Source organism: Medicago sativa, chromosome 8 (assembly GCF_051527215.1).
Source record: "Medicago sativa cultivar Bolivia chromosome 8, Bolivia_mono, whole genome shotgun sequence".
Taxonomy (NCBI): domain Eukaryota; kingdom Viridiplantae; phylum Streptophyta; class Magnoliopsida; order Fabales; family Fabaceae; genus Medicago; species Medicago sativa.
In genome coordinates, this window is record NC_140756.1 from 86211236 (window position 1) to 86353195 (window position 141960).

A 141960-nucleotide genomic window follows, 5' to 3' on the forward strand; every position below is an offset into this window, starting at 1 on the left:
GTAACCAACCTAATAAAATCTGCTAACACGCATAGACCTGCCCCACTATCAGCCAAAGCCTTTAAGTCCAAACAAAAGAACAAAAGCCTCGTGACATAACCATTTCAGCAGCAACCGAAAAAAATGCTAGCAAACTCCCAAAACATCACAGCAGCAACACCTGCTAGCAATCCTTAAAGTATAACGGATGACTTACTCAATTGTTATAATTAACTACCTCACAACCAAGAAAAATCAAATCAAAAAGAAAAATCAACTCCCCATATCTGATGTGCTTCTGGAAATAACGGTAATTCTCACGATATTTGGAATCAAACGAACGACGGCGATTCTCACGAAAATTGAAAAATGCGGCAGTTTAGAACGACAAAATTGGACAATCAAAATGGGAAGAAGAAATTTTATGAATGTAACGGATAAATTTAAGGACATTCAGATTAAAGAAATTTGATGTGAAATTTTAATTGTTCTAATCCAGTCTTGTCGTGTAAACTAATTAAGATTGAACAACTAAATATAATTAAGGCAAGATTACATTTGGGGTCCTTTATCTTATTTTTTTGTAACAATTTGGTCATTTATCTTTATTTTTTCCCGTCTAGGTCCTTTATCTCTCTTAAAAGCACATATACATCTTTTTTCTCATTTTTATTAAAAAATACATAATTTTATTTCTAAAAATATATTTTTTATTAAAAATGAAAAAAAAAATCCAGAAATATGATGAAGATGTTCATCATCTTCATCTTCTTCCTTTGAATCTTCATCATCTTCTTTAAATAAAAAAAATTCTACTAAAATATATCTCCAAATATCATGAATTAATGTTATATTCACCTCAAATCTTCTTTTAAACACAAAAATCAAAACCTTAATTTCACAAATGTTGCAAGGCGGATGGTGGGGGCTTAGTCACTGGCGGAAGGGTTATTCTTTACAAAAGTTAAGATTGTTCTGGAAACAACAAAATTGATGTGCAAAGCTGCTCTCAACTTTGGGGTTATTTTTATGTCGGGTTTGAATATTGAGTTAGAAAATAATAATAATATGTGATAATTTATATAACTAATTTTTTTTTTTTGTGATGAAACTAAATCTCTTTTCTATAGGGTTTTGATTTTTGTGTTTAAAAGAAGATTTGAGGTGAACATAACATTAATTCATGATATTTGGAGATATATTTGTGTAGAATTTTTTCTGATTCAATGAAGATGATGAAGATTCAAAGAAAGAAGATGGAGATGATGAACATCTTCATCATATTTCTGGATTTTTTTTAATTTTTAATAAAAATATATTTTAAAAAATAAAATTATGTATTTTTTTAATAAAAAAATGAGAAAAAGGATGTATATGTGCTTTTATGAGAGATAAAAGACCTAAACGGAAAAAAATAAAGATAAAGGATCAAAGTGTTACAAATAAATAAGATAAAGGACCTATAATGTAATCTTTTCTATAATTAAATAAAAATTAAAAGTATTAAAGTTACCTAAAATTGATTTTTTTTTTATAGAAAAAATTTACTCATTTATTTGACATTTAATGTTGCCAATGTATATTACATTTTGATTGGTTGATATCATGAGGGGGTAAATACCCTCTAAATAAGAGAGGGTAATCTAGAAAAAACCCTTTGTCGCCACCCGAAAAGGTTTTTGAATTAAAGCATTGTTCTTAACATAACCATTATTTACATAAATTACTGCATTATTTTTTCCAGAAATTTTCTGGTTCTTTCATTTCTAGCCAAAAATTGTAACTCTTTCACTATTACTGGATGAAGAGAACATGGAAGGGTTGCTATTTTGTACACATGGAGATAATGCAAGGAAACCAATTATATGAAAATAGTTCCTTCAATAGTAGAATGGATTTAAAAATTCAATTGAAATGTTTAAAGAAATTTCCATAATCAGAATAAGGAAAAAATTCAGATTCTGGAACTGCTGTGTTCGTTCATCTGTCACATGAATCTGATTGCAAATGTTGAGAAATCAATAAATAATAAATCAGATTGTCAACAATAAGAAAGATGCAGAGAAGAAGAACGCATTTTGTAAACATTGACCAATGGGAAGCGATTTATTTGGCATTTTAATTAATTATTTTTTATCATCACAACAAGTCATGACTGCCAGCTGCAGGTAAAAAGCAAAGTTTCCCATGGTGGGAAAAAACTTTGCTTTCCCAGGTTAAATCCCACCTACCTACACCTCGCATGTTCCTAATAATGATACTTATTTCTCTTGGTAGACCTGGTGTTCGGGTCTTTCCATGTTGAATGTTGAGAATACTTCATGGGAACCAATTTATTGACCTATAGTAAAATATAAAAAAAGAACTATCAAATTTTGTATTTGAAAAAAAAGAGTGCAAAAGTAATAACATTTGCCGTCGTAAACACTTCAAAATTTATTATTTTTTTTTAAATTGAATCAAACCGAAGTGAATTGCATACATACACTCAAATACCTTGGTTTTTTTTAAGTATTCTTTATTGGTTTTTAATTATACTTATTTTATAAGGGATAATACTACTTATTTGTTATTTTGTCATGTTAATTTTTAGTATATTATATAATGTATTTTACATCAAACTTGTTGTTTTACCGTGTATATAAAATCAATATTAATAGCTTTTTAATTCATCTGGGTTGGTCTATTGATGTTGACGTGGAAAACTAGAGTATGTTACTCTCAAAGTCTCATATTTAATCATAGTTGATGTCAATTTCGATCGACTAATTTAGTTTTAAAAAAAACTTATTAATTCTTTTTTAGAAATTGTTATACAATATTTTAAAGGAAAAATGTTTATGTCCTCGTGAGCATAGTTCAGTTGGTATAACAATGCATAAATGTATCATCTTATCTTTAGATAAATGATTTTTTGTCTCAAAACAAAAATCTAAATCACAATGTAAAGCTCCTAGAATTTATTCATGTTTTAAAAAAGATTATTCAAATCAAAACTTGCGTAATTTTATCTTTTTATTAGATGATCTTTACCTGAAAATCGATCCGATTCACAAACATCTCTGATTAGGAAGTTATACCCCACACCCCTACTATTATACCTTCACCCCAACATTTTATACAAACTACCAAATTTACCCTTTATATAAAATTAAACATATTTCATCCTATCACTTATTCACCCCACCTTCACCCCTACATTTCTGTAAGAAAAAAAAAAGTTTCTGGAAAAAGAAAACCCCCACTCCGGCAAACGCAAACGCACTTGATATTTCACCCCACTTGATATTTCAGGTGCAATTTCCATAAAACTTTAATTTACATTCACATTAACAATTTTTCCAAAAAACTGATATCGTCATTTTCGTATTGAATTGGTTAGTAGCAATGAACACAAAGAGATCATAATTATTTATATGACATACATACAAACAGTAAAGGGGAACAAGTAACCCAAAAGCAAATATAATCAAAAAGGTTGTTGGAAGTGAAAATTATATGCTTCCGTGGATCCATAAAACAACAACACCAATACATATTAACTAGAAGCAATGCAAAACGAAGAAGAAAAAACAAACCGGAAAACACATCTTAAGTTTTTCGGAAGTTAAGTTATGAACCGGATCTGTTATGATGAGTTTTCCGGTTAGTTTTTTTATCTAGGAGTGTTATGTGTTTTCCAGTTAAAATATGAATTCGGATATGTTGTGTATGAATTTTCCCTTAAACTTCATTAATCTGAATACAATTGTTATGAGTTCTCTGGTAAACTTCATAAAAAAATTGAGAGAAAAGTGAAAGAAACAAAAAAAGTTTTGGTTTTTGATATGAGGGTAAAATAGGTAGATAAAATAAAATGTAGGGGTGAAGGTATAATTGTAAGGGTGTGGGGTATAATTTCCCTCTGATTACAAGCACAATTAGAACTTGAAAATAAAAAACCCTAATTCTCTAGTTTTTTTTTTTTTGAAACAAAGGGGCTCAAAAAAAAAATTAAGACATAATTGTAAATATATACTCCCTCCGTCCCTTAATGTAACCACCTATTTGATTTTATTTTTGTCCCTAAATGTAACCCCCTTTTCAAATTACTAGATGCATTTATTACTTTTTTCCTAAACATACCCCTAATTAATACTACTAACTTGTCTTGAAATATGAATAGTCAAATTTAATACACATACAAACAAAGGACAATTTGGTAATATTAATACACAAAACAGACACATTAATTACACTGACAACTTTTCTTAAGAAATGTGAAAAATGCAAAGGGTGGTTACATTAAGGGACGGAGGGAGTATTTGATTTAGCTAAATTAGTGATAGTGTCAGATAAGACAAAGACAATAGAAGGACAGAAAGGAGTACTGTGATCGAGATACTACGACGACGACGACGACGACGACGAAGACCCGATCATATTTCTCAGTTTCTTCCAATCAATCCGAACAGAGCAGACCCTTCTCTATAATCTAATCATGTAAATTCTTCATCTTTTCTGCTATCTCTCACCAGTCACCACCCTTTTCATATTTCATCATGTTTTTTTTTTCTTTCTGTTTTGATCCATTTTTTTTTTTGGTACAGCGTAACCCTGATTATAATCTTCAGAGGTTTATGCGATGATGATGGCAAATAACTTACCGGGTCAACTTGTTGGATCAGAGATACATGGATTCCACACATTGCAAGGTAAGCTTCCTACTTCACTCCAGCTTCATATGTCTTTTCCAGTTTCAATTTTAATGTATATAAAGATATAGTAATTAGTGCTAAGTATATCAATGATGTCAATATTACTAGATAGTAGATTCTCATACACAATTTTAAGACGAGTTGTTGTTGACAAATCATTGAGGAGAACACGAGTTTGAATATGGAAAAGATTGTCAAACACAATGTCCCAACATTTAGTGGGTTGGTCCCTTGATCCAATAATTAAATCATATGGAAAGTGAAATATTGCATTTATTTTAATTTTTTTTAGGGCATATGAATAGAAAACGGGTAGAAAATTAAATTAAAGTATTGGAATATGAGGAAGTGGCTTTGTCTAAATTTATAGTGTTCAACATGGTGGTAGAATGGTGTAGAAATCCATTGTTTTTAATATCGGATTCGAAGTATGTTGTTCGGTTTTTCTTCTTCCCGCTGCACATCTTACCTGTACTACTTATTTACCTGTTTTGAATTTTTTATTTTATATGCCTCAGACCTCGATGTTGCGAGCATTATGGAGGAAGCAAGAACGAGATGGCTTCGTCCCAATGAGATTCATGCCATGCTTTGTAATCACAAGTATTTTACCATCAATGTCAAGCCAATGAATTTGCCTAAAAGTAATTATCTGTTGCTATTAATAGTAATCTGATGTTTGTTGTGAAGAAGAAATGGAGCATTTTTACTCTTCCCTACCATTCATTTTCTCGTAGATTGTTTGTCATCTAATCGCATTTGTTTTTGTCTTCTTATTCTCTATTTCTTAATTTCCATAATGCAGCTTACCTGCAGATAATAGAAAGTAGTCCATGATAATTATGAAGCAGAGCATTTTCTGATTCGTAGCTTGTTTTGGACAGTATTATAGATTTTTTAGTAGTTATTTTGCATCTAAGTAATAAGTTTTTTCTATAAACAGTTAGATGATGTCAAATCTCCAATGACAATGCTATCTTATTATTACTACTACTTTTTTTGTGTATAAACAGGTGGTACTATTGTATTGTTTGACCGCAAGATGCTTCGGAACTTTAGAAAAGATGGGCACAACTGGAAAAAGAAAAAGGATGGAAAAACTGTTAAAGAAGCTCATGAGCACTTAAAAGTGAGGATTTTCATTTTTGTGGATGTTTACATTTGTGTTATTGTTACTATTGGTTCTGGTTATAGATTGAGTGATTAATATCGTATCTGATTTTTGTCTTTCTTTTCTCCATCAATCAGGTTGGTAATGAAGAAAGGATCCATGTATATTATGCACATGGTCTAGATAACCCAAATTTTGTTCGTAGATGTTATTGGCTGCTTGACAAGTATGTAAACCAACCGTTAACTTAACTATATTTTTGAATAATTTTGATGTTTTAGTAACCGTACTTCTCAAATTATTGTATCTATTGGTAAGAGATTATAATTCTTTTATCTTTTCAGGAGCCTGGAACACATCGTCCTTGTTCATTACCGTGAAACACAAGAGGTCTGTGTAAATCACTTGCACTATTTTTGTTCCTTACAAAAAGCTTAATTTCGCCTCACAACACAAATCATAATTTATCTGTGCCACATGTGTATTGTTTTAGCCGAAATAAGGACCATATATGTATGCTGCCATTGGTCAGTTTGAAATTCACTGATCCTTGGGTATATAATGTAGGTTTAGCCGTTTGAACATGTCTCGACTACACCACGATCAACTCCATAAAAAATTTCCTTGCAGCAAAAATGTCTTTTCGATTGGTCTGGTTGGAGATTTTATTTGTTGTCCGTGTGTAGTGTGCAGTCTCTTTTGTTTTTGGGTGTTAAGAAGCAGCTTGTATAGCTCCATTTACCATTACTTGCATGTGAAGGTAGAATCCAAGTCCAACAATGAATCTGTAGGCTTAACAGATATGATGATTGATATGAGCTTTAACAGTTGAATAGTACTACAAGTGGAATAACCATTCTATTTTAGGTTTCAAGTTTGTCTTATTTCATGTGCTGATGATAGTTTCTCAATTAAAATAAGTCTACATTACGAAAAGTATTTATGAGCTTATAGTTGTATATGAATATGTCAAATGAGAGGGCCTTTGAGAAATTGAGATGCTTAAGCTAATTTTACTTTTGCCACAAGCTATTATATATAAAACTTGTGATCATTGCTATTTTTTTTTGTTCCTATAAGTTCTTCTAGGAAATTGTATTCAAACTATTTCTAAATGTTGACACAACCACCATTAGTTCATTGCGGTTATTAATTTGCATTAAGATTGCTAAGTATAGTTTTATATGCATGCCATTATCAAAAACCTGAATTTTTTTGAAGTGCTAATACAACTTAGCTCTTTTAAAGAAGTGAAGGTTGTTTCTTGCTACAATATTAAAAAAGGATGTATAATTATGTATATCCCACTCATTGTTTCATTATGTTGAAAACTGTGCCAATTTCACCATCCAGTCTTCTTTTGGAACTTTGAAAAATATAGCTCTTCCGTTTTCTCTATAAACATAAAACATACTTTTGGAATGATGCCTACCTAACTCATCAGTGCTAGGATGTTATGTAGTTTCTATTTGTGCAAGACACTTAAAATCCATAGTTATAATCAGATGTAAATCCATGCTTGAAGGGCTATTTATGCTTTAAAGTTTGATATGAGAATGAACAAAACATGGCTTTATAACTTTCTTTGACTTGTGGCTCATGATACAGTTTCAGGGTTCTCCAATCACTCCCGTAAATTCAAACTCTACTACAGCCTCTGACCCATCTGCACCATGGATTCTGTCAGAAGAAATAGATTCAGGGACCAAAACTGCATATGCTGGGGGTGAGTAATAATTTTTATAAATATTGCAGCTTTCTACTTACAAATCATACTACTCGAAGTAGAGATGTCAATGGGGTGGGATGGGAGCTGGGAGTCTTCCCCTACTCTCTGTCCTGTGGGATCTTCTATCAGTACAATTATATTTTAATAAAAATGTTATAAAAAAAAATACAATGTGCCATATGTGCCTCTATGTAAGATAATTGCACATAAATTCCTTCCAACTCATTTTGTTCTGCTCATATTTCCAAAGGAAATATAAGAGTTTCTTTTTTGGCTCACGTGGTGATATGCATATATGGTCAAATTGTTGATGCCTTGATTATATGAAAAAAAGTGTTGACAGCCTGACTTTTTTAAAAATATGGCAACATAGTTGGATTTACTGGACACAGTATATATTTTCATCCGTTATGTTTTGGAAATGGACAGAGATTAATGATAATATAACAGTCAAAAGCCATGAACTGAGGCTTCACGAGCTTAATACACTTGAATGGGATGACCTAGTCGTAGCAAACGATCTTAACACCTCTGCTGTGCCTAACGGAGGTAAATGGTGATTGATTATGCTTTAACACTACCAGTTACATGTCTGGAAAGCACCATAGTTATTATAATTTTGAATTATCGTTTTGCAGGAAAAGTTCCCTATTTTGATCAACAAAATCAAATTTTACTGAATGACAGTTTTAGCAATGTAAGATTAGCTTGTTTCTTTTTCAATTTATACACTTTTCCTTTGCTTCTTCTTTTCTTTTTTTCTTCCATTTTCTGGAGATACTTGATTTGTAATAGCTGCTGTTGTAATCTACATATGATTATCTCACCAGGTAGCCAACAATGCATCTGCAGAAATTTGTACGTTCAATAATTTAACCCAGCCAATTGCAGTGAGCAATAGTATTCCATACAATTTTTCAGAAAGTGTTACTCTTCAGACAATTAGCAATCAAGGATATCGAAATGAGCAGAGGAACCATCCCGTCTCTTCAAGTGGTGTTGATTCCTTAAACACTTTGGTCAATGACAGATTGCAAAGTCAGGACAGCTTTGGAATGTGGGTGAACCAAATCATGTCTGATTCCCCTTGTTCAGTTGATGATTCTGCTCTTGGATCCTCAGTTTCATCCGTTAATGAACCATATTCATCTCTGGTAGTGGATAATCAGCAACTTTCCCTTCCAGAACAAGTATTTAATCTTACTGATGTGTCCCCTGCGTGGGTGTCTTCCACAGAGAAATCAAAGGTTTCCTTTTCCTTTTCCTTTGTTTGTGTATCTACTTAGTAGCAATTATATCTTTTTTAACAGTTATGACTAGTTGATTTCTTGGTCTTTTCATTCAATCTTAACCATAGAATTCCAATGTTGTAAACTGTGGAATATAAACTCCGTGAAGAATATGCACATCTTAAAGTGTATAACTTTGAAGCACTGACACGGACACCACATTCAGCACCGGTAATAATTTGAGAAAATTGAATTATTGAATGTACCCACATGTGTCAGACACCGACGCATATTGAATACCGGATATGCCTTCAATTTGAAGTGCCAATGCTGGATAGGTGTATAAATCATAATTTGAAGTGTCAGTGCCTTCAATTTACTTACTACCTGTTATTTTACAATTATCACTAAACTTTCTAGGTTTCTTTACTTCGTGCAGATCCTAGTGACTGGACTCTTTCATAAAGACTATCTGCACCTCCCAAAGTCCAATCTAATGTGTGTATGTGGTGATGCAAGTGTTCCTGCAGAAATTGTTCAGGATGGGGTCTACCGTTGCTGGGTACCACCGCATTCTCCGGGATTTGTGAATCTCTACTTGAGCTTTGATGGCCATAACCCTATCAGCCAAGTTGTTACTTTTGAGTATCGTACTCCTGTTTTGCATGATCCAGTAGCTTCTATGGAAGAGAAGAACAACTGGGACGAGTTTCAACTTCAAATGAGGCTTTCTTATTTGCTCTTTGCTAAACAACAGAGTCTTGATGTCATCTCTAGTAAAGTATCACTTAGCAGACTAAAGGAGGCAAGGGAATTCTCCTTAAAGACATCATTTATTTCCAATACTTGGCAATACTTAATGAAGTCAACTTTAGACAACAAAATTCCATTTTCGCAAGCTAAAGATGCCCTGTTTGGAATTGCATTGAAAAACAGATTAAAGGAATGGCTTTCAGAAAAAATTGTTTTAGGATGCAAGACTACTGAATATGATGCGCAAGGACAAAGTGTCATCCATTTGTGTGCAATTTTGGAATATACATGGGCAATTACTTTATTTTCATGGTCAGGCTTATCGCTAGATTTCCGGGATAAATTTGGATGGACGGCTCTTCATTGGGCAGCATATTACGGCAGGTATAATACATAAACACCCCGCTTGTTCAAACATGTTAGTTATATAATATAAAAAATTCATATGCCTTTGCCTAATTGCGTATGTTTATGTAATAGTAGGCGCACGACATGATATCAGTGAGTACCCTTGCTGACCATGTTTGTCTAATAAAATTTAAATTCTTTCCGGCCTCTTTCTTCTAATAAAATGTTAACTTTTAATCCAAGGTAAGTGAGCCGGTGCATTGTCCATGCTTCAAGTCCAAATGAATCATGTGCAAGGGGGTGTATTATATATAATATAAAAACCATTCGGCTAAACTATACCATGGGTCCTCTAAGTTTGTAGTTTGTAACAGATTAGTCCTTTAAGTTATTTTGGTCACACATAAGTCCTTTAAATATGAGGTTTATAACAAATTGGTCCTTTAAGTTTAGGGGTGGGCATGGTTCGGTTAACCCAAAAAACCGAACCGAAATTTTGAAATGGTTCGGGAAAACCGAACCGAACCGTTTCAGGCTTGGAGCTAACCGAACTGAACCAAAGTTATGGTTTGGTTAACCATTTGCTTACCTATTAACCATACCGAACCGAACCAAAACAAATATTTTTATCAATGAATAAAACCACTTTTATTATAAAAAATAACAAATTAAAATTAAAAGTTAGAATAGTTTATTTCTTCAAAAACAGCTTATCTTATGCAAAACAGTTTATTTTAAAAAACAGCTTATTCAAAAAAACTTATTTTATGAAAAACAATTTATTACGATCTCTTTTTAAAAATAGCTTATTCAAAACCGCTTATTTTATGCAAAACACCTTATTTTAAAAAACAGCTTATTTTATGAAAATACCTTGTTTTAAAAAAAAAACAGCTTATTTTATGAGAAACAACTTATTTTAAAAACAGCTTATTTTATGCAAAACAGCTTATTTTATGAAAAACAACTTATTTTTGAAAACAGCTTACTCAAAACAGCTTCTTTTATGAAAAACAGCTTATTCAAAAAAGCTTATTTTATTAAAAATAGCTTGTTACGATCTCTTTTTAAAAACAACTTAATTAAAACAGCTTATTTTATGCAAACCAACTTATTCAAAACAGCTTATTTTATTCAAAACAATGATAAGATAAGTGCGAAGTTTTGTAAAATTATGTGATAAAAATATTGCAGCAAGACCTTTGAACAGCCTTAAAATCCTATCCAATACTACCCTCTGTTATTTATCACTGATGTGTACTAGGAGCACTACTGATGTCAATTTAAAAGTAAACTAAATTAAATAGACATTCCAATCAACTTCATTTTTGGATCATCTACAATGCATTTTTACAGTATGTCGTCATGATGACATATCATGCTTTATTCATAGTTAATCTATTAATTGTTTTTCCATATATAGTATATTAAAATTTACACCTTAACAGTTATTTAATGGGTTTCTGGTCTAAGTGTATATCTGTGTGAAAAGAAATGTGGATCTGTTAAGCTTCGTATGTACAATTGGATTTATCCACTATAAGCTCGGATCTCTGAAATGATTTTAGCTCTACGATTATTCAGGAAGCTCAAAAACGAGGATAAAATACAAAAGAAATGACTCGTCATGAAGAAACTTGTATTGAAAAGAAAGCAGAGAACATTATATATGAGATTTGAGATAAGTTACATGTAGCAAATATCTATCTAAAGTTCCTGTAATTTCACTAACTATTCCTTTTATAACATCATGAATTTCATCTAAAGTCGAATTAGTTATAAAGACTAAATTATCATCATGTTTTTTCCAAAAAATAAGCTATTTTGCATAAAATTAGCTGTTTTGAATAAGCTGTTTTTCAAATAAGCTGTTTTGAATAAGCTGTTTTTTAAAAATAAGTTTTCATAAAATAAGCTGTTTTGAATAAGGTGTTTTGCATAAAATAAGCTGTTTTGAATAAGTTGTTTTTTTTTTAAAATAAGCTATTTTGCATAAAATAAGTTGTTTTGAATAAACTGTTTTTCAAATAAGCTGTTTTCAATAAGCTGTTTTTTTAAAATAAGTTGTTTTCATAAAATAAGCTGTTTTTAAAATAAGGTGTTTTGCATAAAATAAGCTTTTTAAAATAAGCTATTTTAAATAAGTTGTTTTTTTGGAAAGATCCAACAAAGAGTTCAAGTGGTTTCCTTAAAAAAAAAAAAAAAAAAGTTCAAGTGGTTTGGTTCGGTTCAAACGGTTCGGTTCGGTTCAAGATGGTTCGGTTATGGTTCAAGAACTGTTAATAAATTAACGGTTCGGTTCGTGAACCATTATAATGGTCGGTTATTTTTGGTTCAGTTCGGTTCGCGCGGTTCGGTTCATGGTTCTTTTTGCCCACCCCTATTTAAGTTATTTTGGTCACACATAAGTCCTTTAAGTTTGTAAACGTTTTCAATTCAGTCCTTTTGTTAACCAAAACTATGATGTGTCATAAGGACTAAATTGACAACTTTTACAAACTTAAAGGACTTATGTGTGACCAAAATAACTCAAAGGACCAATCTGTTACAAAACTCAAACTTAAAGGACTTATGTGCGACCAAAATAACTTAAAGATCAATCTGTTACAAACATTAAACTTAAAGGACCTCTGATGTAATTTAACCAAACCATTCATATCTTCACGCAATGGATTTTTAAGCCTTTCGAGTAGTTGGTTGACTTGGTTCATGAAAACACCATTAGTTCTAATGTAAACATTGGCCTAAGAATCCATTTCTTACATGGTTTCAGCATCCAAGTTCCTTTCTGTTTATAGATAACTAGAGATTATAATAACCTATATGAATGTAGCATGAATTTAAGTAAAATAGGGTCATGGAACTCTGAATGAATTATTTTGTTCTATATTTGATTAAAACATTGTCTTCAGGGAGAAAATGGTTGCAACTTTGCTGTCAGCTGGGGCAAAGCCAAACTTGGTCACGGATCCAACTCACCAAAACCCTGGGGGATGTACTGCCGCTGATCTTGCTTATACGAGGGGTTATCATGGCTTAGCAGCTTATCTTTCGGAAAAGTCTCTAGTTGAGCAGTTCAATGACATGAGCTTAGCTGGAAATATCAGTGGCTCACTGGAAACTAGCACGGATGATCCAGTAAATTCCGAGAACCTTACCGAGGAGCAGCTCTATGTGAAAGATACACTGGCAGCTTACCGGACAGCTGCCGATGCAGCAGCACGCATACAAGAAGCATATAGGCAGCATTCCTTAAAGTTACAAACAGAGGCGATTGAGTTTTCCAGCCCAGAAGCTGAAGCACTCAAAATAGTTGCAGCAATGAAGATTCAGCATGCCTTCCGCAATTTTGAGACAAAGAAAGTGATGGTTGCTGCTGCTCGAATACAACATAGATTCCGTACATGGAAGATTCGTAGAGATTTTCTCAACATGCGCCATCAAGCTATCAAGATTCAAGTAAGAGCTACACTTACTGCCTTCATCATTACCGATATTTTTTAGCGAGACGTTATTTATTTATCATTTTTTAACTGATCAAGTGAATTAAGATTGATTTCAATTGATCCTTTATTCGTCAGTTCAGCAACTAAGCTTTAACAAATCAATTGATACAATGCAGGCTGCTTTCAGGTGTTTTCAACAACGGAAACAATATCGTAAAATCATTTGGTCAGTTGGCGTGGTTGAGAAAGCAGTGTTGCGTTGGCGTTTAAAGAGAAAGGGCTTTCGTGGGCTCCGGCTTAATACCGAGGAAGAATCGGGAGATCAGAATCAGCAAAGTGATGCAGAGGAGGAATTCTTTCGGACTGGTAGGAAACAAGCCGAAGAACGTGTCGAGAGAAGTGTAATACGAGTGCAGGCTATGTTCCGTTCTAAGAAAGCGCAAGAAGATTATAGGAGGATGAAGTTGGCCCTTAATCAAGCAAAGGTAGTAACAGCTAATTTTAATTTGATTATTATTCCTAGGAATTGGAGAATTTGCTTTTGTGCCCTATGTGTTCTTACTTGTAGAATATTCCTTTGTGCAGCTGGAACGGGAATATGAAAAAATGCTTAGTAATGAAGTTGACATGAAAATGAAGAGGTAGTTTAGCCGAACTTCTTAAAAATGTTGTTATTGTTAGGATGCACACTCAGCAGAATGTGAAGGCAGGTTGGTGCTGTTTTTGTATATCAAATAGACTGTAAAATCCCTTCTTTAATATCCTTTCATTGGCGATTGGCCTCTATATGCCGTCCCAAAGTTCAATAAACAGAATAGATACACCAAAGATAGTAGTAGTATATGGGGATGGTAATGAGCTTCTCTATTTCCTTGCACAGTTGGACCTCGAAAACTGGAGCTTTAAGCACCCTGGCTGAGAAAATTATCAAATTTGTATTGATTTTAGCTATTTGTGCCAGCATATCTTAAATAATTAACACATGTATAAAGACATTTTTACTTGGTACACATGATCAGTTATCTCTAATGTTTGTTGTTATGGTACATTTGGAAAAAAGCTAAAAGCAGGAAAATGGGGGTTGGGATTGTTTACCTTTGATGACTTTGTCTCTCTCTCTCTCTCTCTCTCTTAACTTTCTCACTCATCTAAATAATTTAGGCTTAAATATGAATTTCGTTCCTGTAATATAGGCGTGTTTTGATTTTCGTCCCTGTAAAAAAAAAAGTTTGAATTACGTCCCTGTAAAAAATTTTTTGTTTGAAAATGGTCCCTGGGCCCACTGTAGCGCTGATGTGGCATGGCATTCGCCACGTGGCAGTTGCTGACTGTGCAACTTTTGCCACGTGGCACTGACGTGGCGTGCCACATAATATTAAATTTTTAAAAATATTTTAAAAATTCTGAAAATTGTTTTTGAAATTAAAAAATATGAAAATAATTTTAAAAGTCATAAAAAATTACCGAAAAAATTCTGAAAATTATAAAAAATTTCCGAAAAATCTGAAACTAAATTTAAAAATCATAAAAAATTTCCGAAAAAATCTGAAAATAAATTTAAAAATCATAAAAAGATTTCAAAAATTTTAAAATTTATAATTTTTAATTTCGAAAACTTAAAAATTTTAAAAAATTTCGAAAATTTATAATTTTTAAAAAAAATTGAAAATTTTCGGGATTTTTCAGATTTTTAAATTTTTGAAAATTTCGAAAATTAATTTTCGAAGAATGTGAAAAAAAATTCCGAAAAATTTAAAAAAATGTGAAAATTTTCGAAGAATGTTGTAGCTAAGAATTAATTTTTTTCCGAAAAATTTTTAAAAATTAAAAATTCCGAAAAAAATAAATTATAAATTTTCGAAATTTTTTTAAATTTTCAAAAAAAAATTTAAAAATTATAATTTTTTTTCCGAAATATTAAAATAAATTTTTTTTATAAATATTAAAATAAATTTTTTCATAAATTTTTATTTTCTGAAATATTAAAATAAATTTTTCCTGAAATTATGAAATATATTTTCTGATTTTTTTCTGTAATTAATATATATATTCTGAAATTTTTCGAAAAAACTGAATATAATATATTAATTTCAGAATATATATTATATTTTTCTGAAATTATGTTTTTCGAAAAAAATTTAATATATAATTTTCAAATTAAAAAATCTATTTTTCGAAATTTTTTTATGATTTTTAAATTTATTTTCAGATTTTTCGGAAATTTTTTATAATTTTCAGATTTTTTTCAAATTTTTTTATGATTTTTAAATTTATTTTGGGATTTTTTGGAATTTTTTATTATTATTTTTATGATTTTTAAATTTATTTTCAGATTTTTTTAAATTTAAATAAATTATTTTCAGAATTTTATTTTTATTTTTTAATTATGTGGCACGCCACGTCAGCGCCACGTGGCAAAAGTTGCACAGTCAGCAACTGCCACGTGGCCAAACCCTTGCCAACTCAGCTGAACAGTGGGCCCAGGGACCATTTTCAAACAAAAAAATTTTTACAGGGACGTAATTCAAACTTTTTTTTTGACAGGGACGAAAATCAAAACGCGCCTATATTACAGGGACGAAAATCATATTTAAGCCAATAATTTATTATAATCATCAACATGTCTATAAGATGCTCTAAATGGTCTTCATAACATCTGAGAGCAGAGGTGAGGACAGATGAGACGGAGGATGCTCCAAAACAATGAATTTTTATTTATAATATACTCCACACTTTATAAAGAAGTCAGCACATGAGACAATTGGTAGTCCAAGAAGGTGCAAGTACTTTCTCCGTTTTAATATAAGTGTCAATTTAACAAAAAATATGTTTTAAAATGAATGCCATTTACGATGAGCAATGGTGGTGCCGACAGTTTGTTGATTTCCAATATGTTTTTAACTACCTTCAACATAAAAGGGAGGACGAACAATTGTTTGTTTTAATGACATTATAGTGCCGGTTATTGTTGGTTTGTTTATTGTTATACGGCTAACTAACCAAATCTTACACGAGTTACACTAGAATATGGCCGGTAAGGGGATGGTATCAAGCAAGAGACAACAAGAAATAAGAAAAAGGTAAATTTTGTATGGAAAATATCTTTTTTTCACTTTTAAGAGATTGATTATATAAATTCCAAAATAAAGGAGCACTTGTTAGCATTTTTTTAGAAAAATAATATTTAATTTTGATTACTTTTTTTGGTGGTGCCCATACTTTTTTTGGTGGTGTCCAGAGTTTGAACCCCAGACCTTACATATTTTATGCATTGTCCCTACCAACTGAGTTATGCTCACGAGGACATTAATTTTGATTACTGATTTAACATATATCTGGTCCAAAAGAAATTCTTAGCCAAAAATAAATATAAATATCTAAACATTAGGCAAAAAAATATAAATTTCTCTAAACATTATAGTAGTATTTTTCGTTTATTTTATTTTATTTAAAATAAACGATATTCATTCATTAAATTAATAAAGTACATTGATACAAATTAGCTAAAAATAAAAAGGATAATTTCTGAACAAACTCACAACATTCATGTAATTTACAAAAAACACCGTAACAAGACGGAAAAGTAAAACGTCACAACTATAAACAAAACGGCAAAAATCATGAAGAAAAAAAAATTAATATACATGAAAATCACTTATTTAAATAACAAATAAAGAGAACATTTGGGAGATTTCGAGTCAAAAATTGACATTAAATCACTCTTCTTCAAATGAGTTTAGAAAATTGGGCGGAGGCTGAAGAGAGAAAATTGATAGTAGTATTTTTCTATACACGCTCAAAATCGAATTTTGTAAAAAAAAAAAAAAAAAAAAAAAACTATATATTTAAGAGACCTAATTGTCTGCCAAACGTGTTGAACTTGAACCATCTTGACAGAGAGGGACAACTATCATATTGAGGGACAACTATCATATTTAACATCATTTATACCAAGTGTCCTATTAAAAAAACCATCACTGCAACCAAAATGGAGTATTTGGCTTCTGAACGAAGATTATGAATAAATGTCTTGAAGATTGTTAACCAAAGGAAGCACTGCCCAACAAACACAAAGCATTTGTAACATTCAAGCCACTATTATTAATTCTGCAATTTTAACAACTGATAGACTGCAACACAAGATTTTCAACTCCTACATGCAAGTTTCAGAACTAAGAAAAACTAATCAAAACTGCCATTTAACTATTATTATCCAATTTACATGAGCAAAGTATAAAACTACAATGCTAATGTTGAAACTGTATCAGCACGATGATATAATCAAGTACTACGAGCAAACTTGAACTGTATCCCTATTTAATATACTGAGAAAGCCACTGAAAGCCTTCACCATATCCCATCTTGCGAACAATACTACACATGAACACCTCCAAAGGACGGACATTGGAGTCATAAAGATTAATTTTTCCCTTGCCTGTAGTGAAGTTAGTCAATCCCAAATGAAAACGTAATTCATCCTCTGATGCAGCATAAGGAATGTCAATCTTGTTTCCTAAGATAAGGAAAGGTACATTTCCTAGTGACTCATCAGCAAGAAGAGCATCCAACTCCTTCTTTGATTCTGGAAATCTTTCCTTGTCAAATGCATCAACCAGGTAGACTACAGCATCCACCTGTACCATAAAAATCTACAATTAACATGAACGCTACAATATACCCACACATGATTACGTTCACGCTTACACGATATCAATGCATATGATTATGTTAAGGACAGTTGTACAAAAACAAATACATGATAACATTCTAAGACTGAAAATTCAGATTAAAGACGTGTGTCAAGTATCCAACACACCGACAAGATACCAACACATGTGGTTACATTTAACCACTTTCATTTTTCTTAAACTATTATTGATGTATGCGTGTGCGTCAGTGATTCATAGCTCGGTTCACAACACACCTATAGAACACTGACAGTGTACAACTAGTAATATAGCCAAGCATAAGTGCTTTCAAAACAAATATGGGTTACTCTCCTAACCCGGACTCACTTTGATTGGCGAGTTATTATATTTTAAAATAGTCTATGAAATTAAAAATCTTATATGTTAGTCCTTATGAACCCCCTAAATTTAAATGTGGTTGAGAATTTTAAAATTCAGAATTTCAAAATAGACATGATCAAACAATTTTATGACTAAATTAATTAACAATTCATTCAATTAATTAATAAAACAATAAAGTAGCACACTAAAACCATTCATAAAAGAAATTACCTGAGCATAATAGTCCCTCCAGACTCTACGAGCAATTTGGTGACCACCCAAATCAAAAGCTTTAAACTTTATCTTCCCAATACTCAATTCTTCCGAAGTTGGATGTTGTGTTGGTTGATGCTGAACTAATCTCTGCAAAAATATTTCAATTAATTAATACTACTTCTTGAGCAATAAATAATTGCATGATCAAAAAACATCATAGAATAAATAAAAAATACCTCGTCTTTGAGCATGTGAAGCAAAGTTGTTTTGCCAGCATTATCTAACCCTAAAAATAAAATTTTGGCCTCTTTTTGCCACAGACCAAGGGTAGCAAGAATTCCATAAAACCAATCAAAAAGAAACATTTTATTCAACCGGAAACTTCAGAAACAAAAACAGACACTTTTTCTTTGTTGTACCAAGTATTTGTCTCCAGCGTATATATAGTGGAGGGTGATTCAGAAATTCCAGTTGTAGGGGTTTGATTGGTTGGTACGCGTCATCGGGGGTGTAATAATTTAGTAATTGTTCATATTAAAACCAAAGACCACAGTCACGTCAAAAAACAAACCCACAGATTTACTCTAATTATTAATAACTTATTTAATAAAAACAAAACAAAACTCTAATTTTTTACTTAAAAGAAATGGTACAGGATTTTCTCGATTTTAATTTTTTGTTGCAGATTTTCTCAAATTACATTTTGAAGGGAAGATTTTCTCAAATTATAACCCTGACAAAGTAAAATAAGGCATCAAAATGAATTTTAAACCTACCTCAAAAGTTATTGTTAGTTAGCTCTTCACGAAAAGAATCACTTGTGTAAATGGTGGAGTCATCTTTGGAATTATTTTTGTAGAAAATATAGGAGTAATTTTGTTTATACAATTTAAACTCTTCATGCAACAATTATTATGGATAACAAAATTTTGTTTAAATTTATACATCAGAAAAATCAATTTTACAATAGCATTGACTAGCTTTATTAAAAAAAGTAAGTAAAAGAACCAATTGAAAAATAGTATAATTGACAAAATTATCTTTAAATTATCAAATACGACAATTAAATAGAAATAGTCGTTAAATTCGTACTTAAACGAGACTTAAAAAACAAAGAGTATTATTTTACAAATTTAGTTCATACAAAATGACTAGATTACATACAATAATATTTTATGTTTGTTTCTGCTTGCTTGTTCTGTCCTCGAAAATGTAGTCATGGTTGAAATTTGGAGGATATTAAAGGATTTAGAAATTTCTAATTCAAATGTGTCAATTTTTTTTAAGAGTAATGATATTTTGACATTCATTTGATGACAACTTTCTTGACAACCTTGTTTTTCTCACTTTTTATTGGTCAAAAACAATGGAGAGAGAAAAAAGAAGAGAGAGGATAACAACATCATGTGAGTATGAGAGAGAAAGTTGTCAAAAAGTGGTTGTCAAAATATCATTTCTCTTTTTTTAAAGGAAATATGTCAAGTTCTTAGTCATCTCATGTTTGATCAAAATCAGCATTAGCTCAACTGGTAAGGACAATGTGTCCGGATTCAAATCCCGGCCACCACAAAAAAAAAATCAGCATTTTTTACTGACACGTCAAAATGATCTTTCTAAAACAGATTTATCAATACAATACTTTTGACCCCACCTAATCTTTTTTTTATAGATTGGGAAAGAAAATTAATATTAATAACGATGTTATTAACGACCATTTTACAACTGCACAATAGTGTCCATGGACCATGGAGTCAAACTTTACCATTGAACTAACACTATTTGATAAAACATGCATGGAGGAGATTTTACCTTACCGAGTTGTCAGTTGTTCACAATTGTTTAAGGTAGAACTATAAGATGTTGGTTGGTGGATTGGTTCGTGTCGTTGTGAGTGAAGAAGGACATAGAGGCACAAAGAGATATATGACGGTCATGTGTGGAGTGAGGGAAAGAGGTGTAACATGCTCACAAGATAGCCTATAGGAGGGAGATCACGTGAGGGAGACGAGTTAGATGATCACCGTAGTAAGAGCATCTCCAATGGGGGGTCCTTACTTAACAAGGACCACTCCCCGTTAAGGACCCTCCATTGGAGGAAGAAAAATTGAGTCCTCGTTAAGGAACGAGCAACTATATAAGGACTCTCTCTCTCCTGGGTAACTAACGGGTCCCACGTTTAAAAAAGTAATAAAATGTGTACTACTTGGTCCCACTTGCATAAAGAAGTAATAAAATATGTACTACTTGGTCCCACTTGCATAAAGAAGTAATAAAATGTGTACTACTTGGTCCCACTTGTAAAAATGAGTAAAAGATAAATTATTTTTGTTTAATATGTAAAGATAGTGGGACATATTTAAATACTTTTCATTGGCGTCCTTATTAGTGTATTGCCATTGGAGTCATTGAGTCCTTAATATGTACTTTTATTAAAAAATTATAAATAAGTGATGTGTCACGTGGGGTCCATTTAAGGAGTCCTTGTTAGGGAACTACCATTGTGGATGCTCTAAGGTGGCAACGACACCTTGTAGGCTGCCATTGGTGATTAGTGGTGGTGAAAATAATATTCTAATTCGAGAGCATTTAGGTTTAGAGGAACGTGTGTAGTGAGTCAAAATATAAAAATTAAAATGACTTTGTTTTTAAAATTTCATGGTGTGCAAGTGCATATGCCCTAACAAGTTTTTTTTTATAAAGTTAACAAAAATATTAATTTTGGATTAAAATGTATATGATTCAACGTCTTTGAAATCATTGAAACAAGAGGGGAAAAGAGAATAATAATTTACTCAAAAATCAATTAGAAAATTGCTTTTTTGACATAGAATACTTCCAATTGACACATGGAAATGACCTTAATGCCCCTGGCGGTAGTTAACAACCGCTGGTAAACACGCCGGTTATTAACTACCGCTGAGTTCAGCGGTTGTTAACAACCGTTGAGTTCTGCATCTTAAGAACGCAGAAGCTGCAGTTTCTGGTTTACAGAAACACACTCAACACAAGTTCAAAGCAAACCAAATTCACCCAAACAATCATTTGCACGAAAATCATCCAATTTGCTTCAAGTAAATCACAAGTAAGTGCCTTTATTCCTATTTACATGCAATGTAGATTGTTTAGGGTTGTAGTTTCATAATTTTGGCAAAATGTTAGTGTTTAGGTTAGGTTTAGAAATTGCAAATTAGTATAAAATTTGATGTTGTAATGGATTGTTTCTGCTGTATTTGTTGTTTAGAAACAATGTAGGTACAATGTAGCCCTTTAGATGTTCAAATCACACTAATTATGCTCCTAATTAAGAATGCACATAAGGTGTTTGATAAAATGCATAAGTGAGAAATTGTTGCTTTTTTTGTGTAATTTTTTTTCAAGTATGTTCAATTTTATAATGTATAGATGTTGTAATTATTATAAGCCTGGATTTTGACATTTTTTGGCAAGTTTAAGAATGACATAATGTTATACTATACATAATTTTTTTTGATGAAATGCCCAAGTTGAATGATTCTAAGTTTGGATTTTTATGAATGCCTAAGTTATATTTGTGATATGTTACATGTTACTTGCCTTAGGTTCAATGCCTTGGATTTTTATGATATGTTCAGTGACTTAGAATCATGTTACCGTAAAGTATACATTGCCCACGTATTTATGCCTTCTTTTAATTTGTGTTTTGTACAGATATGGCTAGGGATACGGATGAGCAGCAGCGGGTTATTAGAGAGGATAGGATGCGGAGAGGTAAAGAGGCGAGTACCGCTAGTGCTTGGAGAGAGAAAAGAGGGCTGATGACACGTATATCCCTAAGACTCGGAGGCGCAGGGACCCGATGATACATGGAGAGGGCTCACAGGCACATGTGGATGACTCCTCCCAGGTGGTTGATCCGACACCAACGCATGATTATGCTGGGTATGCGGATGAGGGTTTTGCTGGATATGATCGGATGGAGGAGGAGAGAATGTTTTATCAGCCGCCGCCGGAGGCCGAGGCACAGGATGAGGAGATGGGAGATGATGAGGGGGTGTCAGAGGATGTTGTGGCAGATTATATGGAGGCACAGAATGTTATTCCCGAGGGTGAGCCTGAGCGTCAGCCTCAGCCACGACGAGGTGGTCGTGTTCGGCGGATACCGCCCTATCCTGCTGGAGAGGTTCCCTTTCCTGGAGGACCTCAGACCTTGGCATTGTTGTCCGACTACGCGAGGCACGTGGCGAACCCTCTTTGGGTGAACCACAATAATGTAAGTGTTTAAATTGTTTAAAATTCTTTAAATGTTTTAATTAATTATATTAGGTAGCGTAAGTGATTTAATTAATTAAAATTAGGTAGCGTAAGTTGTTTAATTAATTAATATAACGTAGCGTAAGTGATTTAATTAATTAATATAACGTAGCGTAAATTGTTTAATTAATTAATATAATGTAGCGTAAGTTGTTTAATTAATTAATATAACGTAGCGTAAGTGATTTAATTAATTAAAATTAGGTAGCGTAAGTTGTTTAATTAATTAATACAACGTAGCGTAAGTGATTTAATTAATTAAAATTAGGTAGCGTAAGTTGTTTAATTAATTAATATAACGTAGCGTAAGTGATTTAATTAATTAAAATTAGGTAGCGTAAGTTGTTTAATTAATTAATATAACGTAGCGTAAGTGATTTAATTAATTAAAATTAGGTAGCGTAAGTTGTTTAATTAATTAATATAACGTAGCGTAAGTTGTTTAATTAATTAATATAACGTAGCGTAAGTTGTTTAATTAATTAATATAACCTAGCGTAAGTTGTTTACTTAATTAATATAATGTAGCGTAAGTGTTTTAGTTATTTAAAATAATGTAGCGTAAGTGTTTTATTTATTAAATATAATGTGGCGTAAGTGATTTAATTTATTAAATATAATGTAGCGTAAGTTTTTGAATCATTTAAAATAGTGACAATGTCTTATTTAATTTGAATTTCAGATGTGGCATGATCAAGCGGGTTATAAGTGCGTAAACGCAGGGAAAAGGTTGAAGGAGCTTGATAAGCCGGAGGAGGCTTTGAGATGGTTTTGGGAGCATGTGGAGGGGTCTGGCCTCCATGGTTTGATACACGTTGGGTATTCGACTGTGACCCATGCGATGATACGTGCTCTGTGCGAGAGGTGGCACACGGAGACGAGTAGTTTTCATCTACCTGTGGGGGAGATGACGATCACTCTGGACGATGTGCATAATCTTCTGCACATTCCTATTTACGGCCGCATGTTGGAGCATGATGAGCTGATGGATCGGGACCGATCGATTGATATGATGACTAGGTTACTGGGCATGTCAGATGTTGATGCCAGAGATCAGGTTAGGGATGAATCTCCTGGTCATATCAGTTATCCCGCACTGAAGCGGGTTTATGAGGAGCACCTGACTGAGGCTAGACGGCTTGAGCGTCCACAGTCGAGGGAGGAGATGCAGGAGAGAGCCAGGAGGAGGTCGTGCTGTGTGAGGAGTTTCCTTCTATATCTCGTCGGTTGTGCGCTGTTCAATAACAAAACGAACAGACACATCGACTTGATATATCTTGATTGCATGGCGGACTTGGGGGCGATTGGGAAGTGGTCATGGGGAGGGATGACCTTAGCCTACCTCTATGATTATCTGGATGATTCTGTTATATTGAATAATAGAACGATGGCTGGCTCTGCGACTCTTTTGATGGTACTATTTATCTTAATTTCTTTATGAATTTATTTTATAAATTTTATTATCATGTTAGACTATTTTATAATGTTTTAGATTTATTGAATATTTAACTCGAATAATTTATTTTGTTAGACTATTATTTATTTTGTTAGACTATTGTTTATAATGTTAGACTATTATTTATTTTGTTGCAGGGATGGATTTTGGAGCATTTGCCAGGTCCTTATCCAAGGAAGCGTAACCCGGATTGGGACCCGCTGACACCATGTGCTGGGAGATGGCTCACTACCAAAGGTCATACGAGTGTGCACCATTACCGCTTACGCCTGGATCGCATGGAGGTGGATGACGTCAGGTTTTCTACCTATGGTGATCGCAAAGACGTCCACCCATTTCAGATGTTGTGCACTTACTCTGGATGGCTCATGTGCGGGAAGGAGAGGGTGTACCGTCATTTGCCTGAGCGGGTGAAAAGGCAGTTCTCCTTTGTCCAGGACATTCCCAGACATCCTTCAGCTGTCCCTCAGGTGCCTACACAGATGCTGACTATTGTGTGGATGGACGTTGCGGCATGGTTAGTATGTGGTTGGGTAGATGGGTGTCAGACACCATGGCATCATGTTCCTGGCTACATGACTTGGTATGCCACAGTCTCTCACCCTCGCATTCTCCCACCTGATGAGGGATCCCCTCCCAGGCCGGCGAATGTGGAGCAGCTGATTGAGGAGGAGCATGCCAGGGAGATGCCTGACACACTGACGATCGTCCGGGATGTGGCGCACATGGCCCGAGATATTGTGGCCAGACATGGCGAGATGACCAAAGAGGAGGTTGTCCAGGAGGTCTTGCGGATAGTTAGTGCTACTGAGCATGTCCTTACTTATCAGATTTCCAGGCGGCGCAGGGGGCAGCAGAGGCAGGCTAGGCAGGGCTGATTAGTATTAGGATTTACTTATGTATTTTTTGAGTATGATGATCATGATGTATTATTATGACATGTTCCATACATTTTCCTATTTTTATGACATATACGTACGTTCGTTTTATATTATTTCTTGCGTTTTAATTTTACCATGTTCCTGTTAAATATTGGATGAATATGTTTAGGTATTATTAGATGAAAATTTTAGAAGAATTTTCAATTGGTTATTTGATAAATTTTTTAGATGAAAACGAAAGTTAAAATTGGTTAGGAAAGACACAAAATAAGGAAGATGGAAATGAGCTTCTGGAAAATGTTAAGCACGTAGCGGCAGTTAACAACCGCTACATTCAACTTCGGCGGTAGTTAACAACCGCTGGCACTCAACGGTAGTTAACTATCGGCGTTTTTTCCAGCGGCAGTTAACAACCGCTGGGGGCATTAAGGTCATTTCCATGTGTCAATTGGAAGTATTATTTGTCAAAAAAGCAACTTTCAATCAATTGTGATATATTTTAGTAAATAAACTATTTGGGCTTCTCTAAGTTACAGCCTAATGGGCAAGCCCATCTCACTCTCCACCCGGTCCATTTCTTTCAGAGTCAGACATATATAAACTCCCTCTAGTTCTCTGTCATCTTGTTCCGCCAAGAAAAACCCTATTGCAACCGCATCTTCAGAATTAGGTTTCGCCTCCTTCAATTTCTTCATTTTTCAATTCTTTTTCCTTACATCTTCACTTAACTCTGTGTGTGTGTGTTGAATTTCAGAGATGGCGAAGTCGAAGAATCACACCGCTCACAACCAGTCTTACAAGGCTCACAAGAATGGCATCAAGAAGCCAAAGAGGCATCGCCACACTTCCACCAAGGGGGTAATTATTCCTCTTTCTCCTTGTCTTTCTTATTTTTTCATTTTTTTCATCGATTTTGAAATGATCAATTTATCATAATTTTAAATGTGATTTTGATGAATAGTTTATTTTTGATGATAACCGTAGATGGATCCAAAATTTTTGAGGAACCAGAGGTATGCAAGGAAGCACAACAAGAAAAACGGTGAAATCGCCACTGAAGAAGAGTAAATTGTTAATCTATAATGGGGATTTATCTACTTCCATCTTTGATTTGTTATGTTAAATCTATCTTCGATAGTATTTTGATTTATGTAGTGAATTTGCAGTACTCTGTTGCCAGTTTTGCTGGTTTTTGTTTAAGACAAATGAAGTTTTATTAATTAATATTTAGTTGCTTGTGTTGTAATCTTAATTGTCTGGGCTGGAACTCACTCACTGCTTTCAGCTTTGTGCTTTATCCTGATTATTTTGAGCAATTTGGCATGCGTGTTGACCTCAAATTAAGTTTGTTTGGAACATAAAACAGAAAATAGGACTTTATACATGATATGCACCCCAAAGCTTTGCCTGCGAGTTGGGGGAAGAAAGCGGGAAGAAAGCGACGGCTTTGTGGGTGGGAAATATAGGGAAAAGTAGGAAAATATTTTTTAAAATAGTAGTTTTATAGAGAGAAGGTTGAACTAATGCTTATGATCAATAAATTTTTATGTCAAGAATATGATAATAACATAGATTGAATTTGAAAACTCATGTAAAACCTCTAAAATCCTCATTCAATACATATTTCAACTTCCCTTATATGGGAAGGATTTTGTATTTTGAACAAAAATGTACCTGTTAGTGACAATTTTATGCATATATTGAGATATCCTAGTGAAAGTTTTATGCATATATTGCGATAATTGTGTTTTTTTTTATTAATTTTATTTTAGCATATTTAATAATGTGCAAATGTTATTAAGCATTACAGATAACAGTTTTTCTTAGTGACATTTGTAGTAGATTTTCATTTTGACCGACTATTTGTTTTAGTATATGTTGCACTTGTTATGAACACTGGTTGGTTTTTAACCTTATAATAGTCCATTTCATCTGTCTGCAGTCACTGTGCTAAGTCTAGATATTTTTGTTTTTAATCAACTAGTCAGTAGCTGCTGCTGATTGTAGATAATTGATCTTGTTTACAATTTGAAACTATGATTTTGAGTTATCATACAATCCAAGGTATATTTCATGGGTGTTTTGAATAGCCAACTTGAATGAGTTTATGAAGTGTATGTTTGTTATCACCGGGGATATGCTAGAATCAAGATGATCTAGGGTGATTTTTTGAAAGCTACACTTTGTAGCTTTTGGTATAATCTTGATATCAAACGTATTTGATGTTTGTATGCCATTTTTTTCTTTAATTCTTTGTAGTAAGTTCTACAGCTTATGGAAATATTCCGAGGAAATGAATATACACAACTTCTTGGGCACTATACCCTTCTTGGGCGCTATACCCAAGAGATGGGGATATTTTGTGGTTGTAATGCACGTTTAGGTAGGAATCCCCAATTATTAGTGCACATTTTGCCCTCTCTAACTATTCCCTTCACGTGTACAACTTCTTTGGTGGAATTAAGAGCAACGCAATTGTTGTTTTGGGGTCTGTTCTGTATCACATTTACTATATTTTATGGGTATATTATGGGTGTGTTTCTGAAAAACAAGTTCCTTTGTCTAGGAAACTTGAGATTGAAGTCTGAAGATAATACAGTTTTCGTTTTTCACGGATGGTATCATTACTGTGTTTATAGAGATAGCCTGGTTTATTTTACTAATACTGCATGTAAATGTTTAAACTTTCGCTGGTATTATTACACATTCGTCTAAGTCTTCGTATAATCAAGTGTATCTATCAATTTTGTATTTATAAAGCAAGGAATACCAAACCTCACGAAATGTTGATTCATCTTCATAATAGTGAAATCGTATCAAAATAGTGGAATCGTTTTTTTTTTTTATCACCTTTCCCAGATGCCTTGGGAATGGATCTTCTGCAATGACTGCATGGTCATCAAGGGGTTCAATATGTTGGACTAGGAATCTGACCTGTGACCAGTCCAGTACACTAAAAACTAGATTGTAGTAAAACCAGAACTGCAAAAATCAGTCAAAATTTGTGGTTAGGCTGGGAGTTTGTGTTGGACCGCAATTTTATTTCCTCTGAAACTTCAAAACCTGTAGCATGGGTTTCCTTTGCATGCGCTGAACGTCAAATTCTTGAGCTGAGAAAACAGAGCACTAGAAGAGGATTATCATATAATTGGCATTTAAAGTACCTTAACATACTTCTGGTTTACCCGTTCTTTAGCTCTTGCTTTCGTTTACTTCAAATATTGTTGATTTGGTGATTTGGTCTTGTGCGTTGTATATCCAACATCATTTAACCATTTCTTGTTTATTAATTAACAAATTCACGTGTTTCCTCTGATATACCAGTTACCAAGTGTCATCCAAATCGATTTGTAAACCTTGCACTTCTTAAATCTTTCTTTGTGAAGCCATTTTGTGGGTAGTTTCAGATGTTTGTTGGAGAATTTAATTGTTGTGCATAGGGCTGGAAATGAGTCGAGTCGAGTCGGAACCCTGTTTGAGCTCGACTCGGCTCGATAAGAATTGGTTCGGCTCGAAACTCGACTCGAATTCGAAACGAACCTTTTTTTTTAACTCGAGTTCGGCTCGTTTAAAGTTCACGAATGACTCGGTTCGGTTCATTAGGTTCAACTCATCTACTCAAATTATATATTTCAAAATCTTTTTTTTCCTTCAAAAAAAAATCTTTTTTTTACCTTCGACAAAAGCTTTTTTATCAAAATACTTTGGCATTTGAGCCAATGTTTAATGAAGAAACTAAATGAGCACATATACTAACGTGCATACACTGATGTTAAGCCTTAAATCCAAGGTTGCATCTATCCATCATACTTTGGTGGTTTTATATATAACCGCTTCCTTATTTTTTTACAAACACTTTCGATGTGGGACTATATTGTTTAAACTACATCTCTATGCTAAGTGCTTTGTGTGAATTGGACGTGGCTTACTACTAGCATTATTATTTTTTGAGGTAAGTGTTAGGCTTAATTTCTTTATTATTTTATAATTGTTAATTTTTATAAAGTAATTTTTTAAAGTGTTCATAGAATTTTTATTAGAATCTAGTAGTTTCTTTTAAAAACAATATACTAAAGGAAGCCTTGTTCTACTTCTAAGTTTCTCAATTGACTTAGTATTGTGTAATAAATTTTATATATTTAGTTAGCTATTTTAGTTGTATACTCATATTAAGTATTATATATATATATATTATCGAGTTAGTTCATGAACCAAACGAATCGAACTATACATAGCTCAAGTTCAACGAATCAATTACCGAGTCGAATATCGAACTTTATTCGAGCTGGTTCGGTTCATTGCCAGCCCTAGTTGTGCAACATAAGGTCAAAAATTACACATTATTTTCCCTTTTGATGAACCAACTTTACAAACATTTCTGTTCTGAGCTCAAGATTTTTGTTAAAAGGCCAAGCTTATCTTGTTTTGACGATCTTTTTTGTACATACAAACCTGAAGCTATCCTGTATATTTGACTCTTATTTCATACAGTTTTCGAATGTCAAAATAATCCATTCCACCATAATTTCTCCAGACTTCGTTGTTGCTAACCGAAGTGTAGGTTGGCAAACTTCTCGTTGGGTCCTCTCTTCTTTTTTCTTTTCTCAAAATCATCTATATTTTTAGTGTAATATTTTTTTAGGTTAATAGTGCTTTACCCCTCTGTAATATAGGTCATTTTCAGTTTTCCCCCTATAAAATATTTTTTTTGAATTTCATCCTTGAAATTTGAAGATTTTTTGATTTTGGACCTTCATGAAAAATTTCACCCCCTGTAATTTGAGCGAATTTAGGTTTACCCCCTTGTAATTTGAGAAAATTTTGGTTTACCCCTTGTTAATTTGAGCAAATTTCGGTTTACCCCCTGCCATATCTTCGATTTTGTACAGTTAAAATTCATGAAGGTCCAAAACCAAAAATCTTACAATTAAAAGGACGAAATCCAAAAAAAATATATTTTACAGGGGGTAAAACCAGAAATGACCTATATTACAGGGGGTAAAACACTATTAACCCTATTTTTTTCTTTTAATTTTACCCTTCAATCAAACTTTCTTTTATTATTTTGTCATTCTTTTTTTTTTGACAGATATTTTGTCATTCTTTATCAATCAAAAGACTTACTTATTTTAAATTATTAAATAAATTTTTGTAATGTATATTATTTTTATTGATAAATGCAGAAAGAAAAACATGTTAGTGTTTGTCAAGATGTTTGTAATCTGGGAAGCCCGGATACGAGATACGATACGGATACGATACTGCACCGATACGCCGATACGGAAAAATTTCAAAAATCAAGATACGATACGGCTGAGATACGTTAATAAAAAAATTATATAATTAAATGTACAATATAATTATAACCATTTTTTTAATATGCAAATATATTAACAAACACAAGAAACCAGGCTCGTATCACATTAACATAAATATAAATAATATTGACGATTAAGAGAGTGGTCATTAGTCAATTACATACGCAATATATACCAAAGTCGTCCGTTACCAAGACTTCGACGGTGGCCAAAGTGGACGGTGACCACTTTGGAAGAAAAAGTTGAAACCCTAATTTCTTAGAAAGGGAAAGATGCAATTGTTTGTGTGGTGTGGTGTGGGTCGTATTGGCACCAAAGAAAGATAAAGGAAATGTATATATATTATAGTAATATAATGTTTTTATTCTTATTTTTTTTTAAAAAAATAGAAATCAAAATAATATAAAAAACACAAGTATCCGTGTGTATCGGGACGTATCGGAAAGTATCGGATAATTAATTTTTTAAAAAATAAAATTTAATATTTGGATACTCTTCGGATACGTATCGGGAAGTATCAGGCAGGTATCGGTGCAAGATACGCAGGGGATACGGTACGTCATCTATTTTGAAGTATCGGGGCTTCACAGTTTGTAATCTTTGCAAATATCATACTTTGCTTTTCGTTAATGCATTTTTAGTTTTGTTTTTAGTCTTTAGTCTTTATAAATAAATCATTTTTGTATTTCAATTCTTGTTAATTTGTTTTAGCTTCTCCAAGTTATTATAAGCTTAATATTACAATGACGAGTTGAACAAAAATCTAAAGATCAGAAGGATAAAGTGATATATTTTTAAGCATTAAAACCATGAAACATTTTTACAAGAAGAAAAATAATCCACCCATCTTTAAAGAAGAAAAATATTCCATCTTTAACAGCTTAAATTTAACGGCTGAGATGATGTTCCCATCCTAAGTGAGGGTGGTGTTACTTTAGAGGAACCGCTCCCCAACACACATATATTTACCCCTCTCTCTGAAGAAAACCCTAGCTGCATCTTTGGAAGAATTAGGTTTATCGAATTTCAGAGATGGCGAAGTCGAAGAATCACACCGCTCACAACCAGTCTTACAAAGCTCACAAGAATGGCATCAAGAAGCCAAAGAGGCATCGTCACACTTCAACCAAAGGGGTATGTATTAATCATTCTCCTCTGATTTTTCAAACGATTGATCTATTTTATAATGATATTTTAATTATTTGTTTACTGTGATTGAATACTGTAGATGGATCCAAAGTTTTTGAGGAACCAGAGGTATGCAAGGAAGCATAACAAGAAAAATGGTGAAATTGCAGAAGAAGAGTAAAGTGTGGATCTCTAATGGGGCTTTTTGTATTTTGAATCTTAGATTTTATAATTCAAGTTATGTATGGTTTAATTTTAAGTCTATGTTCGACAATATTTTGATGGATTATTTAATTAAGAGAAAATGCAGTACTCTGTTAACACTTTTGGGTTTTTATTTCTGAATATTAAAACTGCTGTAGTAATCTTCAATGCTTATGCCAGAATTCAGAATATCAATTCTGTTGTTTATGTTGTTGATGTTGTTAGTGAGCTGTGTGATTATGTTTTTCTTTTACATGCCATTTTGGATTTTGTGATTTATTAGTTTGGCCGAAATGTAAACTATGGCTTTGTAAGTGTTTGTTTGTGGTTGATGGGGTGGGGAAGACTTGTGATTCGATTTAGTCTTGCCGAAACATAAATTGTAGGGTTTGATTTAGTTTGGATTGGAGGAAAAAAATTATGACTAGCAATTTATCGTTATTATGGAGAAAAACTACCCTCTAAAACTCTTCAGAGTTCTCTTTTAGTACATTTTTTGGGTCTTAATTCCTATGGAGAAAATTAATCTCGAAAGAGAGAGACCTAGCTTTCTCCTTCCCTTATTATTAAGGTGAAACCCTATTCCTTTCTTTTGCTCCTCATTGTCCACAAACTAACCCTGCATGCATATATTGAGATACATGTTTGATTCTTAGCACAGTTTAACATATTATTAATAAGCATCACAAATAATGAAATAACAGTATTCTTCATAGTTACCTTTGTAGCAGACCTTTTGAACTGTCAATGGTTTTAGTGTATGTTGTTGTTAAAGTTGGTCAATTTTGGATAATATTAGGGGGTTTGGTAACTGGTTTGAACTGAGACAAAAGAAGTTGGAGGTCCTATGTTCAAACCTGGACAAAGTAGTAGAATATTAATCTAATAAACTAACTATGAACATTTGCAATTCAAAAACAAATCTATTTTCGACAGTATTTTGATGGATTGTTTGATTAAGAGAAAATGCAGCACTCTGTTAGCATTTTTGGGTTTTTATTTCTGAATATTAAAACTGCTATAGTAATCTTCAATGCTCATGCCTGAATTTAGGCACACAATTCTGCTTTTTATGATTTTGATGCTCAAAATGAGCCGTGCGATTATATACATAAACTGTAGGGTTTGATTTAGTTTGGATGGGAAGAAAAAGATTATGACTAGCAATTTATCATTGTTATGGAGAAAAACTACACCGCATGGAGAAAAATAATCTCAAATGAAAGTGAGACCTAACTTTCTCCTTTCCTTATTTTTATGGTGAAACCCTATTCCTTTCTTTTGCTCCTCCTTGTCCACAAAGTTCCTTGTGAGTGACGGTTGTATGCATATATTGAGATACATGTTTGATTCTTAGCACAGTTTAACATGTTATTAATAAGCATCACAAATACTGAAATAACAGTATTCTTCATAGTTACCTTTGTAGCAGACTTTTTGAACTGTCAATGGTTTTAGTGTATGTTGTTGTTAAATTGGTCAATTTTGAATAATATTAGCGGGTTTGGTAACTGGTTTGAACTAAGACAAAAGAAGTTAGAGGTCCTAGGTTCAAACCCGGACAAAGTAGTAGAATATTAATCTAATAAACTAACTGTTCAAAAACAAAAAGAAGCTTTGAATAATATTATGCTTCACATTTGTCGTTCCCAACTAACTGTGAACATTTGCAATTCAAAAACAAAAAGAAGCTTTGAATAATATTATGCTTCACATTTGTCGTTCCCATCTGTCTGCTGTCTATGGGTAAAGATCCTCTCCATTTGTAATTTGTTCCATTTGTTGCAATTTGGAGAGAGATAGACACAAAAAAATAAGTGGTGGGTCATATCACTAAGTGGATCTCACCATCATTAATTTTTTTGTGTCTATCTCTCTCCAAATTGCAACAAATGGAACAAATTACAAATGGAGAGGATCTTTACCCGCTGTCTATGGGCTCTCACTATAGATGTTTTTTATTTTTATATTGATTGTGTTAAATCAGTAGCTGATGATGGTACAGACATTGATCTTGGTGACAATTTAAAGCTGAGGTAATACTACTACATGTTTTTTTTTTTGAAACAGCATACTACTACATGTTGTTGAAGGCTTATTTCAGGGATTCTTTGAAAGGCCTATTTGATTGAGCTTTATGAAATAAATTATGATGTTTGTAACGTGGTTTTTGCCTTTTTACCTTATATAAGATCCATGATATAGTTTATAGAAATACTTTATACAATGTTTTTATGAAGTTTGGCCGTAACTCTTGCATTATACAGTGTTTTTATGAAGTTTGGCCCCAACTCTAAGAAACCATTTTTATACTAAAGTACATGTTAAGTCTTAAAGACCGTCATTGCTTTTTCTTTATATTTTTAAGGGTCTTGTTGACGAGTGCTCCGGGACACTCTTTAAGCATATTAAAACAAGCAATTATTCTTTAAAAAAAGTTAAACATTTCAATTTTCAACGCATTGATTACATGTATTTTTATAAATACTTGCTATTTAGTCCTTAAAGAGTGTCTCGGAGACACTCGTTAACATTTCCCTTTTTTAAAATCTTATGAAATTTATAGATTCGATCTACTCAATACTATCAATTTGACGATTGACGAAATATAATGTAATTGTTAAAAGAGTTACTCGTGGAGTCTGCATTTCCACGCATGTTTTGAACTCCACTCATAACAAATTGTTCAACCAAATATTTGCAATGGAAAATATAAATTTTATGTTACATTTTTAGGATCAATTCAAATGTGAGTAAACACCAATAAATACTAATGACTTTTCAACACTAACAACTCCTACTAATGGCATGTACTAAGTGACTAGATAGATTATTGTTAATGGTCGATAAGTGAAGATAAGATTGTTGTGATGTGTCAATTCAAATTTGAGTAAAAACCAATAAATACCGACGACTTTTCAACAATAACAGCTCCTACTAATGGGACCAAATAAGATTCTTGTGATGCGTCAATTCAAACGTGAGTTAAAGTCTTTCATCAAATGCACAAAAATATATGAGCAAACAAAAGGATTCGTGTCAAAAGGAAAGAGAAGTTCGGAGAGAGCACAATCACACACGAGTGACTACACCAAACACGTTAAAAATAAATAACCAAGTTTTGAGGCAGCATGCGCAAGTGAAAACTAAATTTCAGATTATCGAAATTGCGGTTCAAATGCATATTAAGAAGAAACTAATGATTTCAAATAAATAAAAAAAAAAAAACGGAGGAATGAAATGAAAAGAAAAGAAACCATTGGAAGACGATTTTAGTAGTGGAGGAGTATATTGGGTATCTCGTCATTACATCTTTAAGAAATAAGGAACAGCAGTATGAAGGTGGTCGTTCACACTTGATAAAATAAATAGGGAAAAGTCACATTGAACATAGATCAATCGGTAGAAAATATAATTTTAAATCATTAGTTCAAGGAATTGAAAAAAGAATGAGTTTCTAAAACTGTAGTAATTGAGATGTCCATTATTTTAAGAAATGGAGAGGATCTCTACTCTATATATCATTGTAAATTTTGGAAAAATGTTATGGTACATGTGTATTGAGTGCAAAACTAAACCAGTGATAAACTAGGCCACTTTCAAAGTCCTTCTCGATAACTACAACTAGGAAAACCAAACTAAGTTAAAAAAAAACAACAGCAATAAATATAAGTATCTTTGACAGACACCAAAAATATGAAGAATAAAATATATCAATACAAGTAACATTCGTCGGGTATCCATTATCAGATCAGTGGCGATCTCCTTCAAACGGTTCCCCCCTTCTTTTACAGGATTCTGAATGTGCTCTTCTCTTTCGCCTGAAGATGCGTAATATTTTGGAAGTCCCTAATACAAGCAAATTTCTTCAAAAATTTATACTTTTGTTTGGGAAGATTAGACTGCAACTGGTTCACTTACTGGGATAGAAGCGTGTTCTTTAACCTACATCAAGAGGGTGCGAATTAATGCAGGTGTTACAAAGGACCAGCTCTATGGGTGTAAAATTAGGCCAGAATAGTTATACTCAATAAGATGTTGAAAGGACATTAAGGATTATCTCACTCACCTTTGCTGATTTAAATAGCTCATCAAGAACCTCGGACAGAGTTGGATGTGCATGAACTGCAAATTTTATGTCCTGCATAGTACCACAAAATGGTGAACATAGCAGATAGACAGGATAAGAGAATAAATGACATTCGTGACTATTAATAGTCTAAATCCCAGGCGCATAACTGGGTATAAATTACCTGAATACGTGTTCCTAATGCTATAGCATTAGATGCTTCATGGATGAGATCTGCTGCATGCAAACCAAAAATATGAACTCCTAGAATCTCTCCATTGTCAGGTCTGTATATCAACTGCATGAAAGTGTACACGACAGTTAGGAATGTCAAGCATGTAAGAGCAGAGCAACTAATGCATGCAGATAGAAATAGATAGGAGTGTAGAGCAACTGTCATGACAGAATAATTTTGGTACCACCAAAGTAATTCTTTTAGTACAGAATTCATTAAAAACATTTAACACTTTCATAAGCCGTGTCAGAATAGCATTGACAGAGGAAGATATAAAAAGATAACCTTGGCAAGTCCCTCCCCTTCATTTTCTGCTAGGGCTTTCGTGTTAGCTTTAAAACTCGTTTTAGCAACACTAACGTCAAATCCCTCCTTTTCACCTTTCTCCCTTGCTTGAGGCTGCAAATTTTAAGTTCGGTCATAACACATAACAACTTCAACTGAAGGACAACGAGAAGTAATTTTACTGTATGAATAACATAGTTTCAAAGAGGTAGCAGAGCTGAAAAACGAAGATTGCCGACCACACATATGAAAGAGAACTGGTTCATTACAATACTCATTGCAGTGAAAGTTCTGATATACCTCTGTCAATCCAACCATGCTGATTTCAGGATGAGTGAAACATGCAGCTGGGATACTTAAATGATTGAGCACGTGATCTCTTCCAGTGACTTGTTCAACCACTGTTGGAAACTTTTTAATCAGTAATACTGAAGCAAAAAAAGAAAAGGGGAAAAATTCATCAGTTTCCACCTACCTGAAATTCCTTGTGCACTGGCGGCATGAGCAAGCATCATCTTTCCATTTGCGTCTCCAATACAGTATAGATGAGGTACCTATCATTCCACATCCTCCTATATCAGTAACAATAAGTCGGACAAAGATAGTTAGTGCATGAGAAATAGAGACAAACCAGCTTTCCATTTGCATCAATTACACGCATGCGCTCGTCCACAGGAACAAAGCCTCGCTGTGTTGCCACATCAACCTGTAGGAACAATATGCAAAAATATACATTCATTTCCTTCAGGAAAATTTCCTATCCTAAACACATTTCTGCTAGAAATACATACATTCTCCAGTCCTAGACCTTGTGTGAATGGAGCCCTTCCAGTTGCTATTAGTGCAGCATCAACCTGTAACAAAGTAAAGACAACAGCTTGTAGCAAATCCAAAAAAAAATATACAAGTAAACAAGAAGTGAACTAACAGAGTACGGAAGCTGTTATCTCTGAAACTATACATAGAAAAAAGGGAAAAGAGAAAGAAGTGTAATCTAATTGTAAATAAGTCTTAGACTGTCTGCCTCGGTGCAGCGTCATGAACTCATGTGCTAAATAGATAGCCAGTACGCACTTATGGCCTTTGAAAATGAGATATGAGTTTATTGAATCAATAACCAAAAGCTTCGGTAGTTAAGTTCAACACATTAACACTTGATAATATTTTCCCATCGAAGAAATCATAACAATTAAGAACAATGAGTTTACTTGATATTTTTCTAATAAAAGATTGAGTTACCTCCAACGTGTCCTTTGGCTCCTTAGTTTTTGCATCAATAAGTTCGATCAAGACAGGTTTTCCATCCCTTGCAGGTGTGATCTACAAGGAAAACATGAGGACAGTGGCATGTCAAAGTAGCCGATCAACAAAAACTGATCAAGAAATTGCAAGATTTAGTAGTTACCTTGGATGCAAAAACTCCAGTATGATAATCAATATTACGGGGATTTACAAGAACCCTTTGAGCCAGCTTGCTGATTTCAGGATCAAATCCAGGCATAAGCTGATCTAAAGCTTCAACAAAAGTAACCTGCATAATACCAATAACTACTTAACTTACAATGAACTACGAGCCTAAATTTTAGAACAAGGAAATGATATAAAGGTTATATATTTGTTAACTTCTAGAACTGATAAAAAGTATAGCAAGCACAATATTCCCTCCGAAATGAAATATTAGCAAAATTTGACTAAATTATGCATATTAAGAAAGATATTAATTTATGCAATCTTAGTAACAAGTAAAGTCTATTGCCTAAATTACTTTCTATAACTAATAGATTGGATAACAGTCAATTCATTGCAAATATTTTTTATGAACAAAAGATAGTGGAAAAAGAAAGTAAAAGTATCACAAAGATGTGTTACCTCACTTCCAAGTGCCGTATATACGTCACTGAATTCAAGGCCAATATACCCACTCCCTACAATTGCTATTTAATCAGGAACAGATTCCAGTTTGAGTGCATGGTCACTGGTAATCACAGTCTTCCCTGGAAGCGAGAGTTGGAATTTTTTATTAACAAATTATCACGGCCAATAAAACTTAAAAAGAAATCAAGAGATGGGGAAAAAATGATACAACATTTATAAATGAATATCAAATTTAGGTCATAGAGAAGAAAAAAGATTTCCTTGTGACATAAATCTAGGACCAGATAGAATTTTTAAAATTTAAATTAAATGGAAGGTAAATCATACATTGAATATCGGTACTTAAGGGAAAAAGTATAACTTAGGATTTAAAGAATTTTTCTGATGTCTCTTAACCACATGGACTGTAAAAGGCCAAGGTGGATCCAACCCTTCCTCTAAATACTGGTGCAGATATGAATATGAGAACCGTAAAATAGAAGATCTGACCTATACTGAACTAAGATCCCTTTTATACTTTTCATTGGAGTCTATAATCCTATATATTAAAATAGCAGCTTATGGAAGCTGGCAAAACATCTGCCACGCCATAACACTATGGTGGTAATTTGACAACATTGCCTCTCTCAACTCTCCAGGTCGTACTGTAGTGTCTAAAAAGGTACTCATCGTGTCATTGGCTCTTAAATACATTTTAAGGTCTTGCTAACAAGAGTCCTAAGGGCATGTGTTAAGAAATCAAATATATGAATATTGTCTTGAAAAGAACAATTTTTAAACTTTCAATGAATTAAATACACCTACTTCCAAGATAATATTTCTATTTTTTGATTCTATACCATGTGCCCTTAAGGCACTTGTTAGCAAGTCCCATATATGGCTAATAAGCACATCCAAGACCAATTTAAAAAGATTGGGACTCAGCTGATAATTGGATGCGTACCGTGGGATGCGATATGATACACGATTCAAAAAAGTGGTTGAACGATACACAATATGTATCCCGATTTGACTACCATGTGTGGTATTATGTCATATGTGGTCTACCCAGTTCTTGCACTTGTTATAACCCCTCTACCCTACAATACATATTTTTAATTGGTCGAGTGTAAGCAATATGAATTCTTTTCTTCTCTAAAACCATCCACAAAAGCTCTCCTCTAGGCATCCACTAACCATGCCTTTCCCAAAGCAATAAAACCGTGTGAGTCTTTTTGATTCCTAGAATAGATCTTTATCGATCTTCTTCGAAAGTATATTGTTTTTATGGTTCATAACCCCGTCATAAAACCAAATTAATTTTCTCCGATATAATTCTATCTACTATTAACAACAAAAAATCATGGAAAATTTTGATCCCTTTTTTCCTTGTATATAGGACTTTAGTCTTTTTGTCAAAAGAACAAGAAATCATCTAAACTAAGTAAAACTGGATTAAGGATTATCAAATATCAACGGCATGAAAGGAAAAGACAGATGTGTACCATCAACTTCAACACCCTTAGGAACGAAAGGAACAGAACCAGTGGCAATGATGATATCTTTTGCAGTTACTACGTTGTTTGAAGAGCCAATTTTCACCTTTTGAGGACCCTGCACAGATTCATGCATGACAGCAAAATGAAAATGTAAAAAAAAATAAAAAATCTTCTGCGATTTCAAGGTAGCCACAGCTAATAACCAGACAGTTCCTTTTTTCCTTTCATTAAGAATGTGCTTGAAACATTATAAATGAATAAATCTATTAAAAAAGGAAACAGGGATAGCAGTAAAAAGTTGCTTTCGCCATTTTCTATACACAAACATTACAAATAGGAAACAAATTGGAAACAAGATGGCCTTTTTACAGTTCAAATTTAAAATAGAAAATGACAACCAATGAGGCCCAAAAAAATGTGGGTTTCAAAGTAGCAGCAGTGTGCTTGAGGGGGAAGAGCATATCAAGGTTTATCTCACTTTCAAGAGTGGGTACTCTAATTTAGTGTACGAGGGTAAATTAACTCGTTTTCAAATTTCATTCATTATCTTCCTTCTTAGCATCTCCTAGGACCTAAATCGAAGACATAAAAATTATGTTTTTCACATAGTTCCTCCCAATTCAATTTGTTTAGCAGAGACGCATAGATATGCATCGATTGTTCATGTGAGTTTCTCGTCTTCACTGCCATTATGAAGATCAAAACATTGTACAATATTTTTCATAGTAATTTTTTTCAAAAATATTGGTCGATTCACATTGCATGTACCATCAATTAGTCTGGACCATAATATTCAAGCAGCTAAATAGAGCACATTTTAATGCAAAAGGGGGATTGGAATGAACTAATCAGAGAGTTAAGAAAATGAATAAATTTTAAAGCCATTAAGGAATATTAAAGGCATCTAGTAATTTGATAATTGGAAAAAATAAATATATTGAATAACAGTAAAGTCAAGTGTCTTGAGAATGAATTAAGTTAAATAAGAAATAAATTACCCCTTAATAGTTAATAGCAAGGACTCTATTTATTATATAGGAGGTAGATAATTTCTTTTTTTTACAGCTCCTTAAGTTTAATATCATTTAGCTTTATCAAAAAAAAAAAAAAGATTATATAGATTAACCGTTTTATCCTTACTAAATAGCTCAATTTACAAAATCAAATCAATTCTAACTTTTTGAAGGACTTCCGAAATTTGATTTCTAAATCAATTCAAATTCCGTTGTTTAAAATGACCATAGAATCTGATTTTCAGGCCAAATTAACCCAAATCAGTTCCTATTTTTAAGTATTCCAAACACAGTTTAACTGATCGAATTAATAATATTTATTCCGGATGCTAGAGAGTTCACAAAACAAAGATTCCATAATATAATATGTCACTTACCAATATAGTACCAAAACCGGTAAGTATGTCTACTCCTATCGCTTTTAGGGAGTTTGTCAGATTACTACGGATTTTGGAAGCAAGATTATTAGCATGATCAGCGACTCCTTGTCTGTCATACCCGGAAGAAGAAACCTGAAACAAATAAAACAGACAAAGGCAGCGAAAAGTTATAACCATGTAACCGCTCTCTTTACATCATGTATAGTTTTCTAATTCTAAGGCCGTGTTTGGATAAACAACTTAATTTGAAGCTTATAGCATAAACACTAATCATGATAAGTGCTTATGTATAAGTTATTTCTATAACAAGAGATAAAATAAAGTTAAATTGTTTCCGCATAAGCTATAATCTGTTTTCATAAGCTATCTTGGAAAACTTATGAAAACAGCTTATGAACATGTCATAAGCTATTTTATAAGTTTTTTCAAACAGTCTCACAAGTGCTATGTCGGTAGATAAGCTAAAATGAGTCAATTCATACAGCCGTAATTCTAATCACAACAATAAACTTAAGATAGCCTTATAACGTAACATTCTTACATGTAAACCCAATGACTTCAAGTGATGATCACTCTTTAGTTCCCGCATACGACCGCTAACAGCCAAAAGAGCTTTTGAAGGAACACAACCTCTGTTTACACACGTCCCTCCCACCACATCTCCTTCCACTATAGCTGTTTTCAATCCCTGCAATCACTATTTTATCAAAATTTTCTCCCACGGAAAAAATGTTACATGATTCAAATTACTTTATCACGTAATAATCAACATTCAACAATAGCAATTACTTCATTTATCATATAAATAAGGGTCCTGCTAACCGGTGCCCCCGGGGCACTGACCATAAAAGGGAATTATTACCATAAAAAGAGACTGCTTTTGACTTTATTATAACCATTTGCATATCAATAGCTAGTGCACCATCACTTAGCACGAACACATTGACACTGGTAATAATCGCATATACTATAAAATAACATAACTGAATATAATCACATGTGTCAGACAATGACAGTCAAAAAACATGAGGCATGTCTTTGATCAGAAGCATCAGTAACAAACCTTCTCGACAGCGTGAAGAGCAGCACCGTGACCACCAACACCAGCACCAATAATCAACAAATCATAATCAAAGGATCCAGTAGTGCTGCCATTATCAGAGCGAGCAGCTGATACTATGGCGGAGTGTTGACGGCAGGGAATCTGGCGAATATTGCGGTTGATGGAAGTTTTAAAGCCTAAACCCAAAGCCTCGCGTCTCAAACCGCAGAAACGGAGGTTGAGAGGTTTGCCGGTGGAGAGTGGGAAAGAGTGATGTGATCTGGCGGTAGAGGAAGTGGGAGAGAAAGAGAGTGGGAGAGAGGATTGCATTTTGAGGATGAAGAAGAAGAAGAGAGATTGAAAATGGAGATGTAGAGAAAGGAAGAGAGATCTGAAGAAGAGGAAGAATTAAAAAGAGAAATGAACCTCGATGAGTCCGTTGGGAGTTGGGAGGAAAATGAGAATGCGGAGAAAACAAAGAAACGGTGGCGGATAAACCATAAACCCAACAAACCACTTTTCCCAGCTTTAATTAAGGATGTAAGGGTCATTTTAATTCATAATGTGTAATAAATAGTTAAAATAATCTCAATCTATCAAAATTTTAAAATAATAGTATTTGATTGTGCGTTTTGTTAGTCAAAATATTCTAACGTTGAACTAATCTATCAATGTTTATAATAACTTTTTTCATATAAAGATTGAAATGATAATAAGTAAATACTTATAAGGACTGATATGACAATAAATAAGTATGTTGAAAGACTATGACAGTGTTACCGAATTATTTTATCAAAGACTATTTTGACTAATAAAATGCATAATCATAGACTATTTTAAAATTTTGATACATTGAATGACTATTATAGCTACTTGTTAACAATTAGGGACAAAAATAACTAGAGTATTACTTTTCCCACCCTGTGTCCTTCTCACGCGTCCTGCAAAAATTACTAAATTGCCCTCCAGAATACCTATTTCGGACAATTAACTTCTGGTCCGGATTACATATTTCGGACTCATTCGAAGTATAAAAGGGCATTCACCCCCCATTTTTACAGTTTCACTTTTCACTTACTCTCTCTATCTCCCTCTAATCCCAAAATCCGAACTGCAAAAATCTAACCAAAATCGGTGAAATCATGCTCAAACGGACCGCATTTCAATCCTTGACAAACATCACATGGAAGGTTAGTTCGATTTCTGTATGCATGCAAGTAATTTGTTCCGTTTTTTTTCCTATGAACTGATGCAATCCGGAAATCGTTTTCTGGACTGGATTGTTGCCATCCAGAAAATAAAATCCGGAAAGACCCAGTATTGGTTTTGACCGTCTGTTTTGTACTTTTATGTGTTGATTGTCTTGTGTGCATGTTACAGAAGGTTCAACCTCTAATACTCGGCGCGTAAGGGAGGCAGGACATGCTTCCCATAGGAGAGAGCGTCTCCGACGGCTGCAGGAGGAAGGTGGTGTTCCTCTGAGGCGTCGGGGTGCTAGAGGACGTCGTGCTGATGTCGAGCCTGATGTCGAGCATCAGCCGGAGCAGCAAGAGTATATGGACGTGGAGCAAGAGCAACATGATGTGGACTTGCAGCATATGGAGGAACAGGAGCTTGAGGAGGAGCTGCAGGCTATGGACGAGGAAACGGAAGATGTCGAGCAACGGCGAAGGCAAAAGAAGAAGGAGAAGGTGGTGGACCCTGAGCCATTAGATGACTATCCTGGTGGCCCACACGAGACTGGCCTACTGTGGAAGTATAGTGTGCACGTGGCCAGGAAGGCGGCTGATGGCGAGGTATTTATTAATGTTAAACTCACTTTATATCTGAAATTGCATGTTTATGTACTGTTAAATCTCTTTGTGAAGCCATGAGTTTAAACTCACTTTATTAATTTTAATTATCTGCATTGGCGTCCAAAATTAAAATGCATCAGCAACGGAAAGAAGATAGATGTGATGCATGATAAACAAACCAAATCTATCATGGCTGCACGGTGGTGGAAAAACAAATTGCATGACACCGGCCTTGGTTGGCTTCAAGATACCAGCTACAACCTGATTGACCATGGTCTGATTTGTGCCTTTGTGGAGAGGTGGCACGAGGAGACTTCCAGCTTCCACTTTCCTATTGGGGAGATGACAGTCACACTTGATGATGTGGCCTGTTTGCTGCATCTCCCCATTGATGGCATGCTCTTGTCCCACGGGTCCATATCACGGGACGAGGCGGTGGAAATGATGGAGACATACTTGGGGTCTGATCCGGGTGATGCTCTTATTGAGGTCGAAAAGACCAAAGGTGCACATTGCCGATTTAGCTACTTGAAGAGGATTTTCAAGGAGTGTTTGAAGGATCAGAGGGATTTGGAAACCGAGTATGGTGTGACTCAAGAGGTGGAGAGGTTGCGGGACCAGGCTGTCCGCATGTATTTGCTATACTTGGTGGGGATCACGATATTAACTGACAAGAGCTAGTGGGTTGTGGATGTTGTGTACCTGAGGTACTTTAGAGACCTTGAGATTGTTTCTGGTTTTTCATGGGGAGCTGCGGCACTAGTTCACTTGTATAAGGAACTCAACAATGCTGCACGTTGGAACACCAGTCAGGTAGCATGATACCTGACTTTGTTGCAGGTATATATTAAAAACTATGTTTTATTTTTTAAAATTTAAGTGTATATGGTTTGTATATTTATATGTGGTTGTCTTTGGTGCAGGCTTGGGTGTTTCATCACTTCCTAGTTATGGGAAGCAAGGATGTCTGGGTAGGATATATAGAGAATCATTATTCACGCGTGATGTTTTTTTTACCATTGTGTGGTTTAGGTACATCAGACAACTACATAAACCATCTGGATGCGCTGGATTTGACGAGGGTTGTCATGGCCCCATATGGAGAGCGCCGTTAGGCACGTCCGTTTGAGAAGGTCAGACTTTACTCTGGATGGTTGAGATGCGGAGACTGCATGGTGAGATATCTGCCAGAGAGGGTGCTTCGTCAGTTTGGGTGGGTTCAGACCATACCGAGACATACCGTTGAGAGTGCACCTACTGGTGTTAATTTGGCGGAGATCACAAATCGCTTTCGGCGTGCATTTGATTATGCGCTGACACCCTTGGAGTTGGGAGAGACTGCAGTTCATTATGTGGAGGCAGTAGATGGATGCATCAATTGGTTTTATCGCCATTCCCATCCATGCATGATTCTTCCTGACATGCCGGTACCGGTGCCGAGGCCACCGAAGCGTGAGGTCCTTGATGCGCGAGCTGCTCAGGAGGATGGAGACCTTGGGTACTTACAGCTTAGCTGAAGGATGAGCCGCATCGGAGACCGCATCTATGCTGTGATGAGAAGTGGTCTGGTGCCGAAAGGAACTGAGGAATGGCAGCATTTGGAGGATGCGTTGAAAGAGGTGCATGATGAAAAAGTTTACCATCGTCGGGGAGCTACCTAGGGTGGCAGGGGTGGCAGAGGTGATGGCAGGGGTGGCGGTGGTACGAGTGTAGTTATCAAGTGATATTACAATCACTTGCAGAATTCACAAGCTTCCTCTTCTTCTCTTTTTTTTTCCCTCACGCGTTTTCTCTTCTTCTCTGAAACAACTTCTTTTCTTCTCCCTCTTCCTTCTCTCATTCTTTCACCCTCCCTCTCTCTCTGACTTCTCTCTCTCTCTCTCTCTCTCTCTCTCTCTCTCTCTCTCTCTCTCTCTCTCTCTCTCTCTCTCTCTCTCTCTCTCTCTCTCTTGTCTCAAACCCTCCACCCTCTCCTCCACCGCAAGCCACCATCCTCCCATCACCGCCATTGACATCATCCTCCTCCTCCTCTCATTCCTTCAACCTCCCTTTCTCTCTTCTCTCTATCCTCTCAAACTTTCCACCGCCCTCCCATCACCGGACGCTGTCACTGTAACCCACCGCACTCAATCTCTTGTGGATTTATGTGAATTGATAGGGTTTTTGTTTGTTTGATTGATTTGCAGGTTGGTTCTTACTTTGTGGGACAGTACTATCAGGTTCTTCTTCAACAACCTGATCATGTTCATCAGTTTTATTCCGATTCGAGTTCGCGACTTGTGTTGACGGTGATTATACTGAGACTGCATCAGATATCTTGGTAATTCATATTATTACTCACTGAAATTTGCATTTTTTTCAATAGTTTTAGGGGTTTTAGATTTTAATTTCATTAGATTAGAAGTAATTATTCATTTATGCATCCTCATTTTAGTTTATTAAAAGATTAATGAACTTTTATTTTGTTTTATTTTATTAAATTAGTAGATAGTTGATTGGGTTGGATTGAATTGTGTTGTAAATCATATTCACATCATTGTGACCTCGCTGAATTTTTCGACAATTGAGATCAAGACGATCAATTATGTGGACTCTTGGGATGGAGGAGTGATTGTAATGGTTACGTGTGTTGTTAAGTACAAGGAAATAATTTTTGGTGTTTTTCTTTTCGAATTCATCGTTACGTTGCTTTGCATTGAAGTGATTCTAATTGTCAATGATGAATTATGAATTGTGAATTTTGAATTTTGAATTTTTCAGTTATGATTTTCATTTTTGTGTGTGTGCAGGATTTGGCTTGGTTGAGTTGATCTATGGTAAATGATTATTGCTTTGTGTTACGGTTAAATCTGAATTGTTAATTAATCTTGATGCAGTTGATTGATTACTTAGCATGATATTTTGCAGAATTTTGAATCATCGAGTTTGAAAACACGTTTCCGTGTTCTCTGAAGATGAAGCGGTCACGTGACGACGTTTTCATGAATTCATCTCAACTCAAACGACCTATTGCTGAATAACTCTAGAGGAGAAGCGTGAGTTTCTGTGCTTTTTTGAATATGAAAATGAAATTTCATTTGGTGGTTTTTCTTCAATGATTTTGTGCTTGATCAAACATCTGAATCTTAATCGCCTGATATTAATTGTCTTTGTTGTGATGAAATTTTGTGTTTTTTTTGTGTTTCTATGTGAAATTGATGGAGTGTTTTTAAATAATTGTTTGGTTTTTGTAACATCTTATCTGCTAAGAGTTTAGTAAAGTGTTTAATTGTTTGGAGTTTAGTTGTAAGTTTTAATTGACCTGAAATTTTTATTCTTATTGTTTAAATTATTGCAGTTTGTATTTCATTTTTTTCCGCTGATGCTTTCAAATATTAATGATTTTATCAGGGTTAGAAGTTCCATGTTACCTGTATAAGAGTGAATTAAACCTCAATCTGATTCTATTAAAGAATGATTTAGATACTTTCTAGAAGTTGGATTTCATGTTCTTTTCCCTTTCATCGTTGCACCCTCTTGGCGCTGTTTGGATTCATGTTTGGGTAGTATATCCAATTTCAAAGGTATGTAATTTTATTACTTTGGAAATAATTTTAGTATTTGCTTAATATGTATATGATAGCACTCAAGGTGATTCCTATCGAGTATGTGATCCTATATGCGACTTTTTTTTCTTTTCAATTGTGACTGTTCGTTAATCTCTTTCCTTGCTTTGAGTTCCAGTTCTTTTATTTATTTTGTATAGTATGTGATTCCTTTCTGGCAATACTCTTGAATAATCTAAACTTGAAAGTTTTGGTTTCCTTCTTAGGTAGAAATACCTTCAAATAATGAGACAAATGTGGAGGTTTGAAAGGTTACTCACCAAATGAGCACATGCACTTAAGGTAAATCTTATTGAATATCAGTTTGATTTTCGCAACATATTATGTTTAGTTTATTTGCTCACAGAGTCTGATCATATTGGATTTATAATAATTACACTTAATAAGGTACGCGAACGCATGTACCACAAAAAATACGTTCAACCGCAATTAATCGCAGCAATTGACTTATATATTCGGTGTGTTACTTTCCAATATGATTATGAAGTCATGTCGAAAAAAACTTATATACACATGTTTTATAGTTTTGTGACAATTCCTGAGTGTTATGTATCAGAAAAATAAAAATAGAGTTTAGTAAAAAATTATTGTTCCTGGCAGTGCATATTAGCATGTGCATCATCCTAGAGCACTGTAAACAAAAATATACCACTTGGCCCATACGCACCTCATATATTGAATACCCTGCTCACAATCGTCCGATAGTTGCTAGGTTGGATCGTCGTTTATGAGAAGTTGGATCCCAGTCTTTTGCAAATGTTGTGTTGAAGATGTTGACTTACTCGGATATTCATTCTGGATATTTGGTATATATTTATTGTGAATGTTGTTTGATAGTTGGTGGTTGAATACCGTCAGTAATGTATCTTGGTTTTGTCCGAAATGCAGGTGTTACCTTGGGATGGTTTTTGCAAAGACTCATTGCCGAATTATGAAACAGCTTTCACTGTGGTTGATTACGTAGGATTCTATTGGAGGTGTTGTTTGGAATTTGGCCGACAAGACAACGTTTTGATCTGCATGATCGGCGGTGAGTGCGGAGATATGTGCAAGGCCCATAACTTTGTCCAAGGCCAGTCTTTGAAGCTCGCTGTTGTGTCTGATAAGGATAATAGGGTCATTTATCTGAGGCCTCTTCCTCGACCATCTAAGCATGGAGATCGACTGACCCCTGCGACCAAAGTGATCTCAGAGAAGTCTGGCGACGCACTTTACCGCATAGCAGGTAAATGTGTCGTATTTTCATTGATAATTTTTGGCCGTAAATGTATTTTTGTGTTTGACTGTAACTTAAATGGCAGATGTTGTTTGCTCGCAGGCACGACTGTCAGTGTTGAGGTTGCACGCTTTCGGAGGGATCTGTTAAAGCTGAACACATATCATGTTGAATTCGAGCTTAGCACTGTGAGTATTTTATGTTGCTACTTGGTCAGGCGCTATGCCTGTCTTTTAATTTACAGCAACTGTCGATGCTTTTCGTTAGTTGTTTATCGCGTCAGTCATTAGGGACTGCAATCATGGTCAAGTTTTTCTTTGCACTATCTTGCTGATCACGATATATGGAATGTTATATTAATGAAGATATATGACTGGTTTTGAGTTTCACCGATGCATGGCGTTAGATTGTTGTTTTAGAACGACGGTGAATGTTTTTTACAGCAGTCCACAATGAATGCTTTTTGGTTTACATTCATAGTCATCGGTGTGGCAATCATGGTACAAAGTTATTGATGAATGCTGCTTATATGCTTTTAGAAGTCTCCTTGATTTCAATTTACAATTAGATGACTGTAGGTTTGGTAACTCTGTTGTGACCACATATTTCATGTATGACCATGGCAGTTTAGGACTCTTATGTGGATCATTTTTTCATGTATGACTATGGCAGTTTTTGTGATTGATTCCATGTTAAGTCATTTCTTTTGTTGTATATTTTTCCTATTTTTGTTTGTTTAAAACATGTTTAATATCATGATACACAGCTGATCGGTTGGCACGGACGGTGGATAGTTGCTGCTACAAGGTACAACAGGGAGTGAGTATAAAATTGTTGTGTGGAGGTGCATTATATCCTCACCATTGTAGGCTTATTGATCAATTTAAGGATATTAAATCAACTACTATTTCAAAGTCTTCATGAATATTAGTTATTGTTAGAGATATATATATATATATTTTAATTAGAAATGGCATCCTTTATTTGAAAGTCTCTTCATGGTATGGTTCCTATCCTACTATTGATAGTTGTATCCTACTACTGTAATTGTTGGTGTTCTTTATATTTGTTCTTTGGTAGCATACTGATTGTCTACCTTGGCATAGCCACTTGAATTTGTAAATAATCCCATAACTTTATAGTCAACATTTGGATGTAATATTCATGATTCTATTTATCATAACCATATATTGTATCTTATGTGACTTTTTATGTGACTTTATAGCCAACAGACCAAGAGCAAATTATGCTAAAAGAAAGCTACCAACAGCTAAAAAAAAACGCAGCATAGGGTGCACGAGATCACCAATCATACAACAGCTCCAACTTGACTATAATTAAGTGGAAAACTTGCTACTAATAAAGTCTGACACAATGACGTCTCCAACATGATACCAATCAAGTTTAAAACCTGCTAATCAAGTTTAAAACCTTTTTAAGAATCAATTCAAGAACTTTGACGAGGTAGTGGACGAAATTAAGGCGGTGTCTTGGTGTTGGTCTTTGAGTAGATTAAGGATTGCTTCTTGCCTTTTCTACGAGTGTTGTTGGAACCCGTGAGAGTGCATGAGGCGGAGGTGACGGCTGCTGCTTGGGGAGGCCTGTTTCGGGGTGGTAGGAAGGTGCTTAGCGGCTGCTTTGGCTGGTTGTGCTGACAGTGAGTTTTGAGGTGCTAAGGCCTTAATTTTTGGCTTTCAGTGTGTTTTAATTTTTCTTCTCTGTACTGTAGCGGCTGTTAGCATTTTGGTTGCTTTTGGGTGGTATCGTGTGCCTCTTAATTTTCCTGTCATGGCTGTGCTTTGCCTTTGTTGTATCTACTTGCCTTTTGCACAACTTGTGCTAGGCTACTTAATGAATATGCTATTTCAAAGAAAAAGTGGAACACATTATGTTCGTTTACATTTTTTAGATTCAATTTTAAGTAAACTTAAATGAATTACGACTTTTGAGAGCTATGTTATGAATTAGGACTACCTTCTATTTGCTTTATTCCACGATTGGGTGAAATTTCATTTCACTTTGTGTTTTGAGGCAAAATCAAAGATACTAATGTCAAAATGTAAGTATTTTTTGTCACAAAGTTGTAAGAGATATTGCTGATTTAAACATTTGGATGAGATTGTTCATAGTTCAACAAAATTTGATAGAGATTATGTAATATTTGTATCATTCTAAGTACCAAGTTTCATAAAAAAATAAAACTTTTCTAAGTAACGTCATTTTTTTTTCATCTTAACCCGTTTTCAATATATATAAATATTATTAAATATTAGTCCGAAGGTATAATAACCATTATTGGTCAAAAGGTTTTTATCTTAAGATTGTCATTAACTCCATCTGATAAGAGGATCTCTTTCAATTTTCAATGACGACAATTTGGTATAACTAAAAATAAAAGTCAAGATCAATCACTTATATGTTGGGGTTTATTTGCCTCGACCAATTTTTTTTCTCATAGGCAGCTATATATTGTCTCAAGGAACGGTTTGAAGATATTGGTTATTGATGATGAAGGGGAATATAGTTATGTGACATGTAGTTTATATAGAAATATTTTAAAATGTACTCCAATTTTTTTAAAACGGTTTGACTCACTTATATGAATATTAATGTTTGTGGCATTGATCAATGATATATAATATTCTAGAATGCTATATTTCTCAAAATGCTTGAGTTGATTGTAATCAAAATATATTGATCAATAGTTTATCACAAACCGGCGCGATAGCGCGGGTCACACAATCTAGTTATTATAAAGAGATGAAACAGGTAAACAAATGTCCCTATTATTAAACTCAAACAATAAGTCTAGGCTACGATACATTTTCTCTAAAGCATGAGTTTAACATGTTATTGGGTTGTGCTTTTTTGCATTTTCGTATTTCTTTCTCATTCTGTACTATGTTGAATTACTATCTATCACTAGGATAAAACCAACTTATCTCACGACACAAACATATTTTGAGATCGTATACAAACAAATATGCTTACTTTCGTTTATAAAGTTTTAAAAAAATAGAAAATAAATAAATAAATTGACCGTCGCTTTATGTTTTAAGTCAAAATTAAATTTTTCTTCGAATATTTTCTCAAAATAATACCATGTTAATTATTGATAATTTTTCTAAATATTAGAAAAATATTAAACAAACAATCTTTTGAAACACAAGGAGAACTAAAGTCACTTAAAAGGAGAGAACTAGACTCTTGAATCATAAAATACAAAACTACCACCTACCCAACATAATTCAAAGTTTTTTTTTTTTACAACAAAAAGTTTAACGCATATAATTCATGATAATATTTTGGATCCATGTTTTGATATCAATGAAAGGTTATAAACTAATTATAGACGAGGCCACTTTAGCAAGTGTGCGAGTAACCTCTCACCAGTCATAAAAGTGCAACAACTATAAAGTGCAAAAATTATTAAAAAAAAGTAATAGAAAATTACATCAACAAAAGCCACGGGGGCATCAAACAAGTGTTTATACAGATAGGTAGAGTCCAAATAATCATTTCATGATTTCCTATAACAAACACAACAAACATGGGTATGTGTGATGAAATCAAAATATGCCAACCTGTAAGGGTTTTCGACGACATGAAGTGCGGTAACGAAGGACTTAATTGAATTATGCCAATGCTCATAGATTTCACACGTGATATTTTCACCAATCTATGAATAACCACATAGATCCCCATCTAAGAGCTTTTGGTTTAGGGCGAACGAATCAACACATGGACCAAACCTTAAACCATAAATTTTCTTCGAAGATGAGGATGAAACCTCCATCCAAGTATCAAAGCACGCGGCTTAAATTGAAGCATCAAAATGGGTATTATGCTTAATGGAGTGATGAACGGAAAAAATTGAAGGATCAAATATTTGGAAGCATAAAAGCCTTCAGAAATCAAATGAGAGTTCGTGCGATGGAATGAAGGAGCGGAAATGAAAATAATGGAGCCTATATATTCAAAATGGATGAAATTGTTCATCAATGGTTGAAAAGACTGAAAGGTACACACTACAATCAAATGATGCAATCTTACGCCGTCAGATCCAACACTTCAAATTGCACCTTTAGAAACAATTGTCGAGTCGATACGTTAGTCAAACCTCACAGTAGACACACATGTCAAAACACTCAGGACACAAGGCAAATGTAACCCCTAATGCTCATCCAAAAATCTATTTATACCTTCACCTCAACTTTGAGGAAGAAGTCTATAGGGATCAAGGGATACAGTGTACAAACGAGCTCCCACCTCGGGATCAACACATCAACATCGTTGTTTTCTTTCTTTCAAATTTCCTTGAAACATAAAATTTCAAAAACTTTTCACTTCAATACTATTAAATCCATTACTCATTGTATGACCAATCGTTATTTAGATTAAACCCAATAGTTATGGTATTTAGGCCATCAAAATCCGTTAAGAACATGGCAAAAAGTCACAATAAGTGGGTAAAGTGTGGGTCTACCAACGTGATCACCTCGACAAGTGCATTGTGTAACTCAGGAGCCGACCTACTGCACCACCTCGTGAAATACCTCATACCAGAACGACATGCAGAACATGACAGAGCCTTCCACGACATCTTGGGAACCGCCTCGTTCCATCATGTATGTCAACACAGCGTCCATAAGCTTTGTTGGATTAAAACGTAACCAACTTTCAAATAATTACCAAGCCTTTTCTACTTATACGGACCTCATTTGAACCGAGATAGGCGCCCTCACATGTCTCGGGTCCAATTATACTAAATAGACTATTAAATATGTCCTAAGTCATTCCTATTTCGGATGCGACGTGACTGAAACACCTCGTAACCAACCACACTGAGTCAGAGGGGAGATTACAACAACAATAAGGAAACTTATCATTAAATCCACAAGCACAGACATGGGGATCCACTAGGTATGATCACCTAATATTCCAATGATCTTATTGATTGATCATTTTGCTACACACTGGTACGTATACTTACTTGGAAGTTGAAATGCCTTTTACAAACACACGACTCCATCTGAAGAAGAAGCATATGGCCAGTCACAGTGGCTCCAACCATCGACGAAGGTGGAGAGACAACACCTATTCAGAAAGTTCACCCCATCCATTTTGTACACGAGCAGGTACAAAAGAATCGTGCAACTTTAATTGATCAAAAAATTTCATTCTCCATTTTTTTCTAAAAACTTTCACGTGACATCAAAAGGAACAATGACAACAATGATAACCTAAAAAAAATGATATTTGTATAATTATTTCGAGACAACTATCTCTGTCTCATCGGAATAATGATATTAGTACAATTATTATGTGACAACTTTTAAGACAATGTTATTTTTATCTCTTCTTATTGAACAAAAACAATAAATAGGGGAAAATAGAGCAAAAATACAACGAGAGTGTATGAGAAAAAGCTGCGTAAAAAATTGTCACAAAATAGTTGTGTGAATATCATTTATCACCTCACTATGTTCTTACCTTTTCCTTTCCTCTCAATTGTTTTTGCTCTAAAACAAGAAAAAAGGAAAAAATTATTTTTAAAATTGTCACAAAATGGTTGTATAATGTTTTTTTAATAGTTGTATAATTTTTTTTTTTTTTAAGAATAGTGGTATAAATATTATTTATTAAAAAAAGGTCTAAATATGTTTTTGGTCCCTATAAATATAGCAACTTTTCGTTTTAGTCCCTCTAAAATTTTCCTTCAACTTTCAGTCCTAAAAATTTTTTTCATCTTCACTTTTGGTCCATCTTTTAAAGTCAACTCATATGTAGAATTCATATTTTAGAATAAAATTTTGCAGAAAAATTTATAATATTATAAAGATCCCTCCAAAAAAAAAACTAGAATTTTTCTACTAAAACATGAATTAAATATGAATTTTTATATGTTTGGTGGTAAAAATATCATATTTAATTTATGTTTTGTTAAAAAATTCAAAAATTTTTTTTTAGTGATTTTTACAATATTCTACACATTTATGCAAAATTTCATTAAAAAATACAAAAATTTACTTAAAAATAGAGACCAAAAGTAGTGATTGAAAATTTTTAGAGGGACTAAAACGAAAAGTTGATATATTTATAAGGATAAAAAACATAAGCTATAAGCTCATGGTCAAAAAGTGTTACCAAACAGAGCTATTTTTGTCAAATGAGCTTATAAGCTAGAAGCTAAGAGCTAAAAGCTTTTGTTTGGTGTTTACCAAACACACCCTTAACCTTTAAAAAAAAGACAATAATGTGCTGTGTGGCATGGATCAGGCGTGCGTGAATGGCCATTTCATAATTTGAACTGAAACCAAAGGGTAACAACGACATTCCACATATTAATACACCTGTGCTAAGTAATTTCTACTTGATTTTGTGCTAATCGCGTAGGTCGGGTTGAGTCTTGCGCAGAGAGAGAAAAAAATCAAAAGAGGAGAGAGAGAATTGAAGAGAAGCTTCGCGCTGTTGCGTCAATGGCCGTTTAGGGTTTCTAATTGATCCAACGAAACTCAATCCCTTCACTCCAATTGTTTTCTCCTTCGTTCCTCTTCCTCTCATCGTTCCTCTTCCTCTCAAAACCCTAATTTACTTTCTCCTATATTGGGTATGCTTTTTATTGCTTTGAATTTTGAGGAGCTGTGATGGGAGCGCCGGAGAAATCTCAAACCAACGCTAGTTCCATGCAGGCAAGTTACTTCTATTCTAATTCGGAACCTTCAACCTTGCCCTTGGTTATAATTGATGCTTAATTTTACTGTTTGATTTTGTTTCGAGTTCGAACTTCAATTTAATTAATTTTGTTTGTTGAATGGTTTTGATTCAGTTAATTCATCAGGAGTTGTTTATTTTACTTCAACTCTTACATGTATCTTGTTATAGTTTGATTGCGTGGTTTGATAAACTTGTGCGTGTAATTTCTATGTTTTCTATTCAGTGATGGTGGTCCCATAAATATGTAGAATCGTAGAGGCAAATAATTTTATTCCACCTGAGATTTTTTTCTTTTTATGTATTTTGAAATGGAAATTGCTGGATTGTGCAGAATAAAATTTGACGACAAATGAAGAAGCTCACATATTTATGCTCATTGTTTGAGATTGTCAATTTTACCCTCCATTTTTTATATTATAACATTGTTCATGTATTGTAAGTTGTTTTCTTTGTTCGTCAAATTTTGTTTAACACTATTCGCACCGTTTAGCATTGCTCTTTTGAAATTGTGATATCATTTGTGCTTATTAATGTCTGATGAGAGTGTTAAGGATTCGAGTGATAATGATGGTCTTAGGTTCGGTCCCCAACTTTGGCAAAAACCAACAAATTAACAATTAACTTACTGGCATTGTATGTTACAAAAATATGTCAGATGATTTTAGCGGGATTATCAGTTTTCTTATTAGTGTGCACGAGAGCTAGATCGGCTGATATTAACCATGTGTTGTAAGCTAACCTATGATTTTGAAAGCGATTCCAAAGTCACAGTCGATGTTTTTCACACTTCAGCTAGACTTGCATCAGAGTTTGGTTCCATTATTAGTAAGATTAAAGATTTTTTGTATGTTGGTTCAAACTTTATGGTAGAGCTTACTAGGCAATAAGCAAATTCAGTTGCTCATACTTTAGCAAGGGCAGCCAATTATCGGGCTAGTCACCAGTTTTTTTTATTTTCCTCCCACTTGTATTGATGATATTCTTATTAATGAAATGAGTTGAGTTTGCTTTGCTTTTGTCAAAAAAAGAACCCCCCTTAGATTTTGTGGTAATAAGTCAGTCACATAAATAGTAAGTGGCACATGCACATACCCTTTAATAAGGGTACTTCCATCATTTGTTGCTCGGTATATGATAGGAATCAACTTAAAATTTAAGGACTAAGTCACTAATACTTAACCAACTCCTGTATTATTGGAAAAAACGGAAGTCCCACATGGGATAGATAAGACTCTTGTCAAGAGTTTATAAAGCGGAGGCACTCCTAACCTTATGAACCAGTTTTATAAGGATGAGTTAGGCCCCAAATTTCCACATGTATTAATTTCCACATGTATTGTTTCTTTAAAAGTTTGAGTGGCAACTGTGTTGGTATGTTTACGCCATAGAATCTAGGACATTGATAAATATGCTTATTGTTGTGGTAGATGTATTTGATTTTGTGGAAATTTTACTCCATGTTCACTTCAAATATTGAACATTTAATTTGTGAATTTTGGATAAACAGTCCGTTTGAGCTATAGATGAATTTCTCGATGACATATCCCAACACATCAATGCAATTTGGTTGGATAATACTCGAGATTTTATCTCTTTCTGAAACTTTTATCTGTTACTGTTGATGTTTGGCATGCACCAGTTATTGTTCAATTTATAGTCTTCCCATGCTGTAAGGCTAGGCGGTAACTTAATGTAAACACCATTTTCTTTTCTTGTTTTGTGGTGAGTATCATGTTATATTTTGCGTTACTTGAACGATAGAATGTCTTTTTTACTTATTGTCCTTAATTGACTGTTTTCCCCTATATGGGCTACATTTGCCAACACTCTTAAGGATTATATTTTTTGCCTCATTTGTCAACACCTTTTTAACCGTCCTTACTTCTTGTATAGGCTGGTCAGTTATTGTTTTTAACCAATTATCAATATTCAAAATTCACATATTGTAAATAAGTGAATTACAATTCACCTCTCACACCCATCACTATTGATCTTGGTGCGCGGATATGAATGGTGGGTGGTCCAAATCAATAAGCTTTGATTCCATAACAGGTTATGCCCATCACTATAGGGTTTGGTGCGTGGATATAAATGGCGGGTAACCCGGATTGATAGGCTTTGATATCATATTGGGTTTTTATATTGCGCTTAACTCATCCTTACAAAGCTGGCTTGTAAGGTGAGGGGTATCACTCTTTATAAATTCATCCCAGGCCTTATCTCTTTTCTATGTGGGACTTGGTATCTATTCAATACTAAGCATTTGCACTAAAACATCGGTAAATATGTAACTACAAGTAAGGGTAGTAGTTATCCTATCTGGTGTCAGTATCCCCTCACTAGACAGGTTCTGTATGGTATTCATAACTGAAAGAGAAAGGACCAGAATAATTTTGTCTTGAGGATGCATGATAATCATGTAGTTCTGTTTCTCATTTTTTCTTGTTTATCAATTAACTTCTCTTTTTTCTGCTGTGTATTCTGTTTATTTTTCTTTTTGTATTTTTGTACCCTTGGTTTTGTTTCCACCTATGATATTTTAAGAGAAATTAGAAGTTAGGACATTCTTGTTCAATTTGGCTCATATAATCCTTTATCTTTTTCTCTTCTGTTTTTGTTTGCAACTGCTAGTTTCGCTGTCCTGTTCCTCGTTGTTTTTTTGAAGTAAAAAAAAAGATGGCTTAGCAAAGTCATCATGATTTAGATTTCAGCTGTCTTCACAAGAGTAAGCAGTTGGTCTGCTCACATTCCCTCGCCCCAATATTACAATTTTAGGTGTTTTGAATTTCTTACATGGAGTATGTTTTTATTGCTTCTATATTGATATCGTCAGTGTTTGATAGGTATATGTGAATAAGTATTTTCTGTGGCTGAGAGGCTTATATATCAAAGATACTGTTTACTTAGTCTCTCTTCTAATTGGATTTCAGCGTGTCAAGGTGTACCGTCTGAATGATGATGGAAAATGGGATGACCAGGGTACAGGGCATGTAACTATTGATTATTTGGAGGTTTGTAAATCTTTTTTTGTGTACTTTCATATGTGACATAATGACTTGGTTAATTAGTTTATGATGGAACCCACAAAATACAGTGATGCCATTTGATTTATGTAGCAGAAAACACTTTATGGTTGTAGCTTTCATCTGTTCCCAACATGAGTACTTAATGTATACGCTTGACTTTCCCTTTGGAAGTGGTTGTTTCAAGGTGTAAAATCATTTGTAGTTATAGTTCACAGTGTTTAGTAAGTGCTTGGTAATCCTAGGAATATTAATTTAATTTTAAAAGGGTTAATAGTGCTTTAACCCCCTGTAATATAGGTCATTTCCGGTTTTACACCCAGTAAAATATTTTTTTTGATTTACCCCCCTGTAAAATATTTTTGTTTTGATTTACCCCCCTAGACACGCCATAGACTCATTTACGGTAATGATGGACACACAAAATTAAGACAAAAAAGGTTTTTAAAAGTAATATAATACTATTCTAAATAGGCATTTGAAAAATTCTTGTATGTGCACGTCTTTTCACATACAATCATCTTAATCTTTTATTACATTCTACAAGCATGATGATCAATATGTTAAATTTTTTAAATTTGAGAGCATTATTTTTCAGTTTTTTGGCAGGAAATGAATAGATGAAGGTGAATACTAGCGTATCTTGTTTTATTTTCTTTTTGTAATAAAGCAAATTGCTCAAGTTAGATGTGTATATAAATTTTCATTCTCAATTTAGATTGAGATATTTTACAAATGATGTTCTTATTTTTATTTTATTTTATTTATACTTATAATATATATGTACAAACACATACATATATGATTCGGTGTCGGCGTCCTATGTTTTTTACATTAGCAGTGTCGAATTGTCCGTGTCAGAGTCTGTGCTTCATAGAATAATACCGATGAGTTTTTTTATAATATGTTACGTTACATATGTGTTCATTTTAAGTCTCTAATAGGATGATTTGAGACTCGTAAAGTGTTAATTTCTTTTAACTTGTCTCCTTGTTAGCGAGTAAAATTAACAGACTTTAGAAAATGGAAATAGATAATGTATTTACAAAGTAAACGGGGCCTTACATTCTTTATCTCAATTTCATAAGAATAGTTTTACATGTCTTATAAAAACACACTACAATGTTTGTTTCTGTGCATGTTTGGAATCCATTTCGTGAGAGGAAAAAGTGATTCAAGAAACGTAAAATTGATTTTGACATGATCGAGTGTTATCATATCAACTAGAATTGTTTTTTCCACCATAATGTATTCTAATTTGAAGATGGAATTTAGAGCTTTTGCCACCATAATGTATATTCAATTTACATTTAACCAAAATCAATTTCATAAAATCATTTTTCGCCAGCCGTAGAACCAAACATGCATTTTAACTCCGTCCTTTGAATAATGAAATTATAGTATTTGATTTTAAATCATATTCTCCTTAGAGACTATTCAGTGCATTAATTTTACTGATGATCACTACTTTCTTATATCTGATTACTATTACATCTTCCCCCTTCCCAGTGATAAAATCAGCGTGGTTGACACTTAATAGTATTCAAAAGAATAAATGGTCAATACGCAAATGTATATTATTTGTAGCTGGTTTTTATTTTTCAAATGGACAGCCTTGAGATTTCCTGCATTCAAACTATATAAAATATCATATATTAATGCAGCGATCAGAGGATCTGGGCTTATTTGTTTATGACGAAGAAGACAATGAGACCATACTTTTGCATCGCATCAGTGCTGATGATATTTATAGGAAGCAAGAAGGTAATTTGCAACTTTATATGCTCTCTCTCTCACACATACCACACATCAATAATGCCTATTGCAATTCATTTATGCATGTGTGCATTTATACTTCATTGCATTTATCTGTTATTGGATGCTTTTGCTCTTCAGATTCAATTATCTCATGGAGAGATCCCGAATATGCCACAGAATTGGCACTCAGCTTTCAAGAGCCTAGCGGATGCTCTTACATATGGTAACAGAGTAACTGGTGATTTTAACCTTTTTTCTTTGGGTTTTGTTTGTCCCTGCTGTGGGTTGAGCTTACTTTGCTTGTTTCATTCAGGGACCATATTTGCAATGTGCAGAGGAATATGCAATTCAATACTTTAAATAGTAAGTGATGTAGATTTTTAATCTCATTACTAGCTCTGTTGGTAGGATGTGCTTGTGTGTCTGTCTTCCAAAAAGGACTATTTTATGTTACATATTATTTGGTATTGATGCTTCTTCGACCAAAAAGTTATGCTGAAGAATTTACCATTGTTACTATAGTGTTTTACCGTTGGTTTTGCTTTATTTGCTAAGTCAGATTATTTACTATTTATAGCCTATATCTAACTGTAGTGGCTGTATTTTTCTGTTGGTTATCAGATGAGTCATTTCAGAGCACTAACAGTGAGTTAAGGGAGTTGCCTGCTGTTGAACTAACAACACTCCCATTGATTCTTAAGGTTTGGGCTTTGTTTTATTCTCCTTGTTTATTTTTGTGGATTTTTAATATTAAATGTCATGTCCATCACATCTCTCTTCAATTTGTCTCCATTTGTCTTTTCATTACCAATAATTATTTTAGTCAAGATTATAAACTCTGGCTTTGTTTGCTTTTTGCCTACCATACATGAAATCTGAAACAACATTGGGAATTCCGTTGATTTATGACCTGTTTGTTTTGCTAACTATATCTTATCTCATTTCGTGTTTCTTGAATAAATCTTTGAAAACTGGAAACAAGGGAAAACAAGGTGGTATTTTTGTAATTAAGAGTTCTCAATTGATTTAGAGTCTATTTGGTTGGAGAAACCATTTCTTATTTCTTGCATAGATATTTGAAAATTGGGAAACGAAGTGAAAACAAATGGTGGTTTCATTAATGAAAATAAAAACAGAAAACATTATGATGTTTTCCCAAACTAAACAAGCCCTTAGTTTCTTAAGTTCCCAAAGAGACGTGATTTCTCGACTAACATTTTTATAGCAGCAATATCTCCCTGCCCTCCGTCCCTCCTATTACAATCCATCAACTTGGTCTGTAATGCATACTTCAGAAACTCAGAAAGCCATCTCTATCAGAGTTTCAGAAACTCAAAAATCTGAAGGGAGAAATAAATCTGAATAAATATTAATTATTAAATTTAATAAACTATCTTTATCGAAGTTTTGGAAATTCTGAAAACTGAAGAGAGGAATAGATCTGAATATTTGTGCCCTGACATTCTGAATATTTGTGCCCTGACATTATGAAATGAAAATTCTATATAGTACATGTATATATAGTGACACTGTTTGATGAAGGCAGTTACCGACAGCTGCAAGCCTGCAACTGCTTCTAATTGAATTATAACTGGCTTTACAAATTGTGAGCTAAGCAAAGCTATAGTACTCAGCTTTCTGCGAGACATACGAAAGGGAGGAATATTACGCACCTCTATCAATCTCAAAGACGTGCTCTACTTTAGACGTGTTTGTGTACTTTCTAGAGTACATTGTTTCTAACCCTACTAAAAGGGTCATCTTCTTAACCCGAGTTACTGAAACATGTTCCTCTGACCCACGATTGAAAACACTCCATCTTTCCCAACCCTAGAGTGTGGTCGCAAGTTCTACCACTGGAACCAGAATCACAGAATCCATTCGAAGATCGTGGATTTTACAATTAACAGAAGTGATTATACACGATTTCACTAATTTACGATTCTGGGCGTAGTCATGATCCTTCAGGGAAACCATAATCTTACGATCATACGATCATACAATTAAAATCCCGATTTTGGCTACCACGACTTCTATAGTATGGTGTTATCAAAAAGGTTTGTTGGTGACTCCACATTTAGAATGTAGAAGTGTTAATGCAAAGTTGTTTGTTATGATACCTGAATCGTGCTGAAGTACATATGTAATTTAATGGTTTTTGTGTAAACCGATTCTGTATCATTCTCATCTAATAAAACAAATTTCATTCTCACCATGCTGTTGCTTCTGAGATACTGATTTTCTCTTCATTCTTATCCAATAAAAATCATAAAGTCTTTGCACTGTTGATTGTAATACAGCAGCCAGAGAATGATTTTAATTTGAATACCGTGCTCCTTATTGAAGATTTTTTTTTTGTGTGCAAGTAACAATCTGCTTTTATCCATGAAACATCAATTTCATTTTGATCATTTTTGGTTTTGTTTGCAGACCGTTGTTGACAGCAGCATTTCAGATCAAATACGACTAACAGAGCTACTATCAAGTAATGTAAGCTGCCGTTAACTTTGGGTATTTATGCATACGTCTTTATACCTTTCACTGCATAATTTGTTTTTGCCTCACTGTTGCTATATATTTGTAAGTCATTAAGTTTATATTTTTTGATTGCAAACCTTCCCCTTTTATAGTAATGATGGCAATATTTGTTAACATTCTTTGCCGTTGAGTATGCTATGCTATAGTGATTCATATGGTAAACTAGGGTATGACTTTTTTCATCTCATTTTCTCGTGTATTGGCAAACTCACTCTCTGTTCTTTGCATGGAGGGCATTAAATGCATGCAGTAAAGTTTTCAGTTATATCTTTGTATGATGGTATTGTATGCAAGTGATCTAAGACTGAAGAGTTCCAGATTTCTTTGTATAAGATGTTTATTTTGTGCCGTAAGAAATTCTTATCTACAAATAATTACGGATGAAGTTGTTATAAGGTGTTAGGAAAAGAATCATATTTCCTGAAGATGTTGTGTCTGGTCATGCAACGGCTTTGTATGGCATAGCACTTGGGGCATATGGCATTTTGATGATGATTATCCTGTGAATTTCCAATTGTATTATAAGCATGAAGCCTTACTGTGGATTGCTAATATCCATTTTATGTGCATCATACGTTTGGTTACATGGTGCTTTGTGTTTTCTTTTTCGTCTGTGTTTTAAAGTCTATATCACATCAATCATCTGTATGACTATGCATAATAGGTACTCTGTGTATATATATTTTAATATTCATCCTTTTTCGTCTGTGTTTTATAATGTAGCAAGAATTTTTTCGGAAGCTGATGGGGTTATTTAGAGTGTGTGAAGACTTGGAAAACATGGATGGCCTTCACATGATTTTCAAAATCGTCAAAGGGATCAGTCAGTATTAATTTTTGCATGATATTAATTTTGAATCCCATTTTATCATTATCGTTTTAATTTATTCCTGTAATCTGTACTCTTGCAGTTTTACTTAATAGTCCAACAATTCTTGAGAGAATTTTTAAGGAAGAATTTATAGTGGACATCATCGGTGCCCTTGAGTGTAAGTGCATTCTTCCGAAATTAATTTCCCAATCGAGTGATACTTTCATTCAGTGATCATCTATGATAATATATTTCTGTTCTCCGCCTGTTTTTCTTTTAAATTTTAAATATATCTTGATTGTGTTATAACAGTCCTTAACTGCTCACAGTGGTTTCAGTTAAGGCGATATCATTGATTTAGATGGTTTCATTTTAATGTCTTCATTCTTTTTCCTCTTCTTATTTGGATTGCTGAACCGCCTGTTTTAGCAATATGCAGATGATCCGGACATTACTTGTGTTCAGCATCATCGTAAATTCTTAAAGGACCATGTTGTTTTTAAGGAGGTATTTTTCACTCTATATTCCATTTTTAGAGAGCTGCAAGGCTGTGTGTAGATCTAAAGATGTGGAAGAATTTTTTACCTTATTTGTATATTGTCTATTTTCTCTTGTAGGCTATACCTATAAAAGATCCCAATGCACTAGCGAAGATACATCAGACATATAGAGTTGGTTATTTGAAGGTTTGACTCCTTTTTGAGACTTCTATTGCTGACCCCTTTTCTTCAATGTGAACTAACTTTCTTTTCTCATTTTCAGGATGTTGTTTTGGCCAGAGTCTTAGATGACGCTACTTGTGCAACCATTAACTCCATAATACATGCAAACAATGCCTTTGTAAGTTATGATTATCAGATAAAGAAATTACATCATTTAACATAGTTGTCTTTTATTGTTGAGTGATCTGTTTTTTTTTTTTTTTTTTTCCTTTTCTAGGTTATTGCCATGTTGAAGGATGACAATACATTTATCCAGGAGTTGTTTGCTAGGTTAAAATCACCCACAACCTCTCAAGAATCAAAAAAGAACTTGGTAGGTTTTGATACGATATCATATCATTTGCTTCCGTCTATACTAGTATTAGTATTTTAAGAATTTTGATATTTATTTCTAGGATTGTATGATGTGATCCAAAACATATTTTGTTTATTTCCACGAATTTTAGAAAAATATTCCCAGGAGTTTAAAAACATATTTTGGTTTTTGAAAGATTCCTTAGAAGTAAATTCCTATCATTGCATTCCTGGAAAGGTATTCCTGTGAATAGTATTTGCATCCATGAAAAAAATACCCCATTGCCAATTTGCAGGCTAGCAAAAAGTATGTAACGGGGATTGAGTTCTACTCACACTCTCTTCTCCTGAATGCTCCCTCAGTTTCAAAACGAGTGTTGTCTAAGGTTTTTATGCACAACTTAAAAAATCCAAAGAAGTTGTCAAAAGACATGGCACTTTTACTAAACTAACCTTATTAAGTATTGATGAGTTTCTCACCATCATAAGTGCAATGTGAAATATAATGCTTTGGAAGTAGTGTACATACATGATAATTAGACGGCACAATTGGAAAAAATAATTATTTCTACATTGAAAAGTGGAAATGACATTTTGAAACACATTTTATTTGCTAAAGTGACATTCATTTTGAAACAGAGGGAATAACAATTCTTGAATCCTCAAATTTGGGAACATAGTATCCTAATTCCTACAAGTTCCCCTTTCATCCTGCTGCCTAGGACTAAGAGATAGCTTATTGGGATTTTATTACTTCTCTTAGTCAAATTTTATCAGATGTAACAGTTTGAGGATACTATGATCAATGGATCATAGTTTCCAAATGATTCATGGCTATAAAACTATCATGTAGTGAGGCTTAATGTTAGTGTGTTGCTTCCTATCTTGTATTTTTATAATGGATAGATGTTAATGCTGGCCTTGTTAGATGCTCATGAATCATGATTTTCCTAGGATTCTTATTTTAAACATAGTTTGCCTCTTATGTTGGATGGACAGGTCCATTTCTTGTATGAGTTTTGTAGTGTAAGCAAGAGCTTGCAGATGGTCCAGCAGCTTCGGCTTTTTAGGTAAGTTACATTGATATCGTGACACAACCTGTTCTGCTGCTTGTCTTCCTTTAAATTTAAACATTAGTTACTGTTGTTCAATTGATTGTCTATTTTCTATTAAGTACTTGTTATGCATATAAAAACTCTTCCTTGCTTGTTTTTCCATACTTTGTTTTGGGGATTTATGGTAGCCTTCAGTGGAGCCAGCTCTCCTTGGTCTGTTATTAATTTCCTATCTGAGATCACATGGATCTAATTAGAGATTTTTGACCAAGTCTTGCTGGAAATTTCATTTTGTTAAATTTTGTGTGCAACATGTTATTTAACATACTTACGAAATAGCAAGTTTGTACTCTGCAATCAACATACAACAGTTGACAGAGGAATCTTTTGATATATAATTGCGAAAAGTTATTTTTGCAGTAGCTGCTTTTGAATGGAACTGGTATAAGTTACCTCTAACAACACACTTTTGATTCGGAACATTGATACCTAATTCATTCCCATCACTTTGTTTTGCCATTTATTCTACATTTTGGGTGTCTGTTGAATCCCATTGTTTGGTAGCTTCATATTTTTGTATGTTTGTAGGGATCTGATGAATGAAGGCATCTTTGACATTGTCAGTGAAGTTCTGCAAAGTCAAGACAAGAAACTTGTGCTAACTGGGTATTGATTCTTCCTTTTCTCAGTTGTCTATATAAAATTCAGTTGGCTGTTCTGTTTGTACACTCCTTTATGATTAATTTCTAATAGGAAATCATTGTGATGGTTGCAGAACAGACATCCTCCTTCTTTTTATGAATCAGGATCCTAATCTTCTGCGGTCATATGTTGTTCGGCAGGAAGGAATTGCTCTTCTAGGACTCTTGGTATGCTTTTTGTATGTAAATGGGATCATATTCGTTTTTGGATGACTTGCAGTGTAAATAATTTACAGAAATCAAATAACCTACTAGCTAAGCCTATATGTGTGTATGTGAGTGTATGCTCCCTCTTTTAAGTTTTGTGTTTGACAGTAATTTAGCTTTGAAAGTTTGGTTATATACATTATTTTTAAGTGGAAACTTGTGCCAAAATTCAGTTAATAAATTTTGTTTTAGGTTTTGCTGAACAAAGTGTTTCTTAGCTTACTCAGAATTGCCATTGTATTTTAGCTTATTCATTGGATGGTTCAAAATTTAAAAATAGTACCAGGTGCAGATCCTTTGGGCAGTCCCAATTCTAACTGAAAATCTGAAGATTATTTGGAGACAAATAAGTGTGAGGTTTGCACTTATGATGCGTATAGACAGTGTAGTCTTGCTAAAAAACGAGGCCATGCAGAAGATATGGGTTTATGTAAAGAAAACTCTCGCTATTAGGGGCAGAGTGATCCAAGTGCAGTTGCAGAAGTCAGAACTACACTGATTTGTTACAACTGATAATTATAACCATGCCTAACTGAATCGAACATATTAACTATACTCTAAATTCAACTTATATTAGTTGATCTGTTATGTATCTAATGGTTTTTGGAGTCCTGCATGTAATTATTGGTCATGCTATCATGTACAGGTTAAGGGAATGGTAACAGACTTCGGAGAGAGCATGCACTGCCAGTTTCTTGAGATTCTTCGTATTCTATTGGACTCGAGCACATTGTCTGGACCACAGGTATCTTTCTCTGTATTTGCTTGGACCTGTTATCTCAAACCTTGATCGATAATTTATTGACTTCAGTTTCATTTCTGGATATTAGTTGTTTTGCATTTTCTTTATTTCATAATGGTTGCATTTAGTTTTAAATTGTTACATGTCTTTATGACATATAATTTATACTGAACCTTTTGTTGGCATTATTCTTTGTCTATATTGGATGTTGCAGTCGGCCATCTTGAGTTTTGATTTGGTTAAGAGGAGGGGTTGTTCGTCCCATTTTGCAAGTTTGTCATAGTTTTGCATTTGTGATGGATTGGCTATTTAACTTGAGTTTCAGAGTTATGTTTTATAGTATACTCTATTCACCAATTGTTGAAAAAGAACAAATTTAAGTTTGTTTGTGCAGGTGTAATATTTGAATGTTATGTATTTGCTGATTTGTTGGAAAAAGTTGTCAGTTACACTGTGTTTGGTAGAGGTGATTTATGAGAGAGAGAAATAGGTGAGAGAGAGATACAAGAGAAATGCTACATCCACCGCGTTTGGTTGAGGAGAGAAATAGAGAAGAGAGAGACCAAATAGGTGGGTCCCACCACTTTTAGCTCTCTTCTCTCATATGCGAAGAAAGAGTGAAGAAAGTGATTTTTTTCCTTGCTTTTCCATTTTTACCCTTGTCAGTCTTGGTGGTTTCCTTTCTCATAACTTCTGTTTTTGTTGTCCCATAGTTCCATAACTGGCTTTCACCACTAGATCTATCATCTCTACTTCCCCTAAGAAACCATTTTTTTACCCATTGTAAGTGTCTTTTATACCTGTGGAGTGGGTCAAAACATAGAAATGTGGTGACTTGAGATTTGAGAAGAATTGGGAAAGTAGTGAGATAGAGAGTTATCGGAAAACAAGCTCTCAATCTGGAAAGGAATTGGGTCTGTGTGTTTGTATTTGTTTCATTTTATTTTGTTAAGATCTAATCAATTTGGTTGAATTGATATCGTGTTTTACCGATTGATTTTTTTATAAAATTCGTATAATGTTATTAAATTTACGTACATTTTATCATAAAAAAAAAAAAAATTTACGTACATTTTAGTTGAGAAAATTAAATGCATTTAGCTAATTAAAAATAAAAGATTAAATCAAATTTGATAGAAAAAATGGGAAATTTTTTACGGTAATGAAAAGGGGACATAAACAGTATAAAATCATATAATAATATTCTTAAAAGATTGTACTTGGTGTAAATATATGTAATTTTTAACAAAAGGATATTTTTGTTTTTTTACAAATTAAACACACTTCTCTCTCCTCTATTTCTCTTCTCTTTATATTAATCCAAACAATACCTCAAATCTACTTTATTTCTCATCTATTTCTCTCTTCTTATACTCTCTCTCACCTATTTCTCTCTTTTCACTTTCTTCTCGCAACCAAACACACCCTTAAAGTTTCACGTAAGATGGGAGTCTTTTTTCTATGTTGTTTCATTGACTGCTTTAGTTTTATCTGACAGAGGGACGCTATCATTGACATCTTCTTTGAGAAGCATTTGGGTCATTTGATTGAGGTTATAACAGCGTCATGTCCTTCAGAAAATACTGCCGATGCTAATAAATCAATAGGTCCTGGACAAAGTGTTCAATTTCAGCGCAGAACAAAACCGGAGATATTATCAAATATATGTGAATTACTATGCTTTTGTGTCCTCCATCACCCATACAGGATAAAGTAATGCCTTCTTACTCTGCATAAATCAGACTGAACTCCATGCTGTTAATCATGAAAATTTTGCTTATGGACCACTTCTTGCTGTTTTTAGGTGCAATTTTCTTCTCAATGATGCAATTGTAAAAGTTCTGCTATTGACACGGAGAGCAGAAAGATACTTAGTAGTCTGTGCTGTCCGGTTTGTTCGAACTGTTCTCTCCCGCAATGTAAGTTTTAACATTCACGCACTATTTTTTGTAATGAAATTTGGGGAAATTGTCAATTGGTTGAAGAAAAAGATGTTACTAGTTTACGGGTCTCAGTTTTGTCAATAGCAGCTTCACTGACAACATAGTGTCATGTGGTTATGTAGGGAGTCCCCACTATCATGAAATACTGTAAATATTTGATACAATTTACAATTCCCAATTTGAAAAATTACTTCTTGATTCTAAATTTTGAATAGTTATTTGATATCCTTACGGGTCAGTTATAATTTATAAATTACAATTTTTCACCTTAGATTTTCCTAAGTTTTTTTATTTTTTTTAAAACATTAGAGCTATATTCTATCTTTTGCAAAAAAAATTCATCTTGAGAACGAATAATTTTTTGAAGAATCAAATTAAATGTTATTTGTTATATCAGCAGAGTTTGATTGTCTACTTTACATCTACTACATCTGACAATTTCAAGTTTTAACCTTCAGGATGAGCATATGATAAATTATTTCGTTAGGAATAACATTCTCAAACCAATTATAGACACCTTTGTTGCTAATGGCAATCGCTATAATCTTCTCAATTCTGCTGTTCTGGAACTTTTTGAGTATATTCGGAAGGTATTGAACTTTGATGAGCATTCATTTGGATCTTAAATTCCCCAACTAAAAGAACGTTAACTGACAATTTTTTATTGTGCAGGAGAATAACCTGAAATTATTGCTAAAACACCTAGTTGATTCTTTTTGGGATCAACTGGTAAAGTTTGAGCATTTGGTTTCAATTCGCTCGCTGAAAGTAAAATATGAGCAGGTAATTTTTTTTTTCCTCCATGATTTCTGGGCATCATCACATATGTTTGAATTTAAATGCTTGCTTGCAGTGTGTGGATAATGGTGGGAACAATGCTGGTGCGGTAATGGACCTTAGAAGAAGAATTGATGAGCGTGCTGTAGAGAGAGAAGAAGAAGAACGCTACTTTAATGAGGACAGGTACATATCTTCTTTCTTAACTACTATAAGATTTTTTATTGTTTTATGTAATTGTTGTGGAGTCTGAACTTGGAAAAATTTGATCAGTGATGAGGAGGATGCAGCGTCTCCATCTGTTTCACGTGATCATAAAGGTCATCAACAACCTATTGTGTCCAATGGAGTTACTTCAAACCATCCGCAGCCAAGGTAGACTTGTCTATTTTATTTGTTCATTTTTCCGAAGTCCATATGTGATAAAATGTTTTCATTTTGATTTACAGTCGAACGTCACTGGTTGACTATGAAGATGATGAGGATGATGAAGATTATAAACCACCACCAAGAAAGCAGAAAGAAGTATCAGAGGAAGATGAAGGGATAATGGAGTCTCTCAGGCTGAAAAGAAAACTTCCTTCACAGGACAGAGAGCCCGAACTTGTGAAGAAGCAGAAGTTAACAAAGAATTCAAAATCTAAAGATAGTGTCTTTGCTGCCTTGTGTTCAACCTTGAGCCAAGCTGTGCTACCTAGTAAGAAGTCTGCAATCAATATTAATACGGGTGCTCGAACAGTTGAAGGGAGGGTGAGTTCTAGTGAAGACAATCAGGAAGACAGACAAAATGTTTCTAGAAGCAGCTCTGATAATAGCAACACAGGGGCTGAGGATAACCATGTAGAGAAAGATACATCAGCCTCTAGAAGCCTTTCCGACTGTTTGCATGCAAAATCAGATAACATACAACTGGGGGGCGAGGAACGTCCACTGGTTCCCCCTAAATCTTCGCCAGAGATGGCTGTAAATGGATCATAGGCTTCTACACTCATACAGGATGGCAGATTGTTTGTTCTGTTTGACGCATAAATTTGCTGGTGGCCGAGTGGTTGCTGACTAGTGACTATCAAAGAAGCATGCTTTTTAAGACAAGAATTTTACCTTGAAGGGTGTAAATTCTGATTATTCGTTGCATTGAAAGCACGTGGTGTGGAGGCAGTACTGTACAGTGCCAGAGTTGGGAGAATATTAATACAGAAAAGTCGTCGTTGCTTTCACATAACTTTTCTGAGCAATAGTTCTGTAATTTTCTCGTCTCCAAATTTTACCTCTTCCAGCTCATTTATTTACTTTTATAGTTTTTTTCGGAGGACAAAATGCGTGGATGAGAGGTGATATTTTTTGTCATTATTCCTCTTTTCAGTTATTTGAACTTAATGATAGGGGCGCCAATATTTTGCCCTTCACAAGTTTTTCTTGTATTTTCTTTTACCTCGCCCTGTTTTTGTCAGTGGATGTCGGTAGGTATGGATATATGTGCAGTGTGTTTCTATGGCCATTTTTTCACGAATGTACTTGTGAATCATCATCATCCATTGTAAATCTGTATGAAACTGTTGCGTATGCAGTGTTCTCGTCTTGCAGGCTCTTTCACATCGTAATTGGATTACATTTAGCTTTCATGCGTTAGTCCTATTATGTGTTTGCTGTGTGGACTATGATCGTACTAGGAATATTTTTTGTAATCAATGGCAAGTGACATTCAGAGCTTAACGAGCTAATTGTTTGAATCTCCGAATTTCAGGAGCTATCTCAAAATTGTACTACTGAGTCATGGTGTACTCCATTGTGATTGATATATTTGGTGTATTCTTTGTTCAAAATAGCTCGTATTTCCTGTGGTTGAGCTAAACCCTGGCTAGTCAAAAATACACACGAAGCTTTTAGTAGCATCAACTTGCAATTTTTATGGTGGAATACATATCAAATATGCATTAGGGAATTCGATCTTCACCACAACATATCGAGATTGACTACGGTTCAGTTCACTAAAAATCATAATTATTTTTTTAATTTACTTTTTGAAGGGACACTAGTTTAAATCATTAAATTTTATTATATCAAACATTCATTTACATCAAAAAAAAATCCAAACGCCAATGCGTGATGTATGGACGATGCATAAATTATGCAAGGTTTGAGGTTCGAACCCCGGCCACTACAAAAAAAAAAAAAAACAATTTTGTTTGCAAAATAAGGTTGAATCAAATGTACTTTATTTCAAACCTAGGCATAATCATGCAAATAATACCAACATTACGTTTGTTAAGTATGGTTTTGAATTGAGTCAAAAAAACGGAGTACGGTTTTGAATTTGAATCTTGTTAAAATATGTGGTTTGGTGGTGAAATTCTACGAAAGGGAGTCCGTCAAATTTCTTAGCATCAAAAACATAACCAACGGAATTTTTCACAAAATAACTATCTTTATTTTCAAGATGGATACGAGAAATAAGTTTGCAAGGCCAAAATAAAATGTTAAACATGATAATTTGAAATAATTTTTGGCCTTAATTCTTTGAAAAAATAATTTAAACCTATGTAAACCCATGTAAGATATATCATCGACATTGTTTTATGCATTGAGGAGGATTCACATGATCACACTTTCATGAGTATATGATAGTTTTTTATACTAAAAATGACTGCTTTGTATAACTTTTTTTCCTTCATATTAGAATCGTTTCCTATATCTATCTAGTCTTGTTAGCACGATTTTTTTTTTTTAGAGTACCATTAGATTTATTATACTTTACAATTTGTCTAATGTTTCAAGGATTTGCATAAAAAACATATTTGAGTATGAAACCTCAAAATCAGTTCGATTTGGATCGTGGGTGGAAGAAGAATTGGTCGTAAGTAGCAACAAAGTAGTAGTTACTAACAAGGTGAAGTGGATACAATTACATGGGTTGCCACAAACTTCGTACCCACGTTGTCTAGGAACATCCACGTGTGTGTCAATGTAACACGTGTTCTTCAAAGCACTACTCCTATCTTATGTCGGTTATTTTCTTCATGTACGTAACTCCTTTTCTTTTGTTATTATTATTTCTCTCTAAGTGTGTGTATTCTGTTTTGTGTAGTTACGTAGAAATTAATCAAGATTAAGAAGATGAACAGCAACAGTAACTTGGAGACTCGTACTCTTCTTGATGAACTTAGTGACTTTAATAAAGGGGGACTTTTCGACTTTGGTCACCCTCTTGTTAATCGCATTGCTGAGAGTTTTGTTAAAGCTGCTGGGGTACGTTCATCAATTTAATCATTTCATTTGTGTGCACCATTGTAATACATTGTTGTGTAAAAAGTTTACATTGTAAATAGATCACAATCGGTTATCATACATGACATGTGATCGTTGTTAGTTATAATTGAAGTCTAATGTTTTCAATGATTCGATGATTATGATTCATTGATCCTAACAAAGATCTTCATAGTTACTGTGTATACAAATTAAACCAAATTATTTTTACAAATGCAATCTAATCACAAGGCATATTGCATATTTATAACTGCATATATTGTTAATGTGTAACAATTTTTTTTTATCATGTTGATATGAAGTTATTATTATATATTTATTATGTTTCATTATCATTTTATATTAAATCTCTAATGTTTCGAAGTTTAGAGTTGATCATGTATTCCTTGATTTCTTTCAGATAGGAGCAGTTCAAGCTGTGTCCCGTGAAGCCTATTTCACGGCTATTGAAGGTGTACTGCATTACAATTCCCTCTTAACACTTCTTTTCTCACTTTTATTTTAAAAATCATCTTTGTAAAACTGATAAATTAGAGTTAGATTTGAATACTAACCGACGAAATTTGATGTGTGTGTATTATATTTGATATGGTAACCCACATTTAGTGTGTCAAATTTTGGTGCCTCCCTTGTGGATATTTGTTAATACATGTTAATTTGATATTTATTATAGGTACTGGGATTGATAATGCTGGTGGAATGCCTCCAGAAATATCTGGAGCCAAGAAAAATCGTTTTCATGGTCTTAGAGGTATACTAAAATTACAAAAGAAAAACTATGCTGAACCAGTAAATTCAGAGCATAGATATTTAATATGAATCTAGATGAGTTTTTTTTTACCAATCTTAAAATGAGTTAAAATAGTAACAACATTTTCTTTCGATTTTTTGCACATACAGGAGAGACCAGCAGTAAATCCATTGAGGCAATGGTGAGTTCGTATGTACAGGAGAGTTATTGCCTTGCATTTGCTTATGTGAAATTGTATTTTCAATATATGCAAAAACATGTTGGCCTTTTGGTTTAATTGTTGTCTTTTTTCCTTCATCAGGTAAAAAACACAGGGAAAGAATCCTTCCAATGGGGTAATCATACATTCTCTCAACTTGAAGAGACCTCGTTTGCTCCTATATAATATGTGAATTTGGCAATTTTCCAATAATTAGGGACTATTTTATAGTTTTATATAATAATTTATTAATGCGAAACTTGTATAGCATATGCGAGTATGTCCACATTTTCGCGTAGCACGTGCCACATGTGTTTACGTCAATAACTTATTTTCTTTAGTTATTGCGTATAATAGTTATCTAGAAGGATTGTGGAAATGATCCTTCAAATTTTTCGAAATATGCAGGGTTGGCTGCAGGACTATATTCAGGACTCACATATGGGATGAAGGAAGCTCGTGGTACTCATGACTGGGTAATGTTCTAAATAACTAAATATATGATACCTTTCATTGGTGTAAACAATAGTATGATATAAATGCTTATGTTACATGTGCTCTAAAAATATTTGATTAATTATTTATTCTGTTTTGTGCAGAAAAATAGTGCAGTTGCTGGAGCAATCACTGGGGCAGCACTTGCATGTACATCAGATAACACATCTCATGAACAGATTGTGCAATGTGCTATTACCGGAGCCGCGATTTCAACTGCTGCAAATCTTCTAACAGGGATATTTTAAATCTGTTGGGATTTTTAGCTTTGTTTTTAATCTTCCAATTTGGTACTTGTTTAAAATTAACTTGTAGCATTTAGCAACTCTTTCTTTCTGAATTTGTAGTTCTTTTTGTCAAATGCTTTTGAATTATAATCCAAGTAAGCCACCAGTACTACTTTCTCTACCATTTTATAGTGAAAAATGAAAAGAAAAGAGAAACTTGATGTTAACAATTTTTATGTAGAAACTTGATTTTTTGCGGGTGGCATTTGCCATTTTGTTCTGTTTCACACACTATTCAAATTTGGTGGGTGACAGTGTGGCAGTTGTTCTGTGTACAAAAATGAAAGGACAGTACAACACAAGAGTATTAACAAAATTCAAAATATATTTTTTTTTTTTTCAAGTGGCTAGAATCCAAAATAAGGTGAATAAGTGGGGTGTCCGGGGTTCGAACCCCGGGTCCTGCATATAATAATGCATTGTCCTACCAACTGAGCTATACTCACAAGACACAAAATTCAAAATTTTAATTAGAGCATTATAATTATATACTTCGCAAAGATGGTCGAATGTGTTGTCTCCGGTGGTTTTCATTGTTAATATAGTTATTAGTGATACACCGGCAGTACTTAAGAGAACAGTTAGATGTGAGTTTAATGGATCGGTTTTGTTTTCATTTTACATAAGTAAACAAAAAAAGATAAGTTTTGCATTAAACAACATTTTCTATACATTTTTAATACTTAAAAGTTCCAAGATATTTTTACTGTACTTGTAATTTCAAACTAAATTAACTTATGATGAATGAGCTTGTTTCAAGGTTAACATAATTATTCTTGAATAAGTTAAATACTTTTATTAGGTATTATTTATTTTCTGGAATAAATTGTTGAACATATTTAATACAAAATTTTCATATGAGACTTTTCTTACCATAAATTTGTTTTCCGTGGAGACTATAACAACTCAAGTCTTGTAAGACCTTAATGTGCAATAAATTTTTCTAATAGTTTTAACGTTATTACTCATGAATAATTAGTTGGGGTTAGTTGTGTTATACCAGTGGTTTTTATTTTATTTGAATTAATATGATATTGGTACAAAGTATTCACATCGTGTATTTTTTCTTCTCATTTTATTCTTCGTTGAGGACAAAAGCCCAAGTAAAAGAAAAGACTACAAAGCTAAATGAACACTTCATTGTATGCAAGCACTAGATTTGTCATCAATGATGATACTCTCTCGGTTCCAAAATAACGGAGCATTTTGTTCATTTCTTACATTTTAAGAAACGTGACGGTATATTCATCATTATCATAAATGCAAAGTGAAAGATATTGAATTGAGAATGATAACAACACTTGACCAGTGTGCATGTCTTTATACATGAGTTGGATTAGTCGCCTACCATTGGTGGGTCGGAAACCGGTGTGAAAGCAAAAAAAATGATAAAAGTAATAATATATTAATTAGAGTGCATAGTTGAAAAAAAAGAAAGTAATATTGCATTAAAAAGTGAGATAGATCATTTATTTTAGTACAATTTTGTTTTTTTACAAATGAGTCACTTATTATGAGACGGAAGGAGTATTTTGAAGATCGTGAGAAACCTCAATTACATGCAAATCAAAATAGTTAAAAGTTAAAGCCTAATATTAACTAACTAATCAGTTGTTCTATTGCCTTCAAAAGATAAAGTTGCATATATATTCATCATTTCTCTTCACCTAAGTCCTTTTTCCACTCTTAATGCCATGTGTGGAATGTTAGACTTTTATTTCAGCTTAGGGATGTTCTCAAGTAAATATTCAACTTGTGTTTATTCATATAATCAGAAAGTTATAACATTGTATTTTCCCTTTTTCCCAATATATAAAAATGAGTTTTCTTCATTATTACTCACTCTCAATTGTTGGAACTCTTTCATGTTTCGGAAGAAGAAAAAGAAGAAGAAAATTTAGAGAGAAGAGAGAATTGTACACACAATGTGAAAGAATGAAAACTTATTGTTATCCTAAAACATAATCTCTCTAATACATTGAATACATTGATTCTCTACTTGTTGTACATAAGAAAGCTATACTATTTATATACATTGTTGCTTGAGCTATAAGTTAGCTCTTATAACAAACAGTTACAACTTTGCTACATCATTCCTTGTCACTAGCTTGATTCCAGAACCAGGGGCTCTGGCTTGTGAGGTGAGGAGTGCATTCGATGTGGGACTTGGGTTTTTCCCAATACACCCCCTTCACGCCCAGCACTCTTTGGGCTTGGTGCGTTCCCAATACACCCCCCTCACGCCCAGCACTCTTTGGGCTTGGTGCGTGAATAGGTAGGTGGCCCTTGAATTCGACAAGCTCTGATACCATGTTGAAATTTGGGGCCTAACTCATCATCACAAAACCGACTTGTGAGGTGAGGAGTGCATCCTCTTTATAAACTCTCATCAAGAGTTTTTCCCAATAAACGTTTTGAACTCTATCTATTATTACTTTCACTGCATGCATTACTAACTTCTAACATCAATCAAGCTTTCACTTTCTATTGAGATACTAACAATTATCATATTTATATTTTCTTACTATTTTATATATTATTTAAACTATTTTATTTATAACATGTATTTCTCTTAAATGAAAAAAAAGAAGGAAAAAAGCCAAAAATAAGAGTCAAGCAAACTATAATTATCTCCCATCAGATTCATATAACTTCAGTTATTTTCTCTTGATCATTTTTCAACTTATGGTTGTCTCATTAGAGATCATTACAATCATTCATTAAAGTTTTCATTAGAGTATTGAAACCTCCTCTAATGCTCATGCCGAGTAGTGGGATCATTATTATGACTTAAAACTTGGATGTGTCCCCACATTTTCTTTTTTCTTGTTGAAGTTGATTTCCTGATTGTGGTTAACTTTGACAACAACGAATTTTATTCTAGTGCCTCCCTACAACCTCTCCTTGATGATGTGTTTCATGCTCCTAATTGAAATGTCTTTCTTGCAAACATTTAGAGATAAACCAACATTTATTTTTTTTAGGAAAGATAAACCAACATTTGTGTTGATCTTCTTGCCAATTTTAATCATAATAATAAATCATCTTAGGCTGTCTTCGATGCTTCTCATGAACCCCTACAACCACACCTTCATTTTGATGTTTTAGGTTGTAGTACCTCCGTTTTGTTCCTTAATTTTTTTATTTGTCTTTCCTATTTCTATATAAAAAAAAAGGTTTAATGCAAAAAATTGAAGTATTTTTTTTTGTTTGTGGTGGTCGGGGTTCGACTCCCAAACCTTGCATATATTATGCATTGTTCATACCAACTGAGCTAAGCTTAGAAGAACAAAAAAATAAAAAAATTGAAGCTCTACAATAATTGATTATATATATATATATATATATATATATATATATATATATATATATATATATATATATTTTTTTTTTTTCTTCATATTTTTCTGAGGTTATTACAATTTACAACCAATTATTTATTATTAATTAAAGACAAAAAATAAGCATATCTTAACAATTCATTTATTTAAAACCCTAACACAACAAAACTCAACACTTCCCTCAAATCAACAAAATCGAAATCGCTGCCACTTTGCCTTATCGCATTTGGAGTCGCTCCGATCTCAACCCCGCCGAAGTACATCATTTTCGCCGGCAACTGCGAGAAATTCATCATCCAGGTTTTCCTCTCTATTCCTATCTTCCTTCCCCTCTCCTTATACCTTCCTTTAGCTCGCACTAGGGTTCAATTCTACTGTGAATTGCGTCGCAGCAGATCGGAGCTCCACTCCGCACTGCGATTCCACATTAATTTTCTTGTTAGATTTATAATTTTTAACATTACTAATCAAATGGTGGATCAGATCTAATCCAATACTATTGATTATTGAAAACTGAAAAATTTATGTTAATTTTGTTTCAATTTTGTATTTTTACACCAGATTTTCACATTTGAAATAGAACATGTCGAGTAGTAAGAAGGAAGAGATTAAGGCTGCAGCATTAACTGCTGCCAAAGGGCTTAGTCGTGCTCAAGCCGAAAGAGCAGCAACTGCGGCTGCGCGAAATGTTAACGCGTATGGTCAGAAGGAAGAAGGGCCTAGCAGATGGCAGGAGAAAAGGGAGGCGAAGAGGCAGATGTATTTGATGAGTACTGAGAAAGCTGTTAAATTGGGTGAAAGGAAGGATGTCAAGCCTACAATGTCGACTGTCGATGGTAATGCGCAGTGTCAGAAGTGTTACCAGGGTGGGCACTGGACATTTCAGTGTAAGAATGAGCGAGTTTATATTTCAAGGCCATCGAGGACTCAGCAACTTAAAAACCCTAAATTGAGGCCAGATGTGTCTGTGGGTTATGATTTGGATGATAATAATAATAATAATAATAATAATCATCGTGATGTGAAGGAGGAAAAGGCCAAAGTGAGTTCGAAAAAGTCCAAGAGGAAGTATGATTCAGGTAGTAATAGTGAGGATTCAGTGTTTGAGACCGATAGTGGCAGTGGATCATCGTCTGCCACGGGATCTGATTATTCTTCTAGTTCGGGTTCCAGCTCATCCTCTGAATCAGAGGAAGAAAGAAGACGGAAGAAGAAGAAGAGTCAGAAGAAGAAGCAGACTAAGAAGAAGAGCAAAGGAAAAAGCAGGAGGTACAGTACATCGTCTGAATCATCTGATTCAGATTCTGGTTCAGACTCTGATTCTGATGATAAAAGCAGCAGGAGAAAGAAGAGGCATAGTCGGAGACATTGAATGGTGTATGGAGCAGCTAAGAGTTTGGTGAGTAGTTTTCGAGCAGGATTGATGGCTAGCTCCACAGATACAATCATTAAGTTTCAGCCGATATAATGTAGAATAAGCTTTGCTAGATGCCTGGGTTGTACGTATTTTCTTTCATTAACTTTGTTATCCTGAAGATACCTGAGGTTTGATCTTATCTTTAACGTTTGACTTCATGGATGGTGCTCTATATATTTTGTGATGCTTAAGCAGTTAGATGGATTTTGCAATTGATACAAGCTTCAAATGATATTCTCGTTTACTACTCAATTCTTGTATGTTCTGAGTCTTACATAACTGAGTTTGTTCTTGTATATTCTCAATTTATGCGGGATTTCTTGAATTTATGTGACATCGAATTAGTGAACTTAAGCTTATTGCTTAGTGCTTTCATACTTGACTGTTTTTGTTTACCTGGGTTCCAATTTTCAGTTATGTGTTGTCTTCCACTTGTCGTGAACCCCATTAGCTTTTAATTTTCATACTTGTGGGGATTTTTCATGTTTTTCCTTGCAGTCTAGTTCTGTGTTTTTGCGTTTTACTGTTTTGACAATGGTGATATTGAGATTTAAACACAACCTAGTATTGACACAAAACCCTCATAACTTGTCTTGTGATGTACTTTTAAATTTGTATGTGATCATACATAGGTGTGATTTAAGTGAAAGCAAAACTTATTTCTGGGCATCCCACCCCTACCACTCTCTTTCCCTTAAAAGAGCTTTGAGGCAACTTAACACATTATGTGTACATAGAACGTGCATATCTTGCTTCAGGTATTTCAATGGGGGAGTCAGGAGTTGATGCTCTATCTTTTGTTGTTCCACCATACGAAAATGAGTTAAAAATTAACTATATCTGATTGGGCTGAAGTGAATTAAAAATATTACATAGTAACCTTAACCTGTTATAAGCTGTTGATAAGATTATTACATTTATAACACAGAGTAGTTGTTATAGGCCCTTTTGTAACAGTAGGTAGGTGCTGTTATTTATATGCATAGTTGTCAAAGCGGAAATGCGGCGCGGCCACCCCAAAAATTGACGCGGCGCGGTAAGCGGGCGCGACGCGGGCGCTTTTACATGATGCGGACACTAAAACTAAATATTATATTATTAATTAAGGACTAAAAAAGTATGAAAAAAAATATATTTAGTATTAATATAGATGAGAAAATTTTATTTTGCATTCACATTTAGACTTCATCTTGATCATATTAATTCCTAGATCTCTAATCAATCTTTCACTTCTTCCCTTTCTTCTTCATTTTGACTGTAAAGAAAAGGATGATTAACAGAGAACAGAGATGAGATTGTGGTTTCTAATGAGATTTTTTTTGTTGACCTGCTTTTTGCCCGCGTTGACCCGCTTTTGCCTAACGCGCGACTCGGTCGCGTTCTGACGCGCTAGGCTGTTTTCAGCCGCTCCGCGCCGCGATCGCGCCGCGTTAGACCGCTATTGACAACATAGTTTATATGTATGAAGGCCATCAGTATAACTTGGTCAGCTGCAACTGATTTCATTTGAAGTTGCCAAGCGTAAACACTCCATTACCATCACCCTTTAACTTGATGTTGGTGTTATTGGTTACACCTAATAGCTTTTGGCTGTCTCCATTGAGAAAGCCAGCTGCCGGTGCTTGGACAGGGAGAGGAGAATTGAGGTTGAAATTTGATTCAGGCCGAGTTGCAGTTGATCGGCTTCTATCACCTCCATCCATCAAGTCAGCAAACCCTCTTACCATCCCTGCCATTGGGGTCAATCAAACAGAAGTGTATCAAAAAAAGCTCTTTAATTTGGCTTTTTTGTCTATGAAGTGTGTGCTTTCATAACGTTGAAGGAAAATTAGCTTTTTATAGATGCAAAAATGAGAATATCAGGGCTCATAAAAAGGTATCAACGTAAGTGATAAGTAGTTTTTTTCTCTTCAAGTTTTATGAAGAAAAAATAGTAATGAGTTAGTCTCCTTAAGGCTTTGTTTGGGAGTTTAGATGGAAAAGAAGGGGAGGGCATTGGAGGGATGAGATAAGAGCGAAAAATAGAGAAATCTTTCAAATTTTGAGTGTTTTTATAGTGAATGATAAAAGATTACTTATGATTAATGATTAATGTACTTTTAATTTTGCAAGTATTATAACAATATATATATTGGGATTTACCAAACCCCTCAAAGCCATCCCTTCCCCTCTCCACCAAACTCCCAAATAGAGCCTAAAAGAATCTATCCACTCGAGTTGGTATTCAACATGATTTATTCTTAGAATTTTTTACGGAAAAATATGTAGAACACTAAAATTCAGAGAAATGTTTTTCATATATTCGTTCAAACTGCAATGCAAATGAAGATAAGAAATGTCTAAATTCCGTAGGACCATGCCACAGTAGTATATGCCATCTATCATACATTTGTGACCAGGGCATCTTTATCTGAAATGCAATAATTAAGTGAGCACTTGACAGTTGACACATATGGGTCTAAACACATACATGGTGATTGGAGTTTCAAGCATCGACTTTCTTGGTCCAAATTGCAAGGAAGATAGTATCAAATGAGGAATTGATTGATGACTTCTATAGGAATTTGCATACTGTCTTTAATTCCTAATAATGATGATAATGTGAGAAATTTTTAATATAAATTTCAAAGGTTGCATGCTTCTAATAATGTTTAAATATGTACAACAATGTAAATACCACACAAGGTTACCGGTGATTCGTGGTTGTGTTCTTTGGAAAAAATCATGTGTTTGTAGGATTAAACCTCTAATTTTATTCGGGCTTCGGCCCTCTTGTTATCAAAAAAAAAAAAAAAACCTCTAATTTTATGTTATTACTTTGTAGGATTAAATCTCTACTTTGATGTTATTACTTTATAAATAGATATATTCTAGATGCATAAAATGACATGAAATTAGTGTTCTTGAACCTAAACTCTAATACCATTTTCGAAATCATTTCCTTTATTCTCTAGAGCAAGAGTAAGTGGAGGAATTTTATAATGTGAAAAATACTATTGAGAGAAAAACTTAAATTCAGTGTGCAATAGTATCTGATTTCTTTAAACTGGTGCATTTTGAAATTTCGTGCAGTCATAATCTTTGATCTAACCTATTCTTACAAAGGGCTTAAATATGTTTAGCTTAAGCCTCTCGAAATAGTGTTGTGGAGAATTTTAATTGGTGGATAACGAAGTTCTATTGTATCCAATTTTCTCTCGTATACGCACAAACAATTTAAAAATAAAATAAAATAGGAGAATGAGAAATAATAACAGCGACAGGAATGTCTATTTTACAACCATTAAACCATGTTCATTAAAATCAGAAAGTCAGACTCTTAGACTCACAATAACCATATGTAATCCCTCACACAGATACACAATTAATGTCGAATCCAGTGTCCAAAAAACATTTATCTATAATTGTCTAGTAAGAGTTATTCTTCTTAGTGGAGAGATTAATGCTCTATACATTGATGTGGACAATTCAGTGGTTTTCTAAAGGAGTGGATAAGAAGGTAGGGAGTGGTGAAAGTATCTCCTTTTGGTATGATGTATGAATGACTTGCAATTTTCTTTATAGACCTTTATCTGGATTGATTTTATTGTCAGATGATCAGTCGGGTGATTCTTTGATCAATGTGTGTGGGACTGAAATTGGAGTAAAGAAGATGGACTTTTTTGGATTATCCTGTTAGTTGATTTGTTCAAACTTTTTTTTATGTGCAGATGAGTTAGAGTTAGAACCTTGAATCTTATGCTCAAACACTTTTAAATGTCTCAGGTTAACTACAATTTTGGAGACTAATCAAACTCACTATTTAAAAAAAAAATCGAAAATCATTCAAAAAAAACTAGTTGCATCGATTTTTTTTGGTCACCTAGTTAGACTCACGCACCTTAAGTGTGAGAATCTAGAGTTTGAACTCCAGACCTTAATATCAACATCCTTGCAGTTACCAACTGAGTTGTATCTATACTTTAAGCCAGAAAATGTCTAGGTATAAAGCTGAAAATGTCTATCTAAAATTTGAACTTGCTGGTTGTTTGATTTGTTCTGTATCATCAGGTTGTTTATCTTATGATCCAAGGCTCAACTGAAAGGTGATGCATTTTGTGAATAGAAAATGACTCATACACACATATCTTAAATATCATGATATGAAAAAAAATAAAGTGTGAAATCATGATATGAAAAAAAATAAAGTGTGAATTAAGAAAAAAGAAAAAATAATGAAATTCTTGTGGCTGCTGGGATTCGAGCCCAGGTCTCCACGGCCACAACGTGGAATTCTTACCACTAAACTACAGCCACATTGATGTTAGTTTTTCACATGCTTAGTATTTAATATTTGCATTTTGCAGATAAAAAGACAATACACAGAAAAAATGCGTAATTAAAAAATTAAAAAAGTGTGGCTGCTGGGATTCGAGCCCAGGTCTCCATGGCCACAACGTGGGGTTCTAACCACTAAACTACAGCCACTTTATGACATTGTTGGGTAATTTTAATTATTTATTACAATATTAATTACTGCCCAAAAATATGACAGCCACTAATCACACAAAAAAAAGAAAAGAAACCGATTACAGCACAAAAATGACCAAATTCCTCTAGGTTGAAATAAATTTTCAATTGACTACTCATAGAATGAGTTGAAAAGAAAATTAAACTCAATTTACTTGGTCTACGTAGATTGAGTATACAAATATCTTTAAAATTTGAATTTTGTTTGAGATTTAAAAATCTAATTTTTTTTTTTAGATTTTTACGTTCAAGTATGAACTTTTTTTTTTTTTTTTTTTTATCAAATAGTAATAAAAACTATATACAAATTACATGGTGTAATATCTCTTATAAGGTAAACCTATATTATCCCTATGCAACAAAGGTAAGATAAAAATGGCGGATCCATCCAGCATTGAGAGTGTAAACTAGGCAAACTATGCCCATTTTTAGCTATTCCTATAAATGTGTGTGAAGTGACATGATAAATTCTCTCTCGGTCAAGGCTGTACAATTGCGCCATCTAACTCTCAAAGTCCAAGGAACTGCAATTTGTTGAGCAAAAGCTTTCACCATCATATGTCAGACCAATTCAACTCCACAGCTTTCTCAATTGCAAACACGCACAGCTGGAAAAGCGCAGACTTGTGCCTCAAAATTGGATGTAACGAAATTTTTTAGGATGTAACTGAAATTTTTCTACAAATATTCAATAACTTATCACTTATCAGCATAACAGCTTTGATAAAACGAAGATTAAATAAAATTCTTACCTCGTTAGAACTTCTCATTTCGTATCTTCTATCTGCTACAATTGTACTTTACTTGACTTTAATTAGTGACCACCAGTAAAGTAAAATAATAGTTTCATTTCATGTTGGCCTTGTCGAACAATGACACGCCAATAAGACAACAATTCTCCTAAAAAAATGTGTTCTATAAATTGTTTCCTCTGCATCTTATTGTAAAAGGCATTATGAGATGTTGAATTACATATCTGATAAATTTATGTCTGTGCTCTCAAATCATAATTTTTGTGAATTTGACAGAAAGGTCTACTAATGAAATCAGGTAGAAAAAAGCAAAACTAACAACTTATATAACATTCTCTACATTTTGTCTAAAATCAACTTCAGAATTGTTTTCTCCTTCTTAATAAAACATGGTACATTCCTTTATTTAACTTGCTTAATTACTTCCCCTGATCCAGCTTACTCAATTAATCTAGACATTCCATACACTACTTTAAGCTATAAATTGTCACACTTAACAAGATAAACAAGCTATCATTATTTTACACAACACACATACACCAAAGATTTCTTCTGAACAAGATCAAACATTTCCACGGCTCATATTCCAGAAATGAACTTCATGTTCAATAATACTCAGCAACATGACTTCAGCCTTCTTTAGCTCATCATCAGAAGCCTTTTGCAAGCTCTGATTGACTATCTTTTGCAGAGATTGACAGTACTGACCAAACTCTTCATTGCCCCATCTTTCACAAGTCTCCTTCAATTCTGGTGGGGTTTTTGAGCCTTCTTCAATACAGTGTGCAAAACTCTCTTGATACACCACTTCAATTGCCCAAAATGCAGTAAGAGCCACGGTATAATCCACATCTTGACTCATCAAACTTTCCAGCAACCTGTCACAACAATACATGCTCATAATTATCTACTTTAAACACTTAAAATAAAATGAAGACTTCTTGTTTGCAGTCAATGTAAAAAAATTACTACCACATCTCTATTAATATAATTGTATCGAAATTATATTATAGTTATAAGAAATGTTACACACACCCTTTTATATGGAAAAACAACTGAAATTGAACATGTTTTCATAAGTTCTCCTATACAGTAGATAAGGTCAAATAAGTCAATTTAAACAGGCCTACCGGTATACTAGCAAAAACTAGAAACAACAGATGATTTAAAACCCCAAATAAACCTTCATAATGAGTTGTAATAACGGCATGGTTAGAACAAAAATCGATGACTAATAAACATACCTGCAATAGTTTTTGTTAGCTTTTTGAGGAACAACGTCTGAGAGTGAAATACCCCATTTGTTGGCTTCTCTCTTAAACCATAATATTTCATCCTTGAGAGAAGCCATACCTCCCAATATAACTTCCACATCATCACTGTCATCTGATTCCTTGCAAGCTTTAATCAGCACACTCGCAACAAATGGAACAAACTCTCTAACAAACAAGTAATCCTGAGCCTGCAAAATTGAAATAAATTGAAAAAATGATACTAATAAAAAGAGAAGAGAGATATGTATTGAAAATTACTTACGAGCCATGTTTTGAAGGAATGAGATTGAACGGTGCCATCACGGATGGAGAGAATAAAAGGGTGTCTGGTTGCTGCGTCGTAGATAGGACGGTGTTTCCTCAACCATGTTTCTGTCATTCCGATTTTCTTCTCCTCAGCTTTTGCTTTTGCTATTACCTGCATCTTTTCTTTTCTTCTGCAATTCTCGCTAATTCTTGTTGTTATCGGTGTGTGAGTTTATATAATCGTTCAACTTTGAGGTGGCCGCCAACAACAGTGTCTTCTAGTAAAGTGCTCACATTGCACGTGGCTTGCCTTTCCTCACACAGCAGACCATCACCCCTTCCATTATTTGCACCGCTATATTCGCTTTCAGTTAATTCTTTTTTATTTGTAACTAGTTACAAACCCGTGCTTCGCACGGGGTTGAATAACGTATCTTTTAAAAAAAATTATTCGAAAGAAAAAATGAGCAAATTAAGGAATATTGCACAAATATTAGAAATATTTATCAAAGTCTAACCAAGTTTTGATTCATGAAAAGAGCATATATTTTGTTCATGAGACCAGAAAAACAACATAATAATTAAGATGAAATTACTAATTGGAACCAATAAAGAAACACCCAAACCCGTGCTTCGCACGGATTGAATAACGTATCTTGTTAAAAAAATTGTTCCAAAAGAAAAATAGCAAATTAAGGAATATTGCACAAACATTATAAATATTTATCAAAGTCTTACCAACTCTTGATTCATGAAAAGGGCATATATTTTGTTCGTGAGAACAAAAAAAAACATAATAATTAAGATTAAACTAATTGAAACCAATGAAGGAACCAATGATGTGCAAATTACAATTACATATTAGCTAAAATTATAAAAGCGAGCGCTACTGTCATAAAGTTACCAAAAAGGGGTTAACACCAATATTCACATCCTACAAAATGAACCAAAGAAACAACATCCCCAAATGAAGATAATTTAGGATTATAGTTAAGGTGATTTGTCAAAAGATTAATATGGACATATCAAAAGATTATACTATAATGTATTATACCACTATATTACAGGCACGAGAAAGTATTATACCATCAAAATAAAAGATTAATATGAACGTTAAAATTTAAAAATAAATCTCACATAAAGTTATATGTGTTTCACTTAATAAAAATATAAATGTTTTTTTGACAGACAAAAAACAACGAACTCAGCCCTACCATTTTTTTTTCTTCCTTAGCATCCCATATCTTAGCGTAAATCAATTTGCATAATGGTCCCAGATCCAGCTTGCATTTCATTCTATATTCAACGTCCACGTCATTCCCTTGTCTTCCTTTCATTCCTTACAGGAGAATTAGTCACTTTAGTCCCTGAATGGGGAACGATTCGTCAATTTAGTCCCTGAATGCAGATAATATGCAAAACAGTCCCTGCATGGTCAATTTCAGGGACTAAAGTGACTAACGAAGTCCACATTCAGGGACTAAATTGACTAACGGAGTCTGCATTCAGGGACTAAATTGACTAACAAAGTCTACATTCAGGGACTATTTTGCAATTTATCTGCATTCAGGGACTAAATTGACGAATCGTTCCCATTCAGGGACTAAAGTGACTAATTCCCCTTCCTCACATCGTACTATTTCTCTATTTTTTTATTTACTTACAGGGCAAAATCAATTATAAAATGCCAAGTTTTAACTATACCGATGAGAATGATTTAGTCTACTTTTAAAATAAATAAAAAAAAGATTAAGCATACATCAAAGGCTATAACACTTATAACTTTTATAACTTTTTAATGATAAATTTTATATGGCATTTTTATAAGAAATATATTGTACACCTAAGAAAAGAAATATATTGTAATTAACATTTAAATATATTGGAACTCTTTGTAAATTACGTTTCTTTGGCATACATCAATTATTGCATTGAACTAAAAACAATCAGGAAAATAATTTCCCCTAAAAAAATTACGTAAATAATTTGGGTATTATACATTTTATTAGGCTTAAAATCTTTAAGATGACACAAGAAATGGTCTAAAACTCTTTTGTAGAGCATTCTCTTTTCTGTCTTTGATATAACTCAACGTTACACAAGTGATGACCCTAACTTGTCAACAACATTCATGTATATCTCTTGGAAGAGAATACATATGGTATTGGTGACATTTTTTTTATGACTTTATAAAGTTTCAATGAAAGAATCTGTAAAGACTTCCAATAAAAATTGTGAACGTAACAATTACAAATACAGAAAAAGTATTATACCACTATATTACATGTACAGAGATGGACATTGGTACTGAAACATCCCCTGCAGCAAAGCTTGAATCCCTAGTTTGAGCTGAATTGCTAGCCAATGCATAGCCTACACCTAATCCACCATAATGTAGAGATGCATTTTCACATCTCTGAAACACTCTAGCAAGTGAAGCGGCTTTACATCTAGATCGCTTTGTCCCGGTAAATAGTAAGGTTTGAAGTAATCCGGCAATAGCTGGTGCCTTAACCACCCTTTCAATTGCAGCTGAACCTCCACTCTGGCATAACTCGGGCAATGCTGCAACTGCATTCTCCTTACCCGTCGGTGTTCCACAATGCATCATTCCTATCAATCCAAACAAAGCAAACAAAAAGATGTAAATACAATGATATAAAATTACGTTATTCAACCCGGCTCAATAGTCCTGAACAAAGAAAAAAAATTGAAGGTTCTAGTTAATAACACATTTATAAGAAGCACAAAAAGTTTATCACTGCAAATTAGGAATTGACTAATTAAGCAATAAGTTAGTTAAGTCCTAATACTGCACTAATGGAACATGTTTTAGTTCATATCACTTCAGAAGAGTATTTTGAAAAGGTAAAGCATGTATTGTGAAACTCACTTGACAGCATTTGTTATAACTTCATAAGGATCTGATCCAGCCCCAATAAACACCAAATAAGTCCCATCAAATTCCTCCACATCAGGACATCCTACAATCATACATAACATACATTAGTCTCGGCATTGTGGTCCTACCCAACTCCGGGGATTTGTTTCTACCATTGTGAGCAGAGAATACACGATTTACACAGACAAAAAATACTAACAAATTTATGATTGTTTGTTGTGTTGTTCGAAGAGTACATACCACTTTCGACACAAATCTCAATTTCATTTTGATCATTCCCCTGAAGAACAGCCCTGAAATCTCCTTCCAAAAGTGGTAACAAAACCACATAGGTAGAACCATCTTGCCATTAAAATAATGTAGAAGAAAATGAGAACATGCTAGACAAAAAACAAACAACAGATGAAGAAGTTATTTGCTAAAGGAGTATTCAAATATAAAACTGTTAAGATATATGAACACGTAAAGATTACCTTGTAAGAGAACCGTTGCCCGTCGAATGCTACTTTTGGTTTTTTCCTCAGACTCTCAAAAACATCTTTGTTAGCCTCATATCAACGTAGCATAATTTATTTGCTCTGGTGTAAAAGCTTGCCGTGTCTATCAGCAAACCAAAACACCAAATCAATATGGTTTTGACGAATCAATTCCTAATTGTGGACTTTCATTGGTAAGCTATCTTAAGTAACATGGCTAATTTGCAAACAATAAAAAAACGTTTTTGCTTCTTAAATGAAGTTCTCGATATGTTTGGCTGGGCGGTGAGTTTCACGAAATCACAATGCGTAAAAGCAAATTCAGCACGTTGAAGCTTCCACAAAATCACAGGTCCACAGTGATTCCGCCTAACTCAATGTTCAGCCAAACATATTAGTTTCAATTTGCAATTGGTGACTTTTAAGCTATAATGGCTAAATTAACCTCAAAATTCTTTTAAGCTAGGCTTCTCATAGAATATGTAAAATGAGTGTATACAGTCTAATAAAATTATTTTTTTCCCTCATCTCATGCATCAAAATCACTACAATAAAACCGCCAGTCACTAACAATAATTAAAAAAACAAACAACGAAATCGAATTGAATGCGAAAGCCAAAATTACCTCAAGCAATAGATCAATAACACGCTTCATCTGAGCACCAACGGGGGCTTTACGTATATTATTAATCTGCTGAAGCCTCTCAGTATCATTTGAGAATTTAACACCAGTTTTTGAATTTCTTCCATTTGATGAAGCATTTGCAGCCACCACCGGAGTATTAGGTTTTCTGCTACCAACTTTGCTCGACGCAATTCTCAAGTGTCGATTGACACTTCTCTTTCTGTTTCTTGAACCTATCTAGCTTTTCCGCCGCAAACATTTCAAATGTGCTTCTCCACCATGACACAATGTGCGGCTCGACACTATATCAGAAGTTCGTCGCAATTATCATCAACACAAAAACTAACGCTGCATATAGTGATGAATCAATTCAATATAATTCATTCCACTGAAATAACTCATTAAACCTAAATCTATTAGTCCTTCAGAGAAAGTACAAACTTTTTGAGAAAAGATTACTGAAGTATTCAAAATTTCAAACATTTGTACCTGTTTCTGTCTCCTTAAGATTATTGTGCTGCTGTAGTACCAGTTTACATCCTTTCTTAATGTTCCATACATGATATCACCATGTATCTTCTTCAGCGCTACCCAAAGTTGGCAACAATTTCTGATTCAAATGGAAGCATTATACTTAATGTTCTGTCAAAATTGCCATCCTTCTAAATATGCACAAAGGAAGAAAAAAATCAAATCTTAAAAACACAATTTTGAAGAGTAAAGAAAAGTTCACATTGCATGTATTTTACAGAGAAATAAACAAATGGTTTTCACATGAAAAAAAAATGAAACATTGGTACAGATCTGCACTTTTATATCATAGTTCCAATCTCACTGAACCATCAATCCTACAAACTTCAAAACCCTTATTCAGTAAAATATTAATCCATTATATTGGGCACTTTAGTCCACTAACTAAAAATTCAAATATGATATCATGATATAGCGTAGTTCATCCAAGTAAATTGTGCATTTGAACAAAATATGACTGTGAGTGGTTTCAAAAATTCCAAATCATGGTTCATCATCAAGATTAATTCAGTTTAATGAACCATGTAACATGCCATTGAACATGTTTATCAAAGGTCTAGAAAAGTTACAAACCAATTGTTTAGCATACTTTAATTTCAGGAATCAAACTTGAAGTCTGAAAGTAAAGCAATGCAAAGCCTAAAATTCAAAACTTAATGTCGTTGCACATGGGAATCCCAATTTGGAATCACAACCAAATGAATGTCAACCAATTTTTAACACAATGAAACAATCATCAATGGAAGTAACCAAGCAAAGGCTAACAAACAATGTAACAAAGCACAAACCTTCTTGTTCCACTTTAATTTCAAACAGGACAACAAAGCTACAAAATTGAACAAAAATTTTGATATCCATCAAAGGAGTTTTAAGTATGAAGTTCAGGGTTTGATCCTTGGAAACTAACATATATATATCCAAAAAAAGAAAGAGTTAACTATTCACGTTGTTTTTCCATATGCTTTGCCTATCTCACTTGAGACTGTGTCACTCAACTTGGTACAAAAACTTGCAACAAACCCAAGTCTCCAAAGCTGAGAAAAAGCCGCTCCTCCAACTCCAAAAATTGTGAGGAAAGCACAAACGCAACCGGCAGCACTGTATCCAATTACACTCCCTGGACCCCTTCTTCCTTTTCTTTTCTCAGCAACCCCTTTTGTTGCAGCTGTACTCTAAACAAACACCAAACCAATCAACTCTAAAGTATAAAAAGCATCAACCCTAGAACCAAAAACAATGAAAATTTTCATATCCATTATCATAATTGCATAGACAACACATATTGTGTGTCCTTGTAGAACTTGAATTTCCCAAACTCAAATCCAAATTGTGATCTGCAGCATTACCTGATGATATGATTCTGTCATTTAATAATGCAATTAATTATTAATTAGCTATAAGTGAATTTGAATAATTAAAATGTAAACAAACACTTCCAATTAAAAGTGCTAGCCAGAATTAAGTTCATTATCATATATGCTGGGATCAAAATTGGTGACAGCCTCTTTGCCATTGCATTTAATTGATGCTTTATCATATGCCCTTAAACAAAATGAGCCACAAAAACTTAAAACCCTAGCATGCACTCTATTGATTTTGGCTACAATCTTTAAATTGAAAGCGGAAAACAACATTATAAAAAAACCCTTTTTAAAATTTCAGCTACAATCCAAAACAAAACAAAAAAATACATAAATAAAAACATGCAAAGATGATACCTTCAACAATTTATCTATCACAACTCATCCTTCATGAATAGAGATTTCTCACCAGCAGCTTCTCCTATCACTTTACTTCTGCAGATAAAAACCAAAATCAAAAACATCAAACCTAAAATTATCAATTTCAGTAAAACAAATCAAAAGGTAGGAGAATTTAATTAAACCCTAATTATCTGGAATGAATGAATTGAAAGATTGAAGGATGGGGTTAGGGTTCAGTTTGGACAGAACAGAAAGAGGAGAAGAGGATTGAGTCTTGATTGATGATTAATCCATCATGAGGGTTTCAAAAATGAGTTTGCATGATGATTTTCATGGGATTTGGGTGAGGATTGTAGAATTTTGGGGTTGAGAGTGAGAGGGCCGAGAGAGAGATGGGAGGAAGAAGGAAGAAAACGTGAGAGAGAGATGGGACGATGGGTTTTTAGAGAGAGAAGGGGAAAAAAATTATGAAGTTTAGAGAGAGAAGGGAAAAATTTTCTGTATATATAACCCAAATGTTAGTAACAATGAGATTACTAAAATGTCCACTTCTCAAATAATTACATTACCAAAATGCCCTCAGAAGGGCAAAATGGTAAAAAAAACAGCCATTTATTTTCCTATCTAGTTTAGTAGATAAAACGTAATATTGGTTTTTTTTTTTTACAAAAAATAAACGATATTCTTTTATTCAAATTATTGATAGAGTGCATCGATACAATACAAATCCAAATTCGCTAAAAACAAAAGGTATAAAGGATGAATCTGTGAACAAACTCACATCATTCATGTTAATAGCATAAAACGGCAAAGTATATATGCCTACAAATATGACTAATATGACTATATTCAAGTCACCGGAATACTCATGTCTCCAGATCTGCAACGTTGACGACGCCAAAGTCATTGTCATTGATCGGATCTGCACTTGCTCAAAGCTAATCTTTGAATCTGAATCAAATAAACACCGCACTAAGACCGGAAAATCAAAAACACACCGCACAAAGACGGGAAATCAAAACAAACAGAGTCTTACAGAGACGACGAAATCAAAAAAACAAACGAAAGAAAACAGAAAATATATGAAATCACTTATTCAATTAGGATATAAGGAAAAACAACTCGGAGGGATGATTTTTGGGACAAAATTGACCTTAAATCACCCCTCTTACAAGAAGAAGAAAAGGGTGACAGCTAGGGTTTGAGAAGGAGAGAAGAGATAGAGGAAGAAAGGGGAGTACCTAATATTGGTTTTTAATTTGTTTTTTTAAATTGTTTTTAGCTAGTTTGAATTTCTTTTTAATTTTTAATTTACTCATGGTATTCATATAAAGGCAGATCATAATTTGAAAACAAATAAATTATGTAAAATGAATGCAATTACCTCATCATTAAAACTCTTTTATCTAATTGTTATAGTATCACAAATATATGAATTGTCAAATGTAAGTTTTTTTTTTAGAATTTTTATTTGATCGCCGCGTTAACTTGATTATTTTGTTTGCATGTATATGCGATAGGAGATTTGTAATTTTTAAACTAACTATATAAAAAACTTCTTATATATCAAGGATTACTTACACATGAATAGAAGGCAAGTTGACAACAAATCGCGCTGCTAGGTCTTTTTGGATGACAAAATCAATCCTCGTAAACACAACATTGATAGACACAAGAGACATGACATTGATATGCATGACCCTTTAAACTATATGTACAAGGTCAAGAGCATCTGGTGCTAGAAAATTGGAAAATTAAATTTTAATTTGGAAATTGAGATTATATACACGTTACTTTGAAAATTGGGACTATATTTGAAGACATAAATAATTCATATCAATCTTAATTAAAATTGTAAATTCATGTCCTCCTGAGTTTAACTCAATTAATAAAGATATTGTATAATATATTTAGAGGTTGATGTTCAAACCGCAAACACTCGACTTATTTATCATTAAAAAGGTAAATTTTTAGTCACTAAACTACTTAACAAAATATCACAAATTCATAGTCTGAGCTTAACTCAGTTGATATGGATATTGCATAATATATGCAAAGTTCGGGGTTCAAACTTTAAACATCACACTTATTTATCTTATTTTTTTTGAAAGGAAAGGGTAATTTTTCACTAAACTACTTGACAAAAATAATCGCATATGTATATTAAGCGAATTACAAAATTGAAAGGTATTAAAAAATATAGGCACTCATACCGTTGCGAGTAAAATCATCTCCATCTCTTTAAATATATGAACATCTTTATTATAGTAGTTTTGATACATAGATATACAATTAATATCATCAATTATATAAATGTGTACATTTATACCTTTTATTTTTTATTTTTTTCTCTCTTGGTATACCTTTTATTTATTTCAAAAAACTTTAGTAAACTCGCTTGAAGTGTTATTAATTAAAATATACATGTCCTCGTGGGCTTAGCTCAATTGGAAAAAGGGACAATGCATAAAATATGCAGGGTCTGGGATTCGAACCTCAGCCACAACAAAAAAAAATAATAATTAAAATATACTCCCTCCGGTCTCAAATATAAGAAAAGATTCCTTTTTTAGATTCATTGAATAATTAATGTATCTGTCTTACAATGTAGACCAGATACATTAACTACTCAATGAACCTAAAAAAGGAATATTTTCTTATATTTGAGACCGGAGGGAGTACATGATTTCTACGTGCTTAAATAAAGGGAAAGAATGACACTTGTTAAAAAGTTTAAAGTAAAAACTTTTATGTTAAAAATTGTGCATTCAACACATTAAAACAACAAAAATTAACTTTTACTATATAAAATTTATCAATTATTTTCAATTTTGAATCATTAACGCTTAACAAGCCTCATTGTCAGCTTTTAAGTGAATCTAAGATGAAGGTTCAGCAAGAAATGATTGTTCCATGGTTGAATTTAATTTTCCAATCGATGTTTTTTTAATAATTACCGTAGAAACATAGATCAAGAAAGAAAATATAACATGCAAAAATGGATTAGCCTATAAGAGGAATTATTGTCGCTTTTGCGAGAAAGATAGGAGCAAAAGGATAATTGTAACTAAGAGATTTGAAAATCCCTTAATAAGATTCACAATTGACTCAATCAATAACTCTTGGAGAGAATTATATATCTCACACACAAGCATGAAAACTTGTAAATTCTATTAAGACATTTTTCTCTATTAAAATTTTCCAACTTGGTAGACGTTTTTACAAAATCACATGTGGTCTTTGAATGAGTTATATGTATAACAAGCTTGGTGTCTGATAAGGTGAGTATAATCTCTGATATAGTTTAGAGTGGACTCCTAAGAATTGAGAGAAAGGAATTCAAAATTTAGTTCATTGATAATTCTCATAATGCAAATACAATACTACTTATAGTCAATTCTAGAATATCCTCACTATATAAGGACAAAGTCTCCCAGCTTTTGGAGTTTGGAGGTGATCCGTTTAAGTCTTGCCACATAGGTAGATCCAACTTCTCTTTCAACTTCTTTCCTTGCACCTCCTCTGCTCATATCAATGTCCTTGATTTATATGCCTCAACTTAAAAGAAAGTGTCGATATTTAAATCACATAGTATATTCTACAAATATAGGAATGCCATATTCTTTTGGAGCAATAATATTCTAACAACCAAAAATCAACAACTTTTGTGACAACCACCAATTTTCAAAGGAAAAGTAGATAGTGACACGGAAACTAAAGCAATAGAGAGAGAAAGTAAAAAGATAATGTGAGTATGAGAGATAATGTTGTCACATAGGTTGTCACAAAATGGTTGTTAGAATATCATTTCTCATTCTTTTGTATTCTAACACATTCTATTGTAATTAATGACATGAAATCTATGAAATTGAACTGCCGTGGTGTAGTTGAAACACACGATTTATGCATATACTAGACTTTTGACCCGTGCGTCGCACGGGTTTTCTCGACTATAATAGAGACCAATAAATAATCTTTAACCCGTAATATCATTGATATTGTATAAAATATTTTCTTCAAAAAAAAAAAGGCAAGAGAATAGGAATGAAATTGGTGTGCAATGCATTTTTTTAGATGGAATTTGTCAGTTAAATAATTGCAAACCTAATAAAGCAAATAAGCGGAAAAAAATTAGGTTAAGTTGCTGCAGACGTAACAAAATTAATAAATAAGGAAAAATTAGGTTAAGTTACTGCAGACGTAACAAAATTAATAAATAAGGATAAAAAAAAGGCATGAAATTAAAAAAAAATCCAAAAAAAAAAGTGTAAAATTCTTGACAAAAAAAAAGAGTATAAAATAGAATGATCATACGTGATCATTGATATGGTAGAAAATATTTTATTCAAAAAAAAAGCAAGAGGATAGGAATGAAATTGGTGTGCAATTCATTTTTTTAGATGGAATTTGATAGGTTAAATAATTGCAAACTTAATAAAGCAAATGAGCGGGAAAAAATTAGGTTAAGTTACTGCAGACGTAACAAAATTAATAAATAAGGATTTCTCATTTTCTTTCTTACTTAACACTAGTAATAAATAAATAAGATCGAAGTGAGTATATATTTAAAAATAAAATACTAATAAACATACCTTAAAAAAATAAAATATACAAAATTTGCTTGAGTCAATAAGAGATAATTAATTTTTGAGTAATTTTTTTTTGGGGGGATTAATGAAGTGAGTAAATAAACACCTCAGCTTCAACCTAACCAATAAAAGAACGACACATAAGCAATCACACATACCATGATGTGGCCAACCATCTTCTCCTTTCTATATAATTTCCAATCCAAATACAGATATTTTTTCACACCACACCGACCATGAATTCTTCTCTGTAACCCCTTTTCTCCGATCTCCGTTTAATTCAACAGATTCCGTCAAATTCTGTGCACCAAATCTCATCTTCAACCATGGCGGACAAGTACAACATGAAGAATCCAGCTGTGAAGCGGATTCTCCAAGAGGTCAAAGAGATGCAATCAAACCCTTCCGATGACTTCATGAGCCTTCCTCTCGAGGTTCCTTTTTCACTTTTTACCCTTTGCCAATTTTAGGGTTTTTCAATTTGAAATCAAATTACGCAAATTTGATTAATATTGTGTTTGATTGGTTTCAGGAAAATATATTTGAATGGCAATTTGCAATTAGGGGTCCACGTGAAACTGAATTTGAAGGCGGAATTTATCATGGAAGGATTCAATTACCTGCTGAATATCCATTCAAACCTCCTTCGTTTATGTTGTTGACTGTAAGATACTAATTTCTACATTTTCATGTTATTTTGTTCTTAAATTGTTTTAATTTATTTTTGAATTGTTAATGAAAGCTCAATTTTTTTATATAATTCTGAATTTAATTGTTATGTTTTCAGCCTAATGGTCGTTTTGAGACGCAAACTAAAATTTGTTTGAGCATATCAAATCATCATCCTGAGCATTGGCAACCATCGTGGAGTGGTGAGTATTTGTTTGGGAGTGGTACATTGGCTATGTTTTGTTGTTTGTTTATTTGTCATATAAATTGTACATTGCTCGTTTGCTCGTTTTGGATATAGAAGAATTGCAGATTCGTGTAAGATGGTGTTTGTTATATAATTTACTTTTTGGATATGTTGTGTTTAAGTGGATTGGTTTTGCAATCCAAAAAGGATTAGCGGTGCTGCTTGTTGCACGCTTGCCTGCCAGTCCTCCATGAATTTTTTTTCAAATTCAATTAAGGATTGAATAGTGTTATACATTTGACTTCGTGTGACCTATTGAAGTGACCTATCTAGATTTCCATGAATCTTGTTGTTTTTTATGCAAGAGCTGCTCTACAAGTAAAAGAAAAGTAATTTCCCTTTATATAATAGGATTGATATTGTATTTATAGTCGTGTCATCAGTCGACTTGTATGTAGGGCAGATTTTCCTGTCATTAAAAGTGAGAGTATGTTTTGCTAGGAAATACTCGCACTTAAGTATATAATCTATGTCAAATGGGAATGGAATGCTTGTTTTCGTGTCATTTGAGGGGCGTTTGGATATTCAACTTAGATAAACACTTATAGTATTAGAGCTTATGTATATGTTGTTTCTACAATGGAATAGAAAATGATTAAACTCTGCATAAGCTGAAATCAGCTTATGACAATCAGTTTTATTCTTACGAAAATGAGTTCATAAATTGTTTCATAAACTATTTTCTTGAGCTTTTTCATGTGCTTGCACAAGTTTCAATTAACTCTTGAACCCCTCTTAATAGTATTTATCACAACCATTGAAGATTCATACTTTGTTTCGACGAAGAAGATTATCTCTCACTACTTAGCTGATGTAAATTTCTTTTGACAGTAAGAACTGCTCTAGTTGCACTGATTGCATTCATGCCCACCAACCCAAACGGTGCCTTGGGCTCATTAGATTACAAAAAAGAAGACAGGCGTGCCTTGGCCATTAAATCCCGTGAAGCATCTCCAAAATTTGGGACTCCTGAACGTCAAAAACTGATTGATGAGGTAAATGCTGCTTCTTATTTTTTCCCACAGTGCATGTTAGTCGTAATTCCTCATGTTGATTAAACCATGTTAAGTGTTACTTTTTTTTTTCTTTCCCTGAAGCATTTTTTATAATATCTTGTACCAATTGCACTTTGGCATCCCAGATACATGAGTATATGCTAAGCAAGGCAGCCGTTGTTCCTCAACCTAGCCCTCTGCAGGCTTCTGAAGAACCCAAAAATGAGGAGGCTGAGACCCAAGTTACTCAGCAAAATCCTGAGGCTCCACCTGCAGGAGAGGGTATTCCAGATCAAGCAGGTGACCGAATAGTTGAAGAGCAAGAAGTCAATGTCAATGCTAATCCTAACCCTGCAGGAGTTGAAGTTTCAAATGAGATTCCATCCGGCGTCTCAACCAATCAATTGCCCCGAAAGTCAGATACCAGGGTTCAAAATCTGAAGCAAGAGACAAGGGTTCAAAAACCTGATGACCGATTGTTCACTCTGGCAGCTATTGGACTTGCTATAGCTATTATGGTTCTTTTGCTGAAGAAATTTATTAAATCTACGGAACATGGAGCAGTTTTCATGAATGGATCTTAGGTGTTTTCATTGTTCATGTTAGCTCCAACATCAATATTCTTAGCCCCATGTTGTTGTTAGGGATGTCTTGGGCTTCTAAACTCAACTGATAGTTTATGACTCTGCTGTTGTACTTATGGCATTTTTTTTTTTGGTTGAAGGAGTTGTACTTATGGCATGTAATTATATATTGACCGTGGTCAATGATAAATTGACGAATTATTCTCTATAGAAAAGTTTATATATTGTCAAATCTCTTGATGTCTTTTTAATTCATATTGCATCCTGATTCCTAACCACTTAAGTATACATGTTCTTTTGTCAAAAAAAAAAAAAAAAAAGTATACATGTTCTAATAATAATCACGCTACAATGCAAATGTATGACTCAATTTGCAGAATAAATTTTTATTGTCATACTATCATCGTCTTTCACATGACATCCTATAAAACCACTTGAAAAAGTTTAGTAATCATAATAACAACTTTGTTAATACATGTGAAATTCATTCATAATACAACGTTTTTCAGGTGGATTCCCTTTCTTGCTTTGATGACTTAGGCTCTGTTTGGTAAACCTAAAAAAAGAGCTTTTAGCTCTTAGCTTTTAGCTTATAAGCTCATTTGACAAAAAAAGCTCTGTTTGGTAACACTTTAGCTCTGTTTGGTACAACGAGCTTATAGCTTATTTCAGGAGCTTATAAGCTATTTTTCAGAAGCTACTTCAAGTAGCTTTTGAGCTTATAGCTTTTAGCTTCTCATTTTTTCTTCCATATTTACCCTTATTATTCAAAGCAAAAGCTATCAGCTAATTTTACCAAACACTTCAACTAGCTTATCAGCTAAAAGCTATCAGCTAATTTTACCAAACAGAGCCTTAAAATATCACGAGCCCTTCAAAGTAATATATATTTTATTTTTATATATGAATTAAGGTCAAATATTTACATACTCAAATCTTAGTGTATGATTTCTATACAAAGATTATTTCAAAGCATTAATTTTAATCACTTGTGTAAATGTTTGATCATATCTCTATTAGATTTTAAAAAATAACTCAACCACTACTTCAATTGTGTATCACAGTAACACCAATCCATTGCCAACCCATCCTCCAATATAAGTCTATAACTGTACGAGTAGTGATATTTGTACAACTCTTTAGAACAACTTTATTGACAACTTTGTTTTTCTTTCATTTGATTGGTCAAAAACAATAGAGAGAAAAAGGAAGAGAGAGAATAAAAACATGATGTGAGTATGAGAGAGAAAGTTGTCAAAAAATTGTTAGAAAATGGTTGTACAAATATCATTTCTCTAACCGTAAATATCCAGGGTTTTGGGATATTTTTATAAAGAAAAAGGGGTTGGGGACTTTTTGTAAAGAAGATAACTTGTACAGTAATTTTTAAATATTTTTATAAAGAAAAAATTTAACCTTTTTTTTTCTTATCAAAAATTTAAAAGTAAAAGAAATTATAGCATGAAACCCTTTAAAAACTGTCCAAATGACCTAAAATTAACTGGACATGGGCGTCGATTTTCATGAGATGAAATGAAAGTGAATAGAAACAAGACAAAGAATTGAGACAAAGAGGTCTATTTGGATAATTTTTCCACATATCCTCCTGGCCAAATCACAAACCTTCCAAGTCTTGCAAAATATAAAATCCAACTACTATTTACAAGGACTAACATGCAATCACAGGTAAGATTTTTTCATGAATTGCTTTGTAACAACCAAGACTGCAAAGGGGAAGCTTTGACTTGGAATCCCGATACTTGTAAGCATTAGTGCAGTTTGGACCTGCACACTTTTCTCTTGGGGGAGGATAACTGAAACAATTCATGACATAATCATTACAGAAATGAAGTTTCCAAAGCATATCAAGTACTAAAAATGTTTAGAAGAAAATCAAGGATAACAAGATTAGAAGATTAAAACTCTACAGTGCGAGATTAAGATGTGAAGATGTACCTGTTAGACATTGTTTGGAAGATACTTGGTAGACCAATATCATCAGAAAAAGTTACTACGGTTCCATTGGGACCCATAGTCCATCGAACAGTGTTTGATGCTAGATTGAAGGGTTTGCTAGATTTTTCCTGCACAACCAACATGTTAGAACTTTAAAGTTGAAACAATATAGGAAGAAGGTTGGTCGTAAACTGTATCAAGACCTTGGCTATTTCATCCCTTTGCTTATTCATCTTTTCCTCTTTCTTCTTCCTAGCAGGATCTTGACCAAGTATCTTCTTAATGGCTGCTTCCTACATAAACACAATGTGAGAGCTCATTTATTAACATCGTTGTCTAGAACTTGTATGTTGCATTGCATCCCAATGTTATACTACAAACTTTAATTCTAAAACTAAGATGATCAGAGGAGTCACGTTCAAACCTCGGCCTCCCTAGCTGCCTTCTCAGCTTGAATTTTTCGTCTCTTTGCAGCCTCAGCTTTCTTGATTAGCTGTTCCTCTGACAACTTGCTCTTTTTATCTTAATATCAACAAAGAAAATATGATTCAACAAATATTCCTAGAGATATGCATACAATGTCATATCAGATCTAAGATAATAATAATTATTTAATAAAATTGAGTCAACACCTCATACTGAGTTACGAAACAAGGTGGGGAGGACCCGGGGGGTGCTTCGCATTACATTCTTCATAAGTTTATTTTCTTTAATTAGATTATTCTATAGAAAAGAATTTGTGTTAGCACTTTCAATCAATATTTGATGGCCCACTTACATTAGTTGTACACAAATAAAATTGTGAGATCTATAAGGTAATTATGATGATCTTAAGAAGAATTACTCGGCTAACATTATCTTTTAAAGTTTTTTGCTTCCATTATTAATTTAAAATTTGTATATACCATTAAAAGTAATATGCACTACATAAGATACAATCTATTGTTGTATATCTACTAAATCCAAGTAAAAGTAATCACTGATATAATAGCAACAACAAGCCATTAACCTATAGGTGAGATCCATATAGGTAGGTTGGTTACATGGATCAGTCAAATTACTGTAAAATCCCAACATGCACGAGCCTATTAGGTCCAACATGAGACCATTTACCTCTAAATCTCTTCTAATGGCTTTGACCTATAGTTTTTCTTAATCTCTCTCTACCTAAAATTATGAGAAAATTCTCCAGCTAGTATTTTCCTCATCAGCGTTAAGCTGTTTCTATAGGTCCTCGTAACTTGCTAAATCCACTTAAGAAAATATTCTAACCATGTTCCCTACTATAAAAGCTACACCAATTTTATCTATAATAATTGTATTTTTAATCACATCTTCTCTTGGATAACTATAACCACTAGTCCATTGCACCATTGAGATCTTTGTGACACTGAATTTATTTTCTTCTTGGCTTTTTACTATCAAACATTCAGTTTCATACAACATTTTGGGTATTATAGATATGCAATAAAATTTTGCTTTAAGCTTTAGCAGTATTTTCTGTTGATTTAACATTCGAAGTTCGAAGCATTCGCCTATTTCATCCATCCCACTCAAAGGTTAATATCTCCCTCTATCTCCTAGTCACTTCGTATGGAATCAAGGCACTTAAAACACAAGACTTGTAATATTGTAAGTTTTCCTTTGCTAAACTTGCACTTTGTATACTCGATTTAACTTATGGTAGGGGCGGCGAAAATCTTGCATTTTCTTGTTGCTGTATCTCTAACTTTTCATTTATCTCTTATCTTAATACTCTAAATACGACTTAAAATGATAAAGCAAATAAAATAAGATCAAGGAAAAAAAAAATCTAACTTTGAGATAATGTGGAAACCAAACCACCTGAGATGTCAATAATGCTTGCAACTGGCCCAGATAGCACATCTTTGAAAGACTCAACTGAACAATTATGATTATTGCGGGTGGAATGCTTTCTTGGTACAAGTAAACCAACAGATTCCCTCTTTGGCTTCTTCCCTTCTAATATTGATTCATCACTTGATGTAGGGTCTTCTTGCATATAGTCCCGATCCTCATAGTTCTTTCCTGATGCATCTTTACAAACACCACGCATTGTTGTGCCTCCTTGATTATCCTTATGGCGACTAACTCCTCTTTTTGATGCATTGATTTTTTCAAGAAAATGAAGTTCTGCATCATCATCTTCATCGCTACACCCCACATCCATGGCACATCTCTCAATAACTCGCTTGCTCTTACGGGCATGTTGTTCAGTTGCCTTTCTTTTATGTGAATGATTCTCAGCAGCATGACTATGATCAGTTCTTGAGAGCTTAACCAATTTGTCCCCATGGCCTCTCTTTTTATCATAAGAGCGGGCATCATTATCTGCATTGTCCTGCATGCATTGATAACCGATAGATGAGAAGCTTTAGAAGTTAATACCAATTTATCTGAAGGAAATATAGTTGCATTATTATATATGGCGTAAACTTCTTGAGATTGAATATTTGAAGTTGAGGGTGCTATCAATACACGATTGAAATTCAAATGGGTCCCACTAAATTTATATGGTATGTACATGATTTCGTGGGACACGATGAAATTTCAACAATTAGATATAGAGTATGTTGCTAGCATAACTTTACAGAGTTATACAAAGGACACCAATAGAAGCTCTTGCAAATACTGATTTCAGCTACCGAAAATTGAAGAACCATAATTTCAATTTGCAATATTATTCAATTCATCCAAGTGCATGTTTGGTTCAGTGGTGACAAAAATTGATATTAAATGAATTGGTTTTAGTTGAAAGTGAGTTGAATGCAAAGTGGTCTATGTTCGGATACGTCCTTGTAAAAATGGGTAAAAAATCACATTTGAAGTCAAAAGCTACAAAATCAAATTCTATGCAAAATCAAATTCTAATTAGCATCACCCAAACATGTCAAAATCAATTCTACACCTCTAGAATCAATTTTTTCTATTGTCTCCACCAGACGTGGAACCAAACATACACTTAATTCATAATGAGAATCTTTAATGAAAACAATTAATTCACAAGATGAATCAATTGAAATATTATTATTACCTTAGCATTGCGAGGATCGGAAGAAGGCTTGGTATGAATAGTATGAGTAACACCTCCAAATTTGAGTTTAAGCTTCTTGAGCTTATTTTCAGTTTTTAATCCATCAGAAACAACAATTGTATCTTTCACATTCTTCTCATTGTGAGCATGTGATGATAACAACCCAAAGTAATGCTGAAATATTGCATCACAATTAACCCTAGGTTTTCGTGGCACATCACTTCTTTTTCTCTGCATAATGGATTCAATCGCAAATCTATATACACAAAATATTTTTCCATTAATCAAAATTTCTTTAGTAATTAGTACTATGGTATATTGCAGAAAAATCAACTTACGAAATTAGGTTATATATGAGAAAGAAAAAAGTAATAATTATCAAGAATATAAAAGACAGATATAAAATACGAAAAGGAAAACCTGGACATCGTGGCTGTTTGTGGTGGGTTTCCTTGCTACGGTGTTTTCCGGTTAAGTTTTGATTTTCCGGCGAGTCCAGTAGGACTGCGACTTGTTTGTGATACAAAGAGGGCAATGAAGCAGCACTTGCATTTTATCTTGTTTGATTTCATGGAACTAATATGAGTGAGTTTTGTTGTTAGGGTTTTAATCGTCGTTAAATTCCGTTTATTTTTCTCAGTACATATGCTTTGTTATTTCTTTTCGGTTTTTTTTTTTTATTATTGAAAATGAAAAAAAATACAACTACACCAACATTAAACTCACGGGTAATAGTCACTTTGGTCCCTGAAATTGTAATGAGTAGTCAAAACAGTATCAAAACTTCAAAGTAGTCCCTGATTGTGCATTTTGTTAGTCAAAATAGTCCTTAATGTTAAAATATTTCATTAATATTGTCAGATTAGTCATCCAATATACTTACTTATTGTCATATTAGTCCTTATAAGTACATGTTTATTGTCATTTTAGTCCCTATATGAAAAGAGTTATTGTGAACATTGAGAGGTTATTTTAGTGTCAATGACTATTTTGACTAACAAAATGCACAATCAGAGACTATTTTGAAATTTTGATACAATGAAGGACTAAAATGACTAATCATTACATATTCAGGGGCTAAAGTGACTATTACCCCTTAAACTCATATATGAATTTAATTTGTATTGATCGTTTACACATACATTCAAAAATGAATTGTTACATTAGTTATCCTATTTAAGAGTTTAGTTATCCTATTTAAGAGTTTAACGGTGGTGAATTGTCAATCCAAAACAGTTTTGCGCACACAATCAATTAAAATATTTTGAATTGTCACGTTTGACCTACATAAATAAAAGAGTAAATTACACTCACCTCCCCTCAAAGATGTTTGAATTACACTACCCTCCCCTCTTATGTTAAAATATACACTTCTCTCCCATCTTATTCAAAACATATTCGAAAATATTTCACTCACCTCCCTTTCAGAGAAGCTTGAATTACATTCTCCTCCCCTTTCATGTTAAAATCTACGCTTTAGTCCCTCAATTTTTTTTATTTCTAATAATCTAACACACTTAAAAAAAATAGCATTGCAGGTTCATTTTAATATAATCAAATTTTGAATACATATCTTTCACTATTTTTTATTCACAATTTCATTAACATATAGTTTCAAACCCTATTATAAAATATGAAACAACCCAAAATAAAATTAAAATATGTGAAAAAATACTAAAGTCGATTAAGTATGGTTATTTAAAAGTGAATTTTATACTCTAAATTATAAAATTAATAACAAAATATTTAAATTTAATTGTTATTGACATTTAGATTATAAAGAAACGGATTTATATTTTTTAAATGGTGATTCAAAATTAATATATATTATACAAATATTTATTTATGTTAAAATAGATTAAAGTGTAGTCCATATTTAATTATTAAGGGAGGGGGTTGTAATTCAAGCATCTTATAGGGGAAGGGAGTGTAAATTTTACTTTTCAAGGGAGGGGAGTGTATATTTTAAAATAAGAGGGGAGGGGAGTGTAATTCAGGTATCTTTGAGTGGAGGGGAGTGTAATTTACTCTAAATAAAATCATTAATTGATGTGCAAAATTGTTTTGGACCGTCAATCCGCCATCATTAAACTCATTTATGAATTGATGTTGCAATATATCATATATCATTAGATTCATTTGTAAAATAATTAAACATTGACTTTGCATAAAAGTAAAATTTTATTTATATATAATTAAACTCATTTATTAATTGATGTTGCAATATATCATATATCATTAGATTCATTTGTAAAATAATTAAACATTGACTTTGCATAAAAGTAAAATTTTATTTATATATAAAAGTGTACATGGTTGGAGGGTAACTTTTTTTCTTCTATTTTTAGATGTCGTTTAAACTATTTTATTATTTTTATAATAGGATTGTTTAAATTAAAAATTACAATCCTTTCTTTCTCGGTTAATCATGTTGATCTTCAACAAATTGGTATGGAAATTCTTAGCATCTCAAAAAGTTTGATACTCCATCAAACAAAGTATGCTACTGAGATAATAGGAAATTCAACACAATGGATTGCAATTCAGCAATCACACCAGCTGAAGTTACTGTGAGAGGTGAAGGGATATTGTTGATCCAACACTCCTCAGACAACTCACAAGATCATTGAGTTACATATGCTAAAGCAGGTCGGACATAAGCAACTTTGTGGGCGTCGTGAGTAGGTTTATGAAAAATCTGTTGAAGTCGAATTTTCTAGCTCCAAAGATAATTTTGATGTACCTAAAAGGTACACTGCACTACGACATGTTGAGATTAATAATTCAAACTATGTTTGTTTAGTGTATATAGAGTTAGTTATTTAGTCGTGTTCAAAACTATGTTTTTCATATACTAGTTGGTTAGATAAACATATTACTTGTAGCACGAGTAACTACACTAGAAGTGGTATAAATGTATCATTTAAAGTGCAATTCAATACAAGTCTTTCCCATTTAATCCTCTCCATCTCAATTACAATCCTCTCTCTCCCAATCAATCATATATGTCCCCAACAATATGAACATGAGTATCGATGTAGGAGTAGTTAAAAGTGACCACCGATATTTTTTTCTTACAACACCAATATGTTTTAAAGAGTAATACGTAAATAAAACCTTTAGTGTCAAAATTGATAGAGCTGAATATGTAGATATTACATACTCCATCCGTTTCAAAATGAGTGTCGTTTTAGCCAAAAAAAATTGTTTCAAAATGAATGTCGCTTTCAGTTTCCAATGCAATAATAACTTTTTCTTTTCAATTGTACCCTTCAATTAATACTATGTTACACTACTTCCAAAGGATTGTTTTTTCTTTAATGAAAAACAAACCAATAGTTGATTAGGATAATTTGGTAAAATTGCTATGACATTTGACTACTTTATTCCATTCCTTAATTTGTGTGCAATTGGCTAAAGCGACGCTCATTTTGAAACGGAGGGAGTATTAAATATGTAATGAAAAAAAAATCCAACGATTTGAAAATAGTAAAAAAAAAAAATTGTGGTGGTGTATAAGGTTTGAATCCCTAACTTTGCATATATTATGCATTGTCTTTACCAACTGAGCTAAACTCACAAGATTGAAAATAGTAAATTTATTAAAAGTAAAAGTGTCATGTCTTCATCAATAAATAAATAATATAACGATGATATAAAAGTTGATTATCAATTTCACTAGATCAGCATCGTCCTAAAATTAAAAGGTTTACAATTTAAAATTTCAGAGACTCACAGTGTAAAATGAACAGGGCGGTTGAGAGAACAATTGGATGAATTGGGATGAAGGGCTATATAAAACCAAATGACATATTTAATGACTTTTTTTTTGTTACAAAGCGAAACAGAGACAAAAGGAAGAAGACAGAAAGAAGAAAAAAAAAAACTAAAGAACTAGCGCCTCATGAAGAGGGTTCTCATAGTGTCCGTCCTGAGAAGAGGGAGCAAATCCCTCTAGAGGAGAAGTATGAATTATAAACTCAGCATTTGTTGAAGCTCCCAACTTAACTATAAAATCTGCACATTGATTGCCTTCTCTAAGGGTATAATGAATAGAGAAATTTCGAGTAGCCAAAAGGTCCTTAATATCCTGAATAAAAACAACATAGACGTGGAACTCAATAGAAGTCCATTGATTCATATTATTACTTGGTTATTAATTATTTATTCTAATTTTTTCAAGCAATGTAAATGAAAATAATAATTTCTAAGCTTGTCAATAGATTTTTGTGTTTTTTATTTTTCATCTCAAACCTCTTGTTTTTAAAACAAAGGAGCTCCAATAATCTAATAATTGTTATAGTCAATATTTAAACTCCCGTTCTCTTAAATAATTTGTCCTTTATCATAGATCATCAATCACTTTTTCTTTTTAACGCAAAGGTCATCGATCACTTAAATGCAGATATAATAAAACTAAAACAAACGAAAAATATCTTCTTTTTTAAGGGAAACAAAAAATACCACGGGCATACAATTAAATATTTGAAGACCGATTATGCTTGAGATCTAGATTTATTCATTCTTTACGGTGTTTCAAACCATTCTCAAAATTTCAATTTTATATCAAATTTACCAAACTCATTTCATATTCTTTCTTTTTAGAAAAACTAACTACAAAATATAAATTAAAACTTAATGATCAAATAAAAACAAATTATAACAATAATTTATACATTGAATATCAATGTTGAGTTCAAGGATACTCTTGCGTAAAAAAAGGGTAAGGATACCCTCCTTTTTTTAAAAAGAAACCCTGAATTATTTTACCAAGATTGAGTGAATACCCAAAGTTCTAGAAGTGGTAACATAACTGAGCCTTTGCACAAAAAAAAGTCTCAGTAATGAAACTCTAATGTATTTTCTACCTTTTAAGATTACTGTTATTTCTTTACATTAAGATTGTTCAAGTTTTCCCCAGACAAAATTGGCTGGCCCATCAATAAGACTTTTCCTTCAATACACACCTTACCTTCCGATACAATGGTGGTAAGAAAGGCAGCAGCTCTATTGTCCTCACTGGTTGCTTAGGAGTCTTTTCCTCTTCTTTGGACACTATGGTGTTTCTTCCTGTTATATTATGCTGTCTGACTTGGTCTCAAAATGGATGGCTCTTCACAAATCGCCAATTGAAATGTATTAGTGTGTTTAATGTTTTCATTGCGATTCCAGTCCCTCTCTGTTTATACAACTGAAGGGCACCCTTGCATGTGCCTCTACGATTAATAATTATTCACACTTGTATGCACGAGTGATTTCCCACGAAATTGAATCATCCGGCAAAAGGTCATACGTCACACAGCCTTCCGGCTTACAATTCACCAATGCAACCATAAAAGTTTCATTTTCTAACGACGAGGGATACATCAATTGTTCTTCCTGAAACAAAATAACTACACTGTGAAACAAACAAACATGTTTAATAGTAATGTTATTCAGGCATTGTTTATGTTCAAAATTTGCAATTTCTTCCATGCACATGCATCAGAATTCAAAGTATACCAACCTATTACTCGCCAGTAATTTTTAAAAAAAAGAAAAAGATAGGTTTCTAAAACTTAGAAAAAAGAGTCCTACAATAGCAATTATGGTCATCAAAACAACTAATACTAAGTTTGGTTTAATATAGAAAAAATAGCAAACGTGCATGTGACCTCAAAGAGCTTCAATAGAGTGAAAATATAAAGATCCCCATTTGATTTTACATAGATGGGTTCAGCATATTATAAAGATTCCCTCTTGTTATTGAGTATTGATCACAATCAGGATGATCCTCCTTCACCTGATAATCCTCCTTCGCTTAATGTTAGAAATCCTCCTGAACTTGTAGGCCTCCTACCTAGTTTGGTTAGCTTGTTGACAGCTTATCTTATCTCTGATCTAGTTTAGCTTGTTAGATCTTAAGTTTTAGTTAGTTGGGATTCTGTTGAGATCTAGAATTTCCAATATATACTATCTCTTCCCTCTTTGTAATTTTGATGAATGAAATTCAGTTGCATATTTAGTAAACACTTTGTTCTTGATAGTTATTACTAAAGGTCGCCTCCAGACAGGTCACAGGACCATATTAGATCGACCCCCAAAGATAGCATATGTTTTCTATTTCTTGTGATGGAAGACTTTTTGGGTGTTGGTAATATAATTCATTTTAGTCTGTTAAAAAAAAAATGTTTTCCATTTCACCGATGGTTTGGTGGTTCGCCCACTTGGTAATAAGTGGGTGCTCTCGCCTTCCCTTCCCCCAAAGAAGTGTTTGTACATAATTGTGCAACAAGCTTCTCTTTGCATACATCATGTGCATAAAAATACAACTTTTACCTCCAAGAAACAATTGGTATCAAATATAAGTTATTACCTCGGGAAGGTCATAAAACTCCTCAGGAGATATCTGCAACAAATCCATAGCAGTTTGACCAGTGCACCATGCTAAAGCTTTCGTACTCTTATCTGCAAGGGTAATTTTCAAATGGAAAGTGCGTACAACCTCTGCATCAGAAATTATATGACAGAAACTGCATTCCACAAAACCACCGGGTTTCTTGTTGACAAAGTGACCACAGAGGGAATGCGAAAATCTTGTATTCACGTAATAATATTCATTCGGAACAAGCCAGACTCGGCAAACCTGCAACAATATCAAGCAAGAAAAATGATCAGAATTTGTAGATAAATGATAACAATAAAACGGTTATACAGTAAAAGGGGAAAAAAAGCAAAATATCAAAGAGCAGTCACTTGCAATAGTTTGAGTTAAAGGGGCCTGCAGTCTGTGTAAATTTGCTTTACACTGGCAACCAATAAGAACTCACTATTTTGCCACTTCATATAAACAATTTCAAAATATATTTAAAGGAGTGGGATTACATAGAAGAATAATAAACAATGCATGGATTAAACTCCGATAATTTATGAAATAAGCATTGAATAGTATATTAAGATTTTAATTCATAAATACTTTTTTAAGTACGCCACATAGTAATAATTGAAACAAATTAAAAAGGTCAAATACATATTCAAATTATACAAAAACATAATTCTTACTTGAGCGTAGCTAGTCTGGTTAGAAATATCAGAGAGTTTGAACAGTTTATGAAGGCAAGATGAGTTGATCAACGCAGGTAAACAACTGAGATTGATGAACGAAGCCCCAGTACCATTCTCAAACCATGCTAATTCCAGACTGTCAAGTAAAAAAACGCATTAAACTATAAATCAGAGAAAACAGATTGAGCAGACACCAGGCCATTATAAACAACATTTTGAAAGATAAAAAAAATAGTATTGAATGATCCAGTCAATTTTACACCATACTTTTTTACAATTATCTTTTTTCTTAGGTGATTGCTGGTTATATGCATCAGGTAAGAATGTGCTCACCGTTTTTGACGTTTGGAAGCAGTGCATTTCAACCCAGATATAAATACTGTGTGACCAAGACTCACTCTTCCCAATGACCTGAGACATGTTATATAATCATATGAATGAGAGGATACTAAAATGAATATTTGGAAAAACATTAGGGAAACATGCTGAAGAATTTCATTCTTACAATCATAAGTTTTTCGCTTATTTCTTTCAAAATTCTTTACACTTTCTTTTATTCTTTTCTCAGTCTCAATTAGTTTAGGAATATCAGAAAATATTATACGGTCAATATTTCCAACTACCTGTGTAGCCTTGTGATTTATTGCAATCTATTTTTTCCATCTCGTGTTTATTTTTTCAATAAGCTGAAAATTTATTTGAGAAGAAAAAGTAAATTAAGATTGGGGGACTAGGCCAAAACCCAATGAAACAAAAAAGAAAACAAAATCAATCTGTGTTGTTCGTTTTAAGAATTTAAAAAAGATAAGTGTTGATTTTTCACAAACATTCAACGAAACTCCTTTATTTTTCCATAAAATATCAATGTAAATTAGTTTTTGATTAAAATGTAAGAGTAGTGTAAGAACATATTTACACTTATGACATATATGATTAAATATTTATTTTTTCTTAAAAATTCCATGTTTAAGACTACCCAGCCAGCATCCGTGTACCCAATACTTCTTAAGCACATCTGAAAGTTAATACAATACAAGTAATGCCTGAAATCATTACCATAATCTGGTAAAATGAAGCTTTGCCCTAATTTCTCCGCTAGTATCAGCAATTCTTAAAGAAAAAACAGTTGCTTGGTTATTATCTTCTTTGCTAATGTCTGCAACAACACCATAGAGGCTGATGCCAGTCATCTTATCACGAAGGTCAGCCACAAATGACTGCAAAACTTCACATAAGTAATGAGGTTAACTAATCAACCATAAGGATTGAAAATTAGCATTTTTAAGGAGTGTACGCAGGATAATAGTAGTAAAATCATATACAGCCATATGATTGGCATTGCTTATGCAAATTCATCAACCAAACAACATAATAGCATGAACGAAGACATCAATGTTGGACAAGTTTATGTGTATAAATTTGCAAAACTGAGATGCTTATAGGAGTAGGTTCAGGAAAAAACACGCAGGCAAAGCAGGTGTACGATTAGGCAATCTTACAAGCTTGTATAACTTATGTTCGTACAGGTTGTCTTTGAACTCAAACTAAGACATAATCATAAGTCATAACATCAGCTGTTGTCTGACTTCCAACTAGCATATATATCTTTCTAACATAAATAAAGTAACTTAAATGCGAGATAGCTATTGCGAATGATAAAATAGAAATAAGAAACAAATCTATCATTTCATTTTACTTTATTTTGGAGAGTGGTAGAGGGTAAACTCACCCGCAGAGGGTAATTGCTGAAATCAACGGTACCCTGAGAATCACAAGGCAAGCTCACTTGAGAGAACCTGGGACCCTGAGTGGGATTACACGAACCCATTTGCCTTGAACCTTGATGGCGGTTTGGTGTCAATGATACACATACCTAATCAACAGAGCTGCTTAGTATTTTCTCTCCATATGACAATTACTATAGTAATGTCATACAAAAATCCATTAAGTCACCTGTTCTTCATGTTGAATGTAAGGCACCAAATATAATTGTGTTGCACTTCCATATTCAAGGCAAAATTCCTCGCTTGTTTGAATATCACACTCTACAGAACTTGCAATGTATGGTTTGTCCAGGGCAAGCATGCTTCCTACTCTGTAACCCAACAAAATGGTGAATGTTATCCACATAAAAGAAAAGAATGACTCATCTTCATAAGTTTGACAATGTGAAAATTCACCTGAAAAGATTGGCAAGGAGAATCTGCTCTCCCCACAAGAAAAATTTTAATGTGACGCCATCACCATCAACAAGAGTGATCTGTTTTCTTTGTGAGGTCCCAAAATTCCCTCGAACTTCCGCAGATTCAATGTTTTCAATCCTGTAATCAATAAAAGAAACTAGTGAGGGTATGCTTCCTTGTAAAAGGGGAAAAAATATCATAATTCAAGGTTATGGATCATGTTGATGAATTCATATATAGAGGAACATTGATGAACTAGTAAATTATTTAAACCGCATAGTTACACTTAAGTATCTTTATAAACAGCAAAATGGTGCCTGAAATAATTTTAATTACACAATGCTCAGTAAATTTACAATATGCTCAAGAACAAAGTCATGTAGCATATAGCCATATACAACGTTCGTTCCAAGTAGTTTACCTGGCATACAGGGAATACGAAACCCCTTTGTTAACTGCATCCAAAGAAATTGAAGAGAAGGAGTCGGAACAAAACTGAGCTCCTAGCAGCATTGCATCATCATCCTGATTCTACAATATTAAAGAAAACAAAAGGCTTATTTTTATGAAAACTGGATCCAAAACTAATATAGGTGCAGTACAAAGCTAGTCTTCAGACGCAGAGACTCGATTCAGAACTTGAATTTCTAGCATATGAAACTTCGATGCTTAAATTTTAAGACGGCAATACCACATAAGAAACTGATATTTACCTCATCCAATAGAATCACAAGATATTCTGTTGGCAAAAGACGTGGATGACCAGAACTTTCAGTGGCAGTTCGGAGGTAGCAGCCTGTGAGCAAAACCTCCCTCCCTTTCTTCAGAATTCCACTTGGCAGGCCTGCCAAGTCATAGAATCTGCTGGACAAAATATGATATTTTTAACCTTGAATGGAATTGCCAATAAGACTGGAAACTATTCATTTCAAATCACATGCTATGCGGATGATTCTGTGCATGTATTTTACGACCTTTTAAAAAAACACGTGCATTTATTGTAAATACTTCTTTTAAAGTAATTCATTGGTAAATTAAGCATTACCAATCATCAGTAAAGTCAGTGGATACTTCGCACCATTGATATTGTTACAAAAAAAAAAAAAAAAGTTAAGCATCTCCAAGAAATGTTCATTCAATCATCAAAATGAAGTACTTCACTGATCACCACAATTGTCAGTTAGAATATCTCAAAAGTATTTCGAATAAAGAATGCACTCAACAAAATGAAGTACTTAACTGTAAGTATTTCTAGGTTTTCATATTTTCACCAGCAATACAAACAAGCCACGTGCAGTTGGCAAGGCCAAAATATTTTATTCTTTTAATCATAAAATTTACAAATTGACTTTGACCTTGAGAGATTTAACAATGCATACTACAATTACCTGCGGTGTAGATAGAGATCTATGATATTAGAGCTCCAATAATCCCCTAATGTAAGCATGTGGATGTTTGTGCCTGCAGAAAAAAAGCAGCAGTTTACAGTAATCACATTGACAGCTAGAGAAGCATAATAAATAGTTCATCTGTAACAAAGACTAGGGGTGGGAATAGGTTAAGCCAAACAAAGCTTTGCTTGGAAAAATGTTCTGTCAAAAAAGTTCAAGTATTAAGGCTAATATCACTGGCTTTTCTTTTGGTCTAACCTGATCTTTTTGAAAGTCTAGTTTGGTCTATTAGGGGTAAAAACTTGTAGATAAGGTAAGCCTAATTTATTTATTATGACATAATTTTATTTAAGGTATAACCTAATTTTTAAAAAGTATGAGTGACATGACAATCGACTACATAGGTTAACTTAAGTAAATTTATAGGCTTAAGTCTTCATGTAGGTCATCATGCTTAAATTATTAAAAATGTCAACAAGCATATGATTTTTAGACAATCTAAAAAACAATAATTACTTAATGAAACTGGCATAAACCTGATGTATCTAAGCTAAAGACCATTGTCGGCAATCTAGCCTGGTAACCGAGACAACAGCCAATCCTTATCCTAGCAACTGGGATAAGTAACACGATGGCCTCAATCAGAACAACTAATTATTTAAAATCTAATTTAGAGTGCGGTATTTTTTACTTATTTCTCCTAAACCAAATCACTTTCTAGTGCACTAAAAATGGGGTAAAATATCAAAACAGATGTTAATTAAAAATAATTTGATAGAACTGTGACTCAATGGTAGGCCGTATAAGTGCTACAAACAAACCTTTGCCGTGGCCCATGGGAATGTGGCATGTTTTGAACCTCCTCCACACAGTTGACAATGTTAAATGAACATTCAACATGCTTATTCTACTTAATATACGAAAAATGCCAACACAATTTGATGGGAATACATCAATTGCAATGTAGAACATCCATGTTTTTTTACAATATAATAAACTAAAACAAGAAAATGCTTTGATTTCAATGTACCTGGAAGTACACAAGCATCAATAATAACAGCTTCCAAAACACTATTCAAAGCAATGAATTTCTTCTCATAAATGGAATCAATAGTAACCGTGTTTGGAAGCTTTATCCTCCGATTCTTTTTCTTGAGGCTGTTAATCAATTCAAGTCTCTTCTTTGGTACAGCAACTCTACGTTGCTCACTCCACGCCTTCAAAAAACAAAATCATCACTCAAAACCCTAATTAAACTCAAAACCTCATCACAATAACATCAAAACAACCCCAACAACTAAATTAACCTACCTAATTCCAAATTAGATCAACCTAACCAACTACAAATCACTAATTAAGGAATTTTATCGTCTAACCTAACTAACTGGTGAAAGTAATTGTTGTAACTAACTATTACATCTAATCTAATAATAAATACCTGAGAAAGTTCAGAGAGCAAAATCGCGGGAGTAACGCCGCTTGAATAAGCAATGCAAGTCTTAAGAATGCGAGATACAATCCAACTCCAACCATAACCAGATGTATCCAAATCATCACGATTAGAATCGTCATCTAGCGACAATAGCTCGGATCTTGCTTGGTCGACGAAATTGAGAAAAGGATCTTCTTCCACTTTCTGTTGTTCTTCTACGTCCATTTGGGTGTCTTCAACTATCTCTGTATTCACTTCCATTTTCGTTCGATTCAGACGTGAATTTGTGATAGTGGTGAATATGGCGGCTTTTTTACAATTGAAAATGAAAATGTGCCTTTTGGAAATAGGTATTACGCTTTTTGGCGGGAAATAAAGGGCTGGGCTAACATAACACCTTTTGGGGCCCAAATATAGTATACATGACAAATATAGAATTTATTTTTCCACCCTACTCATTTCTATGCGCACTCTAAATTTCTCATTTTGCTCTCGTTCGAATTATATAATCTGAAATATTTTTTCACTATTTTAGATTATGTAATATGAATCCTGTAAAAAGTTAGAAATCATCTACTATGTGATGCAAAGATTGCACAACAGTTTTGTGCATAGTATGAATGGTCAACAATGAAATCATGACATCATACATGTTAAGCATATGAAAATAAGACATGAAAAGGAGAAAATGAGTTAGAGTGAATAATCGTAAAGAATGAGTGGCTATTTATAAGCAAACAAGTGGTGATTGTAATGACAAACAATGTAAGTTTGAATATGTGCTCAAACCCGGTAAAAAATGCATGAAACATTTATGAAATCAACCAACCTTGTTTAGCAAACCACCGTCTACAATCCGAATGTTTTTCAGGTTTTATAATCTAAAAATCATGCTTAGAGTCCGTTCAAATTATATAATCTGAAACACACAAAAATTATGTATTTCTTAATTTTATGGGTTTCTTGAACTTCGAAGAAGGGCTTTTTTCAACAGCAACAAAAAACAATTTGAGTTTTTTTATGGAATTATTTTTATAAGAAGATGACATGAAATTGTGGATGAAGAAAATGAAAGTTGATTAATGAACCAATCTAAAAATTTTATATTTAATTTGAGCAAAAATGATAAAGATTATTCCTATATTTTAATTTGGGATTACTTATTTTCGATAAAAATCAATGAAAAATAATAATTTATTGATTTGAACTTGACATCTCCACATTTAACAATCATGTTGGTGACTTTTTCCTTAAAAAAAATCATGGTGACTTTTGAAACAAAGTTAAACAGAATATACATCATCTGGTTATTATTATAGGCGAAAATTAATATTTTAAATTCATTTATTAAATGATGTATGTAATTTATAACAAAAACCATATACCGTGTACATCATTGATTGAATAGATCTAAAATGTTAATTTTTGCTTATAATAATGATCAGATGTGTATATAAGGAAAAAAAGGACTATGACGTGCAAGTTTAGAGATTTAAAAGACCAAGATAAGAACATTGAAAAACCGATCCAAATAAAATATCAAACTTAAAGATATCATTTGTAATTTATCAAATAAGACTATGACGTGCAAGTTTAGAAACTTTGTGTTGGATTCCATGAAGGTTGTTGATTACTTTAGGACGATTAGCGGTGATATAATTGAGTTAATGTATGTTCGTAAGTAGTTGTTCCAAATTACATTTCCAAGCTTTATGTTAAATTTAGACGGAAACAGATTAATGGGATCATTCACACATTAGCGAAGGTAACCGCATTTTATGGAAGCTCCAATATTTTTACCATTGTACCGTCGTGTATTTGTACTTTGAAAGCAAATTTAATGAATTAAGTTTGTCTCCCTCAAACAAACAAAAGTGTAATTTTATCTAGTTGTTATTTTAACAGAAAAATTGTTTTATTTTGAAATAAAATTTGATCATAAAGACAAGGGAAAACTACAATTACGAGATAGTCATACATAAGCACAAATATTTAGGCGTACACACATAAATAAATAAATAAAAATTAAAAAATAAATAAAATAGTACAACAATTAATATCTCTTTAATCCTTTTCTTTTTAATTTTTTTAATTTTATGTGTGTGTCTAATATATATAATATGAGAAATGATATTTTGACAACCAATTTTCAACAACTTTTGTGACAACTCTCTTTCATACTCTCATTATACTTTTATTCTCTCTCTTCATTTTTCTCTCTCTATTGTTATTGTCCAATAAGAATGGAGGAAAAAGGTTGTCCCTAAAAAGTTGTTGAAAATTGGATGTCAAAATATCATTCCTCATATAATATTTAGTGTTGTGTCTAACCAAATATTTATCCTACAATTACATCTTACAAGGTTTATTCAAATGACATTGACACCTTAATAGTTTTTTTTTTTTAAACAACACCTTAATAGTTTTAAAACTTAAACTTATCTTCATCAGTTTTTCATCAAATAGACAAGAGAAATGATATTTGTACAACCACTTTATTACAACTTTTTGACAACTTTCTCTCTCATACTCACATTATATTCTTATTCTCTCTCTTCATTTTTCTCTCTCTATTGTTTTGGATCAATGAGAAGAGAACAAATTAAAGTTGTCAACAAAGTTGCACCAAATGGATGTACATATATCACTACTCAATAGACAAACATCTTCCATCACTTTTACCGTTGTTAATCTTCGGTAAACTTTCATTTCTAGAGTTCTCCGTTGTGTAAGAGGGATTCTTGAATTTCCGGTAAGATGATAAAAAGAAATGGAAAATCACATGCCACAATTGTTGAATCTATCTATAATTGATAGTTAATTTACTAATATCATCAACCAAATATAAATATTAGTTATGAGGAATACTCCCTCCGTCCCGGAATATCTGACCTATTTACTAAAAAAAAGTGTCCCAAAATAACCGAGTCATTTCAATTTTCAATACAACTTTCATTATTCTCAATACAATATAACTCTAATTAATACTACTTTCATTATTCCCAATTCAATATATTCCACTTTCCCTTTATTTATATATTTTTCTTAATCTGTGTGAAAAACCAACCTGACTCAGATATTTCGGGTGGGAGTGAGTATCAGAGAGCAAAAAGTAATACAAAGGATGAAAGTTTGTAAAGTTACGGAATTTTTTTTGGCATTGAAACAAAGTCGAATTCAAACAAAAACTATCAACGAAGCAATTATTATTTTCTCCATAGATATTTGAATCATAATAGGTCAAATCTGATTATATTGACAAAACAAGACTCAATACAGTGGTTGATTGATACTCTTGATTTGTCATATTCACGTTGTAAATGATTGTCAAACAAATAACATGGCGACCACAGAAAAGGGTTGTGCATATCTCTGAAACTAACTTAAATTGTCTAAAGAAGGGAACAACACGATATAAATAGAAATCCATTCGTATATCAAAACAAATATAAATCAACGTAATTTTTTTTCTTTTTGACAAATCATCATTTGGCACTATTTTGTCTCTACAACATAAATCCATTCATATTAAATAAAGGGTCGGGGCACTAGTTAAAAAAACGAAAGAAGATAAATTTTACATTGAAGACAATATTTTCTACTCCCTTCGTCCCGTTTTATCTGAGGCAGTTTGGTTTTTCACACAGATTAAGAAAAATGTATAAATAAAGGGGAAAATGGAATATATTGTATTGGGAATGATGAAAGTTGTATTGAAAATTGAAATGACTCAGTTATTTTGGGACATTTTTTTTTAGAAAATGTGTCAGATATTCCGGGACGGAGGGAGTAATTTTTTTACATCACTTGTTTTCTTAGCCGGTGCTCGAGACATTGGTTAACATTTTTCATGCAATTTATTTTAGGCTTAAATGTGTAAATAGTCATTGCACTTTTATCACTTTTTGGTATTAGTCCCTACATTTTTTTTTGTAGGCTTAAATGTGTAAATAGTCCCTGCATTGTCATCACTTTTTGGTATTAGTCCCTACACTTTTTTTGTTTGGTTTAAGTCACTGCACTTTGTAAAAAAATTAGATTTAGTCTTTACCGATAGTCAACTGTTAAAAAAACGAGAAGGATAACAGAATGCCACGTGGCATGCGATTATTGGGCAACGTGGCACTACAAGTGGTTTTACAGAGTTCATTAAAAATCAAATAAACAAAAAGCTTTAATTTTTTTAATATTTTAATACTCCCTCCGTCCCATATTACTTGACCTATTTAGAATATTTGCACTATTCATGTAACATGCTTTGACTCTATTTTTCTACTAATATATAAAAACAAAATATAACATATAAGATGTTGTTAGATTCGTCTCGATTAATATTTTCAAAATATCAAATTTTCGTAATTTTTTCTACTAGATTATTAAAGAAATTTAAGTTTAAAATTGTGCATTGGCATACGTGACGGAGTCAACTAGGTCAAGTAATATGGAACGGAGGGAGTAATTAGTAAAAATTACCAACCAACTTCATCCCGTGAATCCACCATCAGTCCATCACCACACAACCTCATCTCCTTCTTCTTGTTTTGCTTTATCATCAACACCCAATTCATTTTCTTTATCTTAGATTCTTTAAAAACTCAACAACCCAAAAATACAAACAACAACAATATTAAACCCAGAAATTCACCAATGAATCAATCACCATCCAAAATCCTATTATTAATATAGGTTCATAAGGCCTCGAAATCACAGAAGGGGTCCGAAAATTCAGAAGAAATAAAAATAAAAAATGAATCAAAATCCAATAACATATTTGGGTTGTGGGAATAAGAAAATCTGAAAGAGAATATCGAAGAGTTGACGAAGATGATGAATGCGGCATCAATTTTGAAGATTGGGAGTGACGATGGATTTGGAAAATGGAGATTGGGTGTGAGTGAGAACTTGTTGTGGAAGAAGAATTGGAGCTGATACGTTTTGGAAGCTCCCGTAGAAGTTTGTTTGTCTTTTTTTTTTTCCAGAATTAATTGTTTTTATGCAAATTAATTACTTAATACTATTAATAATTATAAAATTATAACTAAAACCACTTGATAGTGCCACGTCGCCCAATAATCACATGCCACGTGGCATTCTGTTATCCTTCTTTTTTTTTTAACAGTTGACTAACGGTATGGACTAAATCCAATTTTTTTACAAAGTGCAGAACTTAAACCAAACAAAAAAAATGTTAGGACTAATACCAAAAAGTGATAAAAGTGCGGGGACTATTTACATATTTAAGCCTTTATTTTATCCATAATACGTTACCAATGTGTATGGGCGGCCATGGTAGTGGTTTGGTTTGTCCTTAAAATGAAGTGGAAAAAAAATGAAAAATGATTACAGGCTTAGACGCCAGAAGGAGAAATAAAAACATATTTATGCACTGAGAGGAGAGCCACATAAAGAATAAATTTGCAGAGTGGTCAGTGATAGAAGCAAGAGTTTGAAATAGACAAGTCATTGAAAGTCTAGGTGAATTATTCAGGCGCGTTTGGGTTGTGTCTACTCTAAAAAACTAAAGTTGCTGCGGTTTAAGTATTATTTTATTTATGATTATGATAGTGATATCTGCAACGAACTGACACTAAAAAGGACACAGTAATCATAAGTTCAATGACTATAACAGGATCGACCATTGTGATTTACTCCCTCCGTCCCTTAATGTAACCCCCCTTGTATTTTTCACATTTCTTAAGAAAAGTTGTCAGTGTAATTAATGTGTCTGTTTTGTGTATTAATATTACCAAATTATCCTTTGTTTATATGTGTATTAAATTTGACTATTCATATTTTAAGACAAGTTAATAGTATTAATTAGGGGTATGTTTAGGAAAAAAGTAATAAATGCTTCTAGTAATTTAAAAAGAGGGTTATATTTAGGAGAAATGATATTTTGACAACCACTTTTTGACAACTTTTGGACAACTTTCTCTCTCATACTCACATGATGTTGTTATCCTCTCTTTTCCTTTTTCTCTCTCCATTGTTTTTGACCAATAAGAATTGAGAAAAACAAGGTTGTCAACAAAGTTGTCATCAAATGGATGTCAAAATATCATTACTCTATATTTAGAGACAAAAATAAAATCAAACGGATGGTTACGTTGAGGGACGGAGGGAGTAAATATATTCCTTACTTCTTTATTGCCAATTTTGTGACAGTGGCAGCTTCTTCATGTCACGTGGTTTGTTTCTTCAACTTCAACAATGGTTAGGTTACGACTTTGCTTCCTCATCAAACTGAATCAATCAAAGTAAAGTGATCATAACCAGATCATAGCATCACTCAGCCACATAAACAAAACTATAGGCTACTATCTATAGGCTCTAGCTCAATCACTTTTATGCCATGCATAAAATGGCATTCAATGTAAAACAAAACACACATGTCAATATTTGATTCTCTCCTAATAAAAATTAAGTTTTTTTTTCTTTGGTATAAAAGAGGGTCAAAATTTCAAATGGAAAATGAATGAATCAACCAAATATTCATGGCGGAACCTTTCAATAGTACAATTTAAAGAATCTAGAGATAAACTTAAGTTATTTAATTAATCAGCACAATGATTGTCCATTAACTAAGTATGACAAAATTGAACACACAAATCCAAAACTAAAATATTGTGAATACGTTGCATTAATGTGGAAATCATCCCACTAAACTCGTAGTTATTTGTAAATATATTAATCATAACTTTAGAGTCACTTTCTAAAATGAGTCGTAGAATACGTTAATTTCAAATCATATCCAAGCGATCAAGTCTAGGTACATGTCCCACAATTCAACATTACACACACCAATCTTTCTACTACACACACCAATCTTTCCAATGTAGCCCTTAATCTATCTCTCATCCGAGTTATGTAAAAGGCTGTCACCGCCTTGAAGACTCTCTGCCCCCCTTTACAAGCACCACCACTCTAAGGTTATTAATTTAGAATTTTATATTGAAAATTTTGTTTTGAAGATACAAGTCAAACTATTATCAAAGTGATGATTACATTATTTATCTATGCAAAAATGACCTCTTTTGATTCCTTAAACAATGTCATTAAGACACTTATTAACATTTTCCTTGATTTTAAATGAGTTGATTATACAAAAATGCTCAATACCGTGAGGGGATACATCTCGAACGTATCACGGTTGATTTTCATTGGCTAGTCAAGCTTTGACCTACCCCATATTTTCCTTAAATTCCGAAAATGCAAGTTTTCCCTTGCTTTGCAAACACAACAAGTCGACATCGTGAAATTTCACTAAGGAAATATTCGGAATGCATAGCAACACTCTTGATTATATCTAAAAGTAACCTGAAGGAAAAAATATTTGTATTTGGATACATTTATGTAAAAGTGAGATAAACAATAAATTCAAGTGCAAAAATAAATTCTAGAATAAAAAACTACAAATTTTGGCTTCGAGTAGAATGAATTCTAAAAACAAAATTAATTTTACTAGAATAACCAAACATGTCAAAATATTATACACCTCTAAAATCAATTTTGACCCATCCAAAATGGAACCAAACATACACTTTTGTTTAATGACAAATAGATATATTATAATAGAAAAAGAACGCAATTATACAAAGTTTGAGGATCATCAACATTGACCAAAAACAACCCCCCCCCCCCCCCCCCCCCCTAAAAAAAAAAAAACCACCAAAAACACCTTGAGAAAAGTAAAACAACGACTACATAAAACAAAACGGAAAACCTCCATTTCTCCTAGTCATAAAACAAAGGAGGAAGAAACACACAATTGTCTAGCAAATTTAATAAAATTAAAACCACGTGTGAAATACTAATTTGTGTCCTTATGACACACATTGAGAAACTAAACAAAATTATTTTTTAGAAAATTGTGTATTTAATGTCTAAAAAATTTAAAGGTTTATCTTTTCTATAAAAAATTTATTTATTGATACATCGACTAAAAATGCTTAACCATTCTCTAAAAAAAAAGGCTTAACCATTCCCCATCTTTATGCACATGATAAACTAAAATGTTGAATAGGCTGGAAAAACAAATAAAAATCATTAATCATCTTTATGAAATAGAAGCTTTAAAATGTATATGAGGCATCAACTAAAACCCTATCTCGTTTTCCCCACCCGCCCACTTTATATATATATATATATATATATATATATATATATGGGGGTTTGCTAGGATACACCCACTAGATTTTATTAAGGTGTGTTTTAGCAAAAATATAACTAAAAAGTTGTTAAATACACCTTAAGGTGAATGTTGGTAAAACACACCCTCTAAAAAATAAGTGGGTGTATGTTAGCAACTCCTATAGGCATTTGCTAGGATACACCCACTTATTTTTTAGAAGGTGTGTTTTAACAAGTTATAACTAAAAAGTAGTTAAATACACCTTAAGGTGTATCTTGCTAAAACACTCCCACATAAAAACTAGTGGGTGTGTTCTAGCAAATCCCTATATATATATATATATATATATATATATATATATATATATATATATATATATATATATATATATATATTTTGGGTCAAGTAGTTTAAAGAGTATTCACCTTTAACATGAATTTAAGATGAATAAGTGAAATGTTTAGAATTTAAACCACGACTCTAACATATATTATGGGCTTAAATATGTTATTCGTCCCTGCAAATAGGGGTCGCTTACAATTTCATCCCTGCAATTGCTAATCCTTTTTTTTTTGCCCCTGCAAAGTTTAATCAGTTAAAAATTCGTCCCTTGACCAAGTTAATGACTGCCACGTCATCAAATTAACAAAATGGCATGGGAATTGACGAAAATACCCCTGGCTTATTTTTTTTTGTTTTTTTCCTTCAAAAAAAAATTCAGTTTTTTCCCGATTTTTTTTTACGATTTTTTCCCGAAAATTTTTCAGTTTTAATTTTAACAGTTTTTTCCGATTTTTTTTTTTACTTTTAATTATTTTTTTCAGATTTTTTTAATTTTAAAAAGAATTTTCAAAATTTTGAAATTTTTTTTTTTGAAGGAAAAACAAAAATTAGCCCAGGGGTATTTTCGTCAATTCCCATGCCATTATGGTAATTTTGATGACGTGGCAGTCATTAACTGGGTCAAGGGACGAATTTTTAACTGATTAAACATTGCAGGGGCAAAAAAAGGATTAGCGATTGCAGGGACGAAATTTTAAGCGACCCCTATTTGCAGGGACGAATAACATATTTAAGCCTATATTATGTAATGTCTATATCAACTGAGTTAAGCTCACAAGAACATTATCTATCTATTTTAAATTATTGTTTAATTTTAAAAATCCAGAAAGTATATCAACTATTTTGACAAGGTGAAAATCGTACTGTATGGGGTGCATCAATTATGTACCTTTAAAAAGGTCAAAGTGTCCTTATCAAATTTAGTAAATTTTAAAAGGCTTAATTGCAGTTTTAGCCCCCTAACTTTCTCAAAGTTGCGATTTTGGCCCCTTAAGAAAAAAAACTATAAAACCGCCCCCTAAGTTTTGTAATTGTGGCAGTTTTGGCCACAAGGCCAATTTTGACTCGGTCCACGCTGACGTGGCACCCTAAGTGAGGTGCCACGTGTCATTTTTTTGTCTTGGAGGGCCAAAACTGCTATAGTTGCAAAACTTAGGGGGCGGTTTTGTAGTTTTTTTTTCTTAAGGTGCCAAAATCGCAACTTTGAAAAAGTTAGGGGGCTAAAACTGCAATTAAGCCATTTTAAAAAGGTCTAAGTGTCCTTATCAAATTTAGTAAATTTTAATAAAATGCTAATGGTCCACCTTTCTCCCTTTTTGGAAAGTTCATACTTGATTAAAAAAGTTCCAACTTTAAACTCTTACCATTTTTAATAAAAAAAATAAAATAAGTTTACAACGATAAAAAAGGAAAAACAATAATGCAATATCTTAGTAAAATTTATTGAAAATAACAAGGGTTAAGATTTGAACTTATTTTTAAAACTTCATATAAGACCCACCTAATTATTGTTGTTATTATTATTATGATTTATTATGTGTTATAATCTATACTATATATATATATATAGGGGTTTGCTAGGATACACCCACTAGTTTTTATTAAGCTATGATACACCCACTAGTTTCTATTAAGGCGTGTTTTAGCAAAGATATAACTAAAAAGTTGTTAAATACACCTTAAAGTGAATGTTGCTAAAACACACCTTCTAAAAAATAAGTGGGTGTATGTTAGCAACTCCTATAGGTATTTGCTAGGATACACCCACTTATTTTTTAGAAGGTGTGTTTTAGCAAGTTATAACTAAAAAGTAGTTAAATACACCTTAAGGTGTAGCTTGCTAAAACACTCCCACATAAAAACTAGTGGGTGTGTTCTAGCAAATCCCATATATATATATATATATATATATATATATATATATATATATATATATATATATATATATATATATATATTGTCAAGTAGTAGCCTAGTGGCTGAAGTTCACACATTTTAAATGTGGAGTGTTTGGGTTCAAACCTCCTATAATATATTATGCAATGTCTCTACAACTGAGTTAAGTCCACATCTATATATAAAGAAAATACATGACTTTAGACTGACTTTTTCTTTCCAATTTTGCCCCTCATTTAAAGTGTAATATTTACTATTTTATCTTTTTTATAATATTATTTAAATTATTAATTAAAAAAAAGTTAAATCTTATTAAAATAGGTACTACCTACTATAATATGGATAATATTAACTTAAAAATATATCAAGGGAATATGATATTTTAGGTTGGATTTTTTTATTATTCCAGTTATACCCCTAAACAAATTTTGCTAAAATAATGTTATATTGTTGGTGTCATTGAAAACGGTAAGAGTTTATATTATATTACTCCTCAAAAAAGAGTTTATATTATGTTTCTTATACTGCTTTGTAATTGAAGAAAATAGCATGATTTGTTACACGATAAGTCACAAACATCTATTCTATACATCCCAAAAAAAAAAAATCTATTATACATGTATAATTTCAATCAAAATCTAAATTTCATAAAAATGTTATTTATAATTCTCACGCGTTAACGCAATGAAAAGAGCGGATAAATGGACACGGAGTACCGTCTTAACGTTATTATTATTATTATTCTTATTTATTATTATTATTATTCTTATTATTATTATTATTATTATTATTAATATTATTATTATTATTATTATTATTATTATTATTATTATTATTATTATTATTATTATTATTATTATTATTATTATTATTATTATTATTATTATTATTATTATTATTATTATTATTATTATTATTATTATTATTATTATTATTATTATTATTATTATTATTATTATTATTATTATTATTATTATTATTATTATTATTATTATTATTATTATTATTATTATTATTATTATTATTATTATTATTATTATTATTATTATTATTATTATTATTATTATTATTATTATTATTATTATTATTATTATTATTATTATTATTATTATTATTATTATTATTATTATTATTATTATTATTATTATTATTATTATTATTATTATTATTATTATTATTATTATTATTATTATTATTATTATTATTATTATTATTATTATTATTATTATTATTATTATTATTATTATTATTATTATTATTATTATTATTATTATTATTATTATTATTATTATTATTATTATTATTATTATTATTATTATTATTATTATTATTATTATTATTATTATTATTATTATTATTATTATTATTATTATTATATCTTCTACTTTCTGAAGACTGCCGACAGAATGTCCATCATGAGATAACTCAATTGTACATATTTGCATCAACAACAATAAAATGAACATATGGATTATAATTTATAAAGATGTGTATATATAATCGTGCAATCCCTCAAAACCTATCTTCTATATATAAACTTCGAACTGAATTAATAGTATTGGATACTACTTTACATGGCTGTGTACAAATGCGCATTCTGCTATATAAGCAGCTCTGTAATCTCCCGAAGATAAGCTATACACAATTTTACTTTGGAAAGTATAGAAAAACATGTTGGATAGCAAGTAAAATTCTCAGGTTTTTATTTGGAAAGACTTGAATGTGTATAGCTAGCTAGCTACATCAAATTATGTAAGCCTTGAAATTTTAGTGTTAACAACACAGTGGAGTGACAATGCCACATATCCATACAAATACAAGTTAATTAAAACTTGGCTGTTTTGTCGAAAATTAAAACTAGGCTGGAAGAGGAGTGTCGCAACAAAGGTAAAAGGGCAATATTAAAGTGTGTTTGATTTCTTGAATAACCGCAGAGAAATGATATTATATAGCTCAAGAACGCAAGAACGCAATGATTTGGATTTGAGAGAAGAATATTGGCGTGCCAGGTTGAGGTTAAAACATACGCCACATACTTGAGGGTTGTGAGACCCTATAATCCCTTAGCCTCAATTAGGGGAATACTATTCCGGTACAAAATAAAGTCCCCAAAAAAACCTTCCTACAAATTAGGATAGAAATATATAGGTTTGTGTAGAAACTTTATTTTTTTTGGGATAATAGTCATTTTGATCTCTGAATATGTAATGATTAATCACAATAGTCTTTCAATGTATCAAAATTCCAAAATAGTCTCTGATTGTGCACTCTGTTAGTCAAAGTAGTCATTAACGCTAAAACAATCTCTCAATGCTACAATAACTCTTTTCATATAGGGACTGAAATGACGATAAGTAAGTATTTATAAGGACTGATCTAACAATAAGTAAATATATTGAAGGACTAATAATGACAATATTAATGAAACATTTTAATATCAGAGACTATTTTGACTAACAAAATACACAATCATAGACTCTTTTAAAATTTTGATACATTGAGGGACTATTGCGACTACTCATTACACATACAAGGACCAAAGGGACTATTGCCACTATTTTTTTTCATCTTTGTTATTTTGAAAAAGAACAATAATATAATTTTTTTTTGAAAGAAACAATAATATAATTTGTACATCTCTTACTTTTTTTTACATTCATTCAACATATCATTTTTTTCAAGAAGTAAATTCCTTAAATGACCGTATGATCTAGTGAAATCACGATCATTGAAAAAATAAAAATATAGAGAATTAAATGCAGAAATCGAGAGATAAATTGTTTAATGGTATAGATGCTCAAACCAGAGAAAACTCGAGAAATTACCATTGAAGGAAATTTATTCCCCATTTTCTCTCTATCTATGTTCCAATCAATCATCAACCTATCATATTTATCATTTTATCCTCTTTCTTTTTCTAATGATAGAATGATTTTGGATGTTCAAGAATTATTTTCTTATGAAAAAATTGTCCTAATGATAACGATTGTAACAAACATTGTCAGCCTTTTTACTAAGAGAAACTACTATTGTAATAAACAATTAATTTTCACCATATATATATAAGGACACCATATGAGTTGATAGGAGTGAGAGCCCCAATATTCAAGAAAGATCCAATCCCAGGAGAATTATTTCTTTTCCAACTTCCCACCTTTACCTTATATATCTATTTTATTACATAATCACTTGCTAGCTTCTTTTCTTATCCAAAACAAGTAGCTAGCTAGCTTCTTTTTCGGGAGAAGAATGGCTGACACATACAGTATAGAGAGCGAGGTTGTTATAAGAGAGTTTGATGAAGATAGAGACGTTAAAGTGGTGGGGAAGCTTGAAAGGAACTGTACTGAGATTAATGGGACTACTAAAAAGGGTTTATCTATTTTCACCAACATGATGAGTAATGGTGACCCTTTATCTAGGATTAGGTTCTATCCCCTTCGTGTTATGTTGGTGTGTAACTACTAACTACTATATAATATCTTTCATTTTCCTCTTTTCATCAAATACTCTTTCAAATCTACTTTACTGGTCAAATATATATGTAGCCGCAGGTGTATATATATTATATATTCTGATTAAATATATGATGATGATACATAATGGCCTGCAGGTAGCTGAGATGGTTGAAAACAAGGAGCTTGTTGGAGTTGTTAAAGGATGCATTAAAAGTGTGCAAACTCCTTCTGGATCACTCTTCAAGATGGGTTGTATACTAGGCCTTAGAGTCTCTCCTATACACAGGTAATTATCATGGTTTAAATTGCGATTACATTGCAGTTAAGCTATGTACCTCTATATAGCGTCACAAAATATGAGAAGTGCAGTCAATACAATCAAATTTGCAATTGCAATATGCTGTTGTAGAGACATTAAAGTTATCCCTAACTATTTTAGTGGTCGCAGATTGCAATTTAAAACCATACAGATTGTATTAGTCGTGTTGAATTGAACTAATGATGAACACAATATACACCACATTACATTAAATTTACTGTGCAGGAGAAAGGGAGTTGGACTAAAACTTGTAACCTCAATTGAAGAGTGGATGCTAAGAAATGGTGCTGATTATGCCTTCCTAGCCACAGAAAAGAATAACAATGCCTCTAATAACCTATTCACCAACAAATGCAACTATTTCAATCTCACCTCACTCATCATATATCTCCATCCACCAACTAGTTTCCCAACAAACCACATTTCTAAGAAGGATGTCAAAATTGACAAGATAAATATAGATCAAGCAATTTCCTTCTACACAAGAATCTTGAAAACCAAAGAGTTGTATCCATTAGATATGGACATTATTCTCAAAGAAAAACTCAGCCTAGGAACTTGGGTTAGTTATTACAAAGATGAAGGCTTCAAACTCAACATTGAAGATATTATTACCCATAAAAGTACAACAAGCTCATCATGGATCATTTTCAGTTTATGGAATACTTGTGAAGCTTGTGACAATAACCTTCAAGTTAAAACAAAATTATTTCAACCACTTAGGTTTCTTCATGCGACATTAAATCATGCAAAGGACAAAATATGTCCTTGTTTGAGAATGTTTGACTCAATGTGTAACAACAGTACATTTGGGTTTCTTTTTCTTTATGGACTTCATGGAGAGGGAGAGAATCTTGGCGGGCTAATGGAATCAATATGGAGGTTTACATCAAGATTAGGAGAAAAATTAAAGGAGTGTAGGGTTGTTATAACTGAGTTAGGGTTTGGTGATCCACTTGTAAACCATGTTCCTCAAATTGATTCTATGTCGTGTATTGATGATATGTGGTACACAAAAAGACTTGGAAATCACAGTGATGATGAAAATGATGAATTGGTGGAGGTGATGAAGAGACAACTCGGGAATGTGTTTGTTGATCCTAGGGATTTTTAGCTAGGTTTTAATAATAAAGTGATGAAAATCATCGTTGTGGTTGACATGATTGATCATTCTTGTATCTTTTTTCTTTTTCTTGAAGAAATCATTGTATTTTTTTTCCTTTATCTGAAATGAAAGCATATTTATGATGGTTGGTTGATAATTGAGTCGTAGTACTTCATTCATGTCTTTTCAAATTTTCGAATCTATATTGATGACAAATCATCATCATGAAAATAATTTTCTAGATTTTTTCATCCATTCTATATTTCTTATAATATCTGGACAAACTTAATTAAATGATCGACAATGTGAAGTCATATACATCAAGACAACACAAAGATAATGTATTAGAAAGGAAAAGAAAATATATCAGTTGGATTTGCTGAGATTCACCTGTTGTGTATACCTATAAAGATAAAGCTGGTGATTCGGCTCAGGTATCTCTAAAATGCAGGAACGGCAATAATTCCACAATGGTATCGTACACATTGTGGCATACTGCCATCATGCACGCCAGGAGAAATTTATACCTACTTCCGTATACAATTAACTTCTTCTAAACATTTGGGTTTAATACATTAACGTTATATACATATATTATAAGTCTTCTTAAAAAAAAAAAAATATTATAAGTCGATAAAAAGCACTGGCTAGCTAGTATACTTCGAGCTATATATGCTAAATTATACTCCCTCTGTCCCGCAATACTTGACATACTTGACCATTTCACACAGATTAAAAAAAGTGTAAAGATAAAAGAAAGAGAATGATATTTTTACTTAATTGCCCTTATAAGTAATGATTACTTTCTTTGTTCCACTACAAACTTTTGCATGGAGACCACAAAAAGTATTTATAAGGGGTAAACTTGTCAAATTAAGCTTAAAAATTTGAGAAGGTCAAGTATTGTGGGACAATTTTTTTTCAAATAGGTCAAGTATTGCAGGACGGAGGGAGTACGAATCTTAATGAGATGATGCATATGCTCATTCCCCTTATTTGTTATCCCAAAAGATGCATGGTGGTTAACTGCTATGTGTCACTTAATTAAACAAATAAGTGTGTTGAAAAATAAAAAGAATCCTATTTAAACATATTTAACAAAAAAAAAAATCTTGATCCAATTTGGCGAACATGTGGTCGTGGGTCCTTGATCCAAGTGGCAAGTTTTCGGTTAAGTCGGCCTATTCAGCCCTAATGAGGGTTGTGGAGGTGCGTGGTGGTTTGGTTTCAACCTTAGCCAATGTGTTGAGGTCGTTGGCGCCTTCAAAGGTGACTGTCTTTTCTCGACAACTCCTTCACAATCGTGTGTCGTCGTAGAAGAACCTCCTTAGACACGGGCGGTGTTGGCTCTAGGGAGTGCAGGGTGTGTGTTTTGTGGGAGTTACAATGGAGGTACGACATAGCACCTTTTTGTCTCTTGTAATCTCAGTCTCCTTTCGTGGTATAGGATAATGGGGTGAGAGTTAGTGTCTCCTCGTGGTCTCGTTGGGCAGTTTGATCAGTATTTTTTGGGTTTGGGGGTAGGAAAGAGAGTAAGGTTAAGACTTGCTCTATATGACATATGATGCATCTGGATCTCACGTAATGATCATATCTTTGTTGGGGGCTCGATTTCGACTGAGCGCTTGGTAGACACAGTGAATTTATTAGCCTGAAAGTGATTCTTTGGAAAGTATATATCATGCTAGCCTATGCTCCTTCTATGAGTGGGAGGTGTAATCTGTCATGTGATGGGCCCAATAAGGTCTTGTGGTGGTGTTGGTTCTGGTGCTGTTGTTTGGTGGTGGGTGTGGGGTTGTTGTCTAGTTTGAACTATCCCATTCTATGGGTATTTCGTGTCTCTCTTTGTGTAGGGTGGAGTTCCATCTTTTCTCTGAAGTTTCTCTTCCCTTAGGTGGCTTTGTTGTTTTTGTTTCGATCGTTGATGTGTTTTCTTTTTCTTTTGTGTTGTGTATTCCGATACCGAGTGTTGATGTATTTGGTTTGAGATTCTACCTTTATATATATATATATATATATATATATATATATATATATATATATATATATATATATATATATATATATATGGGCGGATGCATTTGTAGACTATGTGGGGCCAAAACTCCACATGAAAATTTCCTTTTTTTTAATAAATAAAACACATGTTAAAAATAAGATCTTTTGAATGCTTTGTCACTTGTTAATGATACCAAAAAATAATTATAAGAAATAACGAATGAGAGATGAGAAAAACTTATATCTAAAGTTATTAAAATTCGCAATAAGCATGATATTGATGTGCCTGATATGGATGCATCGTATCATATGCGAAAAGGAAGTAATTCTTCATTGAAAACACCAATTATTTATTAAAAATTTATATATTTAATATAAAATACACAAGTTACAAGACAAACTTACCATTTTAAATTTCTTAACATGTCCAAATTTGCACATGATAGAAAAAACTCTTCTTATTTTTAATATAATTTGCATTATTATTTCTTCAAAATTATAGCCCCACGTGTACTAAATGTCTCTCTCCCTCTCTCTCTCTCTCTCTCTCTCTCTCTCTCTCTATATATATATATATATATATATATATATATATATATATATAGAAAATTTAGGTATAGTTTTTTCTTATAATTTTATCTTTTATTTAAACTATTTTATTTACAATTTAATTATTTTTTCATCCAATCAACAAACTTATTTATTTTTAAAAAAATATCCCCACACAAACATATGATGTTGATACCAAGTTTTAGTGTAACGTCACTTAAACTATTTTATATGCAATTATATTTCTTTATCCAATTAAATAATTGATATTTTAAAATAATCGTACCATAATTATTTTTAATCATATAAGAAATTAAGAATAGTTCTCACTTCTCACTAAGGTCTTAGTTTGCATAATGAAAAAATAATGGGTTTTTTTTTTTTTTGAAACAGAAAAAATAATGGGTTTAATAGGCTATTTTTAAGAAAAATAAATAGTTTCACAATAAACTCAAAATTTTTGAGGGAAATTTTGAGGGACAATAAACTCAAAAATTAAAAGATATTTTATAAGGATGTGTATTTTAAAAAAAAATCTATTGGATTATCAATTATGAGGAAAAAAATCTTATATTGGACGAAAACGAAGAGGATATCGAGCAAGTTCAAAATTTATTTATAGTAAATATCTTAAGTTTTTGACACAAGATATACATAGTATTTTAATAATTTGTAAATGTACTTTGCTCTTAACTCAATATGAATATGAAGATATTATTTCTTGTGTTTTAGACTTTTCTCATACCTGAACAGATTCATGAACATCTCATACACATAACTCAAATTTACAACACACACACATGCATATGTATAATACGAATGCATATGTTTCATTCTTTCAAAAAAATCTTTTAAAAAAATGCATATGTATAATACGAACTTCTAACAAAATTTATATCATATTTCTGTCAGGCAATTAATGTATAAATGTTATTATACAATTTTAAAGATGAAATGCTTAAATTTACGAGGATAGAAAATGAAAATGTTTTCCTTTTCTTTTTCTAATGAAAAAACTATTCTCTTATTACATTTTAAATGATCAAATTGTTCTTTATTACTTACGCAAATGTTTGTTATCGATCCTTTCAGACTTGAGATCTTTGAGTTGATGACATTGTATAACTTTTGGATAGGACACTTATGTCCGTTGTTGTCTTCTTCTCCATCGTCCACAACCTTCTTCTCTGAGCGAATGAGAGTGGTGTACCTGCACATGCTCCGACGCTTAAGTTTTTTTTTTTGTAGGAAGCTCCGACGCTTAAGTTAATGAGCGACATGGAACGATAGATGTATATGTGTAAAGTGAACTTACTTGACTCTAGGTGTATAAGCCGGTATATATATAATGGATGTTTAGGTTGTGTAACACCCCGTTTTTCCAACGTAAAAATTTCATAAATAAATCAGAGTTTTTTCAACTTTAAACGGAATGCTACACTTCTTAAAAATTCATAAACTGAGTAAATAACAATTTATTCTTCAAAATCATTTAACATAAGTAATTCAAAACTTCGCAGCGGAAATTAGTTCAACAACAAAAATAATCTTTGGCACGCAGGCCTCAACATAAAAATCTCATAAGTCTTGTTCAACATTTATTCATAAAAATCCATAAGTAATACGTAAGGAATAGAAATAGAAGACATAATCCCATCCCGTTAAGTATCAGAGCACCTAAGACACACTTGTGAGGAGTCCACTCACGACTGCAACTAATCCTGGTTACCTGCAAGTTACTCATACGAAGAGCAACATTTCCAAGCAGAGGGGTGAGATTTCTCAAACAATAATATTAAGCATATAAATCATATAAAGTACATTCAACAACTTAAACATCTTATAATTCATTAATCATATCTAATAACTTAAACTTCCTTAACTAGTGTCATTATCCTTCCTACATTAGTCATATACTTCATCAAGTAATCTCAATTATTATTCATAAAACATCTTATCTTAAATCATGATCATAAGCATCAATATCTAACACCAAATATAATCGTAAGCATCATCATATAATTCACATAGTATCATTATCAAAACATAGCATTTATCGAAAACAACTTCATAATCAAGTTCATAATCAACTTCATAAACAAACATCATCATTAAATCATAGTCATCAAATCACAATCAAACTTCATAATCAAACCTCACTTAACTCGACAATGCGACTCAACTCGACTATGTAACTCTTAACATCTCAAATCATCTTAGCATCTTGACAACTTAACAACTTGACAACTCGACAACTTCACATCTTAAATCATCTTAAAACTTCTTGGTATGCAAATGCATTTGGTACCAATACAGAGCATCAAGCTCCCAACCAACTTATATGAGCGTAAATAGGCTCTTCAGAGCATCAAGCTCCCAACCAACTTATATGAGCGTAAATAGGCTCTTCAGAGCATCAAGCTCCCAACCAATCGTGTGAATGACTAAGCATTCTAGAGCATCAAGCCCCCAACCAACGTATATGAGTATGCAATGGACTCAACTTCCTACAACTTAGACAACTTCATGAACATCTATGACATCCTAACATCTTGATATCTTGACAACATAACATCTTAATAACTTGATGACTTCATAACGACTTGACGACTTAACAACTCTTATCATCTTAACGTCTTAACATCTTAACATCTTGACAACATATGGATCACATAAATAATTCATGTCATATCATAATATAACAATATCAAATGATAATAAACAACATCTTAAAACATCATATTCATCAATCATAAACAACTTCATATAACATCGTATTTAAACATCAACAATAATTCACTATGTATCTTTGTAAAAACATAATAAATTATCCACAACATATTTTCATGTCAAACCAAAGCTATTGGAAAGATATCACAAATATCAACAACTTTCATGTTTACAACAAAGATCAATTCAAAACAGAAACATATGAACAAAACGCAAAAACATGAAACAGAGAAGGCTGTCACCGTACAATTTTGCTAAGACCTCCCTGTAGTATTTTCATCATAACTCAAAGACCAAACATCATTTTCACATCAAACCAAAGCCACTGGAAAACTAACAAAATTATCTAAAACTTTCATGTTTACGCCTAAGACCAATTCTGTACCGATCAGTACCAGTTTTTATTTTAAATTCGGAAAAGTTGTGCTGAAAGTCCATAAAAATTCACTGTGACCTACGTGCAGTAATTTCACCATAACTCAAGTTCTATAAATCCTATTGACGTGAGACCAACGGCATTAGAAAGCTAACATCCATACCTACAACTTTCGTGTTTACACCTAAACCCAGTTCGGAACTTAAACTTGTCAAACTGAGACAATAAAAACTCGTTTTGCACATTGACAGCAAAATCGCAGTTTAGCTGCGATTTCGCTTTGGGGAAATCTTTTCCACTTCGTATTCGATCCAATACTCTCCAAACTTGACCCTAATCATTACCCTATGATTACTCTATCATTAGAATACTAATTATTCATCAACTTACTGTATGCAAATTCAAAGGGTTCTCAAATCTATTAACAACCTATTACAATTATCAAACCCTAATTCTTAAACTCACCAACATCTCATCCAATTCCATTGTTCTAAACTCAAAACTACATCCAATAATCATCATATGGGTTATCTAAGGACTGTATACAATTTCTACTTCAATTCAACAAGTTTTCATCATCTAATCATCAAATCTCTCTCAAAACCCTAATTCTTAAATTCTCACAAACTTTCCCCAACTTGTTAGATGCAATCTAATGATTTAACAACTTAATATTAATGCAAGAAAGTCTTACCCTCACCTTAGATTAATTCCTGAATCAGCAGCAGCGTTCTTCTTTCCTAAGGTATTCTCCTCTTCTCTTGACTTTTCTCTTCTCTTCTCTTCTTTCTTATTCTCCTCTTTTCCAAAAAAGAGGTTTTAGGGTAAACTCTTTCTAACCCAAGCTTCTCTATTTATAATACTAAAATATTCTTCCCAAATCTATTTAGGCCCAACAACTTACTCTTCTTTCTATTCTAACCCCCAAATCCACTCACACTAATAATCCTCATATTCTAATAAATAATATTTCTCTACTAAATATATAATAATACACCAAATAACAAATATATATCTATAACAATTAACAAATATATTATGCTAGTAAATACCAACATATAACATAACAAAATATCACTCAACAAAATATATTAACTAAATTATAAAAAGACATCTAATCTCAACAAATCATATATCCCTCATATACATCATATAAATATATAAATATATTCTAAAATTAATTAAAATAATTAAATAAAAAGGAGGGCGTTACAGGTTGTTCACCTTTGGTTTGTGTGCTTATGTGCCACCAACCTTACTGGTGCTTCACCTTTGATATCATGTACTTTTGTGCCACGGACCCTGTTGGTTATTCACCTTCGGTCTATGTGCTCCTGTGCCACAAGCCTGTTAGTTGTACTCCTTTGGATTTGTTCGCTCCTAAGCTACGGTCCCGTCGACTCCTTTAGTAAGGAGACCTTTAGAACATATTAGTGGTTGGACGTCAGACCATACCAAAACCGTTATTATTGTAAAATCTAAAGATGAAACGGTCCATTATACATAACTTTTGAAGAGTTTGTCTAATAGAAATCTCTTTCAAATGTCTAAACGTGGACCATTATCGTTTTTAGTTATAAAAAAAAAGAGAATAATTTTTTATTTAAATTTACTAAAAATAACAAGAGTTCACTTTTGAATTCTTTTCACGAGGTCTATATTATACACACTCATTTTTAAAATTAAAACTTGTATTTTATGCAAGAGTAAATAAACTTTAATTTTTCATGTGATTCATATTTGATGTATTTCAAAATAACTTAAAAACAATAGTAATAATAATTTGTTCACATTTTAAGTAAACTTATTTCAAAAAGGGAAATGCTAACGAGGGGTAGCACTTCGGTGACTTTGAGTTTGGTGACTTTAATTTATTTTAGATGAGAGAGAATGATAGATGAGTGATTAAAATAAATTATTTTAATGAGAGATACTTATTGGTTAAGAGAGAGATATAGACAAAGTCACCGAAGTCACCGAACTCAAAGTCATCGAAGTGCTACCCACTAACAAATGTCCCAGGGACACTCTTTAACAACCTTAGATAGTAAGTTTTTATAGAAATTGAAGAATTTAATGCATTAGAAATTGAACTAATTAATTTTTTCAATAACATTTTCTTAATTAGAAATCCTTAAAGCCCTTAGGACACTAGTTAACAAGACTCTTTCGCAAATTATATACAATCTCATTCATTTTGACATATTCTTTTGGTAAGTAGACAAAGTCAACCACAAAAATGAAATAAGGTGAAGATTACTCTTGTTAAAAAAAAAAAAGTGAATATCACTTATAAACACATTCTATCTCATATAATATGCGACTTTAAACACCCTCTCCTCACGTTTAGAACTTGACATATAGATCGTGATCCGATTAGTTTGATAGCAGACGACTCAATAATTTTTTTTATAGATTATAATATAATTTTAAAGTTCAAGTTGAATCCAACTCATTGATTAGAAAACCGGTTTATAAGATGAGAGTTGTCGCTCACTTGTTACAAACCATCCTTTCTTTCAATGTCCGTTTTCCTACCTGTAGAGCCAAAAAAATATACGCCGCTGCACTAGCAGGTGAGAAATTAAACCAAGTCTAACCAACCCACACCTATAAAACAAAAGCAGAATGGCAACAGAGCCCTGTGCACAAAACCAAATTGATATAACTCACACCACCCAAGATAACCAGGCACCATGCATCTACTAACAAAAGAACACAGCCACAATATCCCCTTAAATTAAGAGTAGTAGCAGACTTAAACATAACAAAACGTCATTCACTTGCAAAATCAAAAACCTGCAGCTGACTAGAAAACCAATCCCACACATCCAAACAAAACATGTAATGAGCAACAGCAGCCGAACACAACTGTCCAAGATGCAGCAGAAAGAAAAACTTATGCAGACAATACAACCAAAACCACAGCCTCCTGTCTCAAGAACTAGCTAAACTCCACCTGATATCCTGCCAAGCAACTAATAGGGTCCCATAACCATTCATAATAGAGGCACTGGTTCTTCGCCAAACGTACTAAAAACCAACGCCATGCCAACACCTTTGTTTTATCCAGAAATTTTGTCGCTGACACGACACTATTATTGAAATTGTGATGGTTCCTAGCCTTCCATATTGATCGTAACATAGCGTGCCATGAGTTTCTTCAACTATGGTGTAAATCACTTTGCGGAATTCCGTTCTCTATTTAGGGGCAAAAAGAAGAGGAAAATTCGTCATTTGATTTGTTTGTTTACCGTGAGGTCCATTTGTCTCCATCGAAATGGGATCATTTTTTTTAAGGGAAGGAGGTGGTTAGCAAAAATTAATTTGGATACATATTAGACCTTATCTCACCTATGAGACTTTAAATTTGAATATTTTGTGCAAAATTAATATCATTGTCTAAAATGCTTTTTAGAAAATATTTGTGGTACATATTACACTTCAACTATTTCAATTGGTTGGTTCGGTTAGTTTGTTTAGAACATATAAGTATCAGTTTCAACTCATCGTATTTTGATTTCTCTTTACTAGTTAATTTATATCATTCCAATATTTAGTTTCAATATGTTATCGGATGATGTTTGCTGCTGCTAGTGGCCTGCTACACCCTGTATCAAGCCGTACAGTTATCATGCATGGAATCATTCAACGGAGATAATTACAAGACCAAAATCAATGGCAAGTACAGCAAATATTTATCACTTTTGACGAAAATGATTTTCTTTGGGATTTGGGAGAGCATAAATTTATATTGATGTTTGGATGGAGAACAAGGGTTGTGATATTTCCATCTTGTTTACACTTTGGGTGGGTCCCACACTCTCCCTCTCCAAGGCATCAAGCAACAATGATATTTGAATGCCACAACTTTTCCTATATTTATTCAACACCTCATTTTCTATCTCTCTCTTCCTTATACATTACCAAACAATCACATCATTCACTTTTACTCTTGTTTTCTCATAGTTTAAAGGAAGAATCTAATTGCCGCTAAAATATGCAATCAAATCTCTTTAAATTTCCACAATCAACTCAATTGTTTTGCGTAATCAAATCAAAC

The 141960-nt window shown here is 32.9% G+C and overlaps 17 protein-coding genes, 1 long non-coding RNA gene and 2 other non-coding genes across 31 annotated transcripts; 12 read left to right on the plus strand and 8 right to left on the minus strand.

Annotated features, from left to right (window-relative positions):
• The first annotated feature begins 4305 nt into the window (after nt 1–4305).
• LOC146902676 (calmodulin-binding transcription activator 5-like) lies at nt 4306–14302 on the plus strand. 4 transcript variants are annotated; one of them, XR_015021456.1, is made up of 16 exons: nt 4306–4461; nt 4569–4673; nt 5195–5320; nt 5690–5805; nt 5925–6013; nt 6132–6177; nt 6355–6547; nt 7396–7513; nt 7946–8065; nt 8155–8213; nt 8347–8763; nt 9185–9882; nt 12759–13305; nt 13469–13777; nt 13878–14002; nt 14173–14302. XR_015021456.1 is itself a non-coding variant. In XM_085732539.1 (15 exons), exons 7-15 carry the CDS (start codon nt 6371–6373, stop codon nt 13935–13937), a joined length of 2505 nt encoding a protein of 834 aa, XP_085588665.1. In that variant the 5' UTR covers nt 4306–4461; nt 4569–4673; nt 5195–5320; nt 5690–5805; nt 5925–6013; nt 6132–6177; nt 6355–6370; the 3' UTR covers nt 13938–14302. The 4 variants fall into 4 exon arrangements, 2 of the variants coding, with proteins under 2 accessions (XP_085588665.1, XP_085588664.1); XR_015021455.1 differs by lacking the exon at nt 6355–6547; XM_085732539.1 differs by having other exon boundaries at nt 13878–14302.
• A 3067-nt stretch (nt 14303–17369) lies between these two features.
• On the minus strand, nt 17370–19254 carry LOC146902677 (small COPII coat GTPase SAR1A-like). The gene is made up of 3 exons (XM_085732540.1): nt 18754–19254; nt 18533–18664; nt 17370–17926 (listed from the first exon to the last, which is right to left on the minus strand). Exons 1-3 carry the CDS (start codon nt 18880–18882, stop codon nt 17606–17608), a joined length of 582 nt encoding a protein of 193 aa, XP_085588666.1. The 5' UTR covers nt 18883–19254; the 3' UTR covers nt 17370–17605.
• Nucleotides 19255–24541: 5287 nt separating this feature from the next.
• On the plus strand, nt 24542–25141 carry LOC146902678 (uncharacterized). Its single transcript, XM_085737158.1, has one exon. It carries the CDS (start codon nt 24542–24544, stop codon nt 25139–25141), a length of 600 nt encoding a protein of 199 aa, XP_085593284.1.
• Nucleotides 25142–25723: 582 nt separating this feature from the next.
• LOC146902679 (large ribosomal subunit protein eL29z-like) lies at nt 25724–26390 on the plus strand. The gene is made up of 3 exons (XM_085732542.1): nt 25724–25814; nt 25899–26002; nt 26129–26390. The coding sequence occupies exons 2-3, from the start codon at nt 25901–25903 to the stop codon at nt 26210–26212; spliced, it is 186 nt and encodes a 61-aa protein (XP_085588668.1). The 5' UTR covers nt 25724–25814; nt 25899–25900; the 3' UTR covers nt 26213–26390.
• A 5063-nt stretch (nt 26391–31453) lies between these two features.
• LOC146902680 (large ribosomal subunit protein eL29z-like) lies at nt 31454–32001 on the plus strand. Its single transcript, XM_085732543.1, has 2 exons — nt 31454–31596; nt 31691–32001. The coding sequence occupies exons 1-2, from the start codon at nt 31495–31497 to the stop codon at nt 31769–31771; spliced, it is 183 nt and encodes a 60-aa protein (XP_085588669.1). The 5' UTR covers nt 31454–31494; the 3' UTR covers nt 31772–32001.
• Nucleotides 32002–35278: 3277 nt separating this feature from the next.
• Nucleotides 35279–42672, minus strand: LPD1 (lipoamide dehydrogenase 1). The gene is given in 15 exon segments (XM_085732544.1): nt 35279–35739; nt 35864–35935; nt 36048–36161; nt 36384–36497; nt 36684–36784; nt 36859–36937; nt 37015–37089; nt 37175–37237; nt 37623–37703; nt 37789–37914; nt 38253–38377; nt 39743–39851; nt 41127–41261; nt 41671–41817; nt 42193–42672. Coding segments are annotated over 15 exon segments (1698 nt in total). The 5' UTR covers nt 42502–42672; the 3' UTR covers nt 35279–35691.
• Nucleotides 42673–45139: 2467 nt separating this feature from the next.
• On the plus strand, nt 45140–45484 carry LOC146902682 (uncharacterized). The gene has a single exon (XM_085737160.1). The coding sequence runs from the start codon at nt 45140–45142 to the stop codon at nt 45482–45484; it is 345 nt and encodes a 114-aa protein (XP_085593286.1).
• A 211-nt stretch (nt 45485–45695) lies between these two features.
• Nucleotides 45696–47530, plus strand: LOC146902683 (uncharacterized). The gene is made up of 4 exons (XR_015021457.1): nt 45696–46287; nt 46757–46783; nt 46875–47002; nt 47358–47530. It is a non-coding gene; the product is annotated as an uncharacterized LOC146902683 (long non-coding RNA).
• A 189-nt stretch (nt 47531–47719) lies between these two features.
• LOC146902684 (uncharacterized) lies at nt 47720–50664 on the plus strand. Of its 3 annotated transcripts, none has more exons than XM_085732545.1 (6): nt 47720–47854; nt 48278–48378; nt 48461–48797; nt 48891–48976; nt 49555–49607; nt 50014–50664. In XM_085732545.1, exons 2-6 carry the CDS (start codon nt 48343–48345, stop codon nt 50039–50041), a joined length of 540 nt encoding a protein of 179 aa, XP_085588671.1. In that variant the 5' UTR covers nt 47720–47854; nt 48278–48342; the 3' UTR covers nt 50042–50664. The 3 variants fall into 3 exon arrangements, with proteins under 3 accessions (XP_085588671.1, XP_085588672.1, XP_085588673.1); XM_085732546.1 differs by having other exon boundaries at nt 49555–49595; XM_085732547.1 differs by lacking the exon at nt 49555–49607 and having other exon boundaries at nt 50014–50230.
• A 4518-nt stretch (nt 50665–55182) lies between these two features.
• Nucleotides 55183–71643, plus strand: LOC146902685 (uncharacterized). Its single transcript, XM_085732548.1, has 24 exons — nt 55183–55480; nt 58436–58516; nt 60193–60292; nt 60425–60509; nt 60600–60649; nt 60908–60987; nt 62717–62776; nt 63548–63647; nt 63736–63813; nt 64075–64142; nt 64253–64321; nt 64398–64475; nt 64575–64670; nt 65651–65721; nt 66295–66372; nt 66482–66575; nt 67261–67359; nt 68855–69069; nt 69161–69275; nt 69758–69889; nt 69972–70082; nt 70153–70262; nt 70350–70451; nt 70526–71643. Exons 1-24 carry the CDS (start codon nt 55436–55438, stop codon nt 71052–71054), a joined length of 2646 nt encoding a protein of 881 aa, XP_085588674.1. The 5' UTR covers nt 55183–55435; the 3' UTR covers nt 71055–71643.
• Nucleotides 71644–72701: 1058 nt separating this feature from the next.
• ATOEP16-2 (Mitochondrial import inner membrane translocase subunit Tim17/Tim22/Tim23 family protein) lies at nt 72702–75242 on the plus strand. The gene is made up of 8 exons (XM_085732551.1): nt 72702–73077; nt 73162–73322; nt 73741–73792; nt 74014–74091; nt 74241–74272; nt 74393–74426; nt 74699–74766; nt 74890–75242. The coding sequence occupies exons 2-8, from the start codon at nt 73191–73193 to the stop codon at nt 75031–75033; spliced, it is 540 nt and encodes a 179-aa protein (XP_085588677.1). The 5' UTR covers nt 72702–73077; nt 73162–73190; the 3' UTR covers nt 75034–75242.
• A 3345-nt stretch (nt 75243–78587) lies between these two features.
• Nucleotides 78588–80082, plus strand: LOC146902687 (zinc knuckle (CCHC-type) family protein). Of its 2 annotated transcripts, none has more exons than XM_085732549.1 (2): nt 78588–78713; nt 78975–80082. In XM_085732549.1, exon 2 carries the CDS (start codon nt 78997–78999, stop codon nt 79783–79785), a length of 789 nt encoding a protein of 262 aa, XP_085588675.1. In that variant the 5' UTR covers nt 78588–78713; nt 78975–78996; the 3' UTR covers nt 79786–80082. The 2 variants fall into 2 exon arrangements, with proteins under 2 accessions (XP_085588675.1, XP_085588676.1); XM_085732550.1 differs by having other exon boundaries at nt 78994–80082.
• A 3972-nt stretch (nt 80083–84054) lies between these two features.
• On the minus strand, nt 84055–84126 carry TRNAH-GUG (transfer RNA histidin (anticodon GUG)). The gene has a single exon. It is a non-coding gene; the product is annotated as a tRNA-His (tRNA).
• Nucleotides 84127–84225: 99 nt separating this feature from the next.
• Nucleotides 84226–84297, minus strand: TRNAH-GUG (transfer RNA histidin (anticodon GUG)). Its single transcript has one exon. It is a non-coding gene; the product is annotated as a tRNA-His (tRNA).
• A 1135-nt stretch (nt 84298–85432) lies between these two features.
• Nucleotides 85433–86816, minus strand: LOC146902690 (heme oxygenase-like, multi-helical). The gene is made up of 3 exons (XM_085732767.1): nt 86628–86816; nt 86336–86553; nt 85433–85969 (listed from the first exon to the last, which is right to left on the minus strand). The coding sequence occupies exons 1-3, from the start codon at nt 86787–86789 to the stop codon at nt 85654–85656; spliced, it is 696 nt and encodes a 231-aa protein (XP_085588893.1). The 5' UTR covers nt 86790–86816; the 3' UTR covers nt 85433–85653.
• Nucleotides 86817–88649: 1833 nt separating this feature from the next.
• Nucleotides 88650–93313, minus strand: LOC146902691 (U-box domain-containing protein 17-like). 5 transcript variants are annotated; one of them, XM_085732555.1, is made up of 9 exons: nt 93031–93313; nt 92864–92941; nt 92091–92317; nt 91104–91224; nt 90615–90962; nt 89987–90113; nt 89754–89893; nt 89505–89595; nt 88650–89224 (listed from the first exon to the last, which is right to left on the minus strand). In XM_085732555.1, the coding sequence occupies exons 8-9, from the start codon at nt 89512–89514 to the stop codon at nt 88887–88889; spliced, it is 348 nt and encodes a 115-aa protein (XP_085588681.1). In that variant the 5' UTR covers nt 89515–89595; nt 89754–89893; nt 89987–90113; nt 90615–90962; nt 91104–91224; nt 92091–92317; nt 92864–92941; nt 93031–93313; the 3' UTR covers nt 88650–88886. The 5 variants fall into 5 exon arrangements, with proteins under 5 accessions (XP_085588681.1, XP_085588682.1, XP_085588683.1 ...); XM_085732556.1 differs by having other exon boundaries at nt 90615–90916; nt 92864–93313; XM_085732557.1 differs by having other exon boundaries at nt 89754–89855; nt 92864–93313.
• Nucleotides 93314–97659: 4346 nt separating this feature from the next.
• On the plus strand, nt 97660–100164 carry UBC32 (ubiquitin-conjugating enzyme 32). The gene is made up of 5 exons (XM_085732558.1): nt 97660–97871; nt 97970–98101; nt 98225–98309; nt 99185–99348; nt 99495–100164. Exons 1-5 carry the CDS (start codon nt 97764–97766, stop codon nt 99930–99932), a joined length of 927 nt encoding a protein of 308 aa, XP_085588684.1. The 5' UTR covers nt 97660–97763; the 3' UTR covers nt 99933–100164.
• A 1330-nt stretch (nt 100165–101494) lies between these two features.
• On the minus strand, nt 101495–105530 carry LOC146902693 (PAPA-1-like family protein / zinc finger (HIT type) family protein). Its single transcript, XM_085732559.1, has 7 exons — nt 105364–105530; nt 104944–105199; nt 103734–104250; nt 102313–102410; nt 102092–102181; nt 101889–102016; nt 101495–101746 (listed from the first exon to the last, which is right to left on the minus strand). Exons 1-7 carry the CDS (start codon nt 105369–105371, stop codon nt 101602–101604), a joined length of 1242 nt encoding a protein of 413 aa, XP_085588685.1. The 5' UTR covers nt 105372–105530; the 3' UTR covers nt 101495–101601.
• Nucleotides 105531–109567: 4037 nt separating this feature from the next.
• On the minus strand, nt 109568–117350 carry LOC146902694 (Nucleic acid-binding proteins superfamily). Of its 2 annotated transcripts, none has more exons than XM_085732561.1 (13): nt 117000–117350; nt 116592–116778; nt 115559–115631; nt 114884–115031; nt 114592–114701; nt 114168–114308; nt 113941–114082; nt 113717–113860; nt 113044–113204; nt 112321–112398; nt 111985–112123; nt 111299–111568; nt 109568–110322 (listed from the first exon to the last, which is right to left on the minus strand). In XM_085732561.1, exons 1-13 carry the CDS (start codon nt 117252–117254, stop codon nt 110173–110175), a joined length of 1998 nt encoding a protein of 665 aa, XP_085588687.1. In that variant the 5' UTR covers nt 117255–117350; the 3' UTR covers nt 109568–110172. The 2 variants fall into 2 exon arrangements, with proteins under 2 accessions (XP_085588687.1, XP_085588686.1); XM_085732560.1 differs by having other exon boundaries at nt 114884–115034.
• A 13106-nt stretch (nt 117351–130456) lies between these two features.
• Nucleotides 130457–132396, plus strand: LOC146902695 (putative N-acetyltransferase HLS1). Its single transcript, XM_085732562.1, has 3 exons — nt 130457–130815; nt 130976–131106; nt 131365–132396. The coding sequence occupies exons 1-3, from the start codon at nt 130612–130614 to the stop codon at nt 132251–132253; spliced, it is 1224 nt and encodes a 407-aa protein (XP_085588688.1). The 5' UTR covers nt 130457–130611; the 3' UTR covers nt 132254–132396.
• The last annotated feature ends 9564 nt before the right edge of the window (nt 132397–141960 follow it).

Coding starts and splice junctions, on each gene's coding strand:
- LOC146902676 (XM_085732538.1), top strand. CDS start 4,604: ATGATGATGGCAAATAACTTACCGGGTCAACTTGTTGGATCAGAGATA. Junction 4,674..5,194: donor TGGATTCCACACATTGCAAG/GTAAGCTTCCTA, acceptor TATATGCCTCAG/ACCTCGATGTTGCGAGCATT. Junction 8,066..8,154: donor CTCTGCTGTGCCTAACGGAG/GTAAATGGTGAT, acceptor ATCGTTTTGCAG/GAAAAGTTCCCTATTTTGAT.
- LOC146902677 (XM_085732540.1), bottom strand. CDS start 18,882: ATGTTTCTTTTTGATTGGTTTTATGGAATTCTTGCTACCCTTGGTCTG. Junction 18,665..18,753: donor TTCACATGCTCAAAGACGAG/GTATTTTTTATT, acceptor ATATTTTTGCAG/AGATTAGTTCAGCATCAACC. Junction 17,927..18,532: donor GGAGGGACTATTATGCTCAG/GTAATTTCTTTT, acceptor TTTATGGTACAG/GTGGATGCTGTAGTCTACCT.
- LOC146902678 (XM_085737158.1), top strand. CDS start 24,542: ATGGAGGTGGATGACGTCAGGTTTTCTACCTATGGTGATCGCAAAGAC.
- LOC146902679 (XM_085732542.1), top strand. CDS start 25,901: ATGGCGAAGTCGAAGAATCACACCGCTCACAACCAGTCTTACAAGGCT. Junction 26,003..26,128: donor GCCACACTTCCACCAAGGGG/GTAATTATTCCT, acceptor TGATAACCGTAG/ATGGATCCAAAATTTTTGAG.
- LOC146902680 (XM_085732543.1), top strand. CDS start 31,495: ATGGCGAAGTCGAAGAATCACACCGCTCACAACCAGTCTTACAAAGCT. Junction 31,597..31,690: donor GTCACACTTCAACCAAAGGG/GTATGTATTAAT, acceptor TGAATACTGTAG/ATGGATCCAAAGTTTTTGAG.
- LOC146902682 (XM_085737160.1), top strand. CDS start 45,140: ATGGTGAGATATCTGCCAGAGAGGGTGCTTCGTCAGTTTGGGTGGGTT.
- LOC146902684 (XM_085732545.1), top strand. CDS start 48,343: ATGTTGACTTACTCGGATATTCATTCTGGATATTTG. Junction 48,798..48,890: donor CGCACTTTACCGCATAGCAG/GTAAATGTGTCG, acceptor GTTTGCTCGCAG/GCACGACTGTCAGTGTTGAG. Junction 48,977..49,554: donor TTGAATTCGAGCTTAGCACT/GTGAGTATTTTA, acceptor CATGATACACAG/CTGATCGGTTGGCACGGACG.
- LOC146902685 (XM_085732548.1), top strand. CDS start 55,436: ATGGGAGCGCCGGAGAAATCTCAAACCAACGCTAGTTCCATGCAG. Junction 66,373..66,481: donor AAGAAACTTGTGCTAACTGG/GTATTGATTCTT, acceptor TGATGGTTGCAG/AACAGACATCCTCCTTCTTT. Junction 69,070..69,160: donor CATCACCCATACAGGATAAA/GTAATGCCTTCT, acceptor TGCTGTTTTTAG/GTGCAATTTTCTTCTCAATG.
- ATOEP16-2 (XM_085732551.1), top strand. CDS start 73,191: ATGAACAGCAACAGTAACTTGGAGACTCGTACTCTTCTTGATGAACTT. Junction 73,793..74,013: donor CTATTTCACGGCTATTGAAG/GTGTACTGCATT, acceptor TATTTATTATAG/GTACTGGGATTGATAATGCT. Junction 74,092..74,240: donor TCGTTTTCATGGTCTTAGAG/GTATACTAAAAT, acceptor TTGCACATACAG/GAGAGACCAGCAGTAAATCC.
- LOC146902687 (XM_085732549.1), top strand. CDS start 78,997: ATGTCGAGTAGTAAGAAGGAAGAGATTAAGGCTGCAGCATTAACTGCT.
- LOC146902690 (XM_085732767.1), bottom strand. CDS start 86,789: ATGCAGGTAATAGCAAAAGCAAAAGCTGAGGAGAAGAAAATCGGAATG. Junction 86,554..86,627: donor ATTCCTTCAAAACATGGCTC/GTAAGTAATTTT, acceptor TCAATTTTGCAG/GCTCAGGATTACTTGTTTGT. Junction 85,970..86,335: donor GCTAACAAAAACTATTGCAG/GTATGTTTATTA, acceptor TTGTTGTGACAG/GTTGCTGGAAAGTTTGATGA.
- UBC32 (XM_085732558.1), top strand. CDS start 97,764: ATGGCGGACAAGTACAACATGAAGAATCCAGCTGTGAAGCGGATTCTC. Junction 98,102..98,224: donor CTTCGTTTATGTTGTTGACT/GTAAGATACTAA, acceptor TTATGTTTTCAG/CCTAATGGTCGTTTTGAGAC. Junction 99,349..99,494: donor GTCAAAAACTGATTGATGAG/GTAAATGCTGCT, acceptor TTGGCATCCCAG/ATACATGAGTATATGCTAAG.
- LOC146902693 (XM_085732559.1), bottom strand. Junction 102,411..103,733: donor AAGCATTATTGACATCTCAG/GTGGTTTGGTTT, acceptor GTTGATATTAAG/ATAAAAAGAGCAAGTTGTCA. Junction 101,747..101,888: donor TTCCAAACAATGTCTAACAG/GTACATCTTCAC, acceptor GAATTGTTTCAG/TTATCCTCCCCCAAGAGAAA.
- LOC146902694 (XM_085732560.1), bottom strand. CDS start 117,254: ATGGAAGTGAATACAGAGATAGTTGAAGACACCCAAATGGACGTAGAA. Junction 113,205..113,716: donor TCAGCAATTACCCTCTGCGG/GTGAGTTTACCC, acceptor GAAGTTTTGCAG/TCATTTGTGGCTGACCTTCG. Junction 112,399..113,043: donor CTTCATTTTACCAGATTATG/GTAATGATTTCA, acceptor AACATGTCTCAG/GTCATTGGGAAGAGTGAGTC.
- LOC146902695 (XM_085732562.1), top strand. CDS start 130,612: ATGGCTGACACATACAGTATAGAGAGCGAGGTTGTTATAAGAGAGTTT. Junction 130,816..130,975: donor ATCCCCTTCGTGTTATGTTG/GTGTGTAACTAC, acceptor AATGGCCTGCAG/GTAGCTGAGATGGTTGAAAA. Junction 131,107..131,364: donor AGAGTCTCTCCTATACACAG/GTAATTATCATG, acceptor TTTACTGTGCAG/GAGAAAGGGAGTTGGACTAA.